General features: G+C 36.8%; 24 protein-coding genes and 2 long non-coding RNA genes across 29 annotated transcripts; 13 read left to right on the top strand and 13 right to left on the bottom strand.

Annotated features, from left to right (window-relative positions):
* Window positions 1-903: 903 nt before the first annotated feature.
* LOC148177181 (alpha-tocopherol transfer protein-like) lies at window positions 904-5,608 on the top strand. The gene is made up of 5 exons (XM_088032169.1): window positions 904-1,025; window positions 1,736-1,883; window positions 4,561-4,720; window positions 4,771-5,240; window positions 5,287-5,608. The coding sequence occupies exons 2-5, from the start codon at window positions 1,742-1,744 to the stop codon at window positions 5,436-5,438; spliced, it is 924 nt and encodes a 307-aa protein (XP_087888295.1). The 5' UTR covers window positions 904-1,025; window positions 1,736-1,741; the 3' UTR covers window positions 5,439-5,608.
* A 366-nt stretch (window positions 5,609-5,974) lies between these two features.
* LOC148177180 (uncharacterized) lies at window positions 5,975-8,218 on the top strand. The gene is made up of 6 exons (XM_088032373.1): window positions 5,975-6,182; window positions 6,606-6,936; window positions 6,983-7,343; window positions 7,389-7,551; window positions 7,595-7,902; window positions 7,952-8,218. The coding sequence occupies exons 2-6, from the start codon at window positions 6,606-6,608 to the stop codon at window positions 8,178-8,180; spliced, it is 1,392 nt and encodes a 463-aa protein (XP_087888499.1). The 5' UTR covers window positions 5,975-6,182; the 3' UTR covers window positions 8,181-8,218.
* A 4-nt stretch (window positions 8,219-8,222) lies between these two features.
* LOC148177179 (fatty acid synthase-like) lies at window positions 8,223-14,617 on the bottom strand. The gene is made up of 13 exons (XM_088033266.1): window positions 14,548-14,617; window positions 13,922-14,504; window positions 13,747-13,876; window positions 12,616-13,703; window positions 11,993-12,577; window positions 11,728-11,955; window positions 10,740-11,679; window positions 10,070-10,689; window positions 9,771-10,022; window positions 9,572-9,725; window positions 9,180-9,526; window positions 8,862-9,135; window positions 8,223-8,816 (listed from the first exon to the last, which is right to left on the bottom strand). The coding sequence occupies exons 1-13, from the start codon at window positions 14,615-14,617 to the stop codon at window positions 8,223-8,225; spliced, it is 5,865 nt and encodes a 1,954-aa protein (XP_087889392.1).
* Window positions 14,618-16,606: 1,989 nt separating this feature from the next.
* LOC148177178 (uncharacterized) lies at window positions 16,607-21,977 on the top strand. The gene is made up of 7 exons (XM_088031749.1): window positions 16,607-16,716; window positions 17,172-17,384; window positions 17,463-17,537; window positions 17,587-17,634; window positions 17,687-17,896; window positions 17,978-18,010; window positions 18,062-21,977. The coding sequence occupies exons 1-7, from the start codon at window positions 16,648-16,650 to the stop codon at window positions 21,962-21,964; spliced, it is 4,551 nt and encodes a 1,516-aa protein (XP_087887875.1). The 5' UTR covers window positions 16,607-16,647; the 3' UTR covers window positions 21,965-21,977.
* Window positions 21,978-25,402: 3,425 nt separating this feature from the next.
* Window positions 25,403-26,420, top strand: LOC148177177 (uncharacterized). Its single transcript, XM_088033265.1, has 6 exons — window positions 25,403-25,546; window positions 25,598-25,645; window positions 25,698-25,769; window positions 25,920-25,958; window positions 26,013-26,213; window positions 26,263-26,420. The coding sequence occupies exons 1-6, from the start codon at window positions 25,403-25,405 to the stop codon at window positions 26,341-26,343; spliced, it is 585 nt and encodes a 194-aa protein (XP_087889391.1). The 3' UTR covers window positions 26,344-26,420.
* Window positions 26,421-30,444: 4,024 nt separating this feature from the next.
* Window positions 30,445-35,470, top strand: Nmt (N-myristoyl transferase). Its single transcript, XM_088031782.1, has 4 exons — window positions 30,445-30,594; window positions 30,711-30,934; window positions 31,205-31,890; window positions 34,825-35,470. The coding sequence occupies exons 1-4, from the start codon at window positions 30,494-30,496 to the stop codon at window positions 35,245-35,247; spliced, it is 1,434 nt and encodes a 477-aa protein (XP_087887908.1). The 5' UTR covers window positions 30,445-30,493; the 3' UTR covers window positions 35,248-35,470.
* A 27-nt stretch (window positions 35,471-35,497) lies between these two features.
* On the bottom strand, window positions 35,498-43,334 carry LOC148177175 (facilitated trehalose transporter Tret1-like). The gene is made up of 4 exons (XM_088031781.1): window positions 43,050-43,334; window positions 40,134-40,266; window positions 36,746-36,931; window positions 35,498-36,690 (listed from the first exon to the last, which is right to left on the bottom strand). Exons 1-4 carry the CDS (start codon window positions 43,104-43,106, stop codon window positions 35,606-35,608), a joined length of 1,461 nt encoding a protein of 486 aa, XP_087887907.1. The 5' UTR covers window positions 43,107-43,334; the 3' UTR covers window positions 35,498-35,605.
* An 8,629-nt stretch (window positions 43,335-51,963) lies between these two features.
* On the bottom strand, window positions 51,964-63,179 carry LOC148177174 (putative sodium-coupled neutral amino acid transporter 11). The gene is made up of 8 exons (XM_088031784.1): window positions 62,969-63,179; window positions 62,865-62,921; window positions 62,520-62,811; window positions 59,252-59,504; window positions 59,127-59,197; window positions 58,919-59,080; window positions 55,016-55,272; window positions 51,964-52,757 (listed from the first exon to the last, which is right to left on the bottom strand). The coding sequence occupies exons 1-8, from the start codon at window positions 63,032-63,034 to the stop codon at window positions 52,527-52,529; spliced, it is 1,389 nt and encodes a 462-aa protein (XP_087887910.1). The 5' UTR covers window positions 63,035-63,179; the 3' UTR covers window positions 51,964-52,526.
* Window positions 63,180-67,642: 4,463 nt separating this feature from the next.
* Window positions 67,643-81,305, top strand: LOC148177173 (serine protease gd-like). Its single transcript, XM_088031777.1, has 7 exons — window positions 67,643-67,917; window positions 72,612-72,878; window positions 73,250-73,424; window positions 79,911-80,258; window positions 80,311-80,553; window positions 80,599-81,030; window positions 81,081-81,305. Exons 2-7 carry the CDS (start codon window positions 72,699-72,701, stop codon window positions 81,281-81,283), a joined length of 1,581 nt encoding a protein of 526 aa, XP_087887903.1. The 5' UTR covers window positions 67,643-67,917; window positions 72,612-72,698; the 3' UTR covers window positions 81,284-81,305.
* Window positions 81,306-84,790: 3,485 nt separating this feature from the next.
* On the top strand, window positions 84,791-86,984 carry LOC148177172 (cytochrome P450 4C1-like). Its single transcript, XM_088031780.1, has 7 exons — window positions 84,791-84,984; window positions 85,037-85,234; window positions 85,281-85,463; window positions 85,513-85,755; window positions 86,190-86,293; window positions 86,340-86,754; window positions 86,806-86,984. Exons 1-7 carry the CDS (start codon window positions 84,825-84,827, stop codon window positions 86,964-86,966), a joined length of 1,464 nt encoding a protein of 487 aa, XP_087887906.1. The 5' UTR covers window positions 84,791-84,824; the 3' UTR covers window positions 86,967-86,984.
* A 188-nt stretch (window positions 86,985-87,172) lies between these two features.
* LOC148177171 (serine protease gd-like) lies at window positions 87,173-90,071 on the top strand. Its single transcript, XM_088031785.1, has 4 exons — window positions 87,173-87,506; window positions 88,595-88,748; window positions 88,809-89,150; window positions 89,418-90,071. Exons 1-4 carry the CDS (start codon window positions 87,309-87,311, stop codon window positions 90,038-90,040), a joined length of 1,317 nt encoding a protein of 438 aa, XP_087887911.1. The 5' UTR covers window positions 87,173-87,308; the 3' UTR covers window positions 90,041-90,071.
* Window positions 90,072-90,364: 293 nt separating this feature from the next.
* LOC148177170 (esterase B1-like) lies at window positions 90,365-95,092 on the bottom strand. 2 transcript variants are annotated; one of them, XM_088031772.1, is made up of 6 exons: window positions 94,873-95,092; window positions 93,072-93,212; window positions 92,869-93,025; window positions 92,450-92,826; window positions 91,319-91,666; window positions 90,365-91,090 (listed from the first exon to the last, which is right to left on the bottom strand). In XM_088031772.1, the coding sequence occupies exons 1-6, from the start codon at window positions 95,005-95,007 to the stop codon at window positions 90,542-90,544; spliced, it is 1,707 nt and encodes a 568-aa protein (XP_087887898.1). In that variant the 5' UTR covers window positions 95,008-95,092; the 3' UTR covers window positions 90,365-90,541. The 2 variants fall into 2 exon arrangements, with proteins under 2 accessions (XP_087887898.1, XP_087887899.1); XM_088031773.1 differs by lacking the exon at window positions 94,873-95,092 and having other exon boundaries at window positions 90,366-91,090; window positions 93,074-93,189.
* A 756-nt stretch (window positions 95,093-95,848) lies between these two features.
* On the bottom strand, window positions 95,849-99,742 carry LOC148177169 (juvenile hormone esterase-like). The gene is made up of 6 exons (XM_088031794.1): window positions 99,544-99,742; window positions 99,093-99,233; window positions 98,891-99,047; window positions 98,465-98,841; window positions 96,762-97,109; window positions 95,849-96,587 (listed from the first exon to the last, which is right to left on the bottom strand). The coding sequence occupies exons 1-6, from the start codon at window positions 99,676-99,678 to the stop codon at window positions 96,039-96,041; spliced, it is 1,707 nt and encodes a 568-aa protein (XP_087887920.1). The 5' UTR covers window positions 99,679-99,742; the 3' UTR covers window positions 95,849-96,038.
* Window positions 99,743-100,437: 695 nt separating this feature from the next.
* LOC148177168 (juvenile hormone esterase-like) lies at window positions 100,438-103,524 on the bottom strand. The gene is made up of 6 exons (XM_088031771.1): window positions 103,294-103,524; window positions 102,847-102,987; window positions 102,636-102,792; window positions 102,210-102,586; window positions 101,367-101,714; window positions 100,438-101,184 (listed from the first exon to the last, which is right to left on the bottom strand). The coding sequence occupies exons 1-6, from the start codon at window positions 103,498-103,500 to the stop codon at window positions 100,636-100,638; spliced, it is 1,779 nt and encodes a 592-aa protein (XP_087887897.1). The 5' UTR covers window positions 103,501-103,524; the 3' UTR covers window positions 100,438-100,635.
* Window positions 103,525-104,179: 655 nt separating this feature from the next.
* LOC148177167 (esterase B1-like) lies at window positions 104,180-107,205 on the bottom strand. The gene is made up of 6 exons (XM_088031774.1): window positions 107,071-107,205; window positions 106,588-106,728; window positions 106,386-106,542; window positions 105,960-106,336; window positions 104,970-105,314; window positions 104,180-104,922 (listed from the first exon to the last, which is right to left on the bottom strand). Exons 1-6 carry the CDS (start codon window positions 107,203-107,205, stop codon window positions 104,374-104,376), a joined length of 1,704 nt encoding a protein of 567 aa, XP_087887900.1. The 3' UTR covers window positions 104,180-104,373.
* Window positions 107,206-107,793: 588 nt separating this feature from the next.
* LOC148177166 (transmembrane protein 53) lies at window positions 107,794-109,635 on the top strand. Its single transcript, XM_088031786.1, has 5 exons — window positions 107,794-108,120; window positions 108,370-108,577; window positions 108,906-109,058; window positions 109,110-109,238; window positions 109,287-109,635. The coding sequence occupies exons 1-5, from the start codon at window positions 107,846-107,848 to the stop codon at window positions 109,446-109,448; spliced, it is 927 nt and encodes a 308-aa protein (XP_087887912.1). The 5' UTR covers window positions 107,794-107,845; the 3' UTR covers window positions 109,449-109,635.
* A 357-nt stretch (window positions 109,636-109,992) lies between these two features.
* Cdk1 (Cyclin-dependent kinase 1) lies at window positions 109,993-111,803 on the bottom strand. The gene is made up of 5 exons (XM_088031787.1): window positions 111,719-111,803; window positions 111,407-111,552; window positions 111,244-111,360; window positions 110,771-111,199; window positions 109,993-110,359 (listed from the first exon to the last, which is right to left on the bottom strand). Exons 2-5 carry the CDS (start codon window positions 111,532-111,534, stop codon window positions 110,113-110,115), a joined length of 921 nt encoding a protein of 306 aa, XP_087887913.1. The 5' UTR covers window positions 111,535-111,552; window positions 111,719-111,803; the 3' UTR covers window positions 109,993-110,112.
* Window positions 111,804-111,979: 176 nt separating this feature from the next.
* Window positions 111,980-114,317, bottom strand: CCT6 (chaperonin containing TCP1 subunit 6). The gene is made up of 2 exons (XM_088031775.1): window positions 114,095-114,317; window positions 111,980-113,558 (listed from the first exon to the last, which is right to left on the bottom strand). The coding sequence occupies exons 1-2, from the start codon at window positions 114,226-114,228 to the stop codon at window positions 112,100-112,102; spliced, it is 1,593 nt and encodes a 530-aa protein (XP_087887901.1). The 5' UTR covers window positions 114,229-114,317; the 3' UTR covers window positions 111,980-112,099.
* An 80-nt stretch (window positions 114,318-114,397) lies between these two features.
* On the bottom strand, window positions 114,398-116,138 carry LOC148177163 (uncharacterized). Its single transcript, XM_088033264.1, has 5 exons — window positions 116,102-116,138; window positions 115,996-116,069; window positions 114,993-115,947; window positions 114,485-114,950; window positions 114,398-114,446 (listed from the first exon to the last, which is right to left on the bottom strand). The coding sequence occupies exons 1-5, from the start codon at window positions 116,136-116,138 to the stop codon at window positions 114,398-114,400; spliced, it is 1,581 nt and encodes a 526-aa protein (XP_087889390.1).
* A 1,551-nt stretch (window positions 116,139-117,689) lies between these two features.
* Window positions 117,690-118,918, top strand: LOC148177162 (uncharacterized). The gene is made up of 3 exons (XM_088033263.1): window positions 117,690-118,550; window positions 118,593-118,751; window positions 118,796-118,918. The coding sequence occupies exons 1-3, from the start codon at window positions 117,723-117,725 to the stop codon at window positions 118,916-118,918; spliced, it is 1,110 nt and encodes a 369-aa protein (XP_087889389.1). The 5' UTR covers window positions 117,690-117,722.
* Window positions 118,919-120,498: 1,580 nt separating this feature from the next.
* On the bottom strand, window positions 120,499-123,340 carry Tes (testin LIM domain protein). 2 transcript variants are annotated; one of them, XM_088031766.1, is made up of 3 exons: window positions 123,251-123,340; window positions 122,773-123,086; window positions 120,499-122,727 (listed from the first exon to the last, which is right to left on the bottom strand). In XM_088031766.1, exons 2-3 carry the CDS (start codon window positions 123,056-123,058, stop codon window positions 120,617-120,619), a joined length of 2,397 nt encoding a protein of 798 aa, XP_087887892.1. In that variant the 5' UTR covers window positions 123,059-123,086; window positions 123,251-123,340; the 3' UTR covers window positions 120,499-120,616. The 2 variants fall into 2 exon arrangements, with proteins under 2 accessions (XP_087887892.1, XP_087887891.1); XM_088031765.1 differs by lacking the exon at window positions 123,251-123,340 and having other exon boundaries at window positions 122,773-123,218.
* Window positions 123,341-123,557: 217 nt separating this feature from the next.
* Window positions 123,558-125,462, top strand: LOC148177160 (CXXC-type zinc finger protein 1-like). Its single transcript, XM_088031778.1, has 5 exons — window positions 123,558-123,753; window positions 123,805-123,950; window positions 124,002-124,343; window positions 124,395-125,145; window positions 125,196-125,462. Exons 1-5 carry the CDS (start codon window positions 123,730-123,732, stop codon window positions 125,424-125,426), a joined length of 1,494 nt encoding a protein of 497 aa, XP_087887904.1. The 5' UTR covers window positions 123,558-123,729; the 3' UTR covers window positions 125,427-125,462.
* Window positions 125,450-125,896, bottom strand: LOC148177159 (uncharacterized). The gene is made up of 2 exons (XR_015769743.1): window positions 125,667-125,896; window positions 125,450-125,622 (listed from the first exon to the last, which is right to left on the bottom strand). It is a non-coding gene; the product is annotated as an uncharacterized LOC148177159 (long non-coding RNA).
* Window positions 125,897-126,222: 326 nt separating this feature from the next.
* Window positions 126,223-126,755, bottom strand: LOC148177158 (uncharacterized). Its single transcript, XM_088031793.1, has 2 exons — window positions 126,527-126,755; window positions 126,223-126,480 (listed from the first exon to the last, which is right to left on the bottom strand). The coding sequence occupies exons 1-2, from the start codon at window positions 126,646-126,648 to the stop codon at window positions 126,288-126,290; spliced, it is 315 nt and encodes a 104-aa protein (XP_087887919.1). The 5' UTR covers window positions 126,649-126,755; the 3' UTR covers window positions 126,223-126,287.
* Window positions 126,756-127,583: 828 nt separating this feature from the next.
* LOC148177157 (uncharacterized) lies at window positions 127,584-128,141 on the top strand. Of its 2 annotated transcripts, none has more exons than XM_088031791.1 (2): window positions 127,584-127,824; window positions 127,868-128,141. In XM_088031791.1, exons 1-2 carry the CDS (start codon window positions 127,673-127,675, stop codon window positions 128,076-128,078), a joined length of 363 nt encoding a protein of 120 aa, XP_087887917.1. In that variant the 5' UTR covers window positions 127,584-127,672; the 3' UTR covers window positions 128,079-128,141. The 2 variants fall into 2 exon arrangements, with proteins under 2 accessions (XP_087887917.1, XP_087887918.1); XM_088031792.1 differs by having other exon boundaries at window positions 127,657-127,792.
* Window positions 128,142-128,234: 93 nt separating this feature from the next.
* Window positions 128,235-129,052, top strand: LOC148177156 (uncharacterized). The gene is made up of 3 exons (XR_015769742.1): window positions 128,235-128,462; window positions 128,511-128,639; window positions 128,877-129,052. It is a non-coding gene; the product is annotated as an uncharacterized LOC148177156 (long non-coding RNA).
* Window positions 129,053-131,313: the final 2,261 nt, after the last annotated feature.

Here is a 131,313-nt window from a genome sequence, read left to right as displayed (position 1 = left end):
CTTCTTTATTATTTATATAAATATGATCGATCAGAGTTCATCAGGTGGACTATCAAGAAGACATTCGATGTTTTCATTCTCTCCATCATTTTAATTGCTCCTCCAAATTCCTCGACGCGGAAAAACGGCGAAGGTCAACGATTTCCACTTCGCCGCGTCGGAAAAACTGAAAGTGAAAATGCGGGAATTCAGGGGAACACGTTTAATGAATTAATTGCGTCAGGAGCAATGACAGGAGCGTCGGGATTTTTTAATTAATTAAATCCACGAAGGATTTTCCAGGTTTTGCTTTAATTACACTGGAAATGATGGAGAATTAAATCGATCGCGATAAAGAATTCATGCCATGGTCGAGAATAGACGCGACCCATATCATGGACGGAAAAATTTGGGGAGGTTCCAAGAGACAATAATTGGTATTAAATCCGGCGAACGCGCTGGTCGATTTTTCAAAGTTCGCATTGAGGTCAATCTTTAATAGTGCTGAATCAGGTGATCGCGCCGGTTGAGCAATTTCCACATGACGCATAATAACAAATTTAAGAAAAGTCAAGTGACGCAAATCTGGCGACATTGCTGGCCTCCAAATCTATTAACTAAATTTATGAAGTAAATCACGTACTCTTTGAGACTAACTCTTGAATACACAAAGAGTGCTAGTATATACAGAGTGTCCCCAAATTCGGTGTCGTCTCTATGGAAAAAAACCGAAAATCCAAAAACATGAAAATTCAAGAAGTCCGTCACGGTCCCGCCAAACATCTCTCATTACCGAAATAAATAAAACATATGACGGAGAAAGTCCAAAAATCGTCACGTGACCATACGCACTCGCCCCCGGATTGGTTAAGTAAGAATACACAAAGCGCTCATTGGTCCGTTCCGTGCTTAACACTGGAACAAACTTTTGCTATAAGACCGCTTCTTGTGCGACTTTCACGTTGTAGTCTTCGACGCACATTACAACAATCCAGTGTGTTGAGAGTGCTTCTTTTGTTTCGGTGACTTTACTTGGAACTTGCCCGGTGAGTAGTCGCGGTTATGTAAACTCTCGCTTTCTTCCGTGAGGATCAAGTGGGTCACATTCTAACCAATGATTCATGCATGGACTAAATTGAAACGTTAGATCTGTAATGACGGGGGTTCGATTTTTCGTTAATAATTAATAGAATGTGAATTGGGTGGCGCTTCAATATTCATAGTTTTGGTCGTCGCGCTGGCACGTACGAATTTCTCCACTTCCCGCATTTTTTAGCATCGCTGCCCAGCTGTCTGGCAATTAGCTGACTCATTCGCGATACAAAAATTTCATCGCTTTCTAAACGCCAGCAACCGGAGCAAAATTCGGTTGCGCAAAGCAAAAAAGTGGTGAAATGGAGAATGTGTGGTGGCCATCGCAATTGGACCAAGTCTAGGCTATCCAATATACTTTTTTCTAAACAGACAAATTTCGTTTCCATCTCATCTCAATTGGTCTAAATCTGGCCATAGCGGTGGCTGTACAATATACTTTTTGTTAAAAACCGAGAAATTTCGCTCTTTTTTGTCCGTTTCGTAACCGCGGGCCCCCATCAGTCACGCAGCCCCAGTTAGCGTGTGCAAGCTCGCACTTTTCTCGTTAACTAAAAGCGTGACGTGTCCACTCTTGTATTATTCATAGTGATACGTCTCGCGCCATCAATTATGTATCCAAACGAGTCGTATTAGTTTTTGTAGCAATCAATCTTTTTTACAGCTAAAAATGACTCTTCTAATCCAGCCCGGCCCTGAACTCCAGACCCACATCCGCAAAGAACTCAACGAAGATGTTAACACCAGAGATAGCGATCTTCAGGCTATCAAAGAATGGCTGCAGAAGCAGCCGCATTTGCCCGATACTTGGGGTGAGGAGATTGCGACATTTAAATGTCAATACTAATAATTTGAAGAGGTTTAACATTGTTAAATTCGTGTTTACGGTTACGACAGTCTGAAGAAATACCGTGGTGTAATAATTTTATTTAGGTAATAAGAGAGACTTCCTGAAGCGATACAGTCGATGGTTTCACGTTTGATGATCTTTAGTGCGTTGCACGAAAACGCGAAGAATTAATTAGTGTAATCATGGGTTTGAGGAAATTCGTATCTGGCGGTTTGGGTGGGGACATTTGTGGCGCAACGGCGGTAAATTGCGCGCAGATATTGGCATGTGGTATTTTGTAATCGCATCAAATATTCTTGCAAGAAATTGTGAGCAGAATTAATTATAATCATAAGCGTTTCATTCATTAACGGGAGACATGTTTAATTAATTAGTCGAATTTCTAATTGCATTTTGCGCAAAATTGGAAGAACTCTTATGAATAATTTAATATTCGGTGAAATGTTTCGGTTTTAATGATTTAGATGGATTCGTCCGATTTTAGAAATTCTTTTTTTATATTCTTTTTGAGGTTAACTTTTTTTTCGTGTTCTTATAGACTTTCTCGTAAGATTGTTTGCTTTTCTTCAGAATTCTTCTTGTAGGTAGATTCTTTCTCAAAGATTATTTATTTTTCTTTTTTTTTGTTATCATTTTTCTTTTAGATTTTTTAAATTTTTTTTTTTATGATTCTTTAAATTATTTCTTCTCTTATGTTTTTTTAGTCTTTTCCGCTCTTCTTTTACTTTCTTTCTTCATGTTTTTCCAAACTTTTTATTGAGATTGTATCTCTAAAGTTTTTCTTAGATTATTCTAGATTATTCTTAAAAAGTTTTCTTTTATATTCTTAAGATTGTTCCTTCAGATTCTTTCATATAAATATTTTTTCTTAATCGTCCTTTAGATTCGTTCTTAACGTTGGTTCTAAAGATTTCCAATTTAAATAATCTTCCTTTATATTTATTAATTCTCCAAATTTTCAGATTTCTTCCTTCAAAGAATTCTCCTTTAAGATTGTTCCGAGCATTTTGTTTTTATATTCTTTTTTCTTTTTTAACAGTCATTTTCAACACTCTTTCTTAAAATTTGCCTCGTTTTTTTTTCATATGTTCTCCTCACACTTTTTTGATTCTTTCCAGATCTTCGCTTGAGCGTGCTCCTTAAAATTCTACTTTTAAATCGTTTTTGTAGTTTTTTTTTTCACATTTCTTTCATATTTTTCCTTTTCCCTATTTTTTCTTTGTAGGTATTTCTTCAAAATCCAGCTCGAATCATTCTTCCGCGACCAGATTTTTTACGATATGTTTTTCATATTTTCTTGGATTTTTTCTATTTTCCTCTCCTTCGACATTATTGCTTCAGGTGTTATTTTAAGATTTTCCTGGAATTTTTTTGAGATTATAATCATTAAGACGTCTTTCACTTTATTTCTTTTTGCGATTTTTTTTCTTCTCTGCTTCGTCAAATTCTTTCTCTTTTAACATTTTTTTGTATTCTTTTTTTATCTTCTTCTTTCAGATTTTTTCAGAAATTAGTTCTCATGAATTATCTTTTAAAGACCTCTTTTAGAATTTTTTCATCATGTAGTACTCAAACTTTTTGATATTCTTTGCTTTATTTTCTTTCTAAATTCATGTTTTGTAGTTTTTCTTTTGATTGTTCTTTCTTGAGTATTTTTTCAAGTTCTTTTTCAATGTTCTTTTTTCACATTATCTATCTTTAGGTTCCTTTTTAATGTTGTCCTCCCAGATTTTCTCTTCAGATTTAATAGTCATTTTCAGATGTCTTCATACTTTTTGTTCAAATTCTTCTTATTCTTCTTTGAGATCTTTTTCGACATTCCATCCTGAGCTTGTTTCTTCAAATCATGTTTTTTTTCGTTGCGCATTTCGTAGATTTTTTTTTGCATTTTTTATTTTATTTTCTTCTATCTTCTATTCTATTCTTATTCCTTCTTCAGATTTCCCCTAAAAATTAAAATAAAAAAAATGTATTATATATTTTTTCTAAATATTGAATCGTCAGTTTTTTTAGGATATTTTGTTGTTTTTTTTATATATTTCTTCCCTGAATTCTTTTTTATATGTCCCTACTGTATTTTCGAAAACATTTCTTCAGGCTTCAATCGTTCCGATATTTTCTTCAATTCTTTGTTACAGTTCTTTCTCGACAACTTTCTTTTAAGATATTATTCATACTCGCGGAAGACTTTGGCATTTGAGCCGGGTTGATATGTTTAACCTCAAATTGTCACTTTGACGTACCCCGCAAGCCTGCCAACATATTCCCAATTCCAAGGCTACTTAAACGCACTTTTTAATTTTCTTACAGTCGTAAAATCAGTGTTGACAACTGTTAATTTTACGACATTCCTCTTTAAACAAATAAAATTATGCAAATGCGCTTTCAAAAACTAGTTAACAAACACAAATACTTACACCATAAAATTTGTCGGATGATTATGAAGCCAACACATCTGACGCAACTTTAAACCATAAAATTTGCATTGAATAGAAGCGATCACGATTTTTTCACAAATTTTACGATAATCAACAAATACGTGACGTAAATACATACTTGGGGGTCCCCAAGGTGGTGTTTCGGGACCATTTTTTTTCCTTGGTGTTTCACATGATTCTACTTTGAGACCTCTTTTTTAGATGAAGCCCGCATTATGACCTTCCTGCGTGGTTGCAAGTTTTCTTTGGAAAAGTGTAAACGCAAGTTGGACATGTACTTCACCATGCGGGCTGCCATCCCCGAATTCTTCAACAACCGCGACATCTCCCGTCCGGAATTGCAAGAAGTCTCCAAAATCGCGTAAGTCAAAATTTTTGGGAATGAAGTGGAGAGACTAATGGTTTTTTTAGGCAAGGGCCAACTCTTCCTGGACTCACTCCCGACGGCAAGCGTGTTACCATCATGCGCGCCGCCGTCAAAGACTTCGAAACTCCCAACATCGCCGACGCTATGAAAATCGCTCTCATGATCGGGGACATCCGTCTGGCCGCCGAAGAGGTTGGTGTCGCTGGAGATGTTTACATCTTAGACGCCAGCGTCGCCTCCATCAACCACTTCTCCAAAATCACTCCCGCGATCGTCAAGAAGTTCCTGGTGTGCGTCCAAGAAGCCTACCCTGTCAAACTCAAAGAAGTCCACGTGATCAACGCTTCTCCCATCATCGACACCATCATCAACTGGGTCAAACCTTTCCTGAAGGAGAAGATCCGGAACAGAATCCACATCCATCCTGATCTCGAGGCTCTCTACAAGTTCGTCCCAAAGGAGATCCTCCCGGAGGAATACGGTGGCACCGCCGGAAAGATCGACGACTTCAATGGTGAGTACTGCGAGTGCTCAAGACGAATTTAACGTCTTCCTTTCAGCGCAATGGTTGAAAAAGCTCGCCGAGTACACCCCCTGGTTCAAGGAACAAGAAAACATCAAAGCCGACGAGTCGAAACGTCCGGGGAAACCCACCAATTACGAGGACTTGTTTGGGTTGGATGGTAGTTTCAGACAGTTGACCATCGACTAGGTGGCTCCACCATTGAAACCAAAATCCAAAGCTCTTCATTCATTTTTTCACTTGTGGCGCGCGAGTTGAGGTTATGTCGCGGTCACGCCACTCGCACCGACTTGTAGCGTCACGTTTCATCAGATTCATGTTATTTTTTTACACGTTTTGACAATAAACTTTTTTCTATATTTGAGTTCTTCTTTGAGGGGAAGTTTAAAAGCTGAAAAGTTGGCGGGAAACTTTTGACCACGTGATGTAGAGAGGCGGGAAATTTGAAAGCTGAAGGTTTGGCGGGAAATCTTGGGTCACGTGATGTGGAGAGACGGGAAATCTCGGACCACGTGATGTAAAGGGCCGGGAAAACTTCGGGCACGTGATGTAGAAAGGCGGGAAATTTGACGAGAAATCTTGGATCACATAATGTAGAGTGGCGGGGATTCTCGGGCCACGTGAGGTAGAGGCGGGAAATTAGAAATTTAGACGTGGGCGCCAGAATATAAAATCTAGGACGGCATTGACGCAGCTCTGGAAATCCCGAAAATCCTGCTCCGCTTCTAGATCCGCCATTTCCGTCGCGTACGTCTCGGCTCCTCCTCGTAGAAGCTTCGTTTAAAAAGTGAAAGGCACAGAGATCGTCATTCGTTCAGTTGACCATCGCGAGGCGCCCATCGTTCCACAAAAGAGAAATTTTAGTGTTAGTGCTCCCGCCAAAATAATCAAAATGCCGTTGAAAAACAACTGAACCAGTTCCAAAAAAACAAGGTGAGTGTTCAAAACAAAAAACTCGGGACTGTGGTGACGTCACAACCAATTAGGAAATCCCCGAAAATTAGTGGAGACCATAGGTGCAACGCCCTTACGAATTTTAGCTGATTGCGTAACGTTTCGTGAGAAGTAATTTGAAATTCAATATAGAAGGCTTTATGTAATTCCATCTCATCGTTTCGTCTGTGATAATTGTTGTTATGCGAATGTCGATCTTGTAATTTGAGTTTTTATTCAAGACGCGTTCGGAGTATCCGGCTTTGGACGAGAAATAATTCGCACGGTTGAAATCTCACCTTCGAGTAATTGGAATTCGGGATGATGCGAACTTGGCGCGAAATTCAAACCATGTCATTATAACAACATTACCACTAATTACCCGATAATCGCAGCGTCAATAACACGATTGTTCACTTTCAGATGTCTGTTTGCTCTCTCCTCGCTCTTTTTCTTTTAATTCCCGCCTCTTCCTTAAGCCACTCCTTTCCGCCCTTCAACCCTGACTATAGCTCCGCCCTCAGACTCTCTCTTCTGTTTTACGAAGCCCAACGCTCCGGGCACCTCCCTTCAACCAATCGCATTCCATGGAGAGGCGACTCCGCCCTCGCCGACAAAGGGCGGAACGGGGAAGACCTCACCGGTGGCTACTACGACTACAGCGACTTCGTGAAGTTTACCTACACGATGGCTTTCACCACTACCATCTTAACGTGGGGGATGCTCTCTTTTCCCTCCGCCTACAACCAATCAGGTAGTACCTCCCTTCAATTGTTTGCTAAAACTTACAACCAATCAAGGTCAGTTTGACCACGGCCTGGATGCCATCAAGTGGGCTACAGACTACTTCATCAAGTGCCATGTTTCGCCCTTTGAGTTCTACGGACAGGTGGGCGAGTTTTCGAGTGACCACGCCTTCTGGGGGCGGCCCGAAGAGATGAACATGACGCGACCACCGTATAAGATTGATGTGGAGCATCCGGGATCGGAGTTAGCGGGGGAGGCGGCGGCTTCGTTAGCCGCCGCCAGTTTACTGTTCAAAGGGAGGAACAAGACGTACTCAGAGGAACTGCTCAGACACGCGATGGAGCTCTACGAGTTTGCTACTACGCATCGAGGGTTGTATCACGACGCTATTCCAGGCGGAAGACTCTATTACGAGTAAGTGGGCGGAGCTTACAAAGGCGGAGTTAACAAGTACTTTAGATCTACAGGTTACGGTGACGAGCTCACATGGGCGGCGATTTGGTTGTACAAAGCCACGAAGAGCGTAAAGTATGTTGAGCAAGCTCAACACTTCTACACGACCTTCCGGATCAAGGATCGTCCAAACGAATTCTTCTTCAACAAGAAGGTTGCCGGAATCCAAGTAAGTACTTGTGGTGCAGGAGTTTTTTTAACACTCTGTATAGCTTCTTTTAGCCGAGCAGACTCTCCACGCTGAGTACATCTCTGTCGTTCGCAGCTTCTGCAACTACTCTATTTTTGAGCAGGTCCGAACTCCCAAAAGACTTCTTTTTGTGGAAAAATCAGGGACTCTTTCTCACGCAGCCAACGTGGCCTTCATCTGCCTCCAAGCTGCCTTCACTCTTAACATCTCGCAAGAAGTTTATGTTAGCTTTGCCAAAGAACAAATTGACTACATTTTGGGGTCCACCGGAAGGAGTTACGTGGTGGGGTACGGTGAGAACTACCCGAAGCAACCTCACCACTCTGCTAGGTACTGAAGGTGGTACCATGGGTAGCATAATAATGTCTTTATCTTGTAGTTCTTGTCCGAGTTTGCCGGAACCCTGCGGCTGGAAGCAGTACTCCTCCAAAAGCCCGAACCCTCAGATTCTGTACGGGGCTCTGGTGAGCGGTCCTGATCAATTCGACAATTACGAAGACGTGCGAGAAGAGTTTCTTTACAATGAGGTCACTTTGGACTACAATGCGGGCTTCCAAAGTACCGTCGCTGGACTTTTACAATATGAAATGAAAGAGAGTGATGTGTAATGTGATATTTTGGACTGTAATAAATTATCTAAACTGTATTGACTACAATATTTTATTCACGGCATCGAACAACTCCAATTGGTCGACAACAGTCACGTGATCCCCTTCTATAGTAATATCTTGTACATAATTCTCACAGAAACTCCTCAATTGGTAGTCACCTCCAATATTGGTAACGATTGGGTACTTCGCTTTGAAAAGATACACAGATGACTTTATCTTCGGGTGCGAGTACTTGTAGTCGATAAGTGCGTTGCATCGTGACCGGACTGTATATAAACTCTCTTTGAGGTGGTCGTTGACTCCGAGCGACATTAAAGCACCAGCGAAGTTAATCTTCTCTTCGAAAGTCTTAAGAGAATCGATTTTCTCCATATTCCGTTTGGTGACCTCCACAGGTAGTACCATCAACATGGCATTGAAGACCAAGAACGACTCTAATCTTCTGGGGTCTTTGGTCAGGAAGTTTGAGTCCAACCACGATTTTATATATACAGGGGAACCATCGATTGCTATGAAGATTCCTTGGTGGCCCTTCTGTTCGAGACGCGCGACTAGTTCCAGACCCACGACTGAGCCAAAAGAGTACCCTATGATAGTAAAGGGCTCGTTGGTACCCAAGTTTGCTTCCACCATCTAGAAAAAACTTCAGTTTCTCTTCTAGATCTAGATCGAACTTACCGGTACGATTTTTTCAGCTGTTGCTTCTATGGTTTTCTCGGGGTCCTCAAAGTTGTACACTACGCCGTGGACGTGATGCTTTAATCTTCTAGCTAGCGGTTGTAGAAGGTTGAGGACTCCTTCAATTCCCGGGAGGAGGAAGACTTTCTTTCCATTTTCGCGAATTTGGCTTGGTAGTTCCACCAGCGACAACGCGGTTTTTTCGGGGAGGTACTTAATAAGTGTGTTCTTTTTCTCGGTGTTGATAGTTCCTGTCTCCTCAATTTGAGTCAGTCTGCAAATCTAGACTTAGTACCAAAACGGTAGAATGGTACTAACCTTGCTAGAGTCAGAGTTCTAATTTCGCGCGCCGACAGAAAAATTCCAAACTCTTTCTCCAGGAGTTGGACGATCTCAACTCCAGCCAAGGAGTCTAATCCCATTTCTGCAAGAGGTTTGTTGGGGTCGATCTTTTTGATGCCCAGAATGGTAGTGACGGCGCTTACCGCACTACCACTACGATTTGACGGTTTCTTGTTTTTCCCCGCGACTACCATACTGGAGACCACCGGGCTTTCTTGGTGTAAAAACTGATCTAGAACTTCCAAGCAGTTGGAGATTTTCTGTTGTAAAGTACCACAGATGACGATCTCTTTGTCTTTCTGCATCCTAGCGACGTGTCCCACCTACAACAGAACGTAAGCCTCGATCTAGATGATGGTGGTACTAACATCTCCAATGGGACCCCACTGGATGCTCAGACCTGGAAGACTCTCATTTCTGCGTCGTTCGCAGATTCTTTCAGCTAATGAGTTCGCGAATGCGTAGTTAGCTTGGCCAGCATTTCCACGCCCGCTTGCTACTGAAGAAAAGACCACGAAGTACCTAAAAGTTGAAATAAGAACTGGAGGAGTCAGTTGCGGTACCAACCTTAGATCCGGACACTCTTGTCTTGTCGCCTCGTCTAAATTCCGGGTGATGAGTACTTTGGGTTTCAACGTCAGCTTGAAGGACTCTTCAGTGTGGTCTTCAAAGAGGGCGTCCTTCAGCGCGAGGGCTAAATTGAAGACAGCGTCCACAGGACCGAGCTTCTGAGCCTCTTCGATCAAATCCAGACAGAATTTTCTGCCAGATAAGTCTTTGGTGGAAATCTGGATGGTCGCTCCTTGCGATTTCCAGTTTCTTGAAAGACTGACTTTAGCTTTGTGGTCTTTATTTTTGGTACTTACTGTATTCTGTAGTTTTGGTATCCAGAAGATAATCCAGATTTGGTGACAATGACAAGTTTCCTGGCGCCTCGAAGGAAGAGCCAGTTTGCTAGTTCAAGACCGAAGCCTCCCAAACCGCCGATGATAATGTAACTTCTGTCAGGGAGACCCTGGAAACTCCAAGAAAAAGATTTGGAGGTGATCACTTCCTCGTCTTCTCTTGGTAGCAACTTGGCGTACTCCAACCGTATTTCATCCTTAACCCAGGCAGAGGCTTCAGGTGGTAATCTTTCGCTCACCACACTATGATAATTCTTGTTTTTACTCAAGAGCAACTTTTTGGCTCCGAGGTCCAAGAAGTGGCCTCCGGAAGCTAAGCAACGCAACGATGCGGGACTTTTTTCTCCACTTAACACCACGTCAACGCCGCGCCCTTTGGTGCTTTTATTGACCACTTCTTCAGAGTCAGCAAAGTTGTGGTCATCAAGCTGGGGAAACTCTCTCTTGAGAAACTCTTGTTCTTCCATACCGGCGATGACAAAAATGTTACAGTTGTAGTAGAGGCAAAGTCTAAGAGCAGCTAGTCTGGTGGTACCACTTGCTGAGATTAGAACGGAAGCACCACGCTGAAGGTTTGCCAACTGAAAAATTAGTTGAAATTTTACCTCTAGCATGAAGAAGGAACAGTTACCTTAAGAAGAGAGTAAATGATTGGTTTGTAAGCTGCCTCTTCTAGATCTTTTGGGGCATTGAGGGCTTTATTCTCGTTAGTAACGTTTCCAGAGGCTCCCAACAACAAGTGTCGGTAAGTTCCCCACTGTTGACTCTTAAAAATGTTAACAGCAATGTTCTTCTTTAGCTGCTTTTCAAAGAAAGGTAACTCAGGGTCAAACTCCGGTGCTTCGTCCATGAAGAAGAAACACCTTACGCTTCTTCCTCCTCGTTCTTGTCGGATACAATTAACAAGTCCTAAGATGCCCTCTTCCTCTTTGGTGTACACCACGACTTTAGCCCCTTTCTGGAGAAGTTCTTGAAGACGTGGTAACCACTCAAAGTTTTTCCACGAGACTTTGACGGTACTCACAGAGTCACACGTCTTCTGGTCTTTGCTAATCAAAATTAACTTCATATTTCCAACGACGTGCTCCAATAGCACCTCGAATGTTTTCGGAACGAAACTAACATCTTCCCATGAGAGAACGTATCCTCTAGAGGCTAAAGCACTGAAGACTTGGTTTAAAAGTGCAGGTTTGGAGGAGATTCGAGTGGCGACGACGAGAGTAAGATCACTTGAAGGTCTAAGTAAGAAATCCTCGACTTTGACTCCGCGAGCTTCCCGAAGAGGCAGCTTGGAGGAGATTGTAAGATCTGGTACGACCATAGGGAGGTCCTCTAAGACTTGTTTTACCACAGGAAGAATCAGAGGCCTGTTATCGTAGATTTCCACAGCTCTGAACTTGCTTTCCACCGTGTTCTCCAGGATGAACTGAGTGACTACTCGCGCCGACTGATCTAAGTCCAGTTGAGTTTGATTGGGGACAAAAACGTGCTTCTCTAGCACGGGCTGTTGAAGAACTTTCTTTCTTTGGATTTGCGTGACGGCGACACCGATGACTTCAACACCTCCAGATCTAACAAAGACGTGGTCAAACCAAGAGATCATACTTACAGGTACTTACTTGATGACGTCACAGTTTTTGTAAGAGTTGATTTCCATCATCTTTTGTTGTCTTCGAGGGTCAATCGACAGTTTTCTTATTCCCGTGGGAACAAACAACTCTCTGGTGTTACTCTGCAAAATCTTCACTTGGAGGACGTTGTCGAGGAACGTAGTCCAATTACCACTCCACTGGACCAAAGCGGTACTTCCATCAAAAGTACTCCGGAGAAGACCTTTGAACAATCCACTACGACCATCATCGTTTGGTCTTTAGCAGAACTCACCTGTAGTTATATCCGCGCAGATTGAACTCCCTGTATATTTCCTCTGTGTCTAGAATGTTGATTTTTTCTTCGTTTTGAAGATGGGAGGTTGGTAAGATTGTCTGGTACTTTGTTATGTCATCAGGAGCAAAAATTCGACCTGTCGCTACCAAATTCTTGTCATCTACTACTTCGAAGTTGCCACTGCCGCGCTGGATCGACACCAAGAGCTTTCCATTCTTTGTATTCAAAGTAGTGGCCTTCAGGAACTTGCAGTTTTCAAACACCACTGGTAGGTTTCTCTGGTACGACTTACAAAGAGCCGCGAAGGTCTTCCAGACAAGATTTAAGTACTCCGTTGCGGGAATGAGGTTGGTACCATCAACAACGTGGCCTTCAAGATACTTCAACTCTTTGTACGTCGTCGATAACTGGTAGATCTTCTCATAGACTTCCTTCTCGAAAGGATCAAATTTGTAAGTGTACCACTTCTTGGAGTGATTCCATTTAACCATGGGGGCTATCATGGGGGTACCACGGCTCACTGGAAACTCAATAGGAGGGTAGAGTTTATGAACTTGGGGTTGGTGACCCTGTTGGTACAATCTACAGAGAGGTAAAGAGTGTGTATGGGTTGGTACTACCTTCCGATGATTTCCAAGAAGTTTCCTGCTTTGAGTGTTAAGTGGTTGTGTTGGGGGTGGTCAGAAATGTTTAAGATGGTGGAGTTGGTGACTGGAGGCGGTTGCCTATCTGGTGCTCCATGAACGACTTCTTGAAGAGTAACCTGGTTGTTAAAGTACGCACTAAGAAGATAATCGCCCAAGACTGCTGAAGGCCTCAAATCCAGAAGCTTCAACAGTTCAGCAATGGCCACTTGAACGGCTCTTTGTTGTGACACGAAGAACTTGCTGTTAACTCTTTCTATAATTGTTTTGAAAGTTGGAAACTGAAGAAGATCTCGAGCAACTTCTTCGAAGTTCTCCTGGAAGTCCCCGAAGTAGATGTAGAGCTTGCTGGGCTTTTGGTGGTACAACTTCACGCTTTTGGTACCACCAATCGAAAATCCTCTGTAGAAGTGCCCGGAAACTTCTTTTTTGAAGACCTGGTGGATCATCCCCACGTACTCATGATCGCGCTTCTTCTCCAAGTCCTCTAAGAGTGTCACCACCGCCTCTTCGCTCCTCCCACTTACACACACTAGTCTAGGATTTCCATCTCCGGTCATCTTTGGCTTCCTCCACCTCTTGAGAAGCACGTGGGTGTTGCTTCCTCCAAACCCAAAGTTGTTAATACCAATCACAGCTTCTTCACCTTCTAGAGGTGTTGACTCCGTGACGAGTTTCATGCGACCTTCTTCAAATCCCTTGAGGCCTTTTCTTAGTTTGTTGAAGTTGATGTTGGGTGGTATGAAACCGGTTTCTAAGGCTATGATGACTTTGGTGAGGGCGACCAACCCGGAGACTGTTTCACCATGACCGATGTTGCTCTTCACCGAACCTACCAGAAGAGAAGTGTTGCGTTTCTTGGCGATGGCGTTGTCAAGAGCTTGGGTTTCGGCGGGGTCGCCCACTTTAGTACCAGTTCCGTGGGCTTCCAAGTACTTTATCGCAGAAGGAGGAACTCCGCTGTCTCTTAACACGTCGGTGATGAGGTTTTGTTGCGCACGGAAGGAAGGAAAAGTGATGCTAGAGTCTTTATACCCGTCGCTGTTGTTTTTACTGTGGATGACCTTCTGGGGAATTAAGACAGAAAGAACACCAAAAGGTACTTACTTGCGCGTACACTCTCTTGGCGTTCTTGAGCTTCTGGAGGAAGACACAGATGATGGATTCCGCCCTTAAGTAGCCATTAGCGTCTTCGTCAAACGGTCGGCACTTGTAGTCAGGACTTAGCACCCCCAATCTGGAAAAACTGGATTTAACTCGTCCCACTTTCGAAGATTCGTACTTTCCAAACGCCATCATCAAATGTGGATGAATGTAAAGACTCCCACAGAAGACAATAGCATTCTCACACCTCCCACTGCGGATCTCTTTGAACGCGTGATCCAACGCCGCCAAAGAACTGCTACACGCCGAATCTACCACCACCGACGGTCCTCGAACCTTCAAGAAGTAGCTTATTCGATCGGTGAGCATGGAGCGGAGATACCCTGTGATTGCAAAATTGTTTTTTTCTTCCACGGTCATGAAAGTTTCGGTTTCCAACTCCGCATTGCACGTCCCAGCAAAGACTCCAGTTTTTGTCCCGTGGAGCTCCGCAGGGTTGACACCTGCGTCGATGATGGCCGCCACTGTGTTCTCTAGAAGTTTTCGCATCATGGGCTCCATGATGTCAGCTTGGCGGTGGTGGACCCCGAAGAAACCGGCATCGAAAGTGTTGAAGTCGCTGATTTTCGCAAAGCTCTTGATGGCTCCTGGATAGTCGAAGCTCCAGCGTCTTTCATCAGTGGTGACCATGTCGAGTTTGTTGAAGAGGTTGTCTTGGAAGTCGTACACATTTTTGGCTTCGGGGTACTGACCGGAAATGCCTGGGGGATGTGTTAAAAAAGAGACAAAGGGGTGGTTGCTCACCTGAGATGACAACTTCGTCGCCTGGGGGTGGGTGCGACAACCACCGGCCGTATTGGTGATCTGCGTTCATGTTGGATAGGTAATGGTGTGGTTAGTCGTACCCATTTATAGACGGGTGAATGGTAATCATTTGCGTCTTTAAAGAATGAAGAAGGATTGTTGTCTGGAACGGAAAAGAGAAAACGCGCGTTTGCACGTCAGTTCTAAAATTATGTTGTTTGTTGTGTATATTGTTGATAATAATGACGAAACTTGAAGGAAATTAAAAAGCAGAAAGCGACCTTTGGTTGTCTAAGATTTAGTGTTCAAATAGTAAAGAGACGAAGAACTAGATGAAGCAAAGTGTTAGAGCGTGTGATGCTACCTCTGACCTATGAGTTGTCAATTTACCATAAATTTAATATGTTTGCATTGAATCGAGGTGATGACGCAAGAACTGTGGAATTGGCACCAAAAATTTAACACGGTTCGACTCTTTGATTCGTATTCGGTCAACTGCCTAAAATATGTTTTTTTGTAAAAACAAAATTGAAGTATTTATTTTGGGACATTTTGTGTTGTTGATCTTAATAGTTACATATTTAAATTACAAGTTTAAAAAGCTATTTTTTATTGAATGAGTGACACGAGTGTTTCAAAGGTAACAAATGCCATGAAGAAACTTTTTAAGCGTGTTTTTCACAAAATTTTGTCTACGATTGTTCTCCATGTCTAATTAATAGAACCAGATAATTAGATACGAGTTGAAGAAATTGTCAGTTTTTTAGTTTTAATATTAAATATGGTAGCAATTTGACCATAGAAGTAAAAGTATAGTATGTAACACGTTTATAAACTATGTACTATAGACGCTCGTATTTAAACTACTCGCTTGGCTCGAGCTTATGCACTCGTGATTAAAGAAACGTTTATAAAACTTCTTACATAATATACTAAGTTTCCCAATTTGTGTTTTAAAGATTCTTAAGTTTTCTCAAGAAAATACGTGGAAAAAGTGCTTAACCATCGTAGATAAACAACTATTAATAATGACCGTCATTAATAAACGATTTTTTATGTGCTGCTGCCGACCACAAGGCAATTTTAGCCGCTTGCGCAATGTATGGAAACCAAACTTTTGGAACAAAAAATTAATTCCTATTTTTACAAATTTTCTGAACATGCTTTGGAAATCAAAATTTTGGAAATAGATATTTTTGTTATAATTTTCATATTAACATAATATTAACATATTTTCTAAACATGCTTTGGGAAAGAAAATTTTGGAACTAATAAATATTCTGATTTTTACTATGTTTAAGTATGTTTTCGAAAACAAAATTTTGAAAAAAAGGCTATATGTACTTTGATTTTAATGTTTCCAAATTTTTCCAAGCATGCTTTGGAAAAGTGGCAATACATGAATTTAATTCGCGAGAGCCAACTAAAAACAGCCTACTAGAAAAATAAACCAATTGATTAAAATCACTTGAGGAAATTCTTTAGATAGGTATGTAAAGTGGAATTGCGTAGCGCCTAAAATTCAATTTTAATACAATATGAGATATCAATAATTATTGTCTTATCTCGGGATTAGAAATAAAAGCAAATTTCAGCAGCTTTACACTTTTATTGCGATTCTTCTAAAAACTAAAAATGTGAAATTGAAAATTATTAAGACTACTAGTTTTAAAGTACTCCAAAATTTGATTTATAATTACTAAAAAAAATAAGTCCACTTCATTTGAAGTGTGAACTAAACAATGTCAACTTTGTAATCGAATTTCTAAATTTATTGCTACTAAATCTAAAACCTATTGACCTTGACTATTTTAAGTATCTTTTTTCCAATTTTTCTTCTGTAAATTTTGCGGTTTTTTGTGAAGTTGCACTATGATCAAATTGGTGCAATCTTCAAGATAAACGATACTAAATTTTGATGAAAAAAATGCAACAATTTATTGTCTTATTGTTCATTTTTGGGAAGATGCGAATATTGAAATCATATCTAATCTAAAGTGTTCGTTAATAGACGATCACAATCATCACGCAAAACATTTTAAATTCTTAGTGTAGCTAGTTGTACTGTTTTGTATTCTGTCAAAATAAAAGATACCTTTGATGGACCCTAGAAAGAAGAATCCTCAGCTATTAAACGACTTGAAAAAGAGACTCAAGAATAATGATAATGTAAGTGAATTTCGTTTTTTTTTTATACGGTGCTTTAATAGTTACATTATAGCATTGTTGCGTAATTGTCTTCTTAAAGCGTGAGTTGGTACTCCTGTCAATTATGCTTGTCAAAACTAAGATTTGTGACAGTTGACACTTGAATGACGTTCCACCAACTTAACAGTTCTATAAAAATGTCTCTAAATGCAAACTTATGTCTTATGTAACTTGTTTTTTATTAAACTATTTTAAATATCGATGTGTTAAAAACGTCATTAAAGCATTGTTTCCGATGCTTTAAGAAACTCTATAAAGCACTGTTTTGAGAATTGGTATTTCTGTCAATTTTACTTGTCACTTATTGTCGACAGTTGAAACTTAAATGACGTTTTGCCAGCTTAACAGTCTCAGAAAAATGTCTCTAGATGCAAACTTATGTTTTATGATACGTTTTTGTTTTATATTTCCTAAAGGCTCCAGCAAGTGAAGAAGAGGAAGAAACTAGCCTTAGGTCATCACCGACTGACAGTGAAGCTTTCCTCCCAAGAAGAAACTTAAATAGAGAAGCTGTGGCCTCTAACGTTTTATCTCCACCTTCTTCATCTGTGGTACGAAAACCCTCTTCACTATCCAGACAACCATCGTATCTGCGAGGGTCTAGACCAGATTTTGCCGGAAAAAGAAGTGTAAGTGAAATTTAAAATAAGTTATTTGTTAATTGTTAAAAATCAGTGCTACCAACAGTTTTTTTCTAATTTATTAAGATATCACAAGATGCACCTTCCGTGGTGAAGCTCACACCTCTAAAGCATTCAGTCACTTTTCCGGGAAAACGAAGTGTAAGTACAGAAAAATAACTCAAAACATTTCTTTAACTTTAACATTTAGATCGAACGAAAGGCTGAAGATAAAGAAGAGGCAACGTTATCTCCACCGGTAATTGTGGAAATTTAACTCGAGACATTTGCGTTAATCCTGTGTGTTACAGTTGGTAGCAATGAAAAAAATGACAGAAAATGTCAACAAACAGCCCACACCGGCGCCAAGAAGATTTGCCAAAAATCCATCAAGAGATGAGCCCAAAAGAACTGAAATTCCAGAAGTACAAAGAAATCAAAGCAAAGTCACAATTACTGATTCTTCTTCAGTGAAAATTAAGCATTCTTTGACTAGTCAGAGGGATGAAGAGAAACGGAAGGTAAGAAAATTCTTAGTAATTTTGTGTTTTTCCCCGAAAGCTAAAGAGCGCGAAATTTGAATTGTTATATTTTTGTTGTAGTTCCGCGCCGAAGCAGTCGGTAGAAGTTCGTTTGTAAGTTTTTTTATGATACCTTTGACACTTGACCATCCTACCCTTTTGTAGATGTTCAAAAAAACCAACGACTCCGCGGACATTAGCGCAGACTACAACACTTATATCTTCGCAAACTACACTTTCCTTCTCGCTACTGATGATAGTGTGGACGACTTCCAAATATGGTCCAACGACGAAGCTTTCGGTGTCTTCGACAAGATAATACTCGAGGTTGAAGCAAACAGGAGGAGGGAGATGTACGCTATTCATTCTGTAGTTTCTAAAACAGAGTTGTCTGCAGAGACCTTGTCAAAACCAGAAGGAGATTTCAGTTTGAAGCAATGTTTTGATTCTTTTCAAAATTTAGAAGAAGAGTTTTCGGATTTTAATCTTGTTCTTTTGACACCACAACCATTTATCGATTATGATGAAAAAGTGACCATCGAAGAAGAGATCAAAGTGGAGGTTGTTCCAACCCATCAACCATCGCTTCATCACAAGTGTTGCTATAAATGTGTGATCGTAACAGAAGGAATTAAGGAGTCGTCGTCGGACGTGATTGATAAGTGCTTGGCGTACAGAAACTTCTTCAATAAGTTTGTGATTTGGTGCGAGTATCCTCCACTGGCAACTCTAAAGAATAGATTAAAAACAGAAATGAAAAAAAGATGTGTTTATGACAACATTGCTGAGAAATATCTCAAATTTGTGACGAACTGGATTGGCAAAGAAGGTCTTGTTGAAATGTTAACAAAGTCGTCAATATTGAGACTTTTAGTTCTTTACGTGGTAGAACCGATTATGGAGCCTTTGGTGCTTGGTGCCGTGTCAAACAATGCACTTTTGCTTCAAGAAGTTATTTCCGCGTTTACTGTCACAGTTTTTGATGAAAATCTTCTTGTTGAAGTTGCCGAGCTGTGGGGTGATGTTGAGGAAGAACTCGACGATGAAGAGGCCGTAAAAATGTTGAATGACCAGTTCCTGATATGTAGAGACGTCACTGAAATGAACGATATGGAAAAAACCAAACTCTTATGGATGATGGGCAAGAGTCCGTTGATTCTCAAAGACCACCTTCGATGTCGTACAGCCATTGGTCTCTTCAAAGATGAGACTTACATTGTTTTGGGACGTGGTGAGCATTTACCCGATGAATGTTCAGTTTTCCGCCAGTTGTCTGATTTTGATACTGATGAAGAGGTGTACGAAGAACTCACCACAAGTTTCAAGTACTGTTTAGAAGGAGAAGAGTTGTCTTTGTCAACTCTGATCGGTCCTCCTGCTTGCTTTGAAAAAATTATAACACCCTCTGATTTGGTTCAAATGGTATCAGCGCCTTACACCATCACCAGTAAGAAGGAAGATTTACCAACTCCATACATCCCACGACTGGTTTCAAGAAACGTCGTTGACCACAAATACCTCGAGACCATGGACTCCGAAACTCTCGTACTGATCAGTAGTGTTACCAACCGCAAAAAAATCGAAAATTCGGCGAAGAGAGGATGCCAGTATTCGTTAGATCAGAAGAACCCGACGTTCAATCTGTGGATCGTCGACAAAGAGTGTTCAGAAGACGACTTTGACAAACTCTGTCGTCTTAACAAGACCAAGAGGAGGTACCACCATTTCCGAGAAGTTGATGGTCACTTGGAATGGTTAAAAACTCTCGGCGACATTCAAGATGTTGAGCCCTATTGTCTTGACGGTCATTTCGCCGAAGAGTCGTCTTTGATGAGTTTTGACAACAAAATTAACATCATTGTCGATGAAGCAGGCAAAGGAAAGTCAGTGGCACTGAAGAGACTCACCACCGAGTTACCCCACTTTACTGTGTATTTATGCAGCTCTGAAATTTCCGGTCTTTGCCATGGAGGTTTAAACGAAGACAAGCTTAAACAGTTTATTATCAGCACGAAATATCCGAACATGACAAGTTTCGACAAGTTTCTTTTACTGCGTCTGTTCGACAAGCACCAGGTGGTGTTTTTATGGGACGGGTTAGATGAGATCTCCACGAAAAACTTCGAGGTCGTCGCTGGTTTTATCAATGAGTTGAAGGAATCAATCCACTTTATAGCGTGTCGACAACACTTGAAGTCGGCGATTGAAAACAAATTATGTGCATTATCTCGATATCTTGCTCATTTTAATCCTGAGGAAATGAAGCAGTACATCGAAGGGCGTCTTCGTGTTGCTTTCCAAGACGATTTTGAGAAGAAATTCAACAAACTTAACAATGTTCTTTCACGCTTGCAGCTTGACAACTTCCTCAAAGTTCCAATTCAGTTGTTTATGCTAACAGAACTTGTTATCAAAAATGTGAATCTGTTAGACGAACTCTATTCAGTGGGCGATTTATACAAACATTTCGTCGATGAGAAACTCAACCAGTCGTACAAAGACAACTCAGTTCCGTACGATAATGATTACAGTTTTCGGAAGGAACAAATTGAGAAGTACCAAGAAGCTGCTCTTGTTGTGCTGTTCGACGACGAAGTCTTGATTCAGCTTGGTGTTGATCCCAAGAAGTTTACCAACCGCAGGTCCATCGACAACTTTGGTTTTTTTTCTTACACGGATGGCAAACCACACTTCTTTCATTACTCCTACGCTGAGTACTTCGTGGCTACTTATTTCGTAAAGCACCATGCAAGAATTCCAGATCTTTGCAAGCTCTTGTTTCAAGAAAAGTACACCAACGTCAGGTTCTTCTTTGATGTTATCTTGGCAGAGAAGTCCGTACCCCACATCGCCGTCTTGTACAAAAACATCGACGTTCTGAGACAGTGTACCGACTTGAAAATCAAAGATGCAGGAGGACGAAACGCCCTCCAGGTTGCTTGCTCTTGGGGGCAGAGATACCCAGAGCTTAAAGTCGTCAAGTCTTCAGCTAAGTACACCATAGATCAAGACAGTGATCTTATTATTGAAGAAGATGTCAAGTTCAAGCAAATTTTGGAGTTTTTGATCAAGAAACTTGATGTCAACGCAAAAGACAAGATTTTTAAGATGGATAGTTTTGACTATGCTTGCAACACCCAGTCCATCTACGCGGTGCTCTCCATCATTGAAAACATCTGGCCAACATACTTAAAGAAACAAGAGCACTTTGTTGTCGCCAACACTCTTTACTACGCTGTCCGTTTCGGATTTAGCTCCATTCTTACGACCTCTGGAGACACCAAAGTCATCGAGATGCGAAATGGCAACACTCTCCTCCACGTAGCTGCAGAACACTCCCAACTCAAATGCGTCCAGACTTTCCTAGATCAATCAAAGTACCGAAAATGTGTAAACCAAAAAGGGAAAAACGGTGAAACTCCTCTTCACGCGTCCGCAAGAGCAGGAGACTACAAAATCGTACAACTCTTAATAAACAGCGGCGGTGACATCAACGCAAAGAACGACCACAACCAAACTCCTCTTTTCTGCGCCGCCGCCAAAGGCCGCCACCACGTCGTACAGCTTCTTCTAAGACTTGGTGCAGACAAAAGCCTCTTAGACAAGTTCGGACGTTCTCCTTTGTCGTATGCTTGCGAGAATGGTTTTAGCGGCGTCATTGAAGCCTTCTGCAACACTGATTTCAACGTTGTGGATAAAACTGGGTGGTCGCCACTTTTTTACGCCGCAAAAAACGGACGCGAAGACGTGGTAGAGCTGCTACTGGTACAACACGGCGCTGCTGTTAACATTACAGATAAGTTCGGGAAATCAGCTTTGGGGCTAGCGTGCGAATATGGACATAGAAAGATTGCGGAATTATTGATACAATTTAGAGCTAATGTTAATATTGCTGATGAGGTTGTTGGATGGACGCCTATTTTCTATGCTGTGAAAAACGGACACGAGGAGGTGGTGGAGTTGCTGCTAAAAAGTGGAGCCAGAGTGGATGTCCAGGATAAGGCAGAGAATGGACCGCAAAACTATAACTCCAACCCGGAAATTATGAAATTGTTCAGTTCGAATTAAATTGTACAGACAGTTAGAGAATTTTATTTTAAAAAGAGCGTTTTGTATTTTTAAAATGACCACATTACATACAATAATTTGTACCTAAGTTAATTTTAAAAATTTTGGGAAGCGCAAAATTCAATAATAACTTGATAAGATTCGAGTATTTTGAAACTTTTGGAAAAAAATAAGATTTTAAACCTCGGCTACGCCTCGGTTTGTATACTATTTTATTCACAATCATGGCACAATATTATAATGGCCAATTTATTTAAATCTACTAAATCCAAAAATTTTGAAAAACTATAAAAACTTTATATGCAAACCTCCGCTACTTCTCGGTTCATATACTATTTTATTCATAATCAAGGCAAATAATTACTGTATAATCGCTCATTATCCAATTTTTTTTAATTTACCAGATTCCAAAATTAAAAAAAAAATTAAACACAAAAAAAATTTATATGCATTGTATGCGGTTTGTATACTATTTTATTCACAATCATCGCAAATAATTATAATAGCTCATTTTTCAATTTTTTTAAATCTCACAGATTTTCAAACCCTACAAAGCTATATACAGGGTCCGGCAACACTTGTGTCCACCCCCAAAATAGTCTTTAATTTTAAAGTTACAATTTTGAAAATTTGCACGCGCGCATAGTTGACAAAGGTCTAGAAGCTGACGCAAAAATTTGTCTTTTATCACGGTTTGGTTGGCGTCGCGACGCCTAAGAAGTATAATTTTTAGCGACTTTTGAGTTTTTGCGGAAATATTCGCGAATTCAATTTTTTTCAACATAACAGTGATATAAATATCTGAGTTTTTATTTTAAATCTAATGCAAATTGTCTTCAAAATTTGCGAAAAAAACGCTGTTTTATCAAGTTAGTTTTTAAAATTATGACAGCGCAGTGGCAAACTACGTTTACACCAAAATTTCACAAGTCACTTTATTCACTTTTACAAAGGTTAATTTTGATTAACACGGGCATGTTGCACTTGATGGACACCAGACATCGTTAATTAACATCGACAAAGCGACAATTTCACTAATTAAGACTTTTGTTACAATCAAAGCGGGCCAAAGGACAGATGTCATTTGTGACACAAGATGTTGACAGACCGGTGTAAACGTAGTTCCCAATTTTGACGTAATGAAATTGAAAACTAACTTGATAAAACAGCATTTTTTTCTCAAATTTTGAAGACAATTTGCATTGAATCTAAAATAACAACTGAGATATTTTTAACACATTTATATTCAAAAAAAATTAAATTAGGGGTTGATATCACAAACCCTTACAATTAAATAAAAATTACATTTTTAAGGCGTCGCGACGCCAAAACTATTGGTGATAAATAACAAATTTTTGCGTCAGCTTCTAGAGCTTTGTCAACTGTGAGCGTATGCAAATTTTCAAAATTTTATCTTTAAAATTAAAGACGATTTTGGGGGTGGACACAAGTGTTGCCGGACCCTGTATATAAATACATACAAATCTCGGCTACACCTTGGTTTATATACTATTTTATTTACATACATGGCAAATAATTATAATGGCTTATTTTCCGAATTTTTAAAATCTACCAGATTCAAAAAATTTAAAAAATTTTGAAAATTTATAAAAACTTTATATGCAAACCTCGACTACGTCTCGGTTTGTGTTCTATTTTATTCGCAATCATGGCAAATAATTACAAATGGCTCGTTTTCCAATTTTTCAAAATTTAACAATTAAAAAAAATGAAAAATTTTGATAAACTAAAAACACAATATCCAAATTCGGTTACGCCTCGATTTATATATTTTATTTACTATCATAGAAAAAAATATAAAGTCTTATTTTTAAAACCTATCAAATCAAAAAATTTTGAAAAATTTTAAAAAGCTCAAACAACAATTGTATGCAAACCGAGGCTACGCCTCGATTTCTATACTATTGTATTCACAATCAAGGAAAATAATTATAATAGCTAATTTTTCAACATTTAAAATCTACGAGATCAAAAAATTCTGAAAATTTGTGAAAAAATAAAAATACAAACTTCAGCTACGTCTACTACTTTATTCACACTGTTCAACACTTACATTGACTTAATTTCCAACTTTCTAAAATGTATACACGGTGTCCCAGAACTCGTGATCCAGAGAAAAAAAGCAACAATTCTGAACCAAAATTTCGAACCAAAATTTTTTAGCTCAAAAAATAATCGAGTTAAAACCAAAAAAAACGGTAGCCAATCCGGAAACTGAACAGAATTTGAAATCAGACTTTCGTTGCCTAGGAAATTGGGATGGCTTTTTACTCCACTTTTAGAATAAGCTTTCAGGATTGGTTGGTAATTTTTTATCCATTGTCGAATATTATTAAACTTAATCAATTTCTGTTTTGAAATTTACCGTCTGTTTTGCAGCCGACATCCTCCCTTGCTCTCTGGGTTATGAGTTCTGGAACACTTTGTATGAAAAAAATGAAAAAAATAAAATGCTCTTTATACTAATTTATTTTCAATCATGACTAAAAATTATTTTTTCTATTTCGGATTCATAATGAAGATATTTCGATACGCGTTTGAGCCTATTTCGGTATCGTAATGGACCAATCCCGTGCCAATATTTCCAGGAGCATTTATTTTTCTTAGGTTTGCAGCAGACAAACCGTCAACCTGCCGTCAACGTTGACAATTTAGATTTTGGTTTTGAAAAACCATGATAAATCGATCAATACACTATTATTTCTTGTTGTACTTGGCTTAATAATTCATCGGAGAAAAACTCTTTGGTTGCAAGAGAACCATCATGATCATGATCAACATCTTCGCTCTCTTGGCTCCCTTGGGCTCCGGTAACCTCAAAACGTCACACCTGACAAACTGACTGAAATTGGATTTGGCTACTTCGTTTTTTTTTCCCGAATATTTTGCAAATGCCAACTACCCTAAAATTCCCTAGATTTCGAAATCAAGTTTTTTCGTTTAAAATAAGGCGAAATAGAAAAAATAGCGTATGATACTGGTTCATAATGCATTTTGCCGCACTTACTTCGCTGCGCTCGTCGTGCCCTAAAAACGTGCGTGCGGCAAAATGTTCATTATGAAACGCGTTTCATAATATACTATTCTAATGCTTATTTAAACGTCTCCAAAATTTAAGTACGTCTTATATTTGAGGACGCATTGTATTTAAAGCATTACGATATTCACTTAATCTAGGAATTTATCCTTTATTGCTAGAAAAAACCCAAAACTTTTTGTGACGATTTGTGTCTGTTTGTGACGATTTAGTAAATTCTAAGATTTAAGTTGTCAAGAATGATAAAGTAAGTTACCTTGTCAACTTTTTTAATTTTGGTAAAACAACATTTTATTGCCTCTTAAAGAACGATTAAATTAAAATTTAACATACCTATCTTATCTAAAGTGATATAACATTGAGAAATACCAAACTATTTGATGATCATTATTACACAAAAACAATTCCTTACTGAGAAAAATCGCAAGTATTCTATTTTCCCAAAATTTGAGATGATTCCTAGAAGCAGGACGACTTTTAATCGAATATTAAACAAGTGGAAAAATCGCGAGGACCCGAACGGTGTAAGTATCTATAAACAAATTCGTTTTTTCTGATTTTATTCATGTTTCTAGGAAAATTCAATTAGCACGGAACCGTCACCAGCTGCTGACCAAAATATCGTATGTTACCAAAATAAGAAATTTTTAAATTTTCCGCGGTTTTTGATTTTAGGAATTAGGAACACTGAACGAACAAACAAGAGATGTTGAATCAGGCATGCGAGATTTCACTGAAAAAAAAGAAGTAAGCCTTCTATAACTATGACAATTGAACATACTCGTAAGTTGGCAGCTCTGGTGGTTTCTTGAGAACTGTCAACAATGTTGGAGCTACCAACTGAAAAACCTCAAAAGTGTCAAAAGTCTCAGTTTGGTTTTATCTTTTCTCTTACAGACGCAGAGAAGTCTCTTAGATTCATCACTTGCAGTCACTGTAAGTACTGTAAATATTGAAAAATCAACACGAAACTATAACTTTTTAATTTAGAGGGAACCTGAAGATCAAGGGGAAATTGTAAAATCTTCGGATGTTGTAGAAAATAAACATAAAAAATCACCTCCTAAACCTTCCCCTAGAAAATTCAACACTCGCCACGAAGAGCCTAAAAGAAATGTAATAACTCCAGAGGTGGAAAAAAAAGATGAGCCTTCAGCTTCTGTGGAAATTAGGCATCCGAAATATGAAGAGGTAAGAAAACGTGACCAAAAACGAAGGCTAAAAACAGAATTTGTTACAGCTCCGAGTCCTGCAGCTCAACAGAACTTCATTCGTAAGTTCTTTTCTTAAAAATTCCCACATTGCAACTTTTCCATTTTAGACGCCGCGAAAATGCAAAAGATCCAGCAGTGTTAACCAAGACTACAACACTCATATTTTCGCAAATTACTCCTTTTTCCTCGCCACCAAGAAAGAGGTTGACGATTTCAAAATGTGGTCCAACGACGAGAGATTTGGCGTTTTCGAAAACTTGATCTTCGAGTTCGTGGAAGAGAACAGACTGGAAAAGTACGCTCTTCATTGTGTAGTTTCCACCACTGAACTATCGCCAAAAACCATGTCAAAACCAGAGGGAGATTTCAGTTTGATGAAGTATTTCGACTCGCTGACGAGTCTAACAAAAGAGTTTTCTGATTACACGCTTGTTCTTCTAACACCACAGGCTCTCACCAATGAAAATGAAGAAGTGACGATTCAAATTGACGAAGAGAAGATCAGAGTGAAGATTGTTAGATTTGAGCAACCGCTTCTTCACAAGTGTTGCTACAGATGTGAGATATTAACAGAGACCCCAAAGGAAAGTTCCTCGGACGTCATGTTTAAGTTCTTGGCGTACAAAGAATTCTTCGAGAAGTTTGTTCTTTGGTGTGAATATCCCCCGCTGGAAACCCTGAAGAGGAGACTTTACGACGAAATTAAAGAGAGGTGTGTATGTGACCAACTCGCTGAGAAGTACATCCAATTCTTGACCAACTGGAGGTGTCAAGACGGTGTGGTGGAAACCCTGACGAAGTCTTCCATATTAAGAATTTTAGTTCTTCAGTTGGTAGAGTCGATTATCCAGCCTTTGGTTTTTGGTGCTGTGACCAGGAAGGCAACTTTGCTTCAAGACGTCATCTCCAAGTTTACCGTCACAGTTTTTGATGAGTGTCTTGTTGACCATGTCACCGCGCTTTGGGGTGATGTTGAAATAGAACTAAAGACGGAGGTCATGCAAAAGTTAAATAATCAGTACCAGATATGTAGTGACATCACTAAACTGAATAATATGGAAAAAACCAAGTTATTATGGACAATGGACAAGTGTCCGCTGATTCTCAAAGACCATGTACGAAGTGGTACAGCCATCGAGCTCTTCAGTTGTGGAAAATATGTCATTTTGGGACGTGGCGACAACGTACACTTTCAAAGTTCAGTTTTCCGTAAACTTTCTGACATTGAATCTGAGGCAGAGTTGTACCCAGAATTGACGGGAACTTTCAAGGTTTTACTGGACGGAGAAGACATGTCTTTGTCGACGCTTGTTGGTCCTCCAAATTCCTGTGAAAATATTGTAAGACCCTCTGATTTGGTTCAAATGGTATCAGCGCCTTACACCATCACCAGTAAGAAGGAAGATTTACCAACCCCATACATCCCACGACTGGTTTCAAAAAACGTCGTCGACCACAAATACCTCGAGACCATAGACTCCGAAACTCTCGTACTGATTAGTAGTGTTACCAATCGCAAAAAAATCGAAAATTCGGCGAAGAGAGGATGCCAGTATTCGTTAGATCAGAAGAACCCGACGTTCAATCTGTGGATCGTCGACAAAGAGTGTTCAGAAGACGACTTTGACAAACTCTGTCGTTTTAACAAGACCAAGAGGAGGTACCACCATTTCCGCGAAGCTGATGGTCACTTGGAATGGTTAAAAACTCTCGGCGACATTCAAGATGTTGAGCCCTATCGTCTTGACGGTCATTTCGCCGAAGAGTCGTCTTTGTTGAGTTTTGACAACAAAATTAACATCATTGTCGATGAAGCAGGCAAAGGAAAGTCAGTGGCACTGAAGAGACTCACCACCGAATTGCCCCACTTCACTGTGTATTTATGCAGCTCTGAAATCTCCGGTCTTTGCCATGGAGGTTTAACTGAGCAGAAGTTCAAACAGTTTATTATCAACACGAAATATCCGAACATGACAAGTTTCGACAAGTTTCTTTTAGTGCGTCTGTTCGACAAGCACCAGGTGGTGTTCTTATGGGACGGGTTAGATGAGATCTCTACGAAGAATTTCGAGGTCGTCGCTGGTTTTATCAATGAGTTGAAGGAGTCGGTCCACTTCATAACGTGTCGACAACACTTGAAGACGACGATTGAAAACAAATTATGCGCGTTATCTCGATATCTTGCTCATTTTAGTCCCGAGGAAATGAAGCTGTACATCGAAGAGCGTCTGCGTGTTGCTTTCCAAGACGATTTTCAGAACGAAATCGACAAACTTAACGCAGTTCTGTCGCTCGTGCAGATCGACAACTTCCTCAAGGTTCCAATTCACTTGTTCATGTTAACAGAGCTCTCCATTAACAATGTGAACCTGTCGGATGAACTCTTTTCTGTCAGCGATCTATACCGGCACTTTGTACATGAAAAACTAAGGCAGTCGTACAAAGACAACAAAGCTTTTGGCGATGATGATTACAGTTTTCGGAAGGAACAGATTGAGAAGTACCAAGAAGCTGCTCTTGTCGTGCTGTTCGACGACGAAGTCTTGAATCAACTTGGTGTTGATCTCAATAAGTTTACCAATCGCAGGTCCATCGACAACTTTGGATTTTTTTCTTACACGGATGGCAAACCACATTTCTTTCATTACTCCTACGCTGAGTACTTTGTGGCTACTTATTTCGTAAAGCACCACGCAAGAATTCCAGATCTTTGCGGACTCTTGTTTCAAGATAAGTACACCAACGTCAGGTTCTTCTTTGATGTTATTTTGGCAGAGAAATCCGTAGCTCACATTGCCGTCTTGTACAAGAACCTCGACGTCCTGAGACAGTGCACCGATTTGAAGATGAAAGATGCAGGCGGACGAAACGCCCTCCAGGTTGCTTGCTCCTGGGGGCAGAGATACCCAGAGCTTAAAGTTGTCGAGACTTCGGATAAGTACATCATAGATGATAACAGTAATCTCATGATTGAAGAAGATGTCAAGTACAAGAAAATTTTGGAGTTCTTGATCGGAAAACTTGATGCTAACGAACAAGACCACATTCTTAAGATGGATAGTTTTGACTGTGCTTGTAGCAGCCAGTCCATCTACGCGAAACTCTCCTTTATTGAGAGCAGCTGGCCAACATACTTAAAGAGCCAAGAGCACGTTGTGGTTGCCAACACTCTTTACTACGCTGTTCGTTTCGGATTTAGCTCCATTCTTACCACCTCTGGAGACACCAAAGTCATTGAGACGCCAAATGGTAACACTCTTCTCCACATAGCTGCAGAACACTCCCAACTCAAATGCGTCCAGACTTTCCTAGATCAATCAAAGTACCGAAAATGTGTAAACCAAAAAGGGAAAAACGGTGAAACTCCTCTTCACGCCTCCGCAAGAGCAGGAGACTACAAAATCGTACAACTATTAATCAACTCTGGTGGTGACATCAACGCGAAGAACAACGACAATCAAACCCCTCTTCTCTGCGCCGCCGCCAAAGGCCGCCACCACGTCGTGCAGCTTCTTCTACGACTCGGTGCAGACAACAACCTCTTGGACAACTTCAGACGTTCTCCTCTGTCGTATGCTTGCGAGAATGGTTTCAGCGGCGTCGTTGAAGTCTTCTGCAACACTGATTTCAACGTTGTGGATAAAACTGGATGGTCGCCACTGTTTTACGCTGCGAAAAACGGACGTGAAGACGTGGTAGAGCTACTGGTACAATACCGCGCTGATGTTAACATTACAGATAAGTTTGGCAAATCAGCCCTGGCACTGGCGTGTGAATATGGACATGGAAAAAGTGCAGAATTGTTGATACAAGCTAAAGCTAACGTTAATGAGGTTGATACGGTTCTTGGATGGACACCCATTTTCTACGCGGTGAAGAACGGTCACGAGGAGGTGGTGGAGCTATTAGTGAAACACGGAGCTGCTATTGATATAACAGACAAGGCTAAAAGCAAACTAAAAATGTATACTAATAAAGTTTCAATTATGAAATTGTTACAAGAGAATTAAAAATTGTACACAGCTAGCGGAAGTTTAATTTTTAAATACCGCGCCATTATTAGGGACTTTTATAAAACGTTTAGTAACTTATTAATTAGATGACCAAAAAACGCAACAGTTTGAATAAACTACATACAAACTAGATGCACGTGTTTCTAATAACAATTCAAATAATTCAATCCCTCCAAAAGTTAATTCAACTCGCGCATGTTTAGTGTATTTCATTCCGCAGTTGGTACCGCACGCACCAGTCTACATGTCACCTGTCATCATGTCGGACAAAAGTGGTAAAAAGGACTCTCCAGACGAAAAAGCACAAACCGACGGCAACATGGAAGTGAATTCCCAAAGCAAAAGGTACAAATCCTCTAATTCCACCACTTTCAACCCCCCAAAACCCCCACTAACACACCCTGACCGGCACACTCGTGTCTGTGATAACGCCGCCCCCAACTCACTCTTCTTTGTTTTAGTGCGAAGAAACGCAACAAGAAGAAACAACAAGAAGTAAAACAGGACAATGAGCAAGAAACCGAATTATTGTCGAATTTTACCAAACCATTGAACACCATTTCAATTCAGGGCCTGCGAGCAGCCATGGAAGCGCTTACGATGAACCAAAAGCCGGCAAAGACGCCAGAGGAGGCTCTGAACAAGTCTTACCAGTTTTGGAACACCCAGCCTGTGCCTAAAATGGGTAGGAAAGGGGGCTGTAGTTCTAGCGATTTGTGAGGTTATGTTTGATTCGGTATTCTTTTTACCGGAAATTTGGGGCGTTTTTCGAAAAAAAGTTGTCACGAGTTTCAACCATAATTGCTAATTAAATTAATTAGTGTTTATCATGCCATGTGGTTTCAATATGTCGTTAGAATTTTTATGGGAAGTTCAAGTTTATTGCTCCTTAAAATCAACAATATCTATTCATTAATTTAAACTGCAATCAATTTTTAATTAACTTTTATTCTAGACGAGAAAATCACCGTAAATGAAGCCATAGAGCCCGACCGCGAGGTCTCCGAGATCCGGGCGGAGCCCTACAGCCTCCCCGATGGCTTCTCCTGGGACACCCTTAACCTCAACGAGCCCCTAGTCCTCAAAGAGCTTTACACCCTCCTCAACGAAAACTACGTCGAAGACGACGACTGCATGTTCCGCTTTGATTACCAACCTGAATTTCTCAAATGGGCTCTCCAACCCCCCGGCTGGCGCAAAGAATGGCATTGCGGCGTCCGAGTCGTCAAAAGCGGTCGCCTTGTCGGCTTTATCTCCGCCATCCCAGCGACTTTGAAAATCTACGAAAAGTCGCAGAAGATGGTCGAGATAAACTTCTTGTGCGTACACAAGAAGTTGAGGTCGAAGAGGGTGGCTCCGGTGCTCATCAGGGAGATCACGAGGCGTGTGCATCTAACAGGGTTATTTCAAGCTGTTTATACAGCCGGGATTGTTCTGCCGAAGCCTGTGGGGACGTGTCGGTATTGGCATAGATCGCTCAATCCAAAGAAGTTGATTGAGGTGAAGTTCTCGCATTTGTCGAGGAATATGACGATGCAGAGGACGCTGAAGTTGTATAAGTTGGCGGACAGCCCGAGGACGCAAGGGTACAGGAAGTTGACGGAGGCGGACGTGCCACAAGCGCATAAGCTGTTGGCTGAGGTTGGTATCAGTTTTGCGGAATATATTGAAGGCTTTGGCGCTGTTCCATTCCAATCTCCTTAAACTTCTCCTAGTCGAATTGTGCATTTTATTGAAGAAATTTAGTACTACCCAGCTATGTTGATTTTGCATTGTAAGCTCTATATGTTTGCCCTGGTACTATTATCGGCGTTGCTGTAGAATTATTGCGCAAGATATCGAAACTTTCCTTTGGTTGCTCTCCGTAATGCGCATTTGATGTTATTTTTGCTTTTGTTCTGTTACTATTTACGCTTATGGCCTGATCCTAGTATTTCTTTGGTGTCTTACAACTCTTTTACGTTTTTTCTAGTACTATTTTGCGCTATATATTAAAGCCTTTTCTGTCTGTTTTTTCATGTGTCTGTGTACTATCGTAAGATAACGAGAACATTATCTTATCTTTAACACACCGCGTAAAAGCTTTCGGTCTGGTCGACCTTGCTTTTTATCAATGTTTTCACCTTTTAGCACCTTCCGTAATCCAACTATTTCACTTTTACTTTATCAACAATTTTCAGTTCGTAACTCATTAGATTTACAATTGCGGAACAGAAATCATCTGTAGATAGTTTTATTGCGCAATATATGTATTTGATGTAAACCTCGTTCTTCTTTTTGTCGAATTCTAATTTTTTTTATAGCTTGTCCTAGTACCATTATTGATCAAAATATTGAAGTAATCATTGCTCTTTCTTGGTTGCATCTATTCCGTTTGTCCTAGTTCTTTAATTAAGCAGTATACTGAAACAATTGTCCTTAAACTTGTTCTAGTACTATTTCTCTGTGAAGAATCACCCATAGCTTCTCCTAGTAATTTTATAGCGCAATATTTTGAATCCTGAGTAATCGTGGCTTTTTCTTCGTTGCATTCTAATCTATTACTAGTTGTTCTAGTATTGCATAATATATTGTTCATCGCTTTTCCTTTTATAGTGTTTTTACCACTCTCCCTAGTACTATGTATTTGTCGCATTTATTTTTGCTTTCCCCCTAGTACTATTGCGCATTATATTGATAACTTTTATAGCTTGTCCTAGTACTATTATCGAGCAGTATCTTGAAGTAATCGTTGCAATTACTTTTACTCTTGCCCTAGTACTCTTGCACAATATATTGATCATCGTAGGATTTTAACCTTTCATAGCTTACTTATCCTACCATATAATGTACTATTATTGAGCAATATATTGAACTAGATAATGGTCGCATTTATTGTTGCTCTAATCCTAGTACTATTACGCACTATATTGATCGTCTTTCTTTTTGTTATAAGTAAACCTTTTATAGCTCGCCCTAGTACCACTACAATATATTGATTGTTACCATTTTTGTTGAATCCTAGTTCTTTCTAGCTTGCCCTAGTACTACTATTGAGGAATATATTATTAAAGTAATCGTTGTTCTTTCTTGGTTACCACTTTTTATTATTTTGTTATTAAAATTGCACAGTATATTTAATTACTTAATCATCGCTTTTGTTTTTGCTTTTGCCCTATTACTATTGCCAATATATTGATCGCTGTTTTTTCTAGTTGAAAGCAAATGTTTTATAGCTTGTTCTAGTACTACTATCGAGTAGATTTTTAAGTGATGGTCGCATTTATTTTTGCTCTTGCTTAGTACTATTGCGCAATATACATATTGATTATTGCTTTTTTTTAGTTGAATCCTAATCTTTTGTCGCTTGTCTTAGTACTACTATTGAGCAATTGTATACTGACGTAATCGTTCTTTTTTGGTTGCATTCTAATCTTGCCATTTTTTTAGTACTATTTTTGTACAGTATATTGAACCACCTAAACGTCGCATTCATTGTTTCTCTTGTCCTAGTATTACTGCGCAATATATTGACTGTTGAATGACAATCTTTTATAGCTTATCCTAGAGCTACACAATATATTGATTGTCGCTTTTCTTTGTTAAATCTTAATCTTTTGTAGCTAGTGCTAGTACTGTTATTGAGCAATATATTGAAGTAATCGTTTTTTCTTGGTTGCATTCTACACCATTTTCAAGTGTATTTCAGAAAGTGCAATTCAAATTAGCCAGTTTAATTTCAGAAAGCGTCAATTGTAGTTCAGATTAGTCACGTTAATATCAGAAACTGTCAATTGTAATTGAGATTAATAAATTGTTTTTCAGAAAAGATCACTTGTAATTCCGATTTGATATCATAAATTTCAAAACCTCATGCAAAAGATGCCGGTCCAGGACGAAATATTGCAATGAATTCTCACTATAGAAAAATCTGTATTTCTTAAGATTATTTAAGATTTTATGCTGATTGTGAGTAAATCAATTTGAAATTTGTTCATTTGACAGATGTTTGAAAAAAAGTCATTTAAACTCTGCAGACGGCACAATTGTCTTGTAAATTTATTGTTAAAGGTACAGACGCACTATCGAAATTGCAAAATTTCAAGTTTGCTTGAAATTCATTTGTTCAAATCTGAATTACAATTGACATTTTCTGATATTAACGTGACTAATCTGAACTACAATTGATATTTTCTGAAATCAACTTGATTCTTTCTGACATCCTCTTGTAAATGGTGTAGTGTTACCACTTTTTCTAGTACTACTATTGTAAAGTATGTAGCTACTTAATCGTCGCATTTATTGTTGCTCTAACTTTAACCCTAGTACTATTGCGCAATACATCGAATATCGTTTCTAATCCTTTGTAGCTTGCCTTAGTACTATCTTTCAACAATATTTGTAAGTAATCGTTCCTTTCCTTTCCGTCTATATTATTGAGTGTCCTCTAGACAGTGTGCGCTTTTTCGTTGTGCTTGTGTCCTGACCGCCTTTCCCCCGTTCCACCTTGTCTCCTCTAGGTAAGTTTCCCGTTTACTACCCTTTAGGAACTCGCTTATTCAACCCTAAAACTCACATCTTTTGTCTCTTTTTCAGTATCTCAGAAAGTTCGACTTGTCCCCAATTTTCAGCGAAGAAGACTTCATCCACTGGTTTCTCCCTCGTCCTGACATTGTCGACAGCTTCGTAGTGGAGAAAGAAGGCAAAATCATTGACTTCGTAAGTTACTACACTCTCCCATCGACAGTGATGCATCACCCCGTTCACAAGACACTAAAAGCGGCTTATTCTTTCTACAACGTCTCGGCAGAGACGCCTTGGATCGACTTGATGAACGACGCGCTTATATCAGCCAAACAGTTGAATTTCGATGTGTTCAACGCGCTAGATTTGATGGATAATCGCGAGTTTTTAGAAACGTTAAAGTTCGGGATCGGAGACGGGAATCTCCAGTACTATTTGTATAACTGGAAGTGTCCGAGTATGGCGCCACATAAAATGGGTCTAGTCTTGCAATAACTTCATTTTGTTGATTTAGGTTTTATTGTATTGAAATTCTGAGAGTTTTAGATAAGAATTAAATGAATGGGTTATTTAATGCGTACGCACTTCGGTTTTAAAGTCGATGTTTTTTTTGTATGATTTTTTGTTGAATAAAAATGTACGAGTTCAGTTCATTTTTGATCACAGTGATGTTAAGGATAGGCACCACTTTCCAAATATACTTTTTGAAAGGACAAAATCGTTTTTTTGCCATAAAACTACCCCCAAAATGTAAATAAATACTTTATTGTCATACTATACAAAATTTTTGTACAAACACCGGTTCTATAAGAACTATAAAGTCTTCCTAACGAAAGATAAAAAATTGCACCATCTACAAAACCTGCACCGTGAAGATGTCCCCTGTCTTCGTCGCCTCGGGGTTCAAAATAAACCCTCGATTATCATACCCCTCTAGATCACCCTTCCGGTTCTTGAAGCCATCTTCAATCTCCTGCAACGTTTTGTTCTTCGTTTCCGGAAGGAGGAACTTGCAGAAGACGAGCGCCACCAATGACGCCACCAGGAAAGTACTCAAAGTGCCACTAAAACTCAAGTACGTGACCATGTCGGGGTAGATCTTCACGAAGATGAAGATGAAGCACTGAGCCACGCAGATGACGATGCCGCTCATGATGGAGCGGACTGAAAGAGGGAAGAGCTCGCCGACGAGGATCCAAGGGATGGGGAGCATCCCGACCATACTAAACATCACGTTGAAGATGACGCAGAGTAGAGGAAGAAGAGGGAAGATTCTTGTCTGCTCGGGGTTCATCTCGTAGAATTTCACGTAGACGAACATCGCGAGCATTGTTAACGACATGCCGGCGCTGGAGGACATGCAGAGGATTCTTCGGCCGAATTTGTTCACCAAGATGGCGGTGCCGATGGACATGATGAATCTGATAGCCCCCACGATGATGGACGAAATGTAGTGGTCCATCTTCAAATCTGTTTCTTCGAAGAAGTTGACGGCGTAGAAGAGGATCGTGTAGATTCCCGACAGTTCTTGCAGGAAGAACAAGGTTACGAGGATGAGGAAGGGTTTGACGGTAGCGGCGCTAAGATATGCTTCTTTGGTGGAGGTGCTCTGTAGCTTGGTGCTCGCGTGGTTGGAGATCTCCTCGTTGGCCACGGCGACGTTGCGCCGGAAGAAGAGGTAACTGTTGTAGCCTTCGACGTGCTGACCTTTCTTCAGAAGATAAGGAGGACTCTCGGGAAGGAACTCCACCGCTATGAGAGTGAAGACACTGAAGGCCACGCTGAGCAAGGCCACGGACGCCCAGTTGAAGAAGTAGCCTAAGGTGTAGGTGAGGAGGATCCCGAAGGAGGCGCAGATGGGGCCCAGGGTCTGGAAGATTCCGCGGTTTTCGGGGGTGGAGATCTCGCTGACATAGGTGTAGCACGCCGTAGACATGCCTAAAAAAATTGAATGTGCAAAAAATTATTTTTTTTTATTTTATTTTTTTTTCACCTGCAGCTATCCCCGTGACGAGCCGCCCCACGTACAGCCACGTGATGTCTTCCGCTAATCCGATGCAGAGCCATCCAACCAGAAACGGAAAACTGCTAATCTGAATCGCCCTCTTCCTCCCAAAATATTCCGCCAGCAATCCCGACAAAACTGACCCCAATGGATTTGTTATGGCTCCCAAACTGGCTGCAAAATACGAGAAAGGCCATCAAGGTCTTGACATTGGCAATGGAGCGAAAATTGTCAGAAGTCAATTAAGCGGATAATTGCCGCTTCCGATTTTCCGGACAAGGACGAAGACACTTCCGGCGTCTTCCGGTGAGTGAGATTTTTGGTTCTTTTTTTTAGAAGCGAAAGTTTCCTTTGTTAGTGTCGCTTTGAAATTGATATCCTCAGGCTTGGACCTTGAGGTCGGTCGACATTCATCAAATTTCATTTAAAACGTTCTTTTTCGCTGGAAGAATGAACGGCAATGGCCATCACTAGGTCGTGATTAATTGCAGAAATTTGTTCGAGTAATTAGGCAATTAATCAATTAATTAGTGGGTATGGGATTTCCGGAAGTGATGGTCGTTTTTTTAAATGACTTTGAGACGGATATACAAGGTGCAGCTTTCATTCAGAGCACCGAATTTTTTTCTCAAAGATTGAAAAAACAATTATTTATCAAATTATAATTACAAAGTAATAGACTTATTACAATAAGTAGTGCAGGGGGCTGACTTTGACTTGGAGGACTCGTACTTTTATTTTTACAGAAAAATATAATTACTAATTAATAAATTATGAAATTATATTTACAAATCAATTTCAGATTAAAGGTGCAGAGTTACATTCGTACCGATATTTTTCCACAAAAAATGTAGTTACGTTTTTATAATAATTACAAACAATAATTAATAAATTATAATTGCAAATTAATTTGACAACTTGTTGCCTCGACACAACTTAAAAACATCGAAATAATTTCTAATTTGACCTGTGATATTTTGTCAAAATGATAAAAGGTACGTAATTACAAGCAATTAATTATCAAATTATAGTTACAAATTAATAAATCGATTTCAAATAAGTAGTGCAGAATTTATTTCAATTTAGAGAATTTAGAAAAAAATATATTTTTTTACTAATTAATTAGAAAATTATAATTACAAATTAATTGGTCGTTTTCAAGTTGGTGGTACAGATTTACGACGACACATCTTCAATGAAAACATCGAAATAATTAAATTTTACCTGTAATATTTTTTTAAAAAGTTGAAAGTAATTACAACAATTAATTATCAAATTATAAATACAAATTTATAGACCGATCTCAATAAGCGGAGTTGATTTCGATTTGGAACACCTCTACCGATATTTTTACAGAAAAAATCTAATTACTAATCGATTTTCAAATTGTAATTGCTAATTAATTGGCCGAGTTTAACTTAGAGGACAGAGTTGCATTGGTTGGGCTATCTGTACTGATATGTTTGCAGAAAAAATGTAATTATGTAGTTATAATTATTAAAAACAATTAACTAACAAATTTTAATTCCAAATTAATTTGACAATATAAAATTCTTAATGATTTCTAATTTTGCCAACTTCAAACTGTTGGTCCAAATTACAAAAATTATAACGTTTTAAGTTTTGATGCATTTTCGAAATGATAAATCTGATTTTTAAAAATTTTTAATTTTTAAATTCCAAAAATTTATAACAGCTTAGAAATTTCTGATTTCATTATTATTTTTTTCAATTTTTAGTATTTCAAAAAATATGTATACACTTAATTCATTATTTAAAAATTAGGTTTCTATTTAAATTTACTAAATACTAAATTACAAAATAACATAATAATTTCTAGATTTTTCAGTTTTATATGCAAAAACGAAATTTAAATTTTTGTCGTTCTAATTTTTTCTTTTAATTTAAATGAAGATTCTTAATAACTTTGAATCAGAATGAATTAATTGAATTTGCCAACTTCAAACTGTTGGTCCAAATTACAAAAATTATAACGTTTTAAGTTTTGATGCATTTTCGAAATGATAAATCTGATTTTTAAAAATTTTTAATTTTTAAATTCCAAAAATTTATAACAGCTTAGAAATTTCTGATTTCATTATTATTTTTTTCAATTTTTAGTATTTCAAAAAATATGTATACACTTAATTCATTATTTAAAAATTAGGTTTCTATTTAAATTTACTAAATACTAAATTACAAAATAACATAATAATTTCTAGATTTTTCAGTTTTATATGCAAAAACGAAATTTAAATTTTTGTCGTTCTAATTTTTTCTTTTAATTTAAATGAAGATTCTTAATAACTTTGAATCAGAATGAATTAATTGAATTAGAAAAATTCGAATTATTAAGAAATTTTAATCTCAAAATTTGGGAAACCAAAATTGATAATATCAAATTTAAGAATAAATGATAAGCGGCATAGCTGAAATTTGTTTTTAAGATCTAGAAAGCTGGAAATTAAACTTTTGTTCTGGTTTCGCATCATCGGAATTTAGAAAGCAGATAAAAAAAATAATAATTTGGAAAATGAAAGCCTTATCAACAAAAGCACAGCCTTCGGCTGTGCTTTCGTAGTTATACAGTGTTGTAGCTAAATATAAAATTTCATCGTAGGTTTTTTCACTGTATCAAAATAATTAATTAATCAATTATAACACTCATCAATTGTATAACTTCACGCTATCGCGTTGTTATGGCAACAAAAATGATGCCACTAACCCCGATTTTGACATTCTTTACATTGTTCAAAATTACGTATCTGCCAGGTTAACGCTATAATAACGTGTCAGAATGATTTTAAATGTAATAACTGTGATTTAACATAAACACCGGATAATCAACACCATTATTTCATTGTTGTGCACTCGTTTTTAGGAACGATTGGAATTATTTTATTTATCACGCAATGCTCAACCACCGGAAAAACGGATGTCGATCTTATCAAAATCTCAATGACCGGAGCGTCGGAGTCAACTGAATCACGATTTTTTTTATTAAGTGTGCTTAGAAGGAACTTGAAACAGTTGCACTCTACCTATGTACGATCTTATTCATTTTTTTCAATCTTTCGCCACCGATCACTCGATCGCAAATCACCTTGACATCTCTTTCACACAAATTGCCTCTATTACAAGCAAATTGCACCAATCAAGGTTCTTTCTGAAAATTCCACACGTGTCCAAAATTTTTTTCTAAACTAGTTCCGAAAGCGTGGGCTTAATCTAGTTTTCCGCTTTGTATATTTTTCCGATGGAAGGTCGATGATCTGCGATTCAGCTAAGAAGGACAATGTTAAGGTCACCACTCCCTTTGCTGTTTTGATTAATTACATACTTATGATAATGAGATTGGCAAAAATTCGATATTTACCCAGCCAAGAACTCTCCTCTGTGTTTGCGTGGATCCCCCGGGATGAATGGAGTTGTGGGATCAAGATGGCGCTGTAGCCTTGACAGATGCCGATGGAAATTGATACGGAATGGGCGCAGAAGGCGGCGAGAGCCTGTAATAACAAAGTCAATTGAAGTGCAGAATACTTGGGTTTAAGGACAAAATACCTACTGGGTGTAGGTCAAGGAACTGTAGCGGTAGATAAATTGTTGTGTTCAAGATCGTAACGGTAGCTTAAAATAGATTCTAGGATGGCGTGGTAGTTCATTTTTACTACAAAATTTTGATAGGAAGTTAAATAAATACACGTCAGTTGATAATTGATAATTGTAAGACCTTTGACTGGAAGTTTTGTTTTGATAAATTTAAATCATTTTGTAAATATTTGACCGAAAATGGAATCCAAATATTTACCACGGCTCACTTAATAAAATGGGGAAGCCGGATGAAAATAGGGGTCGTAGTTCTTTTGGCCGAGAAGAAATTTCAATAATATTTACTTTAGCTCTGTGGTGGTATCCAGGCACACGTGTTTTTAAATTACATTGTGAAGCTAGCGATAAAAATTATTGTTTGTCTGAATTGTTTAGTCGTATATAAAATATTGTATTTAACTCGCATGTAAAGGACTATTATTACACTCAGTGGAATCACAGTGCGAGCGTAGTGAAACCTCATGTTTTATCAATTATCGTTATTGTAGAAATCGATAGAAGATAATATCACAATAGTCTCATTGTATTTTTTATTGTTGTAGTTCAAAAGTCGACGGGTGTAAGGTAGTTTTAAATCCACTCTACCGGAAGTGACTACTTCCGGTTGTCATTGCTCTCACATCCAAAAAAATCGATCTTGAGATAACTGACCACAAACCGGGGAGTTAAGGTAGTTCAAATGAAAGATTGGGTCATTTGACCTACTTAATTTTAGACAGAATTTTGTTTTTGTGCGGAAATCGTGGTTATTTGTCGAGTAGGTCAAATGTCCTTCCCAATAAAAGGGCGCTACTCGTCACGCGACCGCGTTCAGTACGCCTTGATCTTGACCGCCCGGCAATTGTTTCCTTGTTACGTCACGAAATTAGTCTTAATGTCCGGATGTCAGCAGTTTAATGGACGGCCTATCATTTCTTCGTTGGCAACATTTATATAATGTTTGTGTAAATTGTTAGCCACAACTTTCTTCCAAGATTAAGCAAAAATACAAAGATTTCTCTCTCTAATTTCAAAACGGTTCTTGTGGTCGATTTCCAATAAGTCGATACCTTGAAGTCTTGAATGCAAATTGGACAAGTCGTAAAAAATTGACGGAAAAAATGGAACGTGTCCTTGATCTTATCTGAAGACAACTTGGTAGTTCAAAAATTTTGAGGTTTGAACTAATTGGCTAAGAGCAGCGCTAAAATATATTCGGGCGGATTGCATTAGCAGGTATTGTAGTGCAATCGCAATAATAGGCCCTAATTGTTGTTTGGCCCACTTTAGGCAGGACCGGCTTTCACGTGGGGAAAAGTGACAGGAGTTTGCTCTATGGCGCGATTCTCAAAATTTTGAAAATTGTTTTACAAAAAAGTCAAAAAACATATTTGTTAAAATAATTGTAACACAGTCGCAACCAAATTGTTTTGAAAGTCATTTTATTGTTATATGTAAAGCATCCTTTATAAATTTCATTATAACTGTCACTTTTGACATAATTGATCGAAATTTAAAATAATATATAAATAAATTAAATAAAGTAATGTTCAAAATTATTTGGCCGTGACTGTAGAAGTGTTAAAAACATTATGATATCGTCGGCTTAGGTCGTTAAGTTGCTAAGTCCATTTTGAATTTTTTTGACGGAGGTAGATAAATCTCAATTTTTCACATATTTGTCGTCTAATCTGAGATCTGAAAACTTGTGGACTGAAAATAGAGTTGATCTTCATTCTGAAATTACAACACGTAAAAAAATCGAACGCTAAATATTTTTGTTGTCGTTTTTACAAAATCGAAAACGCATTTGATTCAAAATTGGACTTAGCAACTTAACAACTTAAGCCAACGATATGTAAAAATTAATTTTTGAAAATATAGAAATGTACCAAAAATTTTAAAATTTCTCAAAACATTTCAAATTTAAAGTCAGAAATTAAAAAGAAAATTTTAAAAATTGACAGGAGTCTTTGAAATCGTCAGCTTTATACGGCTATGTAGAGGAACAGTTCTCAAATGTCAAAAACCCTAGATCACAGTGGTACCAATGTGTTAAAAAATGCAAAGCCTACTAGTCGCGAAAAACCTACAACACAAGCACAGCCTACGGCTAGTAGTTATATTTATTACTTCTTTTGATAAATATTGTATCTAAGGTGTCAAAAATTCTACATTACAGTGGTACCAACGTGTCAAAAAATGCAATGCCTACTAGACGCAGAGAATGTGGAACGCAAATGGCTGTGCTTTCGTAGTTATATTTATTATTTCTTTTGATAAATAATGGTATCTAATATATTGGTGTCAAAAATGCTAGGCTTAGACGCAGAGAATCTGAAACGCAAGCACAGCCGAAGGCTGTGCTTTCGTAGTTATATTTTTTATAGTTTTTGATAAATGTAAAAAATCCGTACAATTAACAGATCAGTATTCAATATTAATTTTTCCCACCTTCCACACATCCCATATTTATATGCAAATTTCCAGCAATTTTTCTTCTAATTCAAGATTTTCCTGCACGCTTGTTATGATCGATTATTCAAGGTTTTCCCAATAACAATCCTCGCTTAGCCCCAATTTTATTACCAATTATTCTCAAAATTGACAATAGCAAATTCGCCCATAAAACAGCCCATAAAAAAATAACGAGTTTTCCCTCGAGAAAAATGGTCACCTATCAAAAAATTTCGGAACTCACCGTTCTTCCAGATCCGAACTCCCAAAATTTCCGCACCAAGTTGTTGACAGCGCGCATTTTCCTAGTGCGGTAATGAGTGTCGATCGATTTTAAAAATACCTACACGAAAATATCACAGTCACGATTGAAAAACACAAAAATTGGCGTCTCACATAGTTGGCTGCGAAATCGAAAACAAACGCACGTCGCTTGTATACTGTCAGATTTGAACACCGATGGCGCGATTTCCACTCTCCCTCTCCGTATCGTGAGTCACTTGTCTTCACAGCACACTTGCTCCAATTTGACAAGGGTTTTATGGGGGAAGATAATCCCCACTTTTCGTACCAACACGTGACTTTTTTTTACCAAAACGTCATCTAACGTCATTACATTTTTTCTTATTATTATTATTATTGTTGTAGTGATATTTCCGGAGAGCGGTTTCCGGCATGTACATTTCTTCAAAATCGAGAGAGGTGGCCGTGATAAATGCAATTGTTTTGAATATACAGGGCGGCGGGAAAAAATGCACGGACCTTGTTGGCAAATAGGTCAAGTCATTGACATTTGCGGTTGGAAATTTCAAAGGATTGGGAATAAACTTTTGCGATTTTAGGGCGAAATGGTGTAATTTTTATTTTTCTGTCATCATAGAAGTTATTGCGTTTCTTTTTTTTCCCGACTTATTATTATAAATAATGCGTTCTTTCACTTGGGTAAGGTCGCATATTTTCCGATTTTCCAAGAAAAACAAGAAAAAATTGGGATGACGCGCCAGCTTCTATCTAAATCAATTTGATGATAAGACTCTGATTTATGTGTTAATTTAAGTATTTAATTAAATTCAATTTAATTAGTTTCCGCGCGGTGACCTTTCACTCTTCTATAATTAAAAATGTAATAACTTTTTTGACCAGAATTTTTCGTACATTTCTTCGTCGACAATTTTGTCATGTCATGACATTCCTTTTAAATAAGTTTATAATAATATCACGATTTCTATCTTGACAAACGTCGTTATAGCTAAGTGCCTTCAAAATTTCCATCGCACTTCGTTTAAAATACCTTCAGGCTGGCATTAAAGTTACAAAACGTGATAATTGTTTGAAGGAAGCTATGGAAATAAAGTGTGTTGGTAGCCCTGTTCAACCTCCTGTAACTTCAAACTGCATAGGCTCCAAGTGACTGACATAGTAGTCAGGGCTGCCAACAGACTTCAATTTTTAAAGCCTTCGTCGATGGGCGATTGACCGCGATTAGTACGCGATATCTGGTGCGGGTTGGTAGCACTGTAAACAAGCGAAGATGTAATGCGAAACATTACAGGAAGGATCGAAGTACGCAAGTTATATAATATATGGTGGAAAAGAAACACAAAAGAAAAGTGAAAAAGAATCACAAACCGAAAGAAAAGGACAAATAGTAAACATAAAAGAAAAACACCGTCAAAAGGAACTGCAGGCGAAGAGCACGAAATAAATAATAAAATCCCATGAAGAATGGAAAAATAAACATAACACAAAAAGAACAGGAGCAATTTATAGTAAATCAGAAAAAGAAAAACACACAACATGAATACAGAACTCAAAGGAGAACAATAAAATGACGCAGAATTAATGGATGAAAGGAACCTAGAAACACTCGAAATGAAAACAAGCGCATAAAAAATAAAAATTGAACAAAGAACAATAAAAATCGAGCAAGAAAAAAAAGACAAAAAGATAGATTAAAATTATGTAAATACAGAATACAAAAACACTACTGTTAGAGATAAACAGAAAAGATAGATAAAGTACGCTGAAACACTAAAAAACAAGCGACAATACAATAAAGTTAATTAGTTGATAAGTATGTAAGGTGGAAAAAAAACGATAAAAGAAGATAGAAGAAAGAAGAGATAGTATCGAAGGACACAAGATATTATAAAATATAAAGTAAAAAAGGATTAATTTTGAAAAAAAAATAAACAGAAGAAATATTAAGAAAGAAGAGAAAGTATTAAAAGACGGAAGATTATAAAATATAAAGTAGAAACAGACACAAGAAGAATGACAAAAATGACAAAAAAATATTACATAATCGAAATAAATCGAGAATAATGTAAAAAACGTTAAAACACCGTCAAAAGAAATCTAAAATAAAGAATTGACATGAGGAGACAAATTTACAAATAAAAATTAGATTGAAATGTAAGAAATAAGTATGGGAGAACAAAGAGAAAAAGAAAAATTAATAATAAATTAGATAAAAAAACACAGAAACAAAATAACAAAAATGTCGATTAACAAGTGAAAAGGTACAATAAAACAGAAAATGAATAGAAGTTAATAAAAATAGGTAACATAAAACAGAACAATAAAGAACAAAATAAAATAAAAAAAAAAGGAATCAAGAGAAATGACAATTTTTAATTAAAATTAGGACAGAACATAAAAAGACTGTGAAAGAGGTAATAATAAAGAATAGAAAAAGTATATCTAAAGAACAAATGAAGATTATAAAGTTGATAAGTATGGAATGTGAAAAAAATAAACAAAAATATAAACGGAAGAAGAAAATGGAAGAAAGAAGAGAAAGGATCGAAAAATGCTAAAATTATAAAATATAAAATAGAACGAAATACAAAAGAAGACACAAATGCAGGAAAGAAGTGTAGAATAATATAGGAAACGTAAAAACAAACTAAAAGCGAATAATTAATGTGAGAAAACTCAAAATAAGAACAGAAGACAATAAAAATTACAAAGTATTGATTAATGGACGATAAGGTACTGTAAAACAAAACATTAAAATAACCTAATAAAAGTAAAAATAATAACAAAAATAAAATTTAAGAAAATAGACAGAACACAAAAAGAGCCTGTTGAAAGAGATAAAGATAAAGAATAGAAAAAGTATACCTAACGCAAATGAAAATAATAAAGTTGATAAATATGGAATCTGAATAAGAAAATGGTCTTAAAAAATAATAAATTAAACAAACGAACGCGAACGTCTGGAAAATTTACGTAATAAATACACAAAAAAGAAGACAATGGATGAAATAATTAATGTGAAAACAAATATTAAACGCCCAAGGAAGGAGAAAATGTAAAAATATGCAATAAATACTATAAGTATAACAATAAACAACAAAATAAATTAAATATAAATTAAAAGAATAGAGAAAATAAAACAAATTATGGAAACGTTTTTAGATGGAAACTTAAATCGAGGAATTTAAAAATTAATAAAAAACGTCAAATGAAGAAAAGAAAACGAAAAAAATAATAAAATAAAATTTGGAACAATAACAAAAACAAAAAAAAAGCATTAGTAAATCTAAAAATTCAAAATAATGAATGCTATAGAAAAACGAAAAAAAAGATAGCCAGCAAAAGAAAGAATAAAAAATAGAAGAATGTACAGAATTGAACAAAATTAGATATAAATATGAAGCGAAGAATACGAAGAAAGGTTCAACGATTTAAAAATAATCAAATAAAATGTACAAAAACTAATGGCTATTAGAAAGTATACTTTTACAATCGTGCCTATAAAATTTTCATTTCTTTATTAATTCAGTTTCTCGGAATTTCAGTTTTTAGATTTTTTAATGATCGGAACATGCAATTCTATGCAATCGTTAAACCATTATAATCTGAGGTAATTTTATAGAATATTACGAACTAATCGGAATTTCACAAAGTTTAATATTCCTCGGTTTCCATAATTTACAATTTTCAGAATTAAATGACAATCAATGGAAACTTTAAAACGTTCGAATTTTTAAACCAAAATCACATTAGATAAGATTCATTTTTGTTGCGATTGATATTCGAACTTCCGGCAAAATTGTTGTTCTTTCGACAATAAGCACCAATTACCAGCACAAGGAAATCATGCAAATGATCTCACGACTTGATAAAATTATTATTTTTACTGTTAGTTACATAAACACGTATTTAGTTGAACTGATTGTTATGATAATTGAGAAGAAATTACAAAATTAGAGCTGCAGAATTATGTAAGGATGAATACCGTGGCGTTCCACAAGAGGCTCCTCTGGGTCCTCTTCTATGCCAAAAAACCTACACTGCCTTGGAAAATGGCCACAAAGAGCGATAAAGTGAGAGTGATAATTTCCGGAAACGCCTCTACTTCCATTTTTCGTATTTTTTGCACCTGCAAGGTGGCTACTGCCGGATATGCAGCAGGCGGGAAAAATTCAAATATCAATAAACTTATAAATCAATTTCAATCTCGCGCTGAAATTGGCGATGACTGGTGTTTTGCGGAGTTACGACATCGTCCCAAAATGGGTTTGAAAGCTCGAAAAAAGTTAATTAAACGTCTGACATCGATCAAAAGTTATCGAGTGACCCCCTGTCATCCGAGATCTAATTACGGCCACAAGGACTTCACACTTGCACTTGGTTTTATGTGTCGCTATAATTTAAATTTTATGAAAGTGGAAATGAAAATGTAATCTACACTAAGCAGCTAAGGTCAATAGAACGATTTTTCAATCAATCGCACTCAATGTCATCCTGTCCGCCTTACTCGCCCGATTCGACGAAATCGATTTCCGAATTTTCCCGCTTTTTTCTGAGTCCTTAAGGTTTTAGCACCGTTCTTGATCTTTATTTGATATGAGCAATAAACTGTACCGTTATTGACCCATTTAAACAAATGTGTTTTAAAAGTTTATTTATGGGCGATGCAACGCCCACTGGACCACATAGCATTGCTTAATATTCAAATCTTGGCGGTGCGAGATTTCGTCCGTGCTTTTGGGGGGCTTTGTTGACTTATCGGTGGAGCAGACGGTGGAATTTCTTTTATCGGCCTCCACGAGTAATCAATGATTTTTTTGAGGATTTATCGGCACGTTTATGTTGATCGGAATTATTAGCACGTTGCGATTATTGTGGTGACCTCTTTTTGGAGAAGAAGTACGACGACGGTGCAAATAGACAAAAGGACGATGGAATTATCGGAAAAAGTCGATAATCAATTGAGCGGACAAACATTTCTGGTGGTGGAACGGAGCAGCGGAAAATTTAAGGTCTTGAAATGTGAACGGCAAAGTTCTACGAAGTTTTTAATGGTTTTTCTTAAAATTGCAGGCATGGAGAGCCCAAATATGATTATTATTACTGTCTAAAAATTTCCTACTTTATGACGCTACAAAATCTTACCATAATTTTTAGGACTAACCAAGAATTTTCATTTTTTCTTAACATTTATTAAATTGTTTTTACAAAAGTTTTATACCGCCTTGTATTTGTATTATTTATACGAAGTTACAAAATCTATAAACAAAAAAAATACTTTACAGACTTGTGTCTAGGACGAAACTAGAATTTTCAAAATTTTTGTAACTCATTGCTATAAAAATAAAGTTTGCGCAGGTTGGTGATATTTTTTTTGTTCCTTAATTGTGTCAATTTACAAAAAGATGTTATTTTTTTTTATTTTAGAAAATTTATCTTTTATCTTTTATCTTTTTAAAAGATACAATTAGAAATGAAATTTGGGGAAGTTGTTAGTCTTATTTGTTTATAAATTGAGCTTAATTACAAAATTCTAGATCAAAAATAACAAATTTCAAAAATTCACCTACCAAAAATGTTTACAATTTTTAAAAAAATGTGCAATTTTACTACTATTAACTCGCAATAGAAATGAAATTTGGACAGCTTAGTGATTTTACTTTGCTCATTAATTATGCCTAATTGCAAAATTATAGGACAATCGGGACAGATTTTAAAAATTTTTATTGTTAGAACGAACCAAGAATTTTCAAAATGTTTGATAAACTTTGTAACTTTGGTAATTTTAACGCTTCAGGAAGTCAGCGGCTTTGTTTTTTCACTAATTGTACGGAAATCCTGGAATAAAATTTTGCAAATTTTAATTTTTGGGACGATACAGCTGTTTTCAAAATTTTTGGAACTGGTAATTTTAACGCTATGGAAAAGAAATTTGGGCAAGTTGGTCAGTTTGTTTGTTCATTCATTGTGCCAAATTACAAAATTATTGAACAGAAACTTTTTTATTATTTTTTATTTACAAATTTTAGAAATTGTTATTTTAGAGTGAACCAAAAATGTTTAAAATTTTGCAAAAAAATTTTAATTATGGTGGTTTTGACGCGATAGAAATGAAATTTGGACAAGTTGGTGATTTTACTTTGTTAATGAATTAGACCAAATTACAAAATTATTGGACAATCCGGACAGATTTTAGGAATTTTTATTTTTAGAACAAACATTTTTCAAAATTTTTGTTTATTTTTGTAACTTTAGAAAATTTAACGAAACACGAAACTAATGGCCTTCTTTTTTTATTAATTGTAGGAAACTCCAAATTAGTCATTTTTCTTTGATCGCTAATTAACAAAATAATAACAAAAAAGCTAATTTTAGAATTTTTATTTTTTGTTTTTGTTTTATTTTCAAAAAAACTAAACAAATGTATCTTTGGTAATTTTAACGGTATAATAATGAAATTTGCGCGAGTTGGTAGTCTTTATTGGACTATTCCATGCTTATAAGTTAACATCCAATCAGATCGAAGATCTACCGTGGTATTATCGCGGCAATCCTTAGCACGACGCTGGTGTTGTCAACCATGGTTACATAAGCAAATTAATTTTTTGACGTTTAAAAATGAGTCGCTTTGCTAATAATTCCGCTGACGAAATTATTATTATTATTATTACTACTGTATGCATGGAATAGTCGTGCAAAATACAATTCGTAGGTTGAATATTCTGTGATAATTTAGACTTTTATTAGCAAACTCAATTTATGTTGCTCTTAGAAAATACTACTCGTTGCTAAGCAACTCGTGGTATTTTCATAGCAACATAAATTTCTTTTAGCTAATAAATCGTCTAAATTATCACGAATATTCATCTACTCATGGTATTACTATTGATAATTGATTTGGTCTAATTACAAAGTTCTATAGCAAAAGAACCAAATTTTGGAAATTGTTATTTTTAGGCGAACCAAAAATGCTTAAATTTTTTATAATAAATTGCAATTTTGGTAATTAACGCGATAATAACAAAATTTGAACCGGACAGTGACCTTGCTTTGTTAATTAATTATACCAAATTACAACATTTTAGAACAAACGTGACAAAATTTAGAACGAACCAAGGGTTTTCAAAATTTTTGTTAAACTTTGTAACTTTGGTAATATTGTAATGATAAAATTTGAAATCGTCAATAGTGACTCATAAAGTATATTAAATTAGAAAATTTTAGAGCATATAAAACAAATTTCACAAATTGTGATTTTTAAGATAAAACAATTTTTTTAATTTTAATTTTGTAACTCTGATAATTTTAATGCTATAGAAGTAAAATTGGGCAAGTAAGGGATCTTACTTTGATTATTAATTGTGTCAAATTAAAAAATTGTAAGACAAAAAAACAAATTTTATAAATTTTTATTTTAACGAAAGCAATTTTTTTTAATTAATTTAAAAAAATAAAAATTGTACTTTGTTAACTCTTTAACTGTTGTAAATGCATATATACGTTTTGACATTTTTCTCATAAATTACAAAAGATAAAAATTTGAAATTTCGGGACCAAAAATGAGCGAATTAGACAAATCAAATGATAATATTCACATGTTTGTGGCACTTCGGGTTATACCGGAAGTAGTAGTCAACTTGCTTATTTTAAATAGAAAAAAAATAAAAATTCGAATTTTTAAAGCAAAACAGACGAATTTAAAAAAATATACGTTTCGGTCGTACCAATTATTTTCAAAATTTTTGTAAAAATTTTGACTTTGTTAATTAAATTGCTATTGAAGTGTTTGATGTGCTCATTAATTGTGCCAAATTACAAAATTATAGACCGAAAAAGCCAAACTTTATTTTACGAGAGCAACAAAAATTTTCAAAATTTTTATACAAACATAACTTTATAGAAATGCAATTTCTCAAGGTTGATCGTCTTGACATTCTTATTAATTGCACAAAATTACAAAATTTTAGAACAAAAGCGAGAAATTTTAATTTTTTTTATTAGTTTGTAAAATAAAAATTTTAGAACTTATTTTTTAACACATATTCTCGTGCCAAACAGCGAAATTGTAGAAAATATTTTTGCAAAACTGTGATCGTGTCAAACCGCCTTGAAATTTTCAAAATTTTATTATAAAATTGTAATTTTGGCAAATTTTAAGTAAAAGTTGTAAAAGTCAGCTGTCTTGATTTGGTTATTAAATTCAAAAAATAGAGGATTGATGGCCGCGATCTGCCTATTAATTGGGCCAAATTCAATTTTAGACGAAAAGCGACAAACTGCAGAAATGTTTAAAAGATCGAAAGAAAATTTCCAGTGAATTCTACTGTACTTTTACAAATTAATTCCAATACTAAATGTTTTAAGTTTTTTTTATAAGTGAAATTTCCCACATAATCTTTGTTTTGATTGTTGTAACCAGGAAGCATATAAATGCGTTTCACCTACGTAATTCCTGTAAAAAAAAGAACGAAATTGATGTTTTTATAGAATGAAACAAATTTTGATGTTACTACTTTGCCACTTACTTGAATATGTATAATTTAATAAACATTAAAATTGAAACGCAGAAAATAGAACAAAACGATAAAAAATTAGTTATGAGTTGCATTTTGGAGGTGACTTTCAAGTAAATATGTGATAATTATTTTAGAGCGTCGTTATGTTTTCTTTACATTTGCAGGATAATGCAATTCAATTACATAGGTGGTTCAAATTATGCACATCCGCCCTTTATTGCGATATAATAATGAGACGCTATCAGAGACAAACGATTTAAAATCCTGACGCCAATGCATTAAAACTAATTTTGTAATTGTGAATATAATGCGAAGCTATCAGAGACAAGTGTTTTAAAATCCAGCGCTGACGCCAGTACTCATAAAAACTCATTTTGTAATGAAATATATAACATTTATTTATAATTTATCTACAATTCACAGAGAGACACATCACATTGTGCATTTGAAGTCGAAATAGCAAAATCCGTGCATTGAAAAACATGTAAGGAAAATCAAAGATGGCGGTTACGGTGCTAACCGCCATCTTTCGAGATCAGTCAAATCGGCTCGGTTCGTTAAGTCACGTGACCAACGCCCCGCCGCTATTAGCGCTCACGAATTTTGGCACAACTGCGCGGCAATGATCCCATAATAACGGTACACTCTGTATAGTAGAATATAGTAAAACCTCAACGTTTGTATATAGTAGTAAATAAATATGGCTGACTTTATTTACTAGGTATATCTTAATAAATATATATAGCAAATTCAACTATCTAATATAGAGCGAGATCACAAAATATTTGGCAACAATAGTTATTAAACTCTTTTTTTTTTTCGTCGGGCCGAAAAAATACTCTATGAAAAATAACCTTTTTCACGTTTTAAGCTCACTGTGATTGCGTAATTTTACATAGATTTTTTTGATTTTTTGTGGGAGAAACCCCGCGCTCGTTAATAATTTATGGGGCGTCCGTCGCGTTGCAATAGTCCATGACTTTGCCATGGGAGCAAGTGTCTATTTCGTTGAAGTCAACTATTAGGAACACTACTCCCAAGATGGCGACGGTGAATCCGAAGAGGACGACAGCGAAAGCTGGAAACTTCTTCGGAGACGTGAAGGTTCCTTCTTCTAGCTGAAGGTAGCTGAGAGCTGGCAGGACATATGCCAGAGGCACTGCTGCCAGGACACCCTGCGGGGAAGAGGCAAAAGTTGTTACTATACATATTTAAGTTGTGAATCAATTGTTGACACTATGTTATGACAAGGAGGAGTCAATGTTTAATACTATACTTTAATAAGAAGTCAATTCTTCATGGTACATATATGACAAAAGGCAAAATATTGGTACTATTTTGTTACTTAGTCTACAGTTGATACTATACCAGAGCAAGGAGTCTGTAAATGTGACTATGGAATCTTTAAATTCTTGTAAAAATCTGTCACTGCTAATTTTAACGCAATGGGAATGAAATTTGAACAGGTTCGTAATGTTTATTTGCTCAGAATTGTGCTAAATTACAAATTTTTAGAGTAAAAGTAAAAGTAAAATAATTTTATTTTCAAGAATTTTCAAAATGTTTGTAAAAATTTGTAATTCTGATATTTTTAACGCTACAGCAATGAAATTTTTACAAGTTATTGATTTTACTTTATTCGTTTATTAAGCCAAATTACAAAATTATTAGGCAATCGGGACAAATTTTCGAAATTTTATTCCGACAAATTTTCGAAATTTTTAAAGAAATTTGTAACTTTTGTAATTTTAACGCTGTAAATAAAATTTGAAAAGGTTAGTGGGCTTGATTTGATTATTAATTGTACTAATTTACAAAATTTTAGTGATAAAGAAACAAATTTTAGAAATTTTTATTTATAGAACGAAACCTGAATTTTCAAAATTTTTGTAAATACTTGTAATTTTCGTAATCCTAGGAAAATTAAACTTGTGAAAGTTGGTGGCCTTTACTTGCTTAATTGTGCCATATTAAAAAATTTAGATTCAAAAGCACTAATAGTGGTTTTTTTTTAGGACGAACCAACAATTTTTAAATTTTTGTAAAAAATTGTAATTTTGGAAATTTTAATGCTGCAGTAGTAGTTAGTGATTTCACTTTGTTTATTTATTCTGCCCAATTACAAAAATATAAAGCAAACGAAACAAATTTTAGAAATTTAATTTCGAAGAATTATTGAAATGTTTGTAAAAAATTGTACTCCTGTAATTTTAACTCTGTAGAAATTAAATTTGGAAAGCATCGTGGACTTGATTTGATTAATTGTGCCAAATTACATAATTTTAGTTAAAAAGAAACACTCTTTAATTATTATTATTTAATTATTTAACAAAACCTAAATTTTCAAAATCCTTGTAAATTCTTGTAATTTTCGTAACTTTACGGAAATTAAATTTGTGAAAGATGGTGGTTTTTATTTGCTTAACTGAGCCAGAATGCAAAATTTTAGGTCAAAAAGCAAAAAAATGGGAATTTTTATTTTTAGAGAAAACCAAAAATTTTTAAAATTTTTGAAAAAAATTGTAATTCTGGTGATTTTAACGCGACATCAATAAAATTTGGATTTCACTTTGTTGGTTCATTGTGTCATATCACAAAATTTAATTTCAAAGAATTTTTCAAATTGTAAAAATTTGTAACTTTTGTAATTTAAACGCTGTAGAAATGAAATTTGGAGAGGTTAGTGGGCTTGAGCAAAATTTCCGAGAAAAAACTAGAAAATTTGAAAAAATACTTTGAATCTGCAAAAAATTTAGATTTTTTTTGTTAAATTTGTAACTGATAAATTCAAGGTGGCATAAATTAAATGTTGGGTGTTAATGATCTTAATTTGTTTCAATTTACAAAACTCTAGGCTCTAGAGCATAAAAGTCAAATTCAAGAAATTTTTATTTTGAGAATAAAACAAGAATTTTAGTAATTTTAATTTTTCAGGTAATTTTAACAACATCGAAATTAAAAAAAAATTGACTTATTTCTAGGCCTAAAAAAATTTCAGAATTTGATCTTTAGCTCTGGTAATTTTAATACTAAGAGTGAAATTTGAAGAAGCTCGTAGTCATGATTTGATTATAAAGTATGTCCAATTACAAAATTCTAGAGCTCATAGAACAAGATTTTCAAATTTAAATTAAAAAAAAATAATTGATTTTTCAATTTTTTTTTATAAAAATGCGTCTAATTATGTGCTGATGTCGGTTATTTTAATCTGATTACTATTAATTGAACCAAATTACAATATTCTCAAAATTTTGGAATTTGTGTAAAAATCTGTAACCCTGGTAATTTTAGCACTAGAGAAATAATATTTGGATATCTTCGCGCCCTTATTTGGCTTATCAATCCTTCCAAATTACAGAATTCTAAATTTAAATTTTACTAATTTTCAAAATCAAACCGCACCTTAAGAGTTAATAATTCGCACTATACTTACATTCAATTCAAGTACCATCCCCAAGCAGTCGGTGGATATCGAAATGAAATAAGTGGTGCCAACAATGGCTAAGGTAATCAAATAATGAGTTCGTTCGGAAATCGGCACGTTTGGGTCTTTTCGCAAAAGGGAGTTGATGATGACCTCACGAGTGACGAAACATTCGATAGGGTAAGTTAAGAGGATTTGGACACTGAAAAGTAAGCGGCTGAGGTTCATCAAGTCGTCGGTCCAGCAGTAGTTTTCCAAAAGATCGCCTAAAAACAAAAGAACTTTGAAGTGTTGGCAGTCCTGGCGATTTGACAGATTGACGTTAAATCAGCCGACTAGATGTCGAAATTTTAATTTTAAATCAAGGCGCAGTTTTCTATGACCACATTCCGCCGCCGAACGTCAAGAAACTTATTACATATTGTCACGTTGGCCGAAAAATCAAAAGTCTCGCTTGTAACAATAACAATTTTATTGTGCACTATGAACACTCTCGTACTTCACAATTACAACACTTTTCAGGATTTCCAAATACTAGACTATCTCTTGACTATCCCCAATCCTATCACTACTCCCCTATATACAGATATTCCCCTACCACTAGCCTAATGCTGGAGCGCTGCGAGAATATTCGGGAGTTCCGCGTATGAATAAGAATTATTCCACGAATCGCTCGCTCTAGAGCAGAGCGGAACGTTCCAGCGCTGGCGCTCGAAGCTTCCAGAATCTTCTCGTAACACTGCCCCCCTCTTAGTTCTGATCGTCCCGATCAGACCAAACAGATGATTCTCCGTGATATTTACAAAGTCTATTTAGATGAACCACTTCCATCTTTGAACGGGCGCTGCGTTGGATCCGATACACCACGTCGTTGATCCGCTTGATCACCTTATACGGTCCCTCCCATGTAGGTGTCAACTTCGGAGATAGGCCCTTCTTCCGTTGGAAGTTAAATAACCACACCAACTCTCCCTCGTTGAATCCTTCACGATTAGCCGTCACATTATACCTGGGCCGTATTCTGTTGTCAGCTAACTTCATCCTCTGTCGCATATGATGATGTGTTCCCAAGAGGGTCTCACCATTCGTCTTTGGAAAAGGCCCGGGCACATTCGTGGCAATTCTCTCAATCGGAACTCTCATGTTGTAGAACGGCATACCACCTTCCGTTCGCGTTCGAGGTCTTTTACTTGCCCCACAACCCGTACATCTCCTGCACCATCGTTCAACATCTTCACGACAGCCAATCCAGTAATACCGTTCTCGAATCTTGCTCAACGTTTTGTTCACTCCGAAATGAGCGCCTGATGTCCCGTCATGGGCCTCTCTGAGGACTCGGGAAACTCTACTCCTGGGTACTAGTAACTGCGAGGTTATCTTCTTCCCATCTGCGCTTTCCCATGCCCTTTTCAGCACTCCATTTTCTACTAGGAGGGAGTCCCATTGCGCCCACAACGCTTTCAACTCTGGACTTCTTTTCGAGATATCTTTCCAACACGGCCTTCCGTTACCCGCTTCCTTCCACTCCAGCAGTGGCCCAATCCGTTGGTCTGCTTGTTGATCCCTGCGAAGGTTCCCAGCAGTCCAATCATCATCACAGCCCATGACTATCCTGTTTACTCGTATTGGTCCTTCGAACTTCGAGTATTGCTTGCAGTCATTGGAAAGTCTACGAGAGAGTGCGTCATCATTATTGCGTTGCCTTCTCGTCGGTTTCGACTTGTTGACGGACTTCACGGTTTTCTTTGATGTCTGAGAGGCGTTCTGGCCGTTCCCGAGAACAACTCTGCAGCCACGTTCAAAATGACCTGATTTGCCCCACCGAAAGCAGGTCTGGCTAGTTCGTTGTTCCTGAGACTTCAGTAACTTCCTGAGCTCCTTGAGGATGTCATTCAGGTCCGTATTTGTGGTTGTGGCCGTAGACGTTGTCTCTTCTTTATCAACGGCTCGGATTTGTTGGCAGTCGGGAACATTTACAGAATACTTCAAAACGGCCTCCATCTCCAACGCGCACACCAAAGCTTCTTTTGCGGTGTTGTATCTGCCAACACGCACGATCCTCTGTAACTCCGGATCCCGAATACCTTGCAGGAACGTATCCATGGTCATTCGTTCGACAAAATTTTCCGGCGCCGAAGGATAGGCCAGCAAAATAAGTCGTTTAACACTTGCCGCAAATTCCTGCAGCGATTCTCCAACCCTCTGCCGACGAGTCTTGAGCTCCCAGGCATATACTCGCTGAAGGTGTTGGTCCCCAAATCTATCTTCCAACGTTGCCACCAATTGGTCGTAGCGCTCCCTGTCTCGATCTGGAATGGTCTTTAACAAGTCGAGAGCTGCACCTCTCAATGAGACTATCAAGAATGACGATTTTTCTTCTTCCGACCATCCGTTGTGTCTAGCTGCAACTTCAAATTGCAGTTTATAGCTGTCGAATGAAGTCGACCCATCGTAAGTCGGAGGTTTCATTTCTTTCGTTGTGGTCAGGCCGGTCCTATTTGGAACTTGACGTCTTAAGCGCAGTAACTCGTCTTCCACTTGCTGTTTAAATCGCTCCAAATCTTTCACTTCCTCTTTGACGCCTTGTAGTTCTCCCTCAACGCCTCCTAACCGCTCTGTTACCTCTTTTTGAATTTCGTCGACTTTAACCATAATAGTTACGTTCATGTTTTGTTCCATATCTTTAAGTTGGTTCAAGATTTCTGCATTCTCTCTTTGTCTTCTTTCTTCCTCTTCTAGTTTTTCTCTTTGTCTTCTTTCTTCCTCTTCTAGTTTCTCTCTTTGTCTTCTTTCTTCCTCTTCTAGTTTCTCTCTTTGTCTTCTTTCTTCTGTTTCATGTTTTTCATTTTGTCTTCGTTCTTCTTCTTCCAGTTTTTCTCTTTGTCTTTTTTCTTCTAAATTCGTAATCAATTTTTGTTGTGTGTCCATTTTCGCCATCATCGAAGCCATCAATTCTTGCAGCGCCTCCATTTCTGCGGCTTGCTGTCTGGTTTGAACAGGCATAAAAATTGTCCACAATCAAGTAACAATGTCACAGTCCGGTAATGTCACGAATTTTCCGATCGAAAATTCCAGAATTTTCTCGATCACAATGCTGGACGGGATCCCACTTTCTGACACCAGTTGTCACGTTGGCCGAAAAATCAAAAGTCTCGCTTGTAACAATAACAATTTTATTGTGCACTATGAACACTCTCGTACTTCACAATTACAACACTTTTCAGGATTTCCAAATACTAGACTATCTCTTGACTATCCCCAATCCTATCACTACTCCCCTATATACAGATATTCCCCTACCACTAGCCTAATGCTGGAGCGCTGCGAGAATATTCGGGAGTTCCGCGTATGAATAAGAATTATTCCACGAATCGCTCGCTCTAGAGCAGAGCGGAACGTTCCAGCGCTGGCGCTCGAAGCTTCCAGAATCTTCTCGTAACAATATTTATTTATTATCATTATTATTATTACTTACCTAAGTAATTTAAAAAATTGTATTGTTATGAATGACAATAAAAAGTGACATCATCTCTTACTGTATGAATAAAAAGTTGCAATTTTTTCTGCTCATAACCTACAAGACATTCTTGGAACTTTTTGCAACCGCATATTTCTAAATAAATAAATAAATAATGTAGAGACAAGTAGACAAACCTTTCTTGTAATAATTCAATTAACATTATTATTACTCCCAACATTAAAAAATGGTCCAAAGTCCACATCAATTTTTCCTCTACACAAAAGTTCAATTTATGACCAATTAATCTTCTCAAAAACCACGGAAATCAATAAATGCAATTTATTTCCCGCCGGTTTTTCTCCACCAGGCAATTCATCATTCACACACGCGTGCTTTGCAATACAGTGGGACCTCAAACTGTGGACACTCTAATACAGTGAAACCTCACTTACCTTGCGAGTAGGCAGTGAACGTGGCGTACCCCGCGACTCCAAACAATATGGCGACGATCAAGCTGGTCAAAATGGAGGCGTGCGTGACGATTTCCCAGCGCTTTTCGTTCGCATTTTCGATGGATCCGTAGATAAGAAAAGTGTTGTGATGGCACATGAACGCTGGAATTTCCTATTATGGTTAATTGCACAGTTTCCGGGAACTTACCGAAAGCCATGATGCCAATAGCCGGAACAATATCCTTATTGAATAGAGCCCACGATTTGGGGTGTTCAGGTCTAAAAACAATTTGGTACCGAATTTCCGGTGTTGAGGTTAAAAAAGAAACTTACACGATGTCGCCCATGGTTCCGATGCGCATAAATATAGAAAATAGGATGAAGCCGATGCAGACGAGGCTTATGAATGAGATTTTAGCGAGTTTAGAGATTTTTCGGTAGAGACATAGAGGGACTGTTATGAGGAGGGTCGCTATGAGGACGATGATGTGGCGCTTGGCGAAGACGGAGTCTTGATTGATGTCTGTTAGGCGAATTATTACTTTGGTTACAGTGTCACCAACCACCACGTTGTACGAAACCATTGCTGAAATTCAAATTTGGCGCCTTAGATTGCACAGGTTCCTAATTTAAAAAATCAGACAGGCCATGAGTATTAATGAGATTGGAATATCCATTAAAATTACTAAAGTGAAAACAAATCATCCTAAACGTTTCAGTTGGCGATAGTGGTAACTAAATGGGCAGTTGTTTCTAAAGTCAAAAGTTCAATTTCAAAGTTTCAAATTCGACTGGAATTGAAATGAAAGAAAAATGACATTAATAAAAAACTTCAAAGTACAGTTCCATAGAGAATTCGATTTATGCAGATTGACAAGTACACTCTGATTTACCAAAAATCGAAGATAATTTGATTTTTCTGTTTTGTAAATAGGTAATAGTTAATCGACGGCTTGTACGAAATGTCATCTTTCAACTATTTTTACAGTGTTACCAAACTATAAAACAAAATCATGGCTGTCTACCTATTTTTCTTTTAGTTACAGTTTAATAGTTTTCTTCTCTCTTTGCACGAATGTATTACTGGTTATCTGTACGATAATTTATAACATCATGAAAATAAATTTACATAATTACATACACGAGTTAGACTCAATTGAATTAAATCTAATTGTATTAATATAAATAAATTCTGATAAGTTTAAATTAAAATCAATTAAACTTAAAATAAATTCAATTCAATTAAACCGAAACAAAACTGCACCAACTTGATTTCTACTTAAATTTCAATTTAAAATAACGAACAAGCTACGTCGATCGAAGTGACTCCAAAATGGAATACATTTATGCACTGAATAAGTTGGAATAAATAAATAAATAAATTTGAATAAATCGGCAAAATGGATTTAATTTAAATGGATCTAAACTAAACCAAATTAAATTTTAACAAGTGTTCTATGAAAAACGTAAATTAAATTAGCCTAAATTTGAATTTTCGTTTTGGGATTTGCCTAAAATTTTCAAAATTTTAATGAAAAATTTCAACTCAATAAGTGTTTTTGATTTTTTATTATGCAATTATGACCAATTACAAATACTTAAAAATTTTATTTTTAGAGCATACAAATCATTTTCAAAATATTTGTTTATAAATGTGATCATCTTAATTATTATTTGTGCTAAATTACAAAATTGTAGACATTTTAGTTTTTACGACACACGAAAAAATTTTAACTGGTAATTTTAACTCTACGAAAATAACATTTTGGAAAATCGGTGGTTTGCTTATTTACTGTGTTAAATTACAAAATTTTAGGACAAATGCAACAGGTTTTAGAAATTTTTATTTTTAAGACAAACGAATAATTTTCAAAATGTTTGTAAAATTAATAACTCTGGTCATTTTAACGCTATAGAACTAAAATTGAAAAAAATGGTGGTTCGGTTTTGCTTATTAAATGTAGTAAGTTTCAATATTTTCGCACAAAAGTAACAGATTTTAGAAATTTTTATTTTTAGGACGAACAAATCATTTTCAAATTATTTGTAAAATTTGTAACTTCGGTAATTTCAATATGAAATTTTGAAATGTTGGTAGTTTTAGTCTATTTATTTATCTGTGCTAAGTTACAAAATTTTAAAGCAAAAGCAATAGATTTTATAATTTTTTTTTTAGAACGAACCAATAATTTTCGAATTGTTGGTAAAATTTATAACTTTAGCAATTTGAACGCTATGGATGTAAAATTTTGGAAAATCGATGGTTTTGCTCTACTTAACTCTGCTAAATTACAAAATACTCGTATAAAAGCAACAGGTTTTAGAAAGTTTTATTTTTAGAACGAACGATTTTTTTCTAATTGTTTGTAAAATTTAGAACTTAGTTGTTTAGAATTTAGAATTTTTTTTTCTACTATAGTGAAATTTGAGGACACTAGTGGTTTTACTTTGCCTACTAATTCTACCAAATTACAAGTCTAGCAAAAAAAAACATAAAAAAAACAAGTTTAAACGATATAAAAATTTTGGGAATCTATAGCTATGTTAATAATAAAAGTTGCCGATGTTAATTAATTTTGATTTGCTTATTGCTTGTATTTTAATTCCAAATTGCACAATTTTCAGACAAAAAAAGTTTTTAAAATTGATGTAAACATTTCTAATTTTTGAAAATTAAGCAAACGAAAAGTTATTGATTTTGACTTGCTTATTAGTTGTTCCATGTAAATAATAAAAATTCAATTTTATTAAATATAAATTTTACTATCGTCCGCTCCAATAAATTTTCAATCTAGGCATCCCGTGTATATTAAACGTATGTCGGCTTTTTGCTCAAAAACTGTCAAATTTTTCAAATATTTAGTTTTCATACGTCAAAACTTTTGCGGTGGTGTTAGTTACGACATGGCATTTTTTTCTCCAAGCAAATGTCAAACAAAAATTTAATTACTCACATAATGTAAAACTAGCAATTAGATAAATTAAAGACAAATGACGTTAGGTAAATTCCCACAATTTGAATTAATTTGAAATAAATCAATAAATCCGAACAAGGGAGTCAAATTTGGCTAAATAATGTAAAACAACTGGATTAGATCAAAAAAGACATATGTATATATCAAAAAAAAAATAAGAACAAAACTAAACTAAAGACCACGAAACAATTTGTATATAAAGAGACTCAATTAAATTAAATTAATTAAATGGCGAGTATACAGTTTTAGTTAAATTTAATTAAATTACAAGTTCGGACATCCGCTAGTCTAATTAAACTTTACCGTCAATTAAATCAGGAAACTAAATGACTTAATTACTCTGTGTGCTTCATTGAACTAATTTATTTGGGGCTGAATCAATCAACGACAACCAAACTATTTTCTATATCTGACTGCGTTCCAAATATTTCTCAATAAATCCACTATGCATGAGTGCATAATGAGTTGCCTATGGCAACGGTCTGCTTCTCTTTATCTTTTTGTTATATCTCATTACAGTTGGAGCTTCAAAGCAAAGCAAGCAATCGAAAATTATCCGCTTTCGGACAACGAACTCCTAAGCCGATCAAACGCAAACGCGATGGCTAAATTTTGTCTGCACTCACCAATGAAAGGGTAGAAAAACTGAAGCACACCAAGAAGAATATATCCAGGTTTACCAAAAGCAGACTCCATAATTCCCTGGTACGAAAACTGTCCACACAGATGGGCACTTCTCACCATCAGAATCAAAGAGTAATCAGTGATGTAAGCCACCAGAACCAATAAAAAGACCCCGAAGAAAAATCCAGCGTCGTGAAAAGCGTACGGAATTCCAATAACGCCGCTTCCGATGATGGAATTGATGAAATTGAAGCATGCCCATGGTAGACTCGACTTATTTCCGGTGTCTTCTTCCTAGAGAAAATTTCAGTTCGATGCGAATTTTTCCGGTTTGGATGTCAACTCACATTGATCAGTTGTTTCATGTCATCAAAAGCATTTTCGTTGGAATCGATGCTGCTCGCCTGGAATCCAAAATTTTGATTTTTTTCTTTTATTCCATTTTTCTTACCCTCTCTTCGCTGATATTTCGTCGCTCCAAAATGTAGCTCGTTTCGTTCTTTTCCATCGTCTCCATTTCGCATCGTCGTTAACTAAAAAGGGAGAGGAAGGTGCGTGTTTCTAACCAACATTGTGCTGTGTTAAGTCGGTGGTAAATGTGCTAAAAGGACGGATGAAGGAAGTATTGTCGGGATGAAATTAGAGATAGTGACGTGGGTGGTGGTAATCGATTTTGTGTGGGATTTTGCGCGGTGGAAGATGAATTTTCCACCGTAAAAAGTTTGTTTTCAAACAGGAAATTTGTTCATGTTTTATAAGTTCGTAAAAGGAATATGAGAGCACTTTGAAGCACGAGAAAATATTTGTTTTGTGGAGGCGGTGAAAGACGAAAAAAATCTTTGGCGAGAATGATTGAAATATTCGGAACCTCAGAAAAAAGCGACTTGTAAATCAATTACTATTATGTTATTGGCTACTTTAGATTTTGAAGGAATTTCTACTTTTATTAAGTTAAGTGTTAAATTTTGCCAAATTATAAAATTTATCAAAGAGCACGACCAATTTTAGAAATTTCAGAAAATATGTTTGTTTAAAAGAAAAATTGAAATTTTATTAAATCGTTTGTAAATTAATTGCTAACTGCGCTAGAACTTTGAAATGTGTGGATAAAATAATTACTACGTTAAACTGGTTTGTTTTTTGAAAAAACAACACGGATTTTAGTAATTATTTTTTGATTAGTTACAGTAATAAGAAAAATTTTCAAATTTCGTAAAATCCACTGTAAATTGGTTATTGATGGACTGCAGTTTTAATTTATGGAGATTTCTGGAGATCAAACCTGTTTTTTAAATCTCCTAAATTACAAAAATTTTTGAAAAACAAAATTTATTATTTTTATTATTACAACTTTGTAGATATTTATTATTTCAAACTTTAATTTTAGATCTGCCAAATTTCTTAATTTTTGAAAATGGGAGATAAATTTAAAAAAAAATATTTTGAACAAGAAAATTTTTAAAATGGTATCAAAACTTTCGTAAATTACATAGTTTTTAATTGGGTTACAATTTTGAAATGTGCGAGTATTATTACTTAAAACTTCCTCTTTATATAGGCCAACATTTTCGACAATGTGATATAAATTTTAGAATTTTTTTGATAAAAGTAGGAAAATTTTTAGAAATTTTAATAAAACTTTTGCAAATTAGTTCCTAATTGGGTTACAACTTTGAAATTTGTGGATATTACGACTCTAAACATTCTTCTTATATGGGCCAAATTTCAATATTTTTGACAACACTGTTTAAATTTTAGAAATTTTTTGAATAAAGTAGAAACATTTTTGAAAATTTTATAAAAATTCTTGGAAATTTGTTTCTAGTTAGGGGACAGCTTTGAAATTGGGAGATTTTACAACTCTAAGCTTTCTTTTTAAATGCGACAAATTTCAAAATTTTTGAGATTTATCACTTGGAGTAAGAACATTTTTGAAATTTTATAAAATGTTTTGTAAATTAGTTCCAAGTTGGGTTATGACTTCGAAATATGTGAATATTACCAATATTAACTCCAAACTTCTATTTTAGATCTGTCAAATGTCTAAATTTTTGAAAACGCGAAATAAATTTTAGAATTTTTTTTATTTTGTTTACAAAACTTTTTCAAATTTTATGAATTCGTTTCTATTTGGGTTATAATTTTAAAATTTGTAGATATTACTACTCCAAACTTCCTTTTTATATGGGCTAAATTTTAAAATTTTTGAAAATGCGAGATCAATATTAGAAATTTTTTGATTATTTTGTGTAAAAAAATTGAAAATTTCATAAAAAGTCTTGTAAATTAGTTATTAATTAGCTACAATCTCGAAATTTTTGGATTTTACTACCTCAAGCTTGCTTTTTGGATCTGCAAAATTACAACATTTTTGAAAGAGCGAAACAGGTTTTGAAATTTTTTTTGATTAAGAGTAAGAAAAATTTCGAAATTTTATAAAAACTCGTGAAAATTGGTTTGTGTTTGGGTGTCAACTTTGAAATTAGTGGATGTTATTACTACTCCAAACTTCCTTTTTATATGGGCCAAATTTCAACAATTTTGAATATACCTACGAGATAAATTCTAGAATGATAAATTTTTTGAAATTTTTATAGCAACTTTTGTAAATTCGTTCTTAGTTGGATTACAACTTTAAAATTTGTGGATATTACGACTCTAAACATTCTTCTTATATGGGCCAAATTTCAATATTTTTGACAACACTGTTTAAATTTTAGAAATATTTTGAATAAAGTAGAAACATTTTTGCAAATTTTATAAAAATTCTTGTAAATTTGTTTCTAGTTAGGGGACAGCTTTGAAACTGGTAGATTTTACTACTCTAAGCTTTCTTTTTAAATGCGACAAATTTCAAAATTTTAGAAATTTTTGGATCACTTGGAGTAAGAACATTTTTGAAATTCATAAAATGTTTTGTAAATTAGTTCTAAGTTGGGTTATAACTTCGAAATATGTGAATATTACTAATATTAACTCCAAACTTCTATTTTAGATCTGTCAAATGTCAAAATTTTTGAAAACGCGAAATAAATTTTAGAATTTTTTTTATTTTGTTTACAAAACTTTTTCAAATTTTATGAATTCGTTTCTATTTGGGTTATAATTTTAAAATTTGTAGATATTACTACTCCAAACTTCTTTTTTATGTCGGTCAAATTTAAAGTTTTTGAAAACGCATAATCAGTTTTAGAAATGTTTTGATTATTTTCTGTAAAAAAAATGAAATTTTATAAAAAGTTATTAATTAGACTAGAACCATGCAATTTGTAAAGTTTACTACCTCAAGCTTGCTTTTTAGATCTGTAAAATTACGAATTTTCGAAAACGACATGAGTTTTAGAAATTTTTTGATTATTTAGAGTAAGAAAATAAAAAAAATTATAAAAGCTCATGTAAATTCGTTCCTATTTGAGTTACAATTTTGAAATTTAGAAATTTCATAAAAACTCTTGTAAATTATTTATTAATTAGACTAGAACCTTGAAATTTTTGGTTTTTACTACATTAAGCTTACTTTTTAGATCTGCAAAATTTCAGAATTTTTGATAGAACCAAACAGGTTTTGGAAACTTTTGATTATTAAGAGTAAATAATTTGCGAAATTTTATAAAAATTCCTGTAAATTAGTTACTAATTGATTTACAACTTTGATATATGTGGATATTACTACTTTAAACTTTCTTTTTATATGAACCAAATTTCAACATTTTTGACAATACGAGAAAAATTTGTAGATTTTTTTATTGGATTAAGAAAATTTTTAGAAATTTTATAAAAACTCTTGTAAATTAGTTCTTATAGATATAGTACCTCAAACTTGCTTTTTCGATCTGCTAAATTACAAAATTTTTGTAAAAGCGAATTATTTTTTAGGAATGTTTGATTATTAGGAAAAAAAAATAAAAATGTATAAAATCTCTTGTTCCTATTTGGGTTACAATTTTGAAATTTGTAGATATTACTACTCTAAACTTCCTTTTTATATGGGCTAAATTTTAAAATTTTTGAAAATGCGAGATCAATATTAGAAATTTTTTGATTATTTTGTGTAAAAAAATTGAAAATTTCATAAAAAGTCTTGTAAATTAGTTATTAATTAGCTACAATCTCGAAATTTTTGGATTTTACTACCTCAAGCTTGCTTTTTGGATCTGCAAAATTACAACATTTTTGAAAGAGCGAAACAGGTTTTGAAATTTTTTTGATTAAGAGTAAGAAAAATTTCGAAATTTTATAAAAACTCGTGAAAATTGGTTTGTGTTTGGGTGTCAACTTTGAAATTAGTGGATGTTATTACTACTCCAAACTTCCTTTTTATATGGGCCAAATTTCAACAATTTTGAATATACGAGATAAATTCTAGAATGATAAATTTTTTGAAATTTTTATACCACTTTTGTAAATTCGTTCTTAGTTGGATTACAACTTTAAAATTTGTGGATTTTACTACATCAAGCTTGCTGTTTAGATCAGATAAATTAGAATAATTTTGAAAAAACTAAACAGATTTTAGAAATGTTTAGAAAAAAATTGACACTTAAAAAAATGATATTTATAGTAATATATTGTAAAATGAAAATGTTTGACTAAGAGTTTGTGGTCAAAGTGAAATACCTAAATCAATAAATGGCATGCTACCAATGCAGTTTAAACGCCCTCAGATGATATAATCGTAATTTTTCTTATTTTCAATTCCATAAAAATTTTACACTCAACTTAAAGACAACATCGCAATAACTTTTTTAAATAAATAAGCCCGATAAATTCAGTGCAATAAAATAATCACTCGGCCATAACTTTTATTTAACCACAACCATAAAATAAAATGATTGTCATGTCTCTTTATCCATAATTCTCTTTTACTACTAAATATCGCACCCAGGAAAAAACAAGCAAACTTTCCACCGCCAGAAACTCATTCGCTTCCAAATTACGAAATTAAAATTTCACGAGACTTAAAATCCACCTCGTTAAAGTTGTCTAAATGTGGGAATTACGACTGTTTCATCTCTCTTTCCAAGAGCCAATCACGTTTAACGTCTTCTCCAACAATGCACCAATAAAAATCGTACATTCCGAACTAATTTCGTCATTTTAACCACGAGGACATAAACCAGGAAACCGAAAATGTCGAACGTGAATCACGGAACTGTCTCAGTGGGCCACGATTGTTACACATAGTCGACTCGTCATCTCCGGTGTGTAGACCCCACCAGTGGGCCACCACTGGCAAGGATTTCCCAAACTCCCGGAATAAGAAAATAGACAATAAACGTGTGTTCAGTTTTGTGTTGGAGTGAAAATGTGTCGATGATTGTTAGTGCGAAAAGAGCGAAGTGTGGTGATTGACGGGCGAGAAGGATTTTTTTTCGTTTGTGGGCTTTTGGAGAAGTTTAGGTGAGTCTACTGAATTTTTGACAAGTTGGTTTCTTTAAATTGTTATTTTTTTAAATATTTACTTAATATGGGCGTGTTTCAAAATTCGTGACTTTTTTTTCAATATTTGCTCACAATTTTTTCTTACTGTTAGGTGTGAACTTTACGACAGAGCTGTGTAATTACAGTCTGTTTTGTTATGTAACAATTCAAATATCGACTTTGAATTGCAAATTGTTATTAACAGAATCATTATCATTGTGGGGGATCATAAAAAATAGACCAATGTCTAATAACAAATGTTCAGCTTTCTATTGTAATATTTTGTTAAGTTTTAGTTATTTTTTTTCTTTTTAAATATTGTTGATTTAGGCTATCAGATTTTTACACTCTAAACGCGGGGCCTAGATTTCTAGGTTTTCAAATTATATCATTTCTTTTTAGTTGTTTCTTATGTTCCATCTCCTCAAATTTTAATGTATTTGGCTGTCAAATATTTATAAGAAGTCATTTTCAAATTTCTTTAGGTTTTCAAACATATTTTGGGGTTTGGACCAGTAGGGGTTCTCAGATTTTTAAATCTCTAAAATCAAGATTTCAAGGTTGACTCTGTAAACTTGACTTCGTTTTGTTTAAGTTTCTGGTTTTATTTTTTATTTTTCTTGTTTTTAAATACGTAAGTACATATTTAATGTAACATTTTATTATTTTTTGTTTTATTTTATTACGTTCTTAATTTAACTGAGTCGATTCTAGTTTTTTAGGTTTTCGGGTTTCTAAGTTTTTTGACTTTTTTTTAGTTTTTAGTATTTTAGTTTTTTCTATGACTTTTCAAATTTTGACCTCTTTAATATGTAAATTTTTATGAGTTTTAAGTTTTAGCTGTTTTGGTTTCAAGTCCTCAAAGTTCAATGTACTATTTAGGCCCTCAAATTTTTAGATTTAGATTCGTCCGGTTCTCAGGTTTTTAGACAGTCAGTTTTTTTAAGTTGACTCATAGATTTCAAACTTTTTCAGGTTTTTAAAATCACAATATAACGTAACTTTTTTTATTTAAAGACATTATTTATCATTTTATTTATTTTTCCTTCAATTTTAAATTTAAAGTGCCCAGATTTCTACGTTTTTGGGCTCTAATTCAGAAAATTTTCTTTAATATTTTGGGTTTTTGGTCTCCAGGTTTTTAGATCCTCAGATTTTCAGCCAGTCTTAGGGGTCCTAGGCTTCTAGGATCTCAGGTTTATAAGTTTAGTCTTTGTTTTTTTGACATTTCTTTTTTTTTTTTATTTCAATTTTCTATCTTATAATACGAGTGTCAAGAAAATAAATATTTAAGGATCCTAATTTTCCATTTAATTTTAGTTGCTTTTTAAGTTCATATGGTTCAAATTTTTATGATTTTAGACTCTCATTCGGATTTTGTGTTTCAATATTTTGAATTTTTGGTATCCACGTTTTTAGATCCTTTGACTTTCATCTATTCCTAGGACTCCTAGGCTTCTATATTCTTAGATTTTCAAGTTAATATTTCTTAACATTTTGACATCTTTTTTTAATATGTAGGTATCTTGTTTTTGAAATATTTCAAGTTCTTAAAATATCTTATATTTTCGGTAGTTTTTTGGCGCAGATTTTAAAATTTCCAGGTTTTTATCTCAGATTTTGACATCGTCATGCTGTCCTTTTGAAATGACTTTTGACTTGAAATGACCTGAAATTGACTTTTGAAATTCTTAGTCTTCCGTTTTAAAATTTACTTTCAGTCTTTGAGTTTATGATTTAACTATTTTAGCTTTTATAGGTTTTAAATTTTCAGGTTTTCAAACCCTTGAGAACCTTAAGGCTTTGCCAACAGAAAATCTGGCAACCCTAAACTTACAATTAGACATTCCATAATTATTTTTTCTTAATCCAAAAATGTTAACCTAAAAATATCTAATTCTCAAATTCAAAATTTCAAGAACATAAAATTTAGTATCGTTTCCAAAAGCCTTGAAACCTCAAAATTTCAGAAACTCAGAACACTCAGAATCTCTCACAGTAATAGAGTTTCAAAATAGCAATATATGTATTAAAATTTCCAAATTTAATAGTATATTAAAACACCGAGTTTCATAAGGCAAATTTTTAGGCACGAATCCAAGTTTATAAAACGAGCGGCAAAGCCGCAAGTTTTATAATGGATGAGTGCCTAAATGGCCTTATGAACGAGGTTTTTATATTATTTTTCCTAATTTGTTTTTGTAACAGCTATTTTCGCTATTTTCGCATTCGTTTTCAGACCTAGAATATCCATTTCGATACGGAATGTTAGAATAGCTTTGTTTCCATAGCAACAAATTAGGAAAAGAACTTTAGAATTCCACCATTCACATGATCTGAGAATCAAAATTTCACAATTCCGGAAAATATTGAAAGTTTAAAAAATACAACAATTTGTAAATTCTAAACTTCACAAATTTAAGAACTGAGAATATCGTAGAAAAATATAATATAATCCAAGGACCATAATCTCCAAATATAAGAGCGCTATTTAGAATTTAGAATTCGGAAAACATAAGAATTTCAAAATTTAAATACAGGGTGTCCCAGAACTCATGACCCAGAGAGCAAGGGAGGGTGCCGGCAGCAATACAGATGGTAAATTTCCAAACAAAGATTGATTAAATTTAATAATATTCGAGAAAAGATAAAAAATTAACAACCAATCCCGAAAGCTTATTCTAGAAGTGGAATAAAAAGCCCTCCCAATTTCCTAGTCAACGAGAGTCTGACCAATAGACGATAGTAGGTGTCCATAGTTACCGATTTTCAAATTTTATTCAGCTTCCGGATTGGCTACCGTTTTTTTGTCTTAACTCGATTATTTTTTGAGGTAGAAAATTTTTGTTTCTAAATTTTGGTTAAAAATTGTTGCCTTCGTAACCTTTTTTTCTCTGAGTCACGAGTTCTGGGACAGCCTGTATATTCAAAACTCTAAAAATATTAAGATCTCAGATTTTTTTTTCTAAAATTTAAACAATCTCAGAGATTCAGAAATTCAAAACGGTTTTTGCCATCGTTTTTCTCTTGATTTGTTAGTTAAGAATTCGTTCTTAGCTTTTCCGAAAATTGAAAATTTGATTTAGCCAAAAACAAATTTCATGGCTAAAAGTAGGTCAAACTTCTGCGGTCGATATGTCGCTTATTTTTGAAGCATTATTCGGGCTTATTTTACGCAGAATTTTTTGCAATCCGGACTCAAAATTGACTTACGGCAACAAATCACTGAATTATGGCCGTTCAAAGTTTCGGAATTTTTGGTTTCGAAGTTTTTAATGCTCGATATCTTCAAAATTACTGCAAAAACGATTTGCGGCATTGTTTTTCTCACGCTTTTTACCTTGAGACTATGCTCACAAATAACCAAAATTCGATAGTTGTTTTTTTGTCAAAAAAATTTTTCGACTTAATGGATGAAAAATTTTCTATTTTTTGACCTATTTGACCTACCTATCTGAGAGTTCGCCAGTTGATAGATGTCGAACTGCACTTTTGCTTGATGTATAACTCAAAGGTATTAAACTTCTTTTTCGCATCGAAAAAAATTATTAAAAATCAGCCCAAAATGATCTTTATATTTATATATTTTATTTGTAAACTCAAGTTATTTTTGCTTTTTTAACGCAAAACTTCACTCAGAATTCAAAACCGGACGAATGTTTAACGTACGTCAACAAATTATTGTGTTATGGTCATTTGAATTTTTGATTAGTCGTCAAATGCTCAATATCTCGGAAACTACGACAGATGGAAATATACGATTTTCGTCATCGTTTTTCTCCCGATTGTTTAATTAAGAATTAATTCTGAGATTTTCCGAAAGTCAAAATTTGCTTTCAAACGTCGCTTATTTTGGCTCATCTGTGGCTCATTTAACGCAGAATTTTGCATAGATTCCAAATCTAGATTTAAAATCGACGTACGGCAACAATCAACTGAGCTATGGCCTTTCCTTCATGGCCTACTCTAAATAAAAATTTTGTGAATCACGTGGTTCAAAATAGTATTAAAAATAATAAAAAAACATTCAACTAAATCTCAAATCCGCCATTTTAAACAAATGGCCGCCATTCTCAATCTGTCATCAAATGTTTTTGATCTAATAGTTACATATTTACATCAAAGTTCGAAATCGGCGCACTGTTGAAATACGAGACGCTGAAAATTCTCTGTCTGCATGAATTCCACTTTGCGGTTGTCATAATAAATGACATTTAACTTCTACATGCAAATTGTTATTAAAATAATTGATTAAATTATTATTAATAAAAAGCTTTCCGGTCACGACATAACCATGTCTGATTTTCCCGGAATCGGAGAATTTCCTTTTTAATTGGCAATTTTCGCATTATATTTGCAGAATTTTTACATAACAAATTCCTATTAAAATGTTATTTTTGTTTACGAATAATAATATATGGACACTCTTTGAGCTTTCGTAGTCAGTGTCTCCAGGTCAGTAGTCAATTTAATATACTATACATCTCGCACTTTCGCTTGTCGCATACAAAATCTTGAAAATTCCCCCAAATCTGCATGTTCGCTTCGTCTCGAATTAGTATTACCAACTGAACTCCTCCACAATTATGTTAATACAATGCTAATTTGCACAGTCAACACGCGCAACAGTTCTTCTGCCAATAGACCATGACTAAAAATAAAAATCCCCACAGAAATTCCGATCTTCACCGGAACCAAACGCCTCCAGTGTCACCACTCAACCATCACGTCTTTGAAAAAATGATCCACCAAAGTGAAAAATGATCGCGTTGATCCTCCTCGCGCTCAGCGTCGCCAACGGTCAACTCCAGAGCCCCTGCCCCAACACCTTCCAGTACAGTCGCGACCAAAACGGAGAACTGTACGGCATCGTTGGAGTGTACTCCTTCGACGAAAACGTAGAACTCAACGTCGAGCTCAGCGTTGGAAATTACGTAAAAGTGAGCAGAATTTTGATATCCATCCAAAGAGTGATTATATCACAATTGATGGTTCAAGGCCGAGGCGCATTGTTGTTCTATTAAAACACGTACACATCCTGTTAAATATTAATCGGAGATGAAAAAATAAAAGATAAGTCACGATGCGGCGAAAATACAAAACGCTTCGGGTGTCCCACAAGGATCTACTTTCGGTTCTCGTCTATAACAAACCAATATAGGTGCCCGCGTCTTTTTGTTTTTCTTCACGTCATGGTATAACGAGCACACTAAATATAACACACCGTGAAGATGACCTCATTAAAGGATGGGTCCGAAAAGAGATCTTTGTGGTACTGCACCCATCTGCGATGACGATGGTTTTTTTTCAGAACTACAATGGTCATATTCAGTTGTCCACGCCTAAGGATCAAGTGATTGATGCCATTCGTGGTGGTCGTCCTATTCAGTACAAAGTTTTCTTTCCGAGATGGGAGAATGTTCCGCCTAAGGTCACCAAAATTATGGTGAATGGGCGACAAGTTTGCTCTGGGCCTTCTATGCAATGTAAGTAAAAATGGAACGTGTTTTTGTTAGTCTGTTGCTTTCTACTCTGCGTTCGGGTCCGTGACATTAGCACCCCGACGAAAGATAAAATGGGTTTGAACGTTGCGAAATCAATGCACCCGTGATGCACTCTCATGCACCGTAAAAAAAAAATTTTGCACCCCTTTAATAACCAAGTTTTCGAGGTTTTTATCTTGGGGTGCTGCTGTCACGTGACACCAGCACCCCACTATACTCAATTAGAAAAAATAATAGGTTTGTTGTCTTCAACATGTAATGCACCATCATGCACCACCAAAATTTTGGATTTCACTTCAACCCTTATTGTTTTTATCCCTTACGAAAATATTATTTTTTAATTTGATTAAAAATTAATACACCAATAGAATGCACCTATGATGCACTCTCATGTACCGCAAAAAGTTTTTTTTGCACCCTTTTAATAACCAAGTTATAAAAGATTTTAACTTGGGGTTCTGCTATCACGTGACACCAGCACCCCACTATACTCATTTAGAAAAAATAATATGTTCACTCTGTTTAGCATGTAATGCACCATTATGCACCACCCACATTTTGGACTTACCTTCAACCCTTAACGTCTTCATCCCTTACGAAAATTCATTTTTTGTACATAACCAAAAATCAATAGCGCAATGGAATGCACTCGTGATGCACTGTTTCGGACGGCAAGCAGTTTTAATTGCACCCCCTTAATTACAAAGTTATAGATGTTTTTAACTTGGGATGCTGGTGTCAAGTGCTAGTAAGTTATAAACATCTATACCTTTGTTATTAAAAGGGTGCAAAAAATTTCTTTTCGGTGTGTAACAGTGCATCACGAGTGCAATCCATTGCCATATCGATTTTTGATCAAGTCCAAAATAGTATATTATGAAACGCGTTTCATAATGAACATTTTGCCGCACGCACGTTTTTAGGACACGACGAGCACAGCGAGGAGTGTCATAAAGTAGTAAGTGCGGCAAAATGCATTATGAACAAGTATCATACGCTATTTTTTCTATTTCGCCTTATTTTAAACGAAAAAACTTGATTTCGAAATCTAGGAAATCTTAGGGTAGTTGGCATTTGCAAAATGTTCGGGAAAAAAATCGAAGTAGCCAAATCCAATGTCAGTCAGTTTGTCAGGTGTGACGTTTTGAGGTTACCGGAGCGCAAGGGAGCCAAGAGAGCGAAGATGTTGATCATGATCATGACGGTTCTCTTGCAACCAAAGAGTTTTTCTCCGATGAATTATTAAGCCAAGTACAACAAGAAATAATAGTGTATTGATCGATTTATCAAGGTTAATCAAGACCAAAATCTAAATTGTCAACGCTGACGGCAGGTTGACGGTTTGTCTGCTGCAAACCTAAGAAAAATATAAGTTCCTGGAAATATTGGCACGGGATTGGTTCATTACGATACCGAAATAACCAATTGATAGTGTGGCCTCCATTTTAGTGTTAAAGAGTATATACACATTGAGCAGTGTATTGTACTATGCTAGGAAATTTTGGAAAAGTTGGTATTACTTGCAAAGTAATGAAGTAGAGGGGGATGACGCAGTCAAAGTTTTAATTGATGACATTTTCTGGTTTTCAAAAAGTGGATTGTAACCGGATGAAAATGCTTGCGCCAACGTTAAAAAAAGCAATTTCGGTCTTCATTTGCTCTGTACCAATGTGTAAGTTGACATTTAAGGTTTCACATTAGGTTCATTATTTTGTTTAAAATTTTAGAGCATAAACTATTGACGAGAGTTCAATGGTTACAAAGGAATATTGTCTGGCCACCATGAACTTCACTGTTCTGTAAGTTTCACCATTCAAGAAAGGTAGACCTAATGTTTGGTGTATTTCAGGCCACATTCAACTTCTTTCATTTGATAGTTTGGTTATTGCAAAGTTTGTTTGGTGTACACATACGATATCGTTAAAAAAAGTGATCACTTTTGTAAAGGAAAATACTTTTGGAACCGTCTAATTGCTACAAATCTTAAAAATGCACCATTAAAGGGACACAACTTTGTTAAACTTCTTTGCAATGGGAAGTTTTGTGCTGACAACCGCACCTCAGAGTGAATCCCATGACAATTGGTCATAATTTGAAAAAAGACGACATTTTATTTCTTACACTAAAACAACATGAAATCTTTGATATGTGAGGTATAGACGTATTCAAATTCAGCATTTCAAAATCCTTGATGGTTGAGGTAGATAGAATTTAGAAACCTAAATACGAATTGAACACTTTATAGTTGACTATGTAAACATTAAAAGCTTTGCTAAATTCTCCATGTGTTTCACTTCTAACCAGTTCTTCTAATAAGTTAACAACTTAAATATTTCAGTCATACGACTGCGCGCGACGAAAACTTGATAATTTCATTGTCAACAACTAGAAAAAGAATCCACTTCTTTGAAAACCATTCAAAAGCCATTCCAATTTTGAAATAACTTCAAATTTCCGTAAATACGGGAGCCAATTGTCAATGTTTACAAATGATGACGTTTCTGTCAAAGTGCTGTCAGACAAGGTCGTCAACTTTTGGTGTATAAAAATGTCCCTATGAAGTACATTCCTCCACACAATTTTTTGGGATAGTCCCAAATTTCGGGCCAAGTTTGACATTTGGACCTCACTATCAATTGGTATGAAGTATACGCTCAAGCGCGTATCGAAATATCTTCATTATGAACGCGAAATAGAAAAAAAACTTTTTGCGGTGCATGAGGGTGCATCATTTCGTAACGTTCAAACCTTGTTTTTCTATTTTCGGGGTGCTAATGTCACGGACCCTCTGCGTTCTGGAATATTGAGCATTGAATTGAATTGAATGGTCTCTAGATCTACTAAACCGTGAAAATTTTTAGTAGAAATTTTCTAGAAGTTTTGTTTAAAATTACAAACGTCCTTGAAGGTTAGTCTAGAATATATTCCGCACTGTTCTTGTTTATAAAATATTCTAGAATATTTTATCTTTTATATTTGGTCTATTTTCTAGAATATAAGATGTAATTAAAAGACGTCGACATCTAGGACGCTGACATTAAACTAACGCTTTTATATTCTAGATGTGCATTTCATTTTGTAAAATATAGAATATAGATGTAGGTTTATACACCGTGGTCCGCGAGTGATAATGAGCCTGACCGAACTCAAACTGCAACTCAAAATACATTTGCATAACTGTCGTAGATACTTGAACTGAACGTCCAAGTTGTCAAAATTTTTAGAACAATCTACTCACGTTATTACGCTTTTAATTTGTGGAGACTGCGAAGTTTTAGCATTGCTTTTTCATGTTGAAAGTTTTCTCGGGGCAGAAGAGATTCCACATGCAATTAGAAACTATCTTGAGTAGAAGGATTTGTCGAAACTTTGACAGCTGTTTTGTTGTGAATAAAACTTTTGCAACGAAAGCTATGAAAGTGTATTTTGGGTTGCGGTTCAAATTCGTGGTATACATACACTAAAACTGGAACTGTTACAATTTGGATTTATTGATTTCACATGTCACCTTCTATACATACATATACTGAAATGTAGATGTAGAAAGTGTTTTTGTTTTGACTGCTTTGCGTGCAATCTGTGTTCCAAAATGGACATTCTATGGTTTGGAATAAAGCGAATTGTTGAATCAAGCTTCTATTTTTTAGAATATACGTTTTATTTTTTTTTATTTCATCTACCTTAGAACTAATTAAAGCGCAACCTACATCTAGAAAACTGATAGGTATTCATTTTCCACTTCATAATTCTAGATTCTTTAATTTATGACTATAATGCCTGTTATATTATCTATTTTTCATATAGAATTGGAATTCTATATCTAATAATTAAAATGAAGGTACTCGGTTTCATCCATATTCTACAAAGTAGAAACAGATTTTTCTTGTCACTATTTCATGTTCCATTTCTATTCCTAAAGTGGACGTTCTACTTTTCCATTTTTCGTCTACAATCTAAAAATAAAATTTTGATTAAAGCACAGATGGAAATTTAAACCTAAAATTGCGTAGATTCTACATTTAAGAACCTTGACGTAATTTCTTAGAATTGTTGATTTGGAATTTTATCTTCTACGTTCTAGAATCTAGACGCAGAAAAGTCAAAAATGTTTTTTGTTATCAGAATATAAGATTCGACTAAAGCATATTTTATTTCCACATCTAAGAAACTGATTTTGCACTACCGTTTTTATGTTCTAGATGCTCTAGTTAAAATTTTAACCTTTCTATACTGTAGAATAGGTATAGATGTAGATTTTTTTGTTTCGTTTTTATATTTCATTTGTATTCACAAAGGACATTTTGTTTTCCATTTTCCGTCTTGTTTAGAAAGTAACTAAAGTGCACTGTTTAATTTGGTTCCAAAACTACATACATTCTATATTTAGGAAAATAACATTAAACTTTCGCTTCTATATTCCAGATATATACTTCAATTACTGCAATAACTGTCATATCATCTATTTTTGATATAGAATTGGTATCCAGTTTCATTCAAATTCTAGAATATAGATGTAGATTTGTCTTGTTACTATTTTCCATTTTTCGTCTACATTGTAGAAAATGAGATTTGATTAAAGCACACGGCAATTTAAATCTGAAATTAGGTACATGCTATATCTACAAGGTGAATCGTCTAATAAAGGTACCCTAACAACTTGGAAACCCAACACAAAATACATCTTCCACTTGTCATTAGATACCAAACTATTTCTAAAAAAATGAAGGATCAACATAGGTGGACATCGACTTTGTACATTTTATGAATTTTTATTACTTAAACCTTATTTTGCATGCCTGTGACTGTTCGAGCCCCAGTTAATTCTTCCTTTTAACTAAAACTAACTAGTTTATTATTATCGTGGTATCTAAACACCTAAAATTTGTCTCTAAATGGTGCTATCAGGTTATCGTCGTGCAAAAATACTGGCGGTTGCAACAACATTTACTGAGGATTCACTGAACATGAGGATCCTATCCACAATAACACAAATACTTGCAACAATTTGCTTCGTTTATTTGTCAAATTTTTTGCTAATGTAAAATGTATTCACTAACTATGTTTGCAAGTTTTGTAGAAATAAAATTTACAAAGCGATGCCTATAAAATGTGTATTTTGTGTTACAATTTCAATTCGTTAAGGTCCCGTTATTATGTGACTCACTTTGTATAACAAGAATCTTGAAATTATTCTTTAGAGGTATTGATTTGGAATTTCAGATTTTACATTCTAGAATCTAGACGCATAAACGTCGACACAGTTTTTTGTTTTTTAGAATTTAAGATTTGATTTACGCACATTCTGGGAGCATTCCATATCTAAAAAATTAGAATTTCCGCTTCCGTTATTATATTCAAGATACTTTCTCTAACTTCATATCACAAGATCTAGAATTGGAATTGTACATCTAATGATAATAATGAAAACATGTAGATATAGATTCTCCTGTTTCGTTTTCATATACCATTTGTATTTAAAAAGAAGATTCTATTTTCTATTTCCCGTTTTTTTTATAAACTAAGATTTAAAAGATACTTTGCAATTTGAACCTAAAACTGCATGCATTCAACATCTAGGAAACTTCAGGTTAAGGCTGTTTGACACGATCACATTTTTTCTCAAATTTTTACGAATAAAAATTTGAAAATTTATTTTCAAATAAATATTCTTGTGACAAACAGCGAAATTATAGTCAGAATTTTATAACTTTGGTTTAACTCCGCCTACCTTTTGGGCCAATTGAATTTTAGCTGAAAGTCTGATTTACTCTGCAACATTTTAATAGTTCGTTGATATTTGCCAGAAGCTGGGGCAGAAATGTCCACAGATTAGAAGAAGAAACAAGATCAAAATCGACAAAGGTTTCTCGATTAATTGAATTCCCGCAAAACTGCAAATCCTATTGACAAGTGTGACACTAGAGTTGTCAAATTTTTGATTATGTTGTGTAAAGAAGGCTAGCCATTCCTTGATTCGACAAATTCAAATCGTCATTTGTTCATGTGGGCGGGGTTAAACCAAAGTTACAAAATTCCGACTATAGAAAAAATATTTGCAAAAAATGTTCTAAAAATTCACAAATAATTTCACAATTCTGCGAGGTAACAATGCGCCAAGTAAAAACCCTTAAACCGCTAATTATGGAGGTTAGCAAACGTCAATTTGAAAGAAAAATTACAGATAAAAATTTGAGAAAAAATGTGATCGTGTAAACCGCCTTTACACATTAGAATGATTGACCTGACATTTCTGACACGTTGGAGTTGTTTGAATGATTATTATATTCCACTGTTATTCTAAATTTTCATAAAAATGTCATATTCCATTTTCTAAAAATGTTCTGTTTCTTGTTTAATCTATCTTCTATTTTTGATATTTTAGAAAAACAGAAACTATGCGAAATCTATATTAGGTATTCTAGTATTTATAGGTAGCACGATTTCTGTTTAACATTCTTCTACTTCTAGTCGATGGCTGGATTCCCGTCATCAGCAAAGTCAACCTCCAGCACCGCTTCATGAAAGTCTCAACTCTCGGCTTCCAAGGCCCATCCAACAACAATAACGTCATAAGAAAAGGAAACCCATTCTTCCCCAGAGAACAAAGTGGCACCAAAGACTACGACATCCAATTAGTCCCTGATAATACCAGATTTAACGGGCGAAACGACGTCACGTACGGCCAAAACCCATTCTTAGGGCGAGACGATGGGTCTAGAGACGAAGACCTTTTGAATATCATCACCACCACGACGACGAAGAGACCCACGACGAGGCCCACCACCAGAAGGTCGACGCAAGTCAACGATCTACCGTGTGAGTACAAATCCACGCTGGTGTTCTTCAAGAAGCTAGTTTTTTATTTTAGTCAGCGAGAACCCCTTTCTCAACCCTCGGAGTTTACCCTCGACTACCGCCAGGCCCTCAACAGCGTCGCCACGGTTCCCCAGCGTCTGTGGGAACCCGGTGGTACCAAACCCTCTCATTTTCAAAGGGAATGGAGTACCAAGAGGGGCTTTTCCATGGTTGGCAGCCATGTTCGCCTCCACGGGGACTGGAGTGGAGTACAGATGTTGCGGATCGTTGGTCTCCCCGAAACACGTCATCACTGGTAAGTAATGGTCCTGAAGAACCTCCTTGAGGAACTCGTTTTCAGCCGCCCATTGCGTGACTCTCCAGAAGAGCACTAGCAGGATCGCCGCCGACAAGCTGTTATTTATTTTGGGGAAAATCAACATCCAGAACTTGTTAATTGGGGACGGGGAGAAGATGGTGGGGGCGGAAGCAATACAAACGCATCCAGACTACAAGCCGTTGAGCGCCGATGCTGATATTGCAGTGGTCATCTTATCCCAGACCATCGACTTCACCAACTACATAAGACCGATTTGTTTGTGGTCCGGTTCGGATGAAGTAGACGCGATAGTAGGGGAGAAAGGCAAAGTCGTGGGCTGGGGGCGCGACGAGAAGAACAACGCCATGACCGCAGAGCCCAAGCAGACCACCATCCCCGTGGTCAGCCAAGAGCAATGTTTAAGATCCGCCGAGCTCTTCACGTACTTTACCTCAAACAGAACGTTTTGCGCCGGTAAGACACCACCAGGTGGGTTTGGTGGCTTTACCATACATCTTTTGCAGGGGAACGCGACGACAGCGGTCCTTGCAACGGCGACAGCGGCAGCGGTTTCGTGATGAAACTCAACAACCGCTGGTTCCTCCGTGGCATCGTGTCTCTTTCAGGCTACGACTCCACGAAGCAGTCGTGCGACCTCACCAACTATGTCGTCTTCACCGATGTTAGCAAATTCCGAGCGTGGTTGCTACGTCTTGTTGCTTCATGATTAATAAACGTATTTATTTGCATGGAATTGTCTGTTCTAAACTAGTTCCACAGTCGAAGGTCGGGTATCCGAAGACAATTAATGTCACTTTCGATGAAAGAAAGAAAGGACGAAAGGTCATCGAGCACTTATTGCGGAAATAATTACTTTTATTCATTAATAAAATCATTGGAACGATTCGGTGACCTTGGAATTGACATCTGGGAAATTATTGCGTTCTCGGTGCGGGATTCCAGGAGGTTATCTTAATGATGTTACATAATTCAAAGTTATTTATTCACTTCTATAAAATAATAATTTCAATATTTGGAGTCTTCGGATTTTCAATTTATGTTGGCAGCACTGAAATCCTGACGATTTGTAGTCGGAGATGGTCAGTACTGTCACCATCGGGGGTCTAACCTCAAATTGTCAAAAACTTATACAGGGTGGTAACACTGCTTAATTACCTCACATGACATGTAGTGCTATCAATTTAGGTATTTTGAGTTAAAGGCTACTGGGGCACAAAAAATTTGTTTTGCCTTCTCAAATTTGAGTCTTTTAATCTGCTGAGGTTTAAACATATTTGTACCTGAAAATGTTCAAATCTAGAAACCTAGAAACCTAGAAATATTTTCAAAATTGAAAAATCTAAAATTCTTATTCTTAAATATGAAGATAAACCTAATCTTGAAAGTATCAATAAATTAGTGAAACAACATTATACATAGGTGATAAAACCCAACAATATAGACTTTTTGGTTGTACACCAAAAAGCCTAAAAAACGTAGATATTTTGAAAACGGTTTGGTTTTTCTCTTAATGCAAGATATTCAAAATATGCACGAATCATAAAACCTAGAAAAACCTGGACCTAAATTTACTGACATGAACATCTATAGAAAGAAAAAGCCTAATCTACAAGTAGGATTGCGCATTTTATTGTATTTTTGAAAAAAAATAAAGAAACTAAATTAAGAAACCTAGGTCTAAATCTAGCAAATACCCAGTTTTCTCGCCCTTAACATAAAAGGTTCAATTTTACAATAAAAATTTGGACAATAATTAATTAACAAACCTAACAAACCTTGACATTATAATTTGTTAAAACCTGTGTAAGATCTTGGTACGCATGTTATAACAAGATAGATAAAAATCTAAATCAAACATTAAAAATGTTGGTAACAAACCTTAAATATTTTGAAACCTTAACAAGCGTAGCCAAAAACCTAAAACCTTGATACGCAATTTACTTGCAGAGAAACCTAAGCAATAAAATAAGAAACCTTAAAAAACTTTAAAGACTCATAACCTAGAAACCTAAAATAACATAGAATATCCTAGTGCCATTATAGAAATGTAACAAAACTAGTTTTAAAACCGAAAATCTTAGTTTACAAAATTTAGCATTGTAATTAACCTTAAAATGTTTGAAGAGCCCTATACTTAAAATTAAAAAAATCTGACAAACCTTGCCATGTTGATTTATCAAGACCTAAAATCTTGATAAGTACTTATTTTATATACATACATAAAAACCATAATTTTACATTGAACATTTGAACAATGAACTAATAAACCTTTAAACATGAATGACTCAAAACCTAAAATTCTGAAAACCTAGTCATGATAATTTGTTAAAACCTAAAATCTTGATTTTGCTTTTATAAAAAACTTAATTTTTTCATTTAAAATTTAAGCAATAGATCAAGACACCTTAAAGAAATTTAAAAGGCCTAGGAAACCAGAACCTACGTATCCTAGGATTATGAAAACCAAACAAACCTAAATTTAAAACCGAAAATTCTGCATTGCACAATTCAGCAATAAAATAAACTTGTAAATGTTTGGTAAACAAAAAACTTTTGAAACCTAACAAACCTGGGCATGACGATTTTTCCCAACCTAAAATCTTGATACTTATTTTACATACACAAAAAAACCTAATTTTTACATTAAAATTTGGACAATGAACTAATAAACTTTAAAACAGACTTGAACGGTTTAAAACCGAGTCATACTAATTTGTTAAAGCCTGAAACCTTAATATCTTAATTACTTACATAAAAACCTAAATCTTATACAAGGTGTTTATAAATGTTTCTAGCATCAAGGGTGGCTCTGGAATTCCTGTCGTGCACTATTTTGACGCTTTGTTGTCATAGTGAATAAAACTATCTTGAAAATTATTTATAATGTTACTTACGTCAATCACGTTTCAGTTACAGTTTTGTGTCCAAGTTTTTGATTTTCAGGTTTTAAACCACAACTAGATCAGTTTATTTCTCAAAACTTACTTTGCTTCATGTTTGAGGTTAACTGCAAATGTCAGTGGAAAAATCGAAATCCACATTTGGAATAAGCGGCAAATTTCTTTGACATTTCATAGCCACTCTTGATGCTAGAAACATTTATAAACACCTTGTATTAGAAAATTTACCAATAAATCGATCAAGAAACCTAAAAATTTGGAATTTAGAATTATGAAAAGCTAACAGTGTTCTATTAAAACTCTCAAACCTAAATCTTCAAACATTTATTCTTTATGAAGATCTAACAAACCTATTTTCAAAACCGAAAATCGAATATTACAAAATTTAACAAAGAAGTAAACCTTAAACGGTTTGGTAGTCGCATAACCTAGAATTTTGAAAACCTAACAAACTTGACCATACAAACCTTAAAGTCTTATTACCATACATAAAAACTTAAATATCACATTAAAAATTTGAGCAATAAACTAATAAACCTAAAATACCTGGAAGTCTCGAAACCTAGATTGTTTTTAGTATAATTAATCGTATCCAATTACAAACTTTTAAAGCAAAAGCGGCAAATTTTAGAAAAGTTTATTTGAAGATCCACTCTCTCTTTATAACCAAAATGGAAAATGTGATTAAAACCCAAAAAGGAATTCACTGATTGGTTCGCATAGCATTATCAGAATAGTTTTTGTTACAAAAAACGTACTGGAACAACCAACTCAATGGTAACTCCTCATTCATTGGCTAGATAACCAAAACTGTTTGGTATTGGATACATTTCAAACTAACTAAATTATGCACAAAAAAATAACCAATTCATTGCATTTGATGCTGATAACAAAACACGCCCAAAACAAAAACAGTCTAGCCCGGGATTTGTTACGTAACTTTTTGATTGGCTTTTGTTTATTGAAAGGTTATAAAAAAGTACTAAACCTCAAAACATCAAAACTCAAAATCTAGGATTTTGAAAACCTAGCAAACCTAACCATATTAATATTAGTTAAGTCTTAAATCATGATGATAATCAATTTTAGAAAAAAAAAGATTTACATTTGAAAGTACTCCACCCATGCCATACCTCCAATCGAACCTACCACAACAACGCAGCATCCATAATCCTGCGGCGTGCCTCAATCACCCGATACAAATTAAAGGCCACATAATTATTCACTATTTATGCAAACAATTCACTTGCGAATTGCACAACAAGAAAGGAAAAAAAATGGTACGAAGGATATAGTTACCATGGGTACTACCACACAAGGGCAGTCAATCTCCAGTCCTCCACCGCAATGTACTTTTTTCTAGTGTTAGCCTGTCTGTGCTTATTCTGGACAATCCAAGTCCACTGGAAAAATTGGCGGCTGTACCAATTATCCAGTAAAGTACCTGGACCGGTATCAGTACCTTTTGTTGGTAGTGCTTATCTGTTTTTTCGAGGAGATGCTGCAGGTAGTACCACCATCATCATATATTCAATTTTTTTCTAATATTTCCAATGCAGTAATTGCGAAAAAATTAATGCGGATTTATGACGAGTACCCTGATTTGGCCAGGGTTTGGATGTGTCAACATTTGTATTATTTTATTACCAAACCGGAGTACTTGGAAGTGATTCTCAATAGCCCACATGCTTTGGAAAAGACAGATTTGTACGACTTCACAAAGCCCATGATCGGAAATGGGTTGTTAACAGGACCAGGTCAGTACCATTGTGAAAATTTCGGTGGTACCACTACATATTTTAGTGCAAACGTGGAAGCGGCACCGGAAAATGATAGCACCCTCTTTGAACCAAAAAATCCTAAATGAGTACATCGACACCATCAACCATCAAAGTACCATCATGGTCGAAATCCTACAAAAATTTACTGGACAGGAAATTGATCACTATAAGTACATCACTAACTGTTCTATTGATATTATCGCAGGTCAGTACCAGCAGTACCAAGATTATAGTACATTGGTACTACTTTTTAGAGACTCTTTTTGGGACCCCAATCAACGCCCAGATTAACGATGAGGATTACGGCGAAATCATTGAAAAATTATTCGAGATCATTTACGTGAGGGCTTTCAAAGTTTTTTACCAATTTGATTTCATTTTCCGGTGGACGAACTATGCCAAAGAACACAATGATATTATTAATAGAATTAAAGAACTGTCGCGTGATTTAATTGAAAGGAAAAAAGAACAACTCGGGGGCAAAGTGGAAACTGAAGGTAAGCTGTAAAAGTGAATGTGCCGGCTGGTAAATTGTTTGAGTTGGTGATACATAAAATTGAATGTCATACTTTTCTTAGTTGGGAAATTTCAGCGTGGAGTCACGTGTCACACTTCGAATTTCGAGGATTTTTTATGGTGGTACCGGATTTGGTACCATTATATTTTAAATTGAGCATCTTAATTGTATTTTTGAGAACATTGTGGTCTGAAATAAGGTGCCACACATTGGGTTTTGTAATTATTTAGAGTATGGTACTACCTTGGTACTACTGTATATAGTTTAAATGTGACCAGAAACCACAAAGTGCGACACATGATGTCAACCGAAAATTGTCTAACTAAACGTTCCTTGATATAATTTTTAAGATTTGAACCACTCTAGTACGTTTGGTACCGTGTTCTCAAGTACCATCTATTTTATTTTTTTTAGACGAGAAAAAGAAGCCGTTTTTAGACCTGGTGGTAGAAAAAAACCTGAGTAATGAACTTTCCCAGACAGAGCTCGAAGACGAGGTCAACACCTTCCTTCTTGCGGTGAGTACCACTGCTAAAACTGCATTTATTAGAATGTTAATAACAGGGTACTGATACCAACGCCACCTCCGCTTCCTTCGTCCTCACTCTTCTCGGGATGCACCAAGAAGTGCAGCAACAACTCTTCGAAGAAGTCCTCCAGGTGGTAGGCCCTGATCGTAACGTCACTCTTGACGACTTGTCAAAACTCAAATTCACGGAGCGTGTGATAAAAGAGTCACTTCGTTTATTCCCTGGAGGACCGAACATCGGGCGCATCCTCGAGGAGGATATTAACCTGGGGGACATCCTCATCCCCAAAGGTGCCAATATCGCTATAAGCTACTTGAATCTTCACAGAAGTGCTAAGTATTGGAGCGAGCCGTTGAAGTTTGATCCTGATCGGTTTCTCCCTGAGAGGTCCACGAATCGGCATCCTTACACCTGGTTACCGTTTTCAGGAGGGCCCAGAAACTGTATAGGTTAGTTTAAAATTCCCTGTGTCCTCAATTCGAGGTTTTACTGTATTTCAGGGATGAAATTCGGCATGATCGTCATGAAAGTCATGGTAGCCTCAGTGATCCGCAAGTTCAAGGTCGCGAGTTCGATTAAATCGATCGAAGAAATGGAACTCACTTCCAGCATCGTTCTTAAGCCGAAAGACGGTTTCAGGCTGTCTTTCTACCCTCGTTAAATAAACAACGTTAATCAATTAATTTTAATATACTCATTCTAAATCCTGCTCCCATTCCGGATCTTCGAAAATTCTCAAGGTTGAACTAGATCTCTGAAGGTGCTAAAATGGTACTACCATGGGTCAGTGCACAGGTCACGAGTCAACTTTGACCCATTTCTGGCTCAAAATCGGCAGATAGTCCCACCACTAAAAGAGTTTACACTTAGATAAACGTTCAGTTTGTGATTCGACACGGTCGTACCATCTTGGATCTGGAAAAACCAGATGTTAATCAACCACAATTAATTTTTTTAGTAGAATTGACAACATGAGAATTTAAATAGTTGACGTGATTTAGACATGCTGCGATTTTGGTTGGTTGCGGCGGTGTTTCCGTGCGTGTTGTGCCAACGGATTCCGGAAAACCCGTGTCCGAATTTTTTCCGGTATGGACAGGAAGGAAGGAATTACTACGGGATGATTTATATCCCTTATGATGGCAGTAAACAGTTAAATTTAGCAGTGAATATTTCCATGGTGGGACTATACGACAATGCGGTACGTTAAATAAACAAATCTTTGTTTACAAATATTTCTGTATCGGTGTTTGTGGAGTACGACCGTGAACTGCGACGACGCAGACAAATAGTGTCATTTCAACATCATACTTATCTTAGTCGGAAGATTTTAGCGTGGAACGATGGGTCACATGTTGGGGTTCGGAGAGATTTTAAAAGTGGTACCATCAGTGGTACCACTGTGTATACCCTTTTAATTATCGAAAGATTGAAACATGATACGTTACAACAGTACTCGTAAACTAGGAAACACTTTTAGTAAAAACTTTTAAATTTGACCTTGAGGTTTAAAAGCATGCGTTAAAACCTCCAGATGCAAGCTAGAAAAATGTGAACTACATTTTTCGCGTTTTCGGAACGATGCAGTGTGACATCATGTGTTACACCTCAGACTTTCAACGTTTTTTAAAAAAGTACCTAGAGTGGTACCACCCTATTTATCTTAAAAATGATCACAACCCCAAAGTGTGGCACATCAAGTCACACTAACAAAAACCAAAAAATCTGTTGGTAACAAAATTTCTGAACTTTGACGTTAACTCGTGACGTCACATTGTTTTTTTTGCAGAATGGTAGGTCAACAATAATAATTACACAATAGAATTAGCGATAATATCAAAAGTACCATCCGGGTTTCTGGGATCTAAATAAAACAAAAAGAAATTGAAATACAGGTTTTCAAGGTCACGTTGTGTCGCGTCTTAAATTTAATTATGACACGGATTTGATTTAATTAAACGCTGTGATGCTCGTGTTGTCATAAATAACAAGACTAAAGTTTAAAACACGTAGGTGTGTCTTTTTAGATAGTTTTAAACAACTACAAAAATGTTAATTTTCCAGGATTGAAACTAGTGACTTTTTAATTTCATATTCGTGTTTCCTGGAAAATTTTAGTTTGATAAGATGGGTCACACGTAGACCTTCCGAGGGTTTTTAAAGGTGGTACCATCTACCATACTCTCACGCTTGGCGGTACCATTTCGCTCCAAAAGCCCAAGTGTGACACATGATATCAGCCTAAAATTGACTGATTAAACGTTTGGCAGTTACAAATTTTAATTCCAGAAACTCAAATTGGAACTTTTGACACCCGCTGAAGAAATCCTCTCCGCGCAATACTTGAGGTACAGGGTCAACTTTCCCTTTCAAAACGTGATACCCAAGATTACCCAAATAACTTACAATGGTCGAACTTATTGTTACGGATCTGGAGAACCAGGTGAGTTTCATACTTAAAATTGGTACCACTATCGTACTAAACTATATTGTTTTTTTTTAGTCAGTACCAATGGTGTTACAAATCTTTGGGCAAATATCGTGTTCCGGATAAACCAATACAGTTATAATATACAGAGTGGTCTTAACAATCCGCCTCCTAGTTCCGCCCCATCAAGCATCACCAACTTTGATTCTTTCTCAACATCGCCGCCTCCAACGCAACCATCAGTAGTATCGAAAGAAACTTGTGGCGTTTCTAATAATATACAGGAATTGATTCTAAAAGGTACTAAGACGGTTGATAACGAGTACCCATGGTTGGTGGCGATGTTTCACAGACAAGGAGTATCCTATGAGTTTCAGTGCACTGCCAACTTGATTACAAATCGGCACATCATCACAGGTACTAATTTTGTTTAAATTTTGTTGTGTTGGCAGCTGTGAACGTACAATTAAGACGAAAATGTTGGGGTCTTCTTAAATAGCTCATTTTAGTCTGATTTGATGTGTCACACTTGTGGTCTACAATCATAAAGTCAAGTGGTACCACTATGGTACCATTTACCAAACTTAAAGTTACAAATAAAGTGTGACCCATGTTTTCAGACTACAATGTTCCAACAAATATGCTGGTGATGTTAAAATTTTAAAATAAGTTTTTTGTTTCTAGCGGCGCACTGCGTCTGGTTCTACAAAGCCCCCCTCATCGACAAAGAAGACATCCTCCTCGTCCTAGGCCGATCCGATCTCAATCACTGGGCCACCACCGGCGCCGTTATACGTACAGCCCAAGAAGTCACCCCGCACCCTGGTTACCAACAAGGTTCCGGTCACTGCGATATTGCCATCATAAAAATGAACGAAGAAGTGGCTTTCAAACCCACCATAAGTCCCATTTGCCTCTGGGACGGCGACATTGACCTTAGAACCGGTTTGGATTCCAAAGGAGTGGTTGCTGGTTGGGGGAAAAGCGAAGAAGGGCGAAAAATCGTAGCGGTACCACGAAAAGTTTCCATGCCCGTCGTCTCCCAGGACACTTGTCTGAGATCACATAGAGATTTCAGAAATTTGACATCAGAAATGACATTTTGTGCCGGGAATAGAGATGGGAGCGGCCCGTGTAGTGGGGACAGTGGCGCTGGGTTCGTTGTGAAAAAAGGAAAAAAGTGGTACTTGAGGGGAATTGTATCCATAGCGCTTAAAAATGAGGACTTTTCGTGTAATTTAGATGAGTATATTGTTTTTTCGGATGTGGCCAAATTGGAGGATTGGGTCAAGGAGACGACAAAATGATAAGTTATTCAAAAGTGTAAATAAAAAATTTTGAATAAAAAATTCTTATTTTATGGTACCATAAAGTACCAGAATTGTCTAACGCAAATTATAATGCCAAAGTTAGTTTAGTTCATAGTTGGTTCATTTTAGCTTGACTTCATGTGTCACACTATGGTACCAAAAGTAGTACAACTTTTTAAATTTGGCGATGAACCCTGAGTGTAACACTTCAGACTAAAATTCTTTCAAAACAGTGTTGACGTTAAATTATTAGTGCAAAAAGTTTTGGCAATGAGGTTTTTTAATTCATTCAATAAAAAAAAACAATACTTTCATTATATTTTTATTTATAAAACCAAAATTCTTTACAAAATAACCAAAAGCTTATGTAAGTACCATTATGGTACCGTCTATACATATAGTTTACAAATAATGGGAGATTCCAAGTGTGGCACATCTTTCCTGGCTAGAATTTTCCCAGGAAAACGTTGGTAATGTTAACTAAACTTTATCTCGATTCTATTTATATTTATTTGAAATTTCTGACCAAAATTTCAGTCTGTCTTTATCTGGATCGACTTCCATTTTCAATTCGCTGCCGATATTCAACAAACAATTTTCGTTTTTAGTGACAGGCTTCCACTGGACGTTTAGTAAAGAGTCATCTTGATCAGGAGTGGGATTTCCCGTTCTTGCAAAATTTGTCCACATTTTAACAAACCTTTTGATAAAAATTTCACGCACACTGTTAGGTTCCACCTTCCCATTTATAAAGGTATTAAATAAAAATCCTAAATCGTCGGCATGACAGGTACCATCCATTTCTTTTTGCGGTATCATCTGGGCTAACCACAATAAGAACTTGCTGATAATGCCATCTCCTAAATGCATGATCAGGAAATATAACATCATGAGTAAATAAACACATTTTGACACACACATAGTCTTCATCATATTCCAAGGTGTGTTTAAAGTCATTTTGTAGAAGTAAATTGGGCTCTTACTGACAAGTTTTTTCTGATTCAGGCTTTCACAAATTCCATAAAGAAACATGTTGTCTGTTTTTAGCTGTAAAAGAAAATAGTTATTTACATTTGAACAAGTGCAAGCAGAATTTCACGGCTCGATAGCAATGTTAAGGCTCAGGCGGCATTTGCTAGAGAGCCATAAAATCCTTACAGTGCAAAACTTGTAGAAACATTTTTGGTCTATAAACCATTGATGTTTATGTAAATAACTATTCAATGTCAAAAGATCAAAACATAATTTAAAGCAGTGATAAAAAAGATATTTTACCAAAATCGTGTTCTCTTGTGTATCTGGTGAAGGTTCTCTTCCGTTAAAATAAATCTCCTTGATTCTTCCCGCGATTTCCTTAGCCTCATTTGAACCTGGCTTAATATTGAGTTCGTAAAAAATTTCGTCTTCAAGGCAAGGCTGGTTTTTGATTCCTGATCCTAATCTTACATTCTTAGCAAACTCCAAAAGAATTCCTTCTCTCGACGTGTACCCCATTATTAACGGTACTTGGATAAAATTTCCTGATTTCAAAAGACTGAGCGGATCTTCAGTTAAAAAAGGCGACTTGCTCCACGGTTTTTCAACAACAGGTCCAAAAGGGCGAACTGCGCTTGGCTCAAATGTCTAAAAATAGAAAATAAGGTCACCAATAATCGCTTATTCAGGTAATTTTAGAGTGGTTTCATGTGCCACACTTAGGGTGCGTTAAAATTAAGTGGTACCACCTTAGAAGAAGAAGGTGGTTATTTAAAGTATCAAGAAGCAAACAATTCAACCATTCATGATTTTGGTTAATTTAAGATTTATATATTCGATTTTTAACAAAATTATGTTTCTGCAAGATGTTTTAATTTTTAATGTGTCAGGTTCAGTTCGTGTGGAACTGCTATAAAACTGAAGGGCATTTTTGCTACTTGTTTATTAACTCTTTTATTCCCATGTTTTTGATGGCCTGAACCAACAGTGAACTTGAACTCGAGTCTGCAGTGGCACGCACCAGTTTCTGCAACTTTAATCATTTTTTCCTCGGAAACGATGACGTTTCAGAACGCGAAATTTGGTAATTATGTCAAACTTCGTTGTCTGATTGGGATTAAAATTTTGCACTTTATTCAGGTTCATCCTGTATATCAACCTTTTTAAAGTTATGCGAAAAAAATTAATAAACACTTTGATGGTACCTTGAGTATTTCTGTAAGAACATTTTAGCCTGAAAAATGTATCACACTTAAGACTTTCAACTATATTTACAAAGTGGTACCACTATCGGTACCACCTTTTATTTCTTAAAAAAAAAAACTGCAGAACCATAGTGTGGCACATGAAATCAAGCTAAAATAACCTGACTAAGCAGATTTTCACATTGTCATTTCGATTCAAAATATTTTGTTGTAGTTACATACTCACATCTTGAATTTTTCGTTGGGCATCAACAATTTTTTTAGGTGGTAATGATCTTAGAAGTTCCAGTATCTTCCTCTCGTTTCTTTCTTTCCACCCAAGCTGTTCTGCTAATATGGTTCCATTACTGCACCCTTTCGTCCAATTGTTCAAACAACTTCCACTTTGGGCTATGGCTTTATGAAACAATCTTTTAGAAGAAGGAGACATCAAAAGGTACTCCACAGCAGCTCCTCCTGCACTTTCCCCAAAAATTGTTACGTTATTTGGATCGCCACAAAAGTGTCGGATATTTCTTTGCACCCATTTCAAAGCAAGTACCATGTCTTTCAATCCAGCATTTCCGGGGATATCTAATGACGGATCCTCCAAAGAGAGAAATCCTACAACAAAATTGTACCAATTGGTACTATATGGGTTCGTACCTAAGGCTCCAAGTCGGTAATTTATACAAACAACCACAATGTCTTCTGACAATAGATATGAAGGATTGTACAAGTTCTTTTGGTTTGAACCATAGACAAAACCGCCTCCGTGAAGCCAGACCATCACTGGTTTAAGAGAACTGCACTCGGTCGGTAACTACAATTTTGGGGTTAATAATTTTTTTTTTGTTAGCTTTACATACACTTTTGGTATAAACATTCAGGTTTAAACAATTGTTTTCTTTGCCAATAGGATACATAAACAACATGTGACGAGAAGGACACGCAGGTCCTTCTTTAGTGGCGTCGTGTATTCCATTCCAGGGTTCAAGGGGTTCAGGTGCCTACAAGTAATTTAAGTGAAAGCGTAATCTAGAAGTCGATGGATATTACTAGTATTGACCTTGAGTTGTTTACATGTTGGTACCACCTACTTTTTGTAAGTTTGACGTTATGGAGTGCGGGCACTACCGCCTGTAAAGTATGCAACCTCCCACTCTGGAGGATCAACAAACCCTGCCGGTCCATTTAAATACCATTGTAAGAGTTGTTTAGAAGCAGTATTTAATTATTTTTTGTATTGTAGTTGGGTTGCAACAACTTAAAATGTATTGCCTTAATGATAATTTTGATCAGTGAACAATAAATGTTTCATTTCAGCCATAATACATGCTGCTATCTCTATTAATTTTTGGCATATTTTGTTAAATTTTGATAAAATCGTAAATTTCTTTTTTAGGGATATTTATATGCAACTTGCAACTTTGCATAATCCATGACGATACTAAATACAGCAGATATGGCAAATTCAAACTATTAAGATTTTTTTGAATAAAGTGGGCTATTTTCTTCTAATTTACTTCACGTTAGGAATATCTCTAAAAGTTAGGTATTATTCCAAGAGAAGTTGCTTAGAATTGAATTTTAAATTCATTTATACCAAATGAGTTTTTAAACGAAAAATTTCCAATTTTTATTTTATCACATACAATTCTTTTAAGCAGCAATACATTGTATAATAAAATTTGGCCAACCGCAATGAGCCATAAATTCTTTAGTACATACAATGTTGTCAATGCTCTCTTATACAATTTTGAACCACTTTCAACTTCAAATTTTGAGTTCCCATTAAGTATAATTTTATGCGAACTAAAAAATAAACAAAATCATTTATTTAGCAGGAATGAACAAAATAATAATATTTCATTATCAATAATTAATGATCGAATTTAAAGATTTTAGTATTTTAAAAAAATCGAAATAAGAATTTTAAGTTGAAATTTTGCAAGGAATCTATTCTGAGCAACATTTCTTAAAAATCGAAGATGTCCAACACCTAGGAAAAGTTGACTTTATTCAAAAACTCGTGGACAATCTATCATTTTTAAATTTTTTCTTCTGAAACTAAGGAAGATAAAAGCTTATTCATTTAAAGTACAAAGCACTGTATTATTTTTTTGTCTAATCTGCAGATATTTTAATTTTATTTTAATTTTTATCGTCAAGCGACAAACGCCTGTAACTTTTTTTGCGATTTTTAAAATATCAAATTTGGAAAGTCGTCATTCGTTGGCGTTTTTGGGCCACTAATTACGCCAAAAGTGTCCTAAAATAAACAATTACTACTCAATGGCAGTATAGATAATACATATTAAAAGATTTCAACTCAACCATAGTAAAAACACAGTCAAAAATAATTAAATACTGCATCTAAACAACGCTTTTAAATGACATTTAAATGGACCGACGCGGTTTGTTGATCCTCCAGAGTGGGAGGTTGCATACTTTACAGGCGGTAGTGCCCGCACTCCATGTCATTACTGCACTTAACCTCAATCTGTCAAATATTCGGTAATTACCCCACCTTACAAAATTTTAAAGCTGCTTAGACGCATTGGTACTTGATGGTATCACATTTATGATCAAACAATATGTCAAACGTCAAACTCAACAATGTTGCCAACGTGTAAAAAATTGCAAAGCCTACTGGAAGTCGTTACCTACTTTAAATCGCAGTTCACCAATTGGAGCCTTTGCGTAGGGAATCCCAAAAAAACTGTAATAGGATCCACTCATATAATAATAATTCAAGGTTCCTTTTACTTTTCCTTCTTCTATGGTAACAACAGGACCCGTCATTTCTAGATATGAAGTAACCCACTTCTCAAATAAAACTAACTTGACAGAAAGAACTTGGGTATCAAGTCATCAATAACCACATGTTTTTGAGATTTATCTGAAGGACATACAGTTTATTTGTTTCCACCAATCGTAAGTGAGAATGTAATATAATCGCTTGACCCAAGTTTAATGTAATTATTATTTCCTTCAATGTTAATAACAACTCGTAAAATTTTCAATTAAACGAGACTAAAATTGTGAAGTACCAATTCAAAAATATGCTTATTCAGCATATTTTAGCTTGATTTATTGTCACACTAATAGTCTACGACCATAAACTGAAATGGTACCACAATGGTATAGTAACCTCAGTTGACATATACCTAGTAAACATTTTATGGCTTAAGTCAAACCACCCATAGAAATAAAACTGGGTGTTGTAAACTGCAGCCGACAAAGTTCTAGGTAGAGAGTTGACCGATGGTTGAATAGGCCCGCACTCATTTCGTGCTCATTTATGGTCTCCAATCGCAAGGATTAGTACTGCCCGGCCCTCTCATAATGTGGCCATAAAATTTACTAGGTATATGTCAACTGAGTTTACTATACCACCTATTAAACTTCTCGTTGCACTAGAAGTGTGACCCATGTTTTTAAACTAGAATTTTCCAAACAACACGTCTGTAATATTAAAATTTTTAAATAAGCGCAAAAAATGATTTTTGTGTAATTAGAACAACTCTTACCAGAGTTCTTCAACAAATATTACAATAAGTTGAATAAGTGGTACGCAAATATCGGTTTAAATACAGAATACGACACACATTGTCTTGATATAGAAAATTTGATATGACAATGGTTCCACAGTATGTGTATTTTATTGAGTAAAAACTTTTTTACAATTTTTACAAAAACCATGTAAGTACTAATTTGGTACCATTTATATAGATAATTAAAAAATGGTCAGCAACCCCAAAAGTGGCACATTTTTTCACGCTCGAATTTTCCCAGGAAAACATTGGTGATGTTAAATTAACTTTATCTCAAATCTACTTATATTTATTCGATATTTCTGACCAGAATTTCAATCTGTCTTTATCCGGATCGACTTCCATTTTCAATTCGCTACCGATATTCAACAAACGATTTTCGTTTTTAGTGACAGGCTTCCATTTGACGTTTAGTAAAGAGTCGTCTTGATCAGGAGTGGGATTTCCAGTTCTTGCAAAATTAGTCCACATTTTAACAAACCTCTTGATATAAATTTCCCTGACGCTTTTAGGTTCCACATCACCGTTCATGAAGGTTTTAAATAAAAATCCCAAATCGTCGGCATGACAGGTACCATCCATTTCTTGTTGAGGTATCAGTTGGGCTAACCACAACAAGAACTTGCTGATTAGACCATCTCCTATTTGCAAGATCAGAAAATACAAAACCATTAGGAAATAAACACATTTTGACACACACAACTTTTTCAATAAATTCCAGGGTGTGTTTAAAGTCATTTTGTAGAAGTAAATTGGGCTCTTACTGACAATTTTTTTCTGATTCAGGCTTTCACAAATTCCATAAAGAAACATGTTGTCTGTTTTTAGCTGTAAAAGAAAATCGTTATTTACATTGAAGCAACTGTAAGTAAAATTTCACGGCTCTCTAGCAAATGCCGCAGTGCGAGCCTTTTGATTAATAGACGATTTATGTTCATCTGACAATTCGTTGCATTTCAAAACACCAAAATATAATTTGAAGTGGTAAAAACCAAATATTACCAAAATTGTGTTATCCTGTGTTAGCGGAGACGGGTCTTTTCCATTAAAATAAATTTCCTTGATTCTTCCCGCAATTTCTTTAGCCTCTTTTGAACCTCGTTTGACATTGAGCTCGTAAAAAATTTCGTCTTCAAGACATGGCTGTTTTTTGATTCCTGATACTAATTTTAGGTTCTTAAGAAAGTCAAAAAGCATTCCTTCTCTTGACGTGTATCCCATTATTAACGGTACTTGGATAAAATTTCCTGATTTCAAAAGAGTGAGCGGATCTTCAGTTAAAAAGGGCGATTTGCTCCACTTTTTTTCCACGACGGGTCCGAAAGGGCGAACTACACTTGGCTCAAATGTCTAAAAACAGAAAATAAGGTCATCAATCGGTTATTCAGATAATTTTAGGGTGGTTTCATGTACCACCACTGGGGGTTTCTAACTGTTGAAATAAAGTCGTACCACCTTAAAAATGTCAGATATATTAAAGTTTTTTTTTAGTTTGTAGGTCAAGAATAACGTCACGTCATAATAAACAATAAATTAATTAGACAATTATAAATCACTCAATATTTGATTATTGTTTATCTACTTATTTAAAGGTTACGCAAAACAAATTGATGAACACGTTAAATGGTACCTTGAGCATTTTTCTGAGAACATCTTAGCCTGAAAAGATGGGTCACACATGAGTCTTAAAACTATGTTTACAAAGTGGTACTAGTATTGGTACCACCTTTCATTTCTTTAAAATGACTGCAGATCCATAGTGTGGCTCATAAAACCACGCTAAAATGACCTGAACAACTTAATTTTCACATCGTCATTCTGAATGGACAACTATAGTTTAATTTGATTATCTACCTACTCATTTCAAGGTTTCGCCAATAACAAATTGATGACTTAAACATGAAAAATCAAATGCAGCAATATTTTAATGTCACGAGCATTTTTTCTGCAGCATTTCAGGAGGAAAAAGTGTTACACTTAGATGTTAATACAATATGCAGATGGTGGTACTACTGAGTACACGCTCCCAGCCACATTTCAATGTTGCAAGCATACTTCTGGGTACATTTTAGTTTGTCACACATGGATCTTTAAAGATTATTTACAAGAGGTGTTAGTGCTGGTACCACCTAGCATTTCTTAAAAATGACACCAGACCCATAGTGTCACACATACAATTAAGCTAAAATGATCTGACTAAGCAGATTTTCACATCGCCATTTCGATTCAACAGCTTTAGTTGAAGTTTAATTTAAGTTTAGTAAAATTACTCCATTATCAATCAGTTTTATGAGAATAATATTTGATTGTCTGCCTACCCATTTCAAGGTTGCGTCGATAAAAAATTGATGACAAACATGAAAAATTAAATGCAGCGATATTTCAATGTCACAAGCATTTTTCTTGAAAGGTGTGCCACACTTGGATGTGCAGATGGTGGTACCAATAAGTGATAGAACGCACCTCGACAAATTTCAATGTGACAAGTACATTTCTGGGAACATTTTAGCGTGAAAATCTGTGTCACACATAGGTCTTTTATCATCATTTGAAAGTGGTACCACTATCGGTACCACCTTGTATATCTTTAAAATGACAGCAGACCTATAGTGTGACACATGAAATTAAGCTAAAATGATCTGACTAAGCAGATTTTCACATTGTCATTTCGATTCAACAGCTTTAGTTGTAGTTAAAATACTCACATCTAGAACTTTCCGTTGAGCATCAACAATTATTTTGGGTGGTAATGATCTTAGATGTTCCAGTATCTTTCTCTCATCTGTTTCTTTGCATCCAAGTTTTTCTGCTAATATGGTTCCATTACTGCACCCTTTCGCCCAATTATTCAAGCAACTTCCACTCTGAGCTATGGCCTTATGAAACAATCCTTTAGAAGAAGGAGACATCATGAGGTAGTCCACGGAAGCTCCCCCTGCACTTTCTCCAAAAATTGTGACGTTATTTGGATCGCCACAAAAGTGTCGGATATTTCTTTGCACCCACTTTAAAGCGAGTACCATGTCTTTCAATCCAGCATTTCCGGGGATATCTAAAGACGGATCCTCCAAAGAAAGAAATCCTACAACAAAATTGTAGGTGGTACCATTTGGTACCATGTAGGTTCGTACCTAAGGCCCCGACACGGTAATTTATACACACAAACACAATGTCTTCCGACATTAGATATGATGGGTTGTGCATGTCTTTTTGGTTGGAACCACTGATAAAACCGCCTCCGTGGATCCAGACCATCACTGGCTTGAGAGAACTGGACTCAGTCGGTAACTACAATTTTGGGGTTGGTTCATTTTTTTTGTAAGGATAACATACATTTTTTGTATAAACATTTAAGTTTAAACAATTGTCTTCTTTGCCTACAGGGTACAAGAACAACATGTGACGAGAAGGACACGCAGGCCCTTCTTTAGTGGCGTCGTGGGTTCCATTCCAGGGTTCAACAGGTACAGGTGCCTACAAATAAATTAAGTGGAAGCGTAATCTAGAAGGCGTTGAAAATAACTCGCATCAGTAAAACTCTCAAGATAAGAGATATAATACTAAAAGACCTTGAATTGTTTACATGTTGGTACTACCTACTTTTTGTCATGTCATTACTGCACTGAATCTCAATCAGTCAAATATTCGAGAGTACCACACCTTACAAAACATATTAAGCATGCATAGAAACATTGGTACTTGATAGTACCACATATATGATCGAACGTCAAACAACAAGTCAACGTGCAAAATATTGCAAGGCCTACTAAAAGTGGTTACCTACTTTAAATCGCAGTTCACCAATTGGAGCCTTTGCGTATGGAATCCCCAAAAAACTGTAATAAGATCCACTCATGTAATAATAATCCAAGGTTCCTTTTATTTTTCCTTCTTCTACGGTAACAACAGGACCCGTCATTTCTAGGTATGAAGTAACTCACCTTGCAAATCAAACTAACTTGTGTATCTAATCATTAATAACATCAAGTTTTAAAGATATAATTTATCTGAAGGACATGCAGATTACGCATAAGCGAATCTTTCCCACCAATTGTAAGTGAGAATGTAATGTAATCGTTTGATCCAAGTTCGATGCAATTATTATTTCTTTGAATGATTATAACTCAACTCATCGGATTTTTTTTGTAAAATATGAGACTGGAATTGTGGAATTAAGATAACAACCCAAAAATGTGCTTATTCAGCTCATTTTAGCTTGATTTGATGTGTCACACTAATGGTCTACGATCATTAAGTCAAGTGGTACCACTGTGGTACCATCTATCAAACTTCATGTTACACGTGACCCACGTTTTCAGGCTAGAATTTTCTAAGAAGCACGCCTGCAATAATAAAAACTTAAAATGAGCGCAAAAAATGAAACCTGTGTATTTAGAACAACTCATACTGGGGTTCCCTGACAAAAATTACAAAATAAAACTTTATAGAATTGGATTATTTTAGCATCATTACAGGTCACACCATCTGTCTCTGGGTACTATTCATACCATTAAAGTGGTACCAAATAAGATGGTACCATTTTACAAAAATTGGTCTAAATTTAGTGTGTGATACTGTCAAGGTAGAACTCTCCCAGAAATGTGTTGACAATTTCGAAAAGTTAATACCCCAAGATTTTGGTGGTACCACTGCTTTAGGTATTTTAATAAATTAAGTATTGGCTTCAGAAAGTGTATTTTATTAAGAATAAAAAGCATTTAACAAAATTTCTAACAAAAACGCATGTGAGTACCATTTTGGTACCACTCATATACATAGTTAAAAAATGGTCGGAGACGCCAAGAGTGGCACATTTTTCCAGGCTAGAATTTTCTCAGGAAAACGTTGGTGATGTTAACTAAACTTTATCTTTATTCTATTTATATTTATTTGAAATTTCTGACCAGAATTTCAATCTGTCTTTATCCGAATCCACTTCCATTTTCAATTCGTTGCCGATATTCAACAAATGATTTTCGTTTTTAGTGACAGGCTTCCACTGGACGTTTAGTAAAGAGTCGTCTTGATCAGGAGTGGGATTTCCAGTTCTTGCAAAATTAGTCCACATTTTAACAAACCTCTTGATATAAATTTCCCTGACGCTTTTAGGTTCCACATCACCGTTCATGAAGGTTTTAAATAAAAATCCCAAATCGTCGGCATGACAGGTACCATCCATTTCTTGTTGAGGTATCAGTTGGGCTAACCACAACAAGAACTTGCTAATTAGACCATCTCCTATTTGTAAGATTATAAAATTCAAAATCATTAGAAGATAAACACATTTCGACACACAGAATTTTTTCGTCATATTCCAGGGTGTGTTTAAAGTCATTCTGTAGACGTAAATTGGACTCTTACTAACAAGCTTTTTTCGATTCAAGCTTTCATAAATTCCATAAAGAAACATGTTGTCTGTTTTAAGCTGTAAGAGAAAATAGTAATTTACATTCGAGCAATTGTAAATACAATTTTGCGGCTCTCTAGCAAATGTCGCAACGCGAAATTTGAATAAAACTTTTTGATTGATAAATAATCTATGTTCATCTGACAATTTTTTCTAATTCAAAATACTGAAAAATGATTTAAAGTGATAAAAAAAATTACCAAAATAGTGTTTTTTCGTGTTAGCTGAGACGGTTCTCGTCCGTTAAAATAGATTTCCCTGATTCTTCCCACAATTTCATTAGCCTCATTTGAACCTCGTTTGATATTGAGCTCGTAAAAAATTTCGTCCTCAAGACATGGCGGTTTTTTTATTCCTGATACTAATTTATTGTTCCTATAAAACTCAAAAAGCATTCCTTCTCTCGACGTGTATCCCATTATTAACGGTACTTGGATAAAATGTCCTGATTTCAAAAGACTCAGCGGATCTTCAGTTAAAAACGGCGATTTGCTCCACTTTTTTTCCACGATGGGTCCAAAAGGGCGAACTGCGCTTGGCTCAAATGTCTAAAAATGGAACATAACGTCACATATTAAGATAATTTTAGGGTGGTTTTATGTGGCACACTTTGGGTTTCTGACTGACTTAAAATTAAGTGGTACCACCTTAAAAATGTCGGTTATCAGTATTGAAGTTATTTTAGTTTGTAGATCAAAAATGACGTTACGTATTAATAAACAATCAATTAATTGGTCAATTAAAAAGCACTTGCAATTTAGTTATTTATCTACACATGTCAAGGTCACGCAAAAAAATTGACAAACACGTTACATAGTACCTTGAACATTTTTTTGAGAACATTTTAGCCTAAAACGATGTGTCACACATGGGTCTTTAAACATTATTTATAAGTAGTACCACTGCCGGTACCACTTTCTTTTTTTTTTTAATGACAGAAGACCCATAGTGTGGCATATCATATCAAACTAAAATAACCTGACTAAACAGATTTTCATATTGTCATTGCGATTTAACAGCTTTAGGTGTAATTAAATACCCACATCAAGAATTTTCCGTTGGGCATCAACAATTTTTTTGGGTGGTAATGATCTTAGACGTTCCAGTATCTTCCTCTCGTCTGTTTCTTTCCACCCAAGCTTTTCTGCTAATATGGTTCCATTATTGCACCCTTTCGCCCAATTATTCAAACAACTTCCGCTCTGAGCTATGGCTTTATGAAACAAGCCTTTAGAAGAAGGAGACATCAAAAGGTACTCCACAGCAGCTCCTCCTGCACTTTCCCCAAAAATCGTGACGTTATTTGGATCGCCACAAAAGTGTCGGATATTTCTTTGCACCCATTTCAAGGCCAGTACCATGTCCTTCATCCCAGCATTTCCGGGGATGTCTAAAGACGGATCCTCCAAAGAAAGAAATCCTACAACAAAATTGTAGGTGGTACTAATTGGTACCATATGGGTTCGTACCTAAGGCTCCGACACGGTAATTTATACACACAACCACAATGTCTTTTGACATTAGATATGATGGGTTGTATATCTCTTTTTGGTTGGAACCATAGATAAAACCGCCGCCGTGAATCCAGACCATCACTGGCTTGAGAGAACTGGACTCGGTTGGTAACTACAATGTTGAGTAATGTAAGGTAATGTTTTTTTTTTTGTTCGGATGACATACACTTTTTGTATAAACATTCAAATGTAAACAATTGTCTTCTTTGCCGACTGGGTACAAGAACAACATGTGACGAGAAGGACACGCAGGCCCTTCTTTAGTGGCGTTGTGGGTTCCATTCCAGGGTTCAACAGGTACAGGTGCCTACAAGTAAATTAAGTGGAAGCCTAATCTAGAAGTCGTTACATATTACTCGTATCGATAACTCCTAAAAGATATTATACTATAACAGACGTTGAGTTGTTTACATGTTGGTACTACCTACTTTTTTGTAAGTTTGACGTTATGTCACTACTGCGCTTAACCACAATCTGTCAAATATTTAGGAGTACCACACCTTACAAAACTTTAAAGTTGCTTAGACGCATTGGTACTTGATGGAACAATATGTCTGTTATTCTCAAACGTCAAACTCAACAAAGTTACCAACGTGCAAAAAATTTTACCTACTTTAAATCGCAGTTCATCAATTGGAGCCTTTGCGTAGGGAATCCCCAAAAAACTGTAATAGGATCCACTCATATAATAATAATCTACGGTTCCTTTTACTTTTCCTTCTTCTATGGTAACAACCGGACACGTCATTTCTAGGTATGAAGTAGCCCACCTTTGAAGTAACATTAACTTGTGTATCAAATCATCAATAACAACATGCATTAGAGATATAATTAATCTGAAGGACATGCAGTTTACGCATTAGCGAATCTTTTCCACCAATTGTAAGTGAGAATGTAATGTAATCACTTGACCTAAGATCGATGCAATTACTATTTCCTTGAATATTAAAAAAATTTCAATTAATAATGAAACTAGAATTGTAACAAATCAAATATATGTTTATTCAGCTCATTTTAGCTTGATTTGATGTGCCACACTGTAGCCTACGACAATAAAGTCAAATGGTACCACAATGGTACCACCTATCAAACTTTACGCTATACCTAAAAAAAAAAACATATTTTCCGAATAAAATTTTCCGAGAAACACGCCTGTAATATTAAAATTTCAAAATAAGCGCAAAAATTAATTATTTTTTGTGTAATTTGGACAACTCTTACCACAGCACTCTGACAAAAATTACAAGGTAAAAGGCTATCTAGTTGGATCATTTCAGCTTGATTTTATATGTCACACCATGTATCTCAAATTACTTTTTATACAAAAAAAGTAAGACCAAAGGTGGTACCATTACGACAATATCGGTTTAAATACAAAGTGTGACACATATTTTCAGGATAAAATTCTCCTAGAAATGTGTTGATGACGTGAAAAACTCGATATGGAAAGTTGGTATGGCAATGGTACCACAATACTGGTTTTTAATTAAATAATCTAATAACTCAAAAAACGTGTATTTTATTTAGTAAAATTTTTTTTACATTTTTTTTTACAAAAATGCATGTAAGTACTAATTTGGTACCACTCATACATCGTTAAAAAATGATCGGAGAGCAGAAGTGTGGCACGTCTTTCCAGACTAGAATTGTCCCAGGAAATCGTTGTTGAAGTTAAATTGACTTCATCTCGACTCTACTTATATTTATTTGAAATTTCTGACCAAAATTTCACTCTGTCTTTATCCGGATCGACTTCCATTTTCAATTCACTGTCGATATTCAACAAAAAGTTCTCGTTTTTAGTGACGGGCTTCCACTGGACGTTTAGTAAAGAGTCGTCTTGATCAGGAGTGGGATTTCCAGTTCTGGCAAAATTCGTCCACATTTTAACAAACCTTTTGATATAAATTTCCCGGACACTTTTAGGTTCCACATCTCCGTTCAAGTAAGTTTTAAATAAAAATCCTAAATCGTCGCCATGACAAGTACCGTCCATTTCTTTTTTAGGTATCAACTTTGCCAACCATAACAAAAAGTTGCTGATAATGCCATCTCCGAATTTCATGATAAGAAAATACAAGAACATTAATAAAAAAGCAAATTTCGACACACACAAACTCTTCATCATATTCCAAGGAGTGTTTAAATTCATTTTGTACATGTAAATTGGGTTCCTACTAACAAGCTTTTTCTGATTTATGCTTTCAGAAATACCATGAAGAAACATGTTGTCTGTTGTTAACTGCAAAAAAATTATTTCAAGCGATGACAAATAAAACAGGATTTTACCAAAATAGTGTTCTCTTGTGTTTCTAGCGATGGTTTTCTTCCGTTAAAATAACGTTCCTTAATTTTTTCCGCTATTTCTTTAGACTCCTTTGAACCTTGTTTAATGTTAAGATCATAAAAAATTTCGTCCTCAAGAGACTGTTTTTTTGTTCCAGATGAAAATCCTAAGCGTCGAGCAAACTCAAAAATTATTCCTTCTCTTGAGTTGTAACCCATTATTAATGGGACTTGATTAAAATTGCCTGATTTCATGAGACTGAGAGGATCCTCGGTCAAAAAAGGCGATTTACTCCACTTTTTTTCTATGACGGGTCCGAAAGGGCGGACAACACTCGGCTGAAATGGCTGAAAATAAAAAAATAAAATCACCAGATGCTTAGTCAGACGATTTTAGGTTGATTTCATGTGTCACACTTGGTATTTCTGACTGTCTTCAAAATATACGTAATGGTACCACAATGGTACCACAATGTTAAAATTGCAATTGAAAGTTTTGTTGTGATATTTCAACTTCATTTTGATATCATTGTTATAATTACTCCATTATGAATCAGTTTTATGAGAATAATATTTGATTGACAGCCTACCCATTTCAAGGCTGCGTCGATAAAAAATTGATGACTTAAACATGAAAAATTAAATGCAGCGATATTTCAATGTCACAAGCATTTTTCTTGAACCAGTTAAGCGAAAAAGGTGTGCCGCACTTAGATGTGCAGATGGTGGTACCAATAAGTGATAGAACGCACCTCGACGAATTTCAATATGACAAGCACATTTCTGAGAACATTTTAGCGTGAAAAGATGTGTCACACATGGGTCTTTCATCATTACTTGAAAGTGGTACCAGTGTCGGTACCACCTTCAATATCTTTAAAATGACAGCAAACCCATAGTGTGACACATGAAATCAAACTAAAATGACCTGACTAAGCGTATTTTCATATCGTCATTTCGATTCAACGGCTTTAGTTGTAGTTAAATACCCACATCTAGAACTTTCATTTGTGCATCAACGATTTTTTTTGGTGGTAATGATCTTAAATGTTCCAGTATTTTTCTCTCGTCCGTTTCTTCAAACCCAAGCTTTTCTGCTAGAATGGTGCCATTACTGCACCCTCTCGCCCAATTATTCAAGCAACTTCCACTCTGAGTTATGGCTTTATGAAACAATCCTTTAGAAGAAGGAGACATCATGAGGTAGTCCACGGAAGCCCCCCCTGCACTTTCCCCAAAAATCGTGACGTTATTCGGATCGCCACAAAAGTGTCGGATATTTCTTTGCACCCATTTCAAGGCCAGTACCATGTCTTTCATCCCAGCATTTCCGGGGATATCTAAAGAAGGATCCTCCAAAGAAAGGAATCCTACAACAAAATTGTAAGTGGTACCGTATGGTACCATATAGGTTCGTACCTAAGGCTCCGACACGGTAATTTATACACACAACCACAATGTCTTCTGACATTAGATATGAAGGGTTGTACAAGTCTTTTTGATTGGAACCAAAGAGAAAACCTCCTCCATGGATCCAGACCATCACTGGTTTGAGAGAACTGGAGTCGGTTGGTAACTACAATTTTAGAGTTATTGTATTTTTTTTATTGGTGCCACATACATTTTTTGTATAAACATTTAAGTTTAAACAATTGTCTTCTTTGCCGACAGGGTACATAAACATCATGTGACGAGAAGGACACGCAGGTCCTTCTTTAGTGGCGTTGTGGGTTCCATTCCAGGGTTCAACGGGTACAGGTGCCTACAAGTAAATTAAATGGAAGCCTAATCTAGGACGCGTTAAAAATTACTCGTATCGATAACTCTCAAGATAAGAGATCTGATACTAAAAGACCTTGAATTGTTTACATGTTGGTACTACCGACTTTTTGTTAGTTTGAGGTCATGTTATTGCACCTAACCTCAATCTGTCAAATATTCGGGAGTTACCACTCCTTGCAAAACTTTAAAGCATACTTAGACGCATGAGTACTTAATGGTACCACATGTATGATCGAACAATGTGTGTTGTTCTCAAACGTCAAACCCAACAAAGTTACCAACATGCAAAATATTGCAAGGCCTACTAGAAGTCGTTACCTACTTTAAATCGCAGTTCACCAATCGGAGCCTTTGCGTAAGGAATCCCCAAAAAACTATAGTAGGATCCACTCATAGAATTATAATCAGAGGATCCTTTTACTTGTCCTTCTTCTATAGTAACAACAGGACCCGTCATTTCTAGTTTGAATGAACTCACGTCTCAGATACAACTAAATTCGTATATCTAATCTTCAATGAAAACCGGTGTTCAAGATTTATCGGAAGATGACGAGCACTTTGGAAACAAGCACATCTGTCCCACTAATTGTAGGTACTAATAAACATAGCGATAATTTTTATAATTAGGTATAATTGCTTGACTGGACTGTGGTTGTTACTAGAATTGTGCAATCAAAATAACAATCCAAAAGTGTTCTTAGTCAGCTCATTTCAGCCTGATTTGATGTATCACACAACAGTTTTCCGGTCATGTTGAAAAGACACTACATGGTACCATCGCCAGTACCACTCTCAAAAAGTCGCGTCAACCCCCTCATGCGACCCATCTTTTCACGCTGCAATTGTCTGAAAAAACTGAATTTCATAGTACCATCCACCCATCTTCACAACTATCCCCACTATGGGTACGTCAGAAAAAAATCATTTTAACCCCATCATGCGACATCTTATTCCACACTTAAATTTTCCAAGAAGTGCGTCTAGACGAAAAAAATCGCAGTGGGCATCCTTATTGACAACCTCCGTGACGTCTGTCTGTCAGCGCGCGGGTCACGACCTCCCCTATTGTTTTCCACTAGACCAACAACATTTCCTCAATGGAAATCCACAGTTTCGGGGAAAAAAGCAACGAACTGAGATCGATACAAGTTCGCGTCGCGCGCACCGATTTGAAAATGGCCGCAGATTTGGACAACTTAGAATATTACATAAAATTTCCAAATCCTAACTTCAATTATAACCAGCAGAACGGCGAGAGTGATTATGTCTTTGTGGTAAATGAAGAGAAAATACCCGTTATTCTTTTGTTCGGATGGGCAGGGTGTCAGGATAAATATTTGGCCAAGTATTCGCAGATTTACGAGGAGAGGGGGTGAGTGCCGGCCGGCTTTTGCTTTTATCATTTTTGGGAATGTTGTAATCACCAATAGTGTCTGAAAGTAGAGAAAAAATGTTTAATTCGAACAGTAGCGTCAAACGAAACCGCAGCGATTTATTACGTGTATATTGGCAGCGTGACCTTCATTCTCTCATAATCGTATATTAAACAAATTTGAATGAATAAACCGCATTTTCTTGACAAACTCGTTCGTAGCCTTGAACCCAACTCCTTTTTTTCCAGGTTAATTACGTTAAGGTACACGGCGCCGGTAAAATGTCTCTTCTGGAAACGACTACAAATGATTACCATTGGAGAACGGTTGGTAAAACTGTTGGTCGACCTGAACTTCGAAAATCATCCCATTATCATTCACTGTTTTTCCAATGGAGGCGCTTTTCTCTACCAAAATTTTACGTTGGCACTTGAGAAGAGTCCCAAACCCATACAGGTTAGTCAAACCTGCCTGTAGACCACAAAATCTTCATCCTGGGAACATTTCAGTGTGAAAAGATGCGCCACACTTCGGTATTAAAACGATATTTTTGTGGTACCATTTTGGGTACCACACAAAAAAATCAATTAATTTCGGTTTAAACATCACACTTTTGTTCCTTAGATCATTTTAGCTTGAATCGATATGTCCCACTTGGGGTTTCGGTCAATTTTCTCAATCGGTGCCATTATGGTACTACAATCCGTTTCCTTACCCCTGGACGAAACCCCAAGGTGTGACACATCAAACCACACTAAAATAACCTCACGATTCGTTTGGTCAGATCAGAGGAGTGATTTTCGACTCGGCTCCCGGAAAACGTCGCATCTTGAGTCTGTTCCGCGCCATTTCGGCCATCCTGGGTGGAAGGCCCTTTTACAACATTCCCATGTCTGTCCTGATGACTATGTTTCTGTCCATGATCTGGTTATACGAGGTAAGTCAAAAACGTACCCTCTTGGTGTTTTATATTTCACTCGTTTTCTAGGTAATTAGTAATTTCATAAGCCCTAAAAAAACGTTCCAATCCAACCCTTTAGAAAACCTGAAAAACGACAAGAACTCGTGGCCCCAACACTTCATCTACTCCAAAAAAGATGTGCTAATTCCGTACACTGTAAGTTCGACGTTTTGAATGTATACAGGTGTTCAGTTTTTATTGCAGGACATTGAATATTTTGCCAGCTACCGGAAAACGCTAGATATTGACGTCACGAGTCTCTGTTACGACGACAGCCCTCATGTCAAACACTACACTGAGCATAAAGAAAGCTACGTAAACAGTGTATGTAATTTTTTAAACAAATGTCTGAATGGCACAAACTAAGTTACAAACCACCTGTAGTCTGGATTAAACGCATGTTATTTATATCGTTAAAATTAGGTTAATAGGTCGGCGCTATTTTTTTAATTTATTGTTAAAACTGCACAGTCTATTTATTAGGAGTTTGGATCTAAATTGTGGTGCTATCAGATGTATTTATTTTAATTTATTAAAAAGTATGTTATGTAAAGTGCGCGTTTCAGTGGGGGTGGAGCTTAACACTCATGTGATAATGGGAGGCGTGGTTTAACTATTACTGAAGTGTGGTTAATCGGTCATGTGATGCCGGAATCACAATATGATAAAAAATAACCACGTGACGTTAAAAATGGTAAATATATTACGTCGTATTAAAAGGAATTTCACAAATACTATATTTATAAAGTAGGTATGTTATATATTAAGTGGGGGGGGGTGGAGCTTGGCAATCATGTGATAGGAGGAGGCGTGGTTTAATTAATCATGTGACGTGGGACCTAGAGTGTGATAGGAAAGGGGAGTGACCAAGCGATTATGGGACATCTGATATAGACAAATAACCAAGCGATAAATGAAAATGGTCGAAATATATTAAGAATTGAAAAGAACTTCACAAATACGATATTTTATATGATAAACAGATTTCTGTTTATTACAACGTAATTAATAACCTAACCTACACGCGCACTTAGTCGAAAACGGGTTTGACTGTGGTATCTACTCCATTAAAGTATGGATGAACCGCGATCTTTTTCGCCGAAATTCGTTTCGCAGGGTCGTAAACAACCATTTGCTTCAATAAATCGACAGCGTCTTTGTCCATGTTTTTTAATTGTGATTCGATGTTGTATGAAGTCCACTTGGGGAACGTGGCTTTGTAATCGGGGAGAGAGGAAACGCCGGGCCAGAGCTCCTCTGTTGGGGTTTTGAGAAGCCTGAAAAACGACAAATTGAGAGCGAAGAGTTCTGCATAAGGGCGAGAATTTTCAACTAAAAAAATGTATGCACATTCTCATAAATGTTCAAAATTCTTACAATATGTTTGCGTACCAGTTTTATGCAATGTTTCTAAATATTCAAGATACTTACTGAATAACCAACGCAAATATGCCACTATGAATATTGAATATTTAGACACAATGCATAAAATAAAACTCACCATGCATATTTTTGAGAATTTACATGTCTGCATTCTTCAATTTTTAACATCCAAAAGGCAATATGCAAAATATTAATATGGTCCAAATAGTGTTCAGTATGCAAATGAGGAAAACAAATATGCATATCTAGACTGTTGAAAGCAATATGCCGTTTGTGTTAAAGGCAAATATACAACAGTTTATTACCTAAATATCCTAAATAACTGGTCAATTTCTGAATCCCCCTGGAACAGGGGGCGCTTGGACGCCATCTCGGCGAAAATACAGCCCAGCGACCAGATATCAATGGGGCAAGAATATCGCGGAGACCCTAGCAGCACTTCGGGAGCCCGATACCATAAAGTGACCACTTCATGGGTGTAGACTCGTACCGGTATACCAAAAGCACGTCCAAGACCAAAATCAGCAACTTTAATAGTCCCATCGCGAGTTATCAGAAGATTCTGTGGCTTCAAATCCCGATGGAGGACTCGTCTTTGGTGGCAGAATAAAATCGCCTTGTTCATTTGGTATAGGTAACTCTTCACGAGTTGGGGGCTCATGTGGGAATTCCGTGGGAGTTTATCTAGGTAGTTCTTCAAGTCCATAGAGAGAAATTCGAAGATTAAATAAAGTCTGGAAAGAGAGATTGAGTGGTGGTTGGAAGCTAAGTGGCTCACCTGTTCTCCTCCATCATGACGTCCTCCAAAGACACGATGTTGGGGTGGCGCAGCTCCTTGAGGAGGGAGATTTCTCTGATTGCTGTTGATGGAACTCCTTCATCTTCAGTTTCCAGTCTAGGACAAAACCATGAGACTAAAGACACACGGGCTTGACTCTCACCTGATTTTCTTCATTGCAACTAGTTGACCAGTCTTTTTGTTCTTCCCTTTGTAGACTACTCCATAAGTACCTTCGCCGATCTTTTCGATCTTCAGAAAATCGTCCATGTTCGCCCTTTCTTTCGACATTTTGGCGACCTGCAAAAACTGCCAAAACACCCAAACTCAGTAACATTCTGTCGTTCGCAACTGTTTCAACTGTCAAAAAACAACAAGCTACTCGATGGGGGCGACTTAACCCCAATTCACCCGTGCGAAAACACAAAAAACATCAACTTCTCCTTCGGAAACATACACTAACTTAAGTACTTACAACCTGAGTGAAATAGTTGGCAAAAAACGGGAATTTTGAGGGATTCGGGACGAAATTAACGGCCACAACGAAAAAACATGGAACAAGAAGTCGGCGAATTTGAATCAACCAATGGCTGCGCTTTTAATCTCTCTCACTCTCTCCTGTGTAAACGACGATCTTGTGTCTCCTTCTATTCACAACGTTTGACAGGAAGTGGCAGTGGTACCAACAACGGCACCAAAGTCACTGGTTTAAAAAAATGAGGTCAATAAAACCGCCTCCGGTGTTATTATTTATTATTATTAAAATCGGTAATACAAAGTTATGTGAACACTTTTTAATGTTATTAAAATAATTAATACCAAGCAATGAGTTATCGTATTAACTGGAGCCCTCTTTCTAACCCTTCAAGCTGCTCATTCCTGCCCTCATGATTTCATCCACTAACAACAAATTGCTCGCAATAACCGAGCACGAGTTGATTATCTGCTTCTTCACTATGTAATTATCGAAGATTCCGGCATCCTTTGGGTTTATGGGCTCTCCTGAAGTCAAATCCAATCCAATGGGTTCAGGATTAAGGCGAGATTCTTCCTGGAGCTTGACGATGGTATCCTGGGCATCAAATCCGGAGTTTGTTGCTAGAACTTTCGGAATGACCAAGAGGGCCTCAGCATAGGCGGCGATGCCTAAACGCGCCTTCCCTTTAACTGTGTCCTTAAAGGCCGTCAGTTGTTTATGGGCGGTGACCTCAAAAGCGCCAGCGCCTGGAATCAACGCCTTGTCTTCAATTGCATTGTTGATAGCCCTCAATCCGTCCCTGACAGCGTCTTTGATCTGGCTCAGAGTGTGCTTATTGGGGCCCTTCATCAAAATTGTTACAGATAGTGGAACTTTACACTCTTCCACGAAAGTGTACTTGTTCTCCCCTAAAACGTGCTCGTAAACCACGCCCGCGTAGCCCAATTGGTTCTCTTGGATATCGTCGAAGTGGTTCAAAGCCACGCCTCCACAGGCTAAAGCCAATCGTTCCATGTTTCTTCTTTTAGCCCGCCTCAAAGCCATAATCCCCTCCTTCGCCAAGAGGTCTAAGCTCATAGGGTCTATTCCCTTCTGATTGATAACAACAAAGCTCTTATCAGTATTATCGCAGAGTTTCTTCTTCAAAGCGATGACTTTCTTCACTCTTTGCTCGATGAACTCGCGCTCAGCCTGGACCATCTTCTCACGTTCTTCCGCCGTCTTGTAAAAGAACCCAGAATTGACCTCGCTCTTCTCATACTCCATGGACACGTTACACGTCAGAATGTAGCAGTTCTTCAGCCGTTTCGGCATATCGGGATGCCTAGACCCATGATCCAAAACCAGCCCTTTGATCAAACTCGTATCAGTCGCTGTCTTATGCTGCATCTCCATCAACTCCACCATATGCAAATCCACCGGTTTATCACCCTGACGAATCGCAAGAATTCCATCCACGCAAATATCAGTTAAGACATCAGCGAGCGCTTGGTGGACTTTCGTCCTCAAGCTTGTTCTGCACACCTCCAAGAGATTCTCTCTGTTGATTTCGATCGGGATTTTTATAGATTCGAGGATTTCGAGGGTTTTAGCGCGAGCTTTATCAAAACCTTCTGTTACAACGCGGGGGTGGAGCCCCTCAGCTATGAGAATGTCGGCCTGTTTGAGAAGCTCCCCAATCACGAGGACTGTGGAGGTGGTGCCATCACCGGTCATGTCGTCTTGGGCGGTAGAAGCGCGGGCAATCAGGGAGGCGGTGGGGTGCTGGATTTGCATCTCGTGGAGGAGGACGTTGCCGTCTTTAGTAATCTTGATGTCGCCGGCGCCCGAGACCAACCTGAAATTGCATAAAAATAATAGAAATGACCAAAAAAAAGAGAAAAAAAAAGTGGAGTTATGTCACTTTGGATCGTTAAAATTAACTAAAAACACAATATTGTGAGCCACGGCAAGTCAATTGTTCATTTCTTTTGATAATTAAGACTGTTTCAGTCCTTTTTCATGTAAAACGACACGAAAGCTGGTCAAAGAGGTGCAAAAAGTTGGGTTATGTCACATTTATTGTACACGAGAAATCCTCTAAAAACAACTTAGTTTCACTAAAGAAAACTTTTTGTGCCCTTGAACAATTGAAATAACTCCCGAGAGCACCTTTAAAGGCAAAAACCACTAAATTTTGCCCCATTTTTCCACACAGAAAAAGTGAGGTTATGTCCTTTCAACTTGCCAAAAAAAACCTAAAATACTACTTCCCGGCCCAAAACAGCTAAATTTTTGCCTCCTCTTCTAAAATCAGCCTCTTTCAGGCCCTTCAAGGGTCAAATTAAGGGTGAAAATTGAAAAACCGAAGTCATGTGTTTTTTGACAGCTTACATTTTCACGGTTCCTTTGGGGCCCAAATTAGACTTCATCACGTCTTGGATGCCCTTCGCCGCCGAAATGTTGACAGCTAAGGCTTGAGCAGCCCTTGCCACCTCAGCTTTAGGATTTAATAAACTAATTGCCATTGTTTCACGAGAAAAGGGCGAGATCACAAACAAATGCCGGTCACAATCGGAAACGGAAACGTCAACAATGAGGTTCGTTACCAACCTAGTGTGATGAAAGTTACTAGAATTTTTAAAAATTGAAAGAAAAATTATCTGTCGATTCTATGGTTATAACATTCGTTCTGGACTAAATTCTATACATTAAATCAACAATAAAGCAGTTTTGAAAAATATTTCTTTAATTTACAAATAATTTATTTACACTATTATTTACATTTTTTCGTACTGATTCAACTCCCCCCGGTACTTGGAGCAACCGCAACATCCGCAATCACTGCTATGGGTACTTGGAGCAGGTTGGACCACCGGGACAAGTATGTACCTCTCCCGGGGTTCCCCTACTATGTTAACCTGAGGGGGAACTACCGACACTACTGTGGGTTCCTTATACATAAGAGTTTTTGTGGGATCTGAATAATATCCTGCTCCTCCAGACACACTATATCCAGAAGTGTATTGTACCATAGGGGGTTCTTCAGCGCGATTAAAAATTGGATACGTCACCAGCAGCTTCTGTTGTTGTAGGTGGGGGCTCCTATAAGGTATCAAAGAGTCTTCAAGTTGTTGCTTTGGAAGCCCAGGGGCTGTACTTACATCGAAATCAACTAATTTAACATTAGGAGAGAGTTCTTTCGGTTCTAATTTGTTGGACACTTCTTCTAGCAGCTTCGCGGTGGTGTCTGAAGACACTTCATTACTTGCTACAGTTGTTGTAAGGAAACTCTCTTGTTTTTCTGTGGAAATTTCATTGATCGGTGATTTTATAATGTCTTCGGATAAGTCCACAGTCTTCATAATTTCCGGATGGTTATTCTTGTTGATTTCCACATTGCCATCATCCATATTTTCTTTCTTAACTTGGTTGATTTCCTCGGGATCACAAGGAGGAGTCGCTGGAACCGGTGGGGGCGGAGCTGGAGAGACATTCTCAAGTTTCGCGGGAGGAGTCACCGGCAATGGGCGGAGCTGGATTTGAGGAACTGGTATTGGTTCATAGTTAGGTTGAGGTTGGATTTGTGGCGTCACGGTTTGAATCATGCACGGCCGTTGCACGACCACAGGAACAGGGTACTGCTGAGGGCGCTGTACTTGAGACAAATGCACAGGTTCCATAGGAGGAGCGTAAAACTGTGGGCGTTGCACTTGCGGCAAAAGCACAGTTTCCCTAGGAGGAGCATAAAACTGTGGGCGTTGCACTTGAGGCAAATGAACAGTTTCAATAGGAGGAGCGTAAAACTGTGGGCGTTGCATTTGAGGCAAATGGACAGTTTCAATAGGAGGAGCGTAAAATTGTGGGCGTTGCACTTGGGACAAATGAACAGTTTGGATGGGCTGCACTTGAGGCGGTACTGCGAAAGACAGAGCTTGGACAGGTGCATGAATCACCGGGGCCACCGGAGGAGGCGCGCACTGACACCAACAGTAAGGAAGAGGTGTTGCCACAGGGGTGTTCCGACACTGACACCTCTCACCACATGAGCACCGTCCTTTTTCAAAATCACCCCCGAATCTCACGATGACTTGGGCATTGGCGTAAGGTCGTGGTAGCTCCGCCCGAGAGGCGGGGCTTGGATCCTCCCCAAAGTTCGAACGCTCCAATATTTCTAGCTCATCGTAGTTACGTTTTGATGGAATATGAAAAATTGATTTGAGATCCTGAGCAAAGAGAGCCTCAAACTAAAACAAAAAGAATTAGTGGTGAGAATCTTGGGAGCGTAAAATTACCTGGAGTGTGGTGAAGAGAAGACAGATTAGCACAGAAGACATTGTGGAACTGGAGGAGTCTTCGCCGAATTTTTCTTTTATAGTTCAAATGGCGACGATAAAGCACGTTTTGGTCGTCCATGAATTCTTTGTTTTAGTGTCATGCTAGTTCTGCTGAGTTGGTAAAGTTGTGGCAATGGCTGCGACCTTGACCATGGATCCTTTGCGTAGTAACTTGATTGTTGTTAATGGGAAAATCAATGGGATTGCAGCAAGAGGTTTTAAATTAGTTTAAGAGGAACGCTTAATGGCAATCAATACAAAATTGAAGTCTTTGGAAACTTTTATTGAGATTACAACACACGTGCAACGTGCATAATTATTTATTGTTTATTTTGATGTCGAACCAGTGGCGTGTCAGATCCTGCTGATCTGGCGAGAGGTCCATTAGTGCCTTCATTGTCTTTAAACTGAATCAAGACAATCAAATAAGAAGTGATTGAAGCGGCCATCTGTAACCTCTCTCATAAGTTGATTTTACTACAAAGTTATCTTACCGAAAGCAGCACCGAAGGCTCAAGCGAAAACATCCCGAAGACGACCACACCAAATCTATGTTCTTTAACCAGGAAGTAGCATTCCATGTTCTGGAACAAAAGAAATAATAACAATGTCCTCATCCTCCGATCTCACCTCTTTGACAGTCGTCTTAGATTGGGAAACCCCCGTCAAAAGCCTCGCCGAAGAAGCGACAATGTCTTCAGCCTGCAACACTAAGATGAATCTAGAAGGAACGTCGCGGTCTTACCTTAGCTCTGGTGATGGCGTACATACAGATGAGGGCTACCATCTCGAAGCAATGGATCAAGAGCGAGTTGACGATCAGAAGAGTTTGTTGAGGGACGAAGTGCAACTTCAACAACATGTAAGCGTTGGAGGTAATCGCCACGAGATTTAGAAGAAACATAGCGGTGATCTGAAGACTAAAAGTTTGCATGGTAGAGTTGGCAATTTGTGTTAACTCCATGTAAAAGTCGGTGAACTTCTTCACGTCGCTTTGTCTCTCCTGGCTCAACATCTCCTCGAAGTACACCTTCAGGGTCTGGTATCTCTCATTCAATAGCAAGAGGATGAAGATGGTGACAAAAAGCGAAAAGAAGTTGATGGTGAAAGGAATATAAATTGATACCCAGTTGACGATATCTTTAACTCCATCGAAGGCCAAGTCCACAACCGCCACGTAGATGTAGATGCTCGAGGAGCCCAGTAAAAGAAAATAGAAGGTGCGTCTCATCCTGGAGTAGTCCACCTCAAACCCTGCAGCTTTCAAACCGGAATCAAAGAGCTCGAGTCTCCAGAAGTTGCGACTCAACACTCTTGAATTCAACCAGTTGGAAACGATGTTAGCCAAGAAGACACAAGTGTAACATAAGAGGTGTAAATAAGCCACGACCTTATTAATAGTAAAAATCTGCTTGTCTTCACCGCGGAAGATTCTCAGAAGAAGAACTGTTAAGTAAACCGAGACGACAATCAAACCGTAGCAAAAAAGGTACCGACTGGTCGTTGTCGGCGACGCTGAAGAGTTCAAACCGAAGATTTTTGCCACGGTAAGAACTGGAGCGAATGGCAAAGTTAGCAACTTCATCGACGACATCGTTACCACGACTGATTACTCCGGGGCTAATGCAGTTCGATTTTATTGAAAGCTTCTTTCGCCACGCATCATTTGTGTCGTACGCGTCGCAATGTTACCACCGGTCCTCAAGTTGGTGAAAATTTTCGGTCTTAACTCTTCGGAGTCACCGACACGCACTAACAAGTGGCTTCTTCTTCTTAGCGCGGTTTTGAGCGTCATCTTCGTCGTTGTCTTGGTCTTTCGTTATCAGGTTCATCAAGATCCTGATAATGTCCAGTACGCGGTGTCGACTCTTCACCTCGTCTGTTATGTAGCTATGTTCATCGGTAGTATGGCGTCCAATTGGTTTAATTCGAAGAAGTACAACCAGGCGCTGATCAGAGTTGGGATTTTCGACCACTACCTCGAATCTCTTGGTTTTCCCATTGACCACAAGAAGGCTCAGCGCGCGTTCTACGTTTCATTATCAACATCTTCTGGAGTTTTTCTTGTCGTGGCTGTCATAGACTTCGTCGTCGACGTGGTTTTGACAGAGCCGATTTATGCAGCGTACTGGTTGACGATTTATATTCCCATCACTTTGAACTTCTTCAGTGCTTTTACCATCGTCTTCACTCTGTTTCTTCTGAAGGAAAGATTCAAGACTTTGGGGGTGTATTTCGAGGAGCTGCTCCTCCCTAAATCGCCTCTTAACATTAAACAGTTTACAAACTTTCTCCTTGAGCTGGTGAAAATCTCAAACTTAACAGTTTCCATCTTCAGCTCCCAAATCCTCACTCTCTTTCTCTTCGTCTTCACGACAGTTACCTTCAACGCTTACTTGATGTTTAAAATCAACTTCTCTGTTAGCCAGCGCGTCATTCTCTTCAACTTCATCGCAATTCATTGTGGTCAACTGGTGGTGGTGGTGTTGGCGCACTTCTGGACCAAACAACAGGTAAGTCGTCTTCTACTTCTTGTCTAAGTGTGGTTACCACAGGCTGGGAAGATCATCACCAAGTCCCCGAAGATTATAACTCTTCAGAAGACAAAGACGACTTTCGATGAGAATCTCGAGTGTTATTTCTTGATCCAAGACAACCAGGTCAGTGGTAGAGTCTTTGACATGTTCGCGGTGGACCCAGCGGCATTGCTTTCGGTAAGTTGAGGCTCAATTTTCGTCTTGGTTTGAAAGTTTTGCAGATTTCCGCCTACGTGGTGTCGTACATCATCATTTTGGTGCAGTTTACCACCGGAAAGTATGGAGAGGGTCTCAATTTTAACTGGTCTGGGAACATTGTTAGCCGAGGGCATTACAAGAAATAAATTCATTTTGAAGCTATTGGTTTTTTATTTAAGTAAATAACTACAAGCCAAATTTAGGCTTCAAAGGCCTTCTCTTCCTCGTCTAGTTCTTTCATCAACTGGGCGTACTCAGCACCGCCAAACTGTAGCAAGATGATCAAGTACCCAATGATGGACCCTGCAATCTTCAAGAACAAAGTTATGTCAAGATCAGAAGAGTTCTTACCGAAAGCAGCGTCGAAGGGTCTAGACAAAACATCGCGAAGATGCTAACACCAAGACGGTTATTACTGATCTGAAAGAAACACTCGACGACGTCAATTGAAGGTCTTTTTGAACCAGAAATGACCAGTAGCTTTGGCGACAATGCCACAATCTTCCTCGCCTCAAGTCTTAGACGATAACACGAGTAGACGATTGTAACGACTTCCACCAGGTGCATGGCAATGCAGTTGGTCACCATCCAGTAGTCGTACGAGCTGTCAAAACCGATTCCTAAGACAATATAAACATCGGTGGTCAAATTGACCAAGACGAAGAAGAGAAACGTTGAGATTCGCAAAGAAAACTGAGAAATTAAAGAGTTGGAGATGAGAACTAACTCCATGTAGAGATCAGTGAAGTTTTTGATTTTAAAAGGAGTGTCTATGGAGATGATTCTGCGGAGACACAGCTTCAAGAAGTAAAACCTCTGTCGCAAAAGAAACAAAGAGAAGACCAAAAGCACACTAGTGAAGAAGTTCATGGTGAAGGCGAAATAGAACGTGGACCACTTGAGAACACTGGGGGACAGGAGCAGGTTGGCCAACCCCACATAGATAAACAAACCGACAGACGTGGTGATGAAGACGAAGAAGTTTTGTTTCATTTTCTTGTAGTTGATGTGGATACTGAACTTCTGGAGCTTCTGGTCAAACATCTCCACTTTAACAAGCGTTTCTTCGTACTTTGATCTCCAATTAGAGAACCAGTTGGCAAAGAACAAAGCCACGTAAGAAAACCATTGAAGATTGCTAACGACCGTACTAAGGGACGTGTCAGATTCAGTACGAAGAAGCGCGAATGTTAAAAGGGTGGTGAAGGTTACCATCAGAGTCACATTGTAACCAAGAAGAAACTTGCTTCTGGTGGGCTTGGAGAAGAATCCTAGAAACTTCGAGAAGGTGAGAATTGGAGCGAAAGGTTTCATGGTATTAGGTCGACTGGTGGATCGATGCTAATTGAATGCGTTTTATGTTTTCCAGGAACTTTATTAATGTAAAATTGTTACAAAATGGCACTTTATTGGGTAAGTATAAAATTACAAAAATATTCCAGCTACCCTCGTCCAGTGGCGTGCACTGAATATAGAATATTCAGGAAAACGAGTCAGGGTGTCAAAACAAACAATTCTGCCTAGTACAGATTTTGCTGCATTCCTGTTGGTGTTTCGGTGGAGTTGTCTTTGCGCTTCAACCAAGTGCGGATTGCGGAATTTTTATAATAGTGAGTCTAGGGGAGAAACACCCACAACCCCTTCAAAAAAAGGGGTAAAAAAGCTGTCAGTAGCTAAAAGAGATGAGATGTCATTTAGCTTATTAATAAAAGATATAATTTTTTTTTTGAAAACAATTTTACGCAAGTTGCGGCTACGTGAAGTTAAATTATCACGTACTAACGTTTTGACGTACTGACTCATCTCCGTGAATTTACTATAGTTCTAAAATAGAATACAAAATATCACTCGTCGCTCTTAAAACAGTCATGGGAACAATACAACTTGTTGTTCCTGAACAACAACTTGGCCCCATGCAACACTTTCTTACAAACAGAACAACAGAAGCACTCATCCGCGGCGTGGAAGTGGATCTCTTCGGATAGAGAGACTCCTTGTTCGTCCGGCGCGATGACTCTTCGACAACTAATGCACTTATTGGCTTTCAACTTTTCGAAGCAAGGCAAACAGACAGGTTGCGACTCCTCCACCACGTAGTTCTGGCCTGCCAGAGCTTGGTCGCACTCAAAACAACAGAAGTGTTTTAAATGGAACGTGGAGTTCTCTGCAAGACAGTACTCTTTGACGAAGATGAGCTCGTCGCACGCTTGGCATCGTGGGATTCCCCGGATTTTGGCAAAGTCGCGTCCACAGTAGACATCATCGGTCTCTTTATCATAGAAGTAGAACAAATCCGCTAAGTTCTGGTTACAACCGGCGCAGCGGAAACAGTTGGAGTGGTACAACGCGTTGGATTTATCCACGAAGATGGCAAATTCGCCTTGTTCGAAAAACTTGCCGCATTTGCGGCACTGTTTCGTCTCGATGTCGATATCTTCAGGAATTTGACCGACGGTGGCGCCCCCTTCAAAGAGGGCATTTTCTGCCTGGGTTGCTGTCTTAATTTCTGGGTTTTCGTAGGTTATATCGCGGATGGCACCGATCTTCACCTGATTTGGCATCAATTGGTTTTCGGAAACGGATAATTGACTCGGGTTCAGTGCTTGCAACTGCTTGTAATTGGACAGATTAGAGTTGGCCAGATCGTGTGGCTCCCGAAGATTCCCGATCTGGCCAACTGTCGGATTGTATTGCAAGTTGGCCAGATCGTGCGGCTCGCGAACATTCCCGATCTGCCCCACCGTTGGGTTGAACTTCGAGTTGGCCAGATCGCGCGGCTCCCGAATATTCCCGATCTGACCCACTGTCGGATTGTATTGCGAGTTAGCCAAATCGTGCGGTTCGCGGACATTCCCGATCTGATTGTAGTTGGAGTTGGTCAGATCGTGCGCGCCGACGACATCGCGAACATTACCGATCGGCGTCGGATTCATGTGTTCGCTGTGGACGTGCAATGAGCCCGGGATGTAATGAGGAAGACTCGTGTTCCTGTTGATTTCATTGGTGTATTGTGGCTCCGCCCCGTACCCGAAAGGCGTGGTTCCAGATTCGTTGAGCAGATGCTCGCGTGCGAATTGCGTTGCTAGATTCTTGTTGATTTCGTAATACGGAGAAGGAGGCAGGTCGTCCAAGCTTGGAGGCGGAGGCAGATTTTCCAGACTTGGAGGTGGAGGAAGATCGTCTAGACTCGGAGGCGGGTCGTAATCCGTAGGATCGTTCTTGTTGATTTCCGAACCATGGAGGGGCGGGGGATTCACGATGCGGGCGTGGCCAGCTGTGTACGCTCCTCCCCCAGTCAAACTTCCGCTTTTGTTGGCTCCAAGTTGCCCCGCGTAGTTCTCGCTACGACTAATGGAAGACGTGGGATTGTACCCAACAGTGCGCCCCATTTCGGGGCGTTTTCCCGCGGGGTAGCCGGCGTTTTCTGATTGGTTGCCATACCCCAATTTTTCGTTGTGGGCAGTCATGTTGTGGGGCTTCGGGATTTTGTCAAAGAACGCGTCCAATTCCTTCTGGTCTTGAATGCCCAACCTCTCTAACTGTTTAGTGAGAGTGCTTGTCTTTCTCTCGCCTAATAACTGGACGGTTTCAGCTGTAGTAACATTTTTGGGGTACCTCTCTGAGACAACTTTAGCATTAGTTTCCCCAATGTTGTGTGTCGCGCCATAATTAACATTAAATTGAATAATTTGCCCCACGCCAGCGCTGTCTTTCATGTGTTTGATATAGTCTTGGAACTTCGCAAGTTCTGACTCTGTCAGCTCATGGCACAGACTTGGATCAATGTCGTGAATCGGAATCTGCTTCTGCAGGAGTTGTTTCCGCTCCTGAGCGGCTTGAGAGCCCTTCACTGGCAACGTCTCTGGCGCCAAAGTCTTCAAATACTGATCAATAGTCTCATTGTTGCCCGTGGGGGCCCACTCCAACTCCACAGCGTCTTTCTTCCCTGGCAAAACTACAAAACCAGTTAACTAAACCCAACACAATCACAACAACTTACCAATTTTCTTCTTAGTTCGATGGGGCTTACTCCCCAACAACTGAAACTGCGCCCAGCCGTAAATATCATCGTCGTGGACATCATGGTCTTCTTTGGAACACTTACAATTCTTACAGATTTTCCGCCAGAAATGCAAGTCTAAACCTGGGCACTTATCGTTACATTGGATACAGGGGGCTCCTGCCCCCGCTTCGTGTCCTAAACGGGCTTTCAGTCTTATCTCACGTTTGCGCTCCAACTCGGAGAGCCAGTTGGGGGCTTCAGAAGACTCGGCACTTTCGGTCATGGTGGCGAGGTGACTACGCCCCACGTTACTAATCAACAGGTTTTATCATCAGAGGTGAGTCATAGGTTAGGATTTAGACAAGGACAGATAGATACACGTGGTGCGAGTGGAAAAGAGAAGAGGGAGCATTTTGACAGTGACATTTGCAATGTTTACTTTTGATAAAGGTAGGAAAGTAAATAATTAAAATACCTCGATTTAGAGGAAAACACTTTAGTAGTGTTTGCACAGCTTGGAGTTGTTTACAAACGGGAAAAGTAAACAGAAACTTATTTTTCGTAAGATGTATAGTTGTTTACGTGCTGTGGGTTGGCAGCGGTGGAAGAACTAGAAATTCGAAATTTATGATAACTCGGGCTTTTGGGTACAATTACTTGTACACTTTTGTAGTCTTGTTAGAAATGGATCCCAAACAAGCGAAATTTGGTATGAATTTGCTTTTATTTTCCCATATTATGTGATTGTTTTTAAATTTTTGGGGAATTATGTGGGTAAGTTGGCAACTCCACTGACACATGTATGTTACCAACTTGTTTTGACAGTCAGAATTAATTTGCAATTTTAGGGTTTCCTAAGGGCTAATCTGTGATTTTGTCGCTTGTATGATTAATAATTAGTGTGTTATGAAGCCCTAAATGATATAAAGTGAATTGATTGAAAGTGAGGTTAAGATGTCAAGGAAACGAGATATTTCGGTAATTTTTATCTTTTATTACCTACCAGAGACCCTAAAGTTGTCTTTTTAGCGCGAGGAAATTGCAAAACAGTTCCTCCTCCCAGAACGGCAGTCAAAAATCGACACTCTTCTCAAGCAGGATGGCCAAGCATACTGCATCTGCAGGTCTTCAGACAGCTCCCGTTTCATGATAGCCTGCGACGCCTGTGAAGAATGGTGCCCCCTTTTCATATCCCCCTTACCCACTCTAATTTCTTCTTTTTTTAGGTACCATGGAGACTGCATGAACATCTCTGAAAAAGAAGCTAAACTCATCAAACAATACATCTGCATCCGTTGTTCTGAAGAAGACAAATCCTTGAAAACCCGCTGGAAGACCAAACGTGAAGACGGCGGCGCTAACACCAACACCGAAGACCGCAAAGCCCGCAAACGCAAAGAACGCAGCGAGGCCAAACCTGACAAGAAAACGAAGAAATGTGGGGAGTGCATGGGGTGTTACCGCACTGAAGATTGTGGGCGGTGCGATGTCTGCACGAGGCGGAGTCGTCACGGTTCGCCTAGGAACAAGGAGAGGTGTAAACAACGGATTTGCGTTAACTACGGAGGGTAAGAGATCTGATTGGTTGTACGTGACGTAACACGGTTGATTTTGCTCAGTGGGCGGCGCAAGAGGCGTGACTCTAGTGAAGACGACGGTCCGCCTAATGCTCACCTCCAGACGGACTACCCTCGGCAGTGTTATGGCCCTACGTGTACTAATAGCGCTCGGTACGGGTCGAAATACTGCTCGGATGAGTGCGGGCTGAAGTTGGCCACCAATCGGATTTTGCAAGTGTTGCCACAACGTATTCAAGAGTGGGCGTTAAGTCCCTGCTCGGCTGAAGATGGCAATATAAAGGCGTTGGATCAGGTCAGGAAGCAGCAGATTGAAGTGAAACAAATTCTCCAGGAATTGGACAATAGACACAGAGAACTTGATGCGATAATTGAGCGTGCTAAGAGCGCCACCATTGATCCCAACGTCGACTATGATAACGAAGAAGAGTCGGAAATGTCAACGATGTACTGCATCACTTGCGGTCACGAAATTCACGCAAAGACTGCGATAAAGCACATGGAGAAATGCTTTAATAAGTATGAATCTCAGGCATCTTTTGGCTCGATTTTTAAGACCAGAATTGAGGGTAATAACATGTTTTGCGACTTTTACAATACCGTGAGCAGGACTTACTGCAAGAGATTGAGAGTGCTGTGTCCAGAACACTGCAAGGACGCCAAAATCGGGGAGTATGAAGTTTGTGGATGTCCGTTGGTAACGAATGTCTTTGACTTGACAGGGGAGTTCTGTAGAGCGCCGAAAAAGGCGTGTGCGAAACATCACGTTTGGGAGAAGTTGCGGAGAGCCGAGGTGAGTAACCGCCATCTTGGATTTATTTATTGACCGCCATATTGTTTCAGATTGACTTGGAGAGAGTGCGACAGTGGCTCAAAATGGACGAATTACTAGAAAAAGAGCGGCAAATTAGGAACAGTATGGCGTCCAGGGCCGGAGTTTTGGCCCTGATGCTCCATTCGACTTACAATCATGAAGTTATGGAGCAGATAACCAAAGCGAGTCAACAGGACCAGAACGCGATGCAGAGGGAGTTGGCGAAGAGGTTTAGAACTTCGACAAAGCCGAGATTTTAATTGAAGATAGATTCAATAATAAATACATGAAGAGCATCTTTATTTGCCTCTCAATTGCCCCACCATCCCCTACAAAGTCTGCGCCTGTTCCACCTTTCTCCGACTTCCCATGGCGCTTTCGCTGCCTTCCCGAACGGACTCGGAAATCAAGCCACTCTGAAGCAAAAAATTGTTTCCACTACCAACCTTCACGAACCTAAAATCAAAATTGCTGAAAAATTCCCCTAGAAAATAACATACACTTTGCTGTTGTCATTAGGGTCAATATCAACCACAATTTCTGTCTCTGGGGAATCGGCCCCCCAAGCCCCCACAAAGCAAATCGCAAAGACAAGCAAACCGACACAACGCATTGTCACAGATGAGCAGGCTCTATTATGCAATTGCGCTGCCATTGTTGCAACTCCTTCGCGTGTAATTGGTGACCTTGAAAAAATTAAGATTTGAAATGGGACGTGTGATCTGTGCAGAGGAAGCACAGAAAGCGAAGTTTATATTTTTAGTGCACTAATAGAACCGACTGAAAAATTGGTTACCAAAGGGAGTTTCGGATTTTCACTCTAAACTATTGTTATATGAATAATTTGAGAAGTGTGTGCCAAATTTCAGCTTAATCGGACAAATTTTATAATAATGACCTTGAAACTTTGATCGGTGCAAACCCCGTCGTGTGACGCCTCAAACTTCTCAGAATTGTCGAATTAGTATAATGCCATAGTTTTTGTTTTTATAGGTAGTCGCTCCTTCTTATAACTTGACAGATTTCTTAGGTCTTAGAAAAAATCGTCTTACAACATTACTTTAAACTCTTTATTTGGTGCAAAATACACAAACAGTATTTTCTCATCTTCTGCTACGAAGTCACAGGCGGTTTACGCGTCTGTTGAACAACATATCCCCGACTCGCTCTACCGCCTTCCTCTTCCTATCCACCCCTTTTTTGATTCTATCGACGATGTCCTGCGCCCCCACATGTCCCGCATTCAGGAAACCTTTGACAAGAGCATACAAAGCGTCGTCTCTAGCATCCAAAGAAAACAACCCGAAATCAGGCCTACAAATTAAATTGTACCAAAAATATCCCGAAAAGAAGCACCTACGCTTTAGTGGCTTTAGGGTTGTCATCAGCATCCAAATCAATCACAGTATTGGTCTCTGGGGAATCGGCCCCCCAAATACCCACAAAACAGACCACGAGGACAAACAAACCAGCACAATGCATCGCTGTAAAAAACTGTCACAGATGAATAGAAGCTGCAATTATACAAATGCGAGAAAATGATGATCGACAATTCCCTTCGCACGTAATTAAAGCATAGAAATGCAATTCGAAATGGTTGACCTTGAAAAAGTCAAGGTTGAGGAAGGTGGACGTGTGACACCTCTATCAATGCCGAAGAGGCCCGGAAAGAGAAATATGTATGTTTCAGAGCGGGTTTTCCACAGACTGCGGAAAAATGAGCGAAAAACATTTACTTGCGGTGAGGATCGGATTTCCACTACATACTATCATTTTAAAAAATAGCGAGAAGGTTTTTCTTGAGTTTGGTGACAATCGGAGCGCTTTGAAAAAAATGACCTTGGAAATAAAAATGCTTGGAACCCTATGATGTGACCCCTCAAACTTCGCAGAACAGTCTAATTAGTCTATTTAAATAGTTGTTGAGCTTATTCAAGGGTGTTTGTCGCCAGAATGATACGTTTTATGGACACTGGTGCAGCAGTTACAAAGGTTCTAAGACCGATTTATTGAATTGGTGATAACATTTGAAGACTACTATTAAAAGTGAATCGAACTCTTTAATTATTATTATTGGGATCACGTGTCCGAAACATGGAGTGCGAAATTATAGTAATAGAAAATAGAACGTGATTAAAATAATTAACCGGAAATGAATTCTTTGTTATTACTGAAACAAACACCCACTTATCGAATCAAGAATTTTATAAATAAATTAATCGAGTGATGCTGCCTTGAGCGCCTTCAAGTCTCACTTAGGCCCCTACGTCTTTAATTTTCGCAGGCTTTGGAAATATCAGGTTGAGATTCTATACTTTTGTTGCTGTGGTTTTCCTGCACACTTCGAGGGGCCACATGCCCATCTCCTGCATCTTTGACTTTTTCAAGGTCGTATCTTTAACTCGCACTTCCCTCTTCAATTGGGTGCTAAGGGGCTTGCAATCACATCAAATGATCGTCGTTTGCATAATTGGTGCACCCATTCCACTGACAGTTTTTTGTAGTCATGTACTGTGCCGGTTTGTCGGTCTTGGTGCTTTGTTTTTGGGGGGTTTGGGCGGTTGTGCCCCCCAAAGATTGGGAGGATGAGTCGCCCGTTGTTTGGACGCCGGAGCCCCCGAAACGGGTGAGCGCGACTAAGAGTCAGACTCCGAAAAAGTAAGTTTGTTTGATGGGATTTTTGTTGAAGTTTGGTTTTTAGGCCCAATTTTAAGAACCCGCCTCTGTCAGGTCGATATTTGGAGATTTTTAATATTATCAAGGAGTTTGTTGATAAGAGTAAAGGTCGCATCGATTTTAGGGAGTTGGGGAAGATTGTTAGGCGGCGGTTGAATGAGACGACGAAGAGGCCGATGACTGCCCAACAGGTGGCTAGAATGTGGATTGCAAGAGGGCCCCCATTGTACTGGTAGATCCGCAACATTCTTTGTTCTGTGTTATTACTGTAACGTTAATAAATAGTCTTAATAAGTTAATGGTTATCAGTGGTCGGTTCGAAGTTCAAGTCAACAAGTCCCCTTTGAGCAGAAAGGTGCAGATGACCCCTAAAGTCCCCCCAAATTAATTCGGTCAACCATCAAGGTCGTTTTATTCCCGTCATTTCGGATTTTTTCCGACTTTCCTCTGTCGACGCATCATTTTCTTCCATAAACCACCACCAATAACTGCTCGTCCAACTGCTATAAAAGAGTTGTTTTGATAACAATTATTCAGTGCTAAACTAAGCTTCGACAAGGACACACAAAATGGCAGCCCGCTTCGCGTTTGTTTTCCTGGCAGCAGTCCTGATTTTCCAGGTACATTTTTCACTCGAAAACTTTACAAACTTACAACTGAATTTACAGGTGATGTTGCTCGACGCCACCGTCATCCGTCGCGACGTCGCCAGCGGCAACAAATCCACCACTGACACCATTGAAGACGCCTTCCAGTCGCTCAAAACGAGTCTGGACGACATGGTGAAAAATATTCAGGTATTTATCCCCAAAATTACAGTAGTGTCATAAAAGTACCATTAATGGGTCCCTCGGGAAAAAGTAGCGTGACACTATGGGTCGCACTAGGGGTCTGGGATGATTTCCAAAAAAACGTCCCCAATTTTGGGTACTTTTTCGTTTTATTCCATCGCTCGGAACCGTCAAGTGTGACACATCAAACCACCCTAAAATGATCCAACTAAGCAAGTTTGACGATAATTTCGTGTTTTCCAGGGAAATGAACTCCTCCAGAACGTTTCGGCGTCTTTGAAGACTTTCGGCGAGCAGATCCAACAACAGGGAAATCAGTTGGTTCAGAAGATCCAAGGCACGACTCCAGCCAACTAAATTATTAATTTTACAAATTTTGTAATACTTTGTGTTAGCAGAAATACATATTTTTTACTAGACCTTGTACTCATTTAACCTTCTCGTATCACCGTTCTGATAGTAGTTCCAGAAATTGAGATAACATGGGCGTAAGTATTCGTACGTAAAGTGTAAAGATCATCGATTATGTAAAAATTTATCTAATGTTTGTAAATTTATTCAAATAATCCGGGTTAGTTTCCTTAGAATCCTGAAATGATTGATAAAAGAAAAAAAATGACGCGATGATGAAATTATGAGAACAGTTTCATTAAGAATGCAGTTCAGTTTTTTATCGGGCCATTTTGGGAGGTTTTAATATCATTTATGACGCACGCAGAAACAAAGAGGTCGTGAAACAGTCTTTAAGAGGGCAGAGCGCAATCAAATCAATCTAATTCTAATTTTTAACGACACAGAACGATTTCTTGAAAAATTTTAGCTTGAAATGATGGGTCGCATCATGGGCCCGAAATTATTTTACACGGTGGTACTATTTTTGGTACCATACTGATTTGTCACATTTGTACAAACATGTGAAGTGTGACACATGAAATCACACTGAAATGACCTGGCAAGGCGATTAGTTGTTTATTTTTTTTAATTTAACAGCTGTGGCAGTTTTTATTTACCTACTGTTTTTGTTCTAGACACTGAAAAAGAAATATGCACATAGTTTGAAAACTTTGAAAAGTTTGTTTTACAATGTACAAATAATTGATACAATTTTTTATACTTTTTAAAACAAAAGGTCTGTATTTTTTTGGTTACATTTTTTTTTTCTTTTAGCAAGGATTCGTTTCGAATAGATCTGACCTTGTAACGGTTGTACTGACTCATACAACAATAAATAATTATTTATAAACAAATGCTGCAGTCTACTATTTAAAATTTAAATGATCTATAACGTGAAAATTATGAGAAGGTGGTACCATTTTTACTAAAAAGTCGCAGTTTGGGTATCAAGAATAAAAATTAATATTGTTATAGTCACGTTGATGGTAATTATGTGATAACATGATCACTTTTAGACCATATTTTTTTATTTTGGTACCATTTTTAAACCAATTTTTTGTTTGCTAACCAACTTGTTAATTTTGACATCGAGGTTACATTTTTTTAGAAAAAAATGGTCTGAAAAGATGTCACATGACTAGTTTCTAAAGATTTTTTTAAAATCGTGGTAACATTTTTTGGATAATTTTTGAAATTTTCACATCTTGATAAGTATGGATTGTGGCACATGTTGTCAAATTAAAATGATCCGACTAAATTGTCTGTATACATGTTTTGTAGATTAAACCCATTTAGAGCAAATTGTGCTATCATTTTTTGTTCACAGTCTTATAATTACAAACTAAACCAACTCAAAAAAAGACTATTTGTATTTTGGGTATTTGTATCTTTTCTGGGTATTAGGTTTACAAAACTAAAGACACCGTGTTTCAAAATGATTTTCATCTAGTCACCTTTGGTTTCCAGTAGATACAAATTAAAAAATGCCGCTTTGCAAAGACAATGATTAGAATGTTGGTTACATAACCTTAAAATACATTTGAAAAATTATAAGATAAACAGTGATTTAGGACGGCTGGATCGCTGAAGGGATAAAACTGACTCTACCTTTGCTTAATTTTATTGTTTATTGTTTAAATTAAAATTATTATTGGCGATTTTAACGTTTGACAATTGACACCATTGACAAAAGCTCAAAGTGACACGACTAGTACAATGTGAGCGGCACAAAAAATTTGATTCCAAAGGCTACTAGTTAAAAATCATTTTAAAACACGGTGTATAATGGTTTTATTTTCACTTGAAGAAACTATAAATAAAAGACCACGACTTTGGATTCACGTAGGTGAAAAATTTATCACCATTAGTGTTTTTTTTAGAAAAATCTAGCGTGAAAAGATGGGTTACAAGTGTAGTCTAAAATATTTTTGTGTAGGTACCATTTTGGGTTAATTTTTGACAGTGCAAAAATTTGTGTTAATATCAAGGGTGACACATCAACTAACAGTAGAATGAGCCAATTAAAAGAAAGACCGACACTGTTTTATAACTAAGTCAATTTTGATGGATTCTCACATTTTTTTCACTAAATGATGTCTAATTGTTTTCAATATCTTGAGAAAATTATGCCAACAGAGATTCTCTTATTACTTTAAAATGCTGCAATCCATCAGAAATGAAATTATATGATAAAGTAGTACCATTTTACCAAAAATTTATAGCACTCAAAAAACAAGATTAAATTTGATCTTGACCATATCTGGATACCAAGTTTACAGATCTAAAT

This window comes from Gnatocerus cornutus, chromosome 3 (assembly GCF_029298725.1).
Source record: "Gnatocerus cornutus isolate USDA-ARS CGAHR chromosome 3, icGnaCorn1.1, whole genome shotgun sequence".
Classification (NCBI taxonomy): domain Eukaryota; kingdom Metazoa; phylum Arthropoda; class Insecta; order Coleoptera; family Tenebrionidae; genus Gnatocerus; species Gnatocerus cornutus.
This window is presented reverse-complemented; position numbering and strand designations above follow the sequence as displayed.

Bases quoted from the DNA above. Each gene is read 5' to 3' on its own strand.
- LOC148177181 (XM_088032169.1), top strand. From the start codon at position 1,742: ATGACTCTTCTAATCCAGCCCGGCCCTGAACTCCAGACCCACATCCGC. The intron at 1,884-4,560 runs GTGAGGAGATTG...CCTCTTTTTTAG, and splicing joins GCATTTGCCCGATACTTGGG to ATGAAGCCCGCATTATGACC. The intron at 4,721-4,770 runs GTAAGTCAAAAT...TGGTTTTTTTAG, and splicing joins CAAGAAGTCTCCAAAATCGC to GCAAGGGCCAACTCTTCCTG.
- LOC148177180 (XM_088032373.1), top strand. From the start codon at position 6,606: ATGTCTGTTTGCTCTCTCCTCGCTCTTTTTCTTTTAATTCCCGCCTCT. The intron at 6,937-6,982 runs GTAGTACCTCCC...CAACCAATCAAG, and splicing joins CTCCGCCTACAACCAATCAG to GTCAGTTTGACCACGGCCTG. The intron at 7,344-7,388 runs GTAAGTGGGCGG...CAAGTACTTTAG, and splicing joins GGCGGAAGACTCTATTACGA to ATCTACAGGTTACGGTGACG.
- LOC148177179 (XM_088033266.1), bottom strand. From the start codon at position 14,617: ATGAACGCAGATCACCAATACGGCCGGTGGTTGTCGCACCCACCCCCA. The intron at 11,680-11,727 runs GTAAGTACCTGT...CGTCTTTGTTAG, and splicing joins AAAAACTGTGACGTCATCAA to ATCTGGAGGTGTTGAAGTCA. The intron at 10,690-10,739 runs GTAACTGTTCCT...CTAATTTTTCAG, and splicing joins TCATTTACTCTCTTCTTAAG to TTGGCAAACCTTCAGCGTGG.
- LOC148177178 (XM_088031749.1), top strand. From the start codon at position 16,648: ATGGACCCTAGAAAGAAGAATCCTCAGCTATTAAACGACTTGAAAAAG. The intron at 16,717-17,171 runs GTAAGTGAATTT...TATTTCCTAAAG, and splicing joins GACTCAAGAATAATGATAAT to GCTCCAGCAAGTGAAGAAGA. The intron at 17,897-17,977 runs GTAAGAAAATTC...TTTTTGTTGTAG, and splicing joins GGGATGAAGAGAAACGGAAG to TTCCGCGCCGAAGCAGTCGG.
- LOC148177177 (XM_088033265.1), top strand. From the start codon at position 25,403: ATGATCATTATTACACAAAAACAATTCCTTACTGAGAAAAATCGCAAG. The intron at 25,547-25,597 runs GTAAGTATCTAT...TCATGTTTCTAG, and splicing joins ATCGCGAGGACCCGAACGGT to GAAAATTCAATTAGCACGGA. The intron at 25,959-26,012 runs GTAAGTACTGTA...TTTTTAATTTAG, and splicing joins ATTCATCACTTGCAGTCACT to AGGGAACCTGAAGATCAAGG.
- Nmt (XM_088031782.1), top strand. From the start codon at position 30,494: ATGTCACCTGTCATCATGTCGGACAAAAGTGGTAAAAAGGACTCTCCA. The intron at 30,935-31,204 runs GTAGGAAAGGGG...CTTTTATTCTAG, and splicing joins CCAGCCTGTGCCTAAAATGG to ACGAGAAAATCACCGTAAAT. The intron at 31,891-34,824 runs GTTGGTATCAGT...TCTCTTTTTCAG, and splicing joins CGCATAAGCTGTTGGCTGAG to TATCTCAGAAAGTTCGACTT.
- LOC148177175 (XM_088031781.1), bottom strand. From the start codon at position 43,106: ATGCGCGCTGTCAACAACTTGGTGCGGAAATTTTGGGAGTTCGGATCT. The intron at 40,267-43,049 runs GTGAGTTCCGAA...TTGTTATTACAG, and splicing joins AGTTCGGATCTGGAAGAACG to GCTCTCGCCGCCTTCTGCGC. The intron at 36,691-36,745 runs GTGAAAAAAAAA...CAATTTTTTTAG, and splicing joins CGTCACGGGGATAGCTGCAG to GCATGTCTACGGCGTGCTAC.
- LOC148177174 (XM_088031784.1), bottom strand. From the start codon at position 63,034: ATGGAGACGATGGAAAAGAACGAAACGAGCTACATTTTGGAGCGACGA. The intron at 59,198-59,251 runs GTAAGTTTCTTT...AATTGTTTTTAG, and splicing joins GGAACCATGGGCGACATCGT to ACCTGAACACCCCAAATCGT. The intron at 52,758-55,015 runs GTAAGTATAGTG...TCTTCCCCGCAG, and splicing joins GGATGGTACTTGAATTGAAT to GGTGTCCTGGCAGCAGTGCC.
- LOC148177173 (XM_088031777.1), top strand. From the start codon at position 72,699: ATGATCGCGTTGATCCTCCTCGCGCTCAGCGTCGCCAACGGTCAACTC. The intron at 80,554-80,598 runs GTAAGTAATGGT...ACTCGTTTTCAG, and splicing joins CCCGAAACACGTCATCACTG to CCGCCCATTGCGTGACTCTC. The intron at 81,031-81,080 runs GTAAGACACCAC...CATCTTTTGCAG, and splicing joins AAACAGAACGTTTTGCGCCG to GGGAACGCGACGACAGCGGT.
- LOC148177172 (XM_088031780.1), top strand. From the start codon at position 84,825: ATGTACTTTTTTCTAGTGTTAGCCTGTCTGTGCTTATTCTGGACAATC. The intron at 86,294-86,339 runs GTGAGTACCACT...TGTTAATAACAG, and splicing joins TCAACACCTTCCTTCTTGCG to GGTACTGATACCAACGCCAC. The intron at 86,755-86,805 runs GTTAGTTTAAAA...ACTGTATTTCAG, and splicing joins AGGGCCCAGAAACTGTATAG to GGATGAAATTCGGCATGATC.
- LOC148177171 (XM_088031785.1), top strand. From the start codon at position 87,309: ATGCTGCGATTTTGGTTGGTTGCGGCGGTGTTTCCGTGCGTGTTGTGC. The intron at 87,507-88,594 runs GTACGTTAAATA...TTTTAATTCCAG, and splicing joins TGGGACTATACGACAATGCG to AAACTCAAATTGGAACTTTT. The intron at 89,151-89,417 runs GTACTAATTTTG...TTTTGTTTCTAG, and splicing joins AAATCGGCACATCATCACAG to CGGCGCACTGCGTCTGGTTC.
- LOC148177170 (XM_088031772.1), bottom strand. From the start codon at position 95,007: ATGACGGGTCCTGTTGTTACCATAGAAGAAGGAAAAGTAAAAGGAACC. The intron at 92,827-92,868 runs GTACGAACCCAT...ATTTTGTTGTAG, and splicing joins TTACCGACTTGGAGCCTTAG to GATTTCTCTCTTTGGAGGAT. The intron at 91,091-91,318 runs GTAAAATATCTT...TTTCTTTTACAG, and splicing joins CACAAGAGAACACGATTTTG to CTAAAAACAGACAACATGTT.
- LOC148177169 (XM_088031794.1), bottom strand. From the start codon at position 99,678: ATGACGGGTCCTGTTGTTACCGTAGAAGAAGGAAAAATAAAAGGAACC. The intron at 98,842-98,890 runs GTACGAACCTAC...ATTTTGTTGTAG, and splicing joins TTACCGTGTCGGGGCCTTAG to GATTTCTTTCTTTGGAGGAT. The intron at 96,588-96,761 runs GTAATATTTGGT...TTTCTTTTACAG, and splicing joins CACAGGATAACACAATTTTG to CTAAAAACAGACAACATGTT.
- LOC148177168 (XM_088031771.1), bottom strand. From the start codon at position 103,500: ATGCATGTTGTTATTGATGATTTGATACACAAGTTAATGTTACTTCAA. The intron at 102,793-102,846 runs GTATGTCATCCG...TCAACATTGTAG, and splicing joins TGAATGTTTATACAAAAAGT to TTACCAACCGAGTCCAGTTC. The intron at 101,715-102,209 runs GTGGGTATTTAA...TTCCATTTTTAG, and splicing joins CCCAACGGAAAATTCTTGAT to ACATTTGAGCCAAGCGCAGT.
- LOC148177167 (XM_088031774.1), bottom strand. From the start codon at position 107,205: ATGACGGGTCCTGTTGTTACTATAGAAGAAGGACAAGTAAAAGGATCC. The intron at 106,543-106,587 runs GTATGTGGCACC...CTAAAATTGTAG, and splicing joins TAAATGTTTATACAAAAAAT to TTACCAACCGACTCCAGTTC. The intron at 106,337-106,385 runs GTACGAACCTAT...ATTTTGTTGTAG, and splicing joins TTACCGTGTCGGAGCCTTAG to GATTCCTTTCTTTGGAGGAT.
- LOC148177166 (XM_088031786.1), top strand. From the start codon at position 107,846: ATGGAAATCCACAGTTTCGGGGAAAAAAGCAACGAACTGAGATCGATA. The intron at 109,059-109,109 runs GTAAGTCAAAAA...CTCGTTTTCTAG, and splicing joins CCATGATCTGGTTATACGAG to GTAATTAGTAATTTCATAAG. The intron at 109,239-109,286 runs GTAAGTTCGACG...TTTTTATTGCAG, and splicing joins ATGTGCTAATTCCGTACACT to GACATTGAATATTTTGCCAG.
- Cdk1 (XM_088031787.1), bottom strand. From the start codon at position 111,534: ATGTCGAAAGAAAGGGCGAACATGGACGATTTTCTGAAGATCGAAAAG. The intron at 111,361-111,406 runs GTGAGAGTCAAG...GTTTTGTCCTAG, and splicing joins GTTGCAATGAAGAAAATCAG to ACTGGAAACTGAAGATGAAG. The intron at 111,200-111,243 runs GTGAGCCACTTA...CTCTCTTTCCAG, and splicing joins GTCATGATGGAGGAGAACAG to ACTTTATTTAATCTTCGAAT.
- CCT6 (XM_088031775.1), bottom strand. From the start codon at position 114,228: ATGGCAATTAGTTTATTAAATCCTAAAGCTGAGGTGGCAAGGGCTGCT. The intron at 113,559-114,094 runs GTAAGCTGTCAA...ATGCAATTTCAG, and splicing joins CCCAAAGGAACCGTGAAAAT to GTTGGTCTCGGGCGCCGGCG.
- LOC148177163 (XM_088033264.1), bottom strand. From the start codon at position 116,138: ATGACACTAAAACAAAGAATTCATGGACGACCAAAAC. The intron at 115,948-115,995 runs GTAATTTTACGC...TTTTTGTTTTAG, and splicing joins TTCTCTTCACCACACTCCAG to TTTGAGGCTCTCTTTGCTCA. The intron at 114,447-114,484 runs GTAAATAATAGT...TGTAAATTAAAG, and splicing joins TTGAATCAGTACGAAAAAAT to AAATATTTTTCAAAACTGCT.
- LOC148177162 (XM_088033263.1), top strand. From the start codon at position 117,723: ATGTTACCACCGGTCCTCAAGTTGGTGAAAATTTTCGGTCTTAACTCT. The intron at 118,551-118,592 runs GTAAGTCGTCTT...TGGTTACCACAG, and splicing joins ACTTCTGGACCAAACAACAG to GCTGGGAAGATCATCACCAA. The intron at 118,752-118,795 runs GTAAGTTGAGGC...AAAGTTTTGCAG, and splicing joins ACCCAGCGGCATTGCTTTCG to ATTTCCGCCTACGTGGTGTC.
- Tes (XM_088031766.1), bottom strand. From the start codon at position 123,058: ATGACCGAAAGTGCCGAGTCTTCTGAAGCCCCCAACTGGCTCTCCGAG. The intron at 122,728-122,772 runs GTAAGTTGTTGT...CTGGTTTTGTAG, and splicing joins TCGAACTAAGAAGAAAATTG to TTTTGCCAGGGAAGAAAGAC.
- LOC148177160 (XM_088031778.1), top strand. From the start codon at position 123,730: ATGTCAAGGAAACGAGATATTTCG. The intron at 123,754-123,804 runs GTAATTTTTATC...TTGTCTTTTTAG, and splicing joins CAAGGAAACGAGATATTTCG to CGCGAGGAAATTGCAAAACA. The intron at 124,344-124,394 runs GTAAGAGATCTG...GATTTTGCTCAG, and splicing joins ATTTGCGTTAACTACGGAGG to TGGGCGGCGCAAGAGGCGTG.
- LOC148177158 (XM_088031793.1), bottom strand. From the start codon at position 126,648: ATGCATTGTGCTGGTTTGTTTGTCCTCGTGGTCTGTTTTGTGGGTATT. The intron at 126,481-126,526 runs GTAGGTGCTTCT...TTTAATTTGTAG, and splicing joins AACCCTAAAGCCACTAAAGC to GCCTGATTTCGGGTTGTTTT.
- LOC148177157 (XM_088031791.1), top strand. From the start codon at position 127,673: ATGTACTGTGCCGGTTTGTCGGTCTTGGTGCTTTGTTTTTGGGGGGTT. The intron at 127,825-127,867 runs GTAAGTTTGTTT...TTTGGTTTTTAG, and splicing joins AAGAGTCAGACTCCGAAAAA to GCCCAATTTTAAGAACCCGC.